General features: G+C 38.4%; 2 protein-coding genes and 1 pseudogene across 5 annotated transcripts; all 3 read right to left on the bottom strand.

Annotated features, from left to right (window-relative positions):
* Positions 1-20561: 20561 nt before the first annotated feature.
* LOC111749482 (large ribosomal subunit protein eL31-like) lies at positions 20562-21129 on the bottom strand (annotated as a pseudogene).
* A 15668-nt stretch (positions 21130-36797) lies between these two features.
* On the bottom strand, positions 36798-122814 carry ATF2 (activating transcription factor 2). Of its 3 annotated transcripts, none has more exons than XM_003406211.4 (14): positions 122673-122814; positions 111239-111339; positions 102209-102283; positions 93792-93861; positions 85883-85979; positions 82528-82646; positions 82258-82386; positions 78053-78231; positions 77242-77356; positions 75164-75250; positions 59129-59278; positions 53334-53540; positions 40587-40692; positions 36798-37684 (listed from the first exon to the last, which is right to left on the bottom strand). In XM_003406211.4, exons 3-14 carry the CDS (start codon positions 102238-102240, stop codon positions 37458-37460), a joined length of 1518 nt encoding a protein of 505 aa, XP_003406259.1. In that variant the 5' UTR covers positions 102241-102283; positions 111239-111339; positions 122673-122814; the 3' UTR covers positions 36798-37457. The 3 variants fall into 3 exon arrangements, 2 of the variants coding, with proteins under 2 accessions (XP_003406259.1, XP_023398594.1); XR_010322289.1 differs by lacking the exons at positions 36798-37684; positions 40587-40692 and adding exons at positions 40707-50596; positions 52833-52906 and having other exon boundaries at positions 122673-122813; XM_023542826.2 differs by lacking the exons at positions 36798-37684; positions 40587-40692 and adding an exon at positions 52025-52906 and having other exon boundaries at positions 122673-122813.
* A 12528-nt stretch (positions 122815-135342) lies between these two features.
* On the bottom strand, positions 135343-138859 carry ATP5MC3 (ATP synthase membrane subunit c locus 3). Of its 2 annotated transcripts, XM_003406210.4 has the most exons (5): positions 138754-138859; positions 138455-138566; positions 137148-137225; positions 136263-136456; positions 135343-135600 (listed from the first exon to the last, which is right to left on the bottom strand). In XM_003406210.4, the coding sequence occupies exons 2-5, from the start codon at positions 138491-138493 to the stop codon at positions 135486-135488; spliced, it is 426 nt and encodes a 141-aa protein (XP_003406258.1). In that variant the 5' UTR covers positions 138494-138566; positions 138754-138859; the 3' UTR covers positions 135343-135485. The 2 variants fall into 2 exon arrangements, with proteins under 2 accessions (XP_003406258.1, XP_023398592.1); XM_023542824.2 differs by lacking the exon at positions 138754-138859 and having other exon boundaries at positions 138455-138733.
* Positions 138860-144179: the final 5320 nt, after the last annotated feature.

Genomic DNA, 144179 nt, shown 5'->3' with positions numbered 1-144179 from the left:
CCCTCCCAGACTCTTAATACCTTAGGGTTCCACCCTTCTCACTTCCTCCCGCCCCCACACTGCCTTGTGAATTAGAGTTTCATTTAACAGAAAATGCTTAATACCAGATCCAGCTCTCCTTTATTGTTGTTGTGTGCCACAGGCCATTCCAACTCATAGCAACTCTATAAACTGACCTATAGGTTTCCTAGGCTGTAATCTTTATGGAAACAGATCACCTTGTCCTTTCTTTCATGGAATGGCTGGCGGTTCCAACCTCCAACCTTCAGTTAGCAGCTGAGCACTTAATCATTTTACCACCACCGCTCCTCAGTTCTCCTTTAGGGCCTTCTTTTAGTTGTTCAAGCCTGTGTAGCACATGGCAGCGTAGGGGATATGCTAATACAGGTGCTTGGTTAAAGCAAACCAAACCAAACAACAACTATTTATTTATATAATGATATTGTTAGGATCCCTGGGTAGTACAAACGGTTTGCACTCAGCTGGTAACCGGAAGGTTGGTGGTTTGAACCCACACAGTGTCATGGCAAAAGAAAATTCTTGTCTACCTGCTTTCTCAAAGGCTACAGCCAAGAAAATCCTATGGACCAGTTCTTCTCTATAACTGGTGGGCACAAGACAGCAATGATGCTATTCAGTTGAGATCTCAAAATACTTTATCATTTAAACCGAAATTCTGAATGACGCCACCCAGCACAGAAGGAATTTCAATCTTCTTTCAATTTTCATACAACTCTGTGTTACAAATATGGGTCTTAATACATTTTACAGTGTGTACATTCTGTTAAATTATTTGTGTGTGTGTACATACACAAATTTATTTGTGTGTACACACACAAATACGCAAACATTTATATATTTGTGTGTATGTGTATTTATATACGTAGTATGTGTATACATGTACATGTTTGTTGTTGTTAGGTGCCGTCGAGTTGGTTCCGACTCATAGCGACCCTATGCACAACAGAACGAAACACTGCCCGGTCCTGCGCCATCCTTACAATCGTTGTTATGCTTGAGCTCATTGTTGCAGCCACTGTGTCAGTCCACCTCGTTGAGGGTCTTCCTCTTTTCCGCTGACCCTGTACTCTGCCAAGCATGATGTTCTTCTCCAGGGACTGAGCCCTCCTGACAACATGTCCAAAGTATGTAAGACGCAGTCTCGCCATCCTTGCTTCTAAGGAGCATTCTGGTTGTACTTCTAAGACAGATTTGTTCGTTCTTTTGGCAGTCCACGGTATAGTCAATATGCTTCGCCAACACCACAATTTAAAGACGTCAATTCTTCAGTCTTCCTTATTCATTGTCCAGCTTTCACATGCATATGATGTGATTGAAAATACCATGGCTTGGGTCAGGCACACTTTAGTTTTCAAGGTGACACCTTTGCTCTTCGACACTTTAAAGAGGTCCTTTGCAGCAGATTTACCCAATGCAATGCATCTTTTGATTTCTTGACTGCTGCTTCCATGGCTGTTGATCGTGGATCCAGGTAAAATGAAATCCTTGACAACTTCAGTCTTTTCTCTGTTTATCATGATGTTGCTCATTGGTCCAGTTGTGAGGATTTTTGTTTTCTTTATGTTGAGGTGCAATCCATACTGAAGGCTGTGGTCTTTGATCTTCATCAGTAAGTGCTTCAAGTCCTCTTCACTTTCAGCAAGCATACATGTATATATATATATACACGTATATATGTGTGTGTAGATGTATATATACACAGTACACATATATATATTTTTTTATCTATTGCCTTATTAGCTCATTGATAGTAGGAGCTCTGTTGTGCTTTTCTTTAAATTTCCTAGCACATAGGTTCTCAATAAATGTTACATAAAAGCTAATACAGTGATTTCAAATATGCTGCCTATGTGCTGGACCTCCTAGTGGAATGCTAGGATATTGATAACATTCTGTCAGTGGTCTACATTACTTTGTTCTGGCTTGTATGTTGGCAAAAAGCGAAATGGAGGTTTTTTTTTTTTTTTTTTTTTAAGTTTGTACTGCATGGACCCAGGATGATGGAGGATTAAGAAGTAACAGGATGTTATAAGATTAATTAGAAATGCTGAGTATTTGGCTTTCCCTGTTTAGTTGGTTAGCAATTCGGGGAATAAGTTTTGCAAAGTCATAGCAGATTTTTTTTTCTCCCAAGGTCCCAGAAAATCTTACTTTCTATGAACAACCTTTCCATAACCTATGGCTGTAGCCCTTTTTATACGGAGCGCCAGAGGTACATGGCTACTTTTCCTTTTTAAAAACTATCTTCAATTATAAAAATATTACTATGGTACATATAACAATTACAAAGATACATATGCAAAAATAAAAAGGAAGAAGAGAAATCTTTGTTAATTCTACTACCAAAATATAACCACTGTTAACATTTCAGTTTATTTTCTTTGAGATTTTTTTTCTCTGGCCATACAAATATGGCACATTCAAGCATGGATTTGCTCCTTTCCCTACCTACTTGGATCCAGAAGGTTATAAGTGTCACTGCATTAACATCATGTGACCTTACCTTCTACTATAGTTGTTGGATTGGTCCAGGGACAGACCCAAGCTGGGCGGAGAAAGCTATAATGGCGAAGTTGGAAATAATCTTTGACTATGTGAGTTAATCTCATGCTACTTGTATCTCTAAAGCTGCCCTAGTTCTTTCTTCTGGTGAGCCTGGTTCTTTAGCTGATTTCATAACTCTAAAAATACATTTCCTTTTTTCTTTAAGGTAGCCAGAACAGGCCTCTTTTGTTTGTAACCAAAGACCTCTAGTGGCTATAGGTGGCCCTTGTTTATATCTACCTGACAGGCTTTCTCTAATCTTTTATTGGCAGCAAATTCTACCCACCCTCTTAGCCCAACATCTTTGTCTCTAGATCCTTTTTCTTGTAAACTGAAATCTATTCCTCTTATACTTTAATATATGTACCAGTAAAATCCCCCTTTTGGCTAAATCTAGTTTAAGCCAGGTTTCTGTCACCCGCAACTAAAGTTGTCCTGTGCCCAACCTCCCCCTTGTGTATCCTTTACTTTGTGTACCCAGTGTCAAGCTTAATGCTTAGAATTAGCAAGTGCTGGATAAATAAACTATGATACTCAGGAGCCCTGGTGGAACAATGGTTAAACGCCTGGCTGCTAAATGAAAGGTTGGCGGTTCAAACCCATCCAGCAGCTCGGCAGGAAAAAGACCTTACGATCTGCTCCCAAGAAACCCCACGGGGCAGTTCTACTTCGTCACAGGGGGTCGCTATGAATCAAAATCGACTTGACAGCACCTAACAACAATAACACCATAGTCTTAAAATCAAAGACGGTTTTTCTTTATCAAGTCTGTACCCAAACCCACTGCTGTCGAGTCTATTCCGACTCATATGACCCTATAGGACAGAGTAGAACTGCCCCATAGAGTTTCCAAGAAGTGCCTGGTGGATTCGAACTGCCAATCTCTTGGTTAGCAGCCATAGTACTTAACCACTATGCCATGTCAAGTCTGTAGATGGACAGAAAATGGGAAAGGTTTCTTTGAGAGGCAACATAACATAATGGTTAAGCACACCTCTTCCGGAGTTAGACGGTCTAGGTTTGAATCCTAGCTCTGGCATTTATCAACTCTGCAACCTTGGGTAAGTTACTTTAACTTTGCTGTGTCTCAACTTCTTCAACTCTAAAACATGGATAATAATAGGAGCTGTCTCATAAACTTACCGGAATAAGTGAGTTAATTTATATAAAGTACTTAACTAATGCCTGGTACACGGAGTGTTTTTTGTCTGGTTGGTTTTGTTTTGGTTTTTGCTAATAATATTTTAGGTGATAGGGTTGGAATTAAAAAGGCCTCGATTGTTTGAAATTATATGCTAAAACCTTGGTTACTAGCTATGGGACCTTAAACTAAATGCCTGCTTTCTCTGCGAATCAAGGTTTGGTTTTGTTTTTATTTCACTTTTAGTCTTTAACCAGGCAAATATAAAGTCCCATACTGTGGCTCAAATAATTGAACATCAGATGATTTAAGGGAAGTTCATGTAATAAAGAACTTGAGTTTGGGGGGTGGGGTGAAGTTTGCTGACCACATGCTCATCCTGAGCATGCTCAGCCACCACCCTGTCAATAGAAGCTTGTGTATTACTATGAGGCTGAACGGGTTTCAACAGAGAGTCCGGACTACAAAGGACTAGGAAGAAAGGTCTGGTGACCTACTTCCAAAAATCAACCAGTGAAAACCCTATGGATTCTATTGCTTTCCATTGTCCATGGGGTTGGCAACTCAATGGCACTAACAACAACAAGCATGATAAGATACATGACTATAAAACTTTTGAGGATTTGACTACATTGCTTGAAGTAGTGTGTCTTAATTAAGTGAGGTTATAACTCCCCTGAGGAGCCCTGGCAGTGCAGTGGTTAAGGGCTAACTGAGAGGTCATGGTTCGAACCCACAAGTTGCTTCATGGGAGAAAGATAAGGCAATCTGCCACCATAGAGATTCCAAAACCCAAAACCAAATCTGTTGCCGTCGTGTTGATTAGGGTTTCCAAGGAGCGGCTGGAGGATCCAAACCACTGACCTTTTGGTTAGCTGCTGAGCTCTTAACCACTGCACCTTGGAAACCCTGTGGGGCAGTTCTACCCTGTCCTGTAGGGTCTCTCTGAGTCGGAATTGACTCTTGGATAACCCCCTGGGCCTTCTGCTCAACGCTCATCACCTGCTCAATGCTCATGACCTAGAAATTTCATATTCAGCCCTCCAACAGCCTGCAGAAGCCTCGGGTGGAGAGCAAGAAGAGTGAGTGATAGAAAAACCAAGTAATCTGAAGAACAGTTGAGAGTCTTCAGGATACTTGTTCATAATAACAGGAGATACAGAGCAGATGAAGTAAGAGTCTTCAGATACTTGAGGTACTGTCCTGTGGAGGAGGGATGGAGCTTTGTTTGACGTGCTCCAGAAGCCCTGGGTGGAAGGCCCAGGTGGTGGATTCCAGCTCAGCATGAGCACGTGCTATTTACCAATGTGAGCTGTCTGGGGAAGGAGATGGCTGCCTTGCAAAGCTGCAAGCCCTTGACACTGGGAAGGAGCTGAGTGAATGTGCATTTAGGGACACATTTAACAAGGATTCCTGAATTGGGGTGGTGATGGAGGTTTATAGGACTGCTGTTTCACTTCAGATTCTAAAAATCTGTGACTATTTTCTTGAGATATTTTTAGGATTAAAAGTAGGATAACCAAACACTAGACCAATGAACTGCAATTTTTTAAAAAGTAGCAGCAGCTGCTTGTGTTGGTTGGGTTTTGCCCTGAATGATCCATGGGGTGGACAGAGCCCTGGCTGCCTCCCATGACAGCTCGTTTGCACCTGGCTCTATCTTCAGGTTCGTGCTTTAGGGTTGTCTACTTTCACTGTTGCCTGAATGTGGTGTGGCCACCTCCTAGGAAGGGCCAGGAAGACGCACTGGTCTCACCCCTGCGTGATAAGATGGACTGTTGTGAATCCCTTTGGCTGTACTTTTTTTTTTTTAGTCACTTCCACCTCAGGCCTGACGGCACAGAAGGCAGAGTCAACAGAGCAAATCCTATCGGCAAGTGAATTTCCTTTCTAAACAAAGAGTTGCCAGAAGGTTTTCTTATAGTGCAACCACTGGCTAGACTAGCCTACACTAAGTAGACACAAAAGAATTAACGTGGATCAGGGATCAGGACTTTTCTGTTTACTCCACAAGGAGTGTTTTTTGTTTTCTTTTAAAAATCTGCCCTCTATTCCCAAATGCTGCCTCACCTCCATGCTGCTTTTTTAAAAAAGAAAATATATATGTATAGAGAGAGAGAGAGGAAGATAAGATATTAAAAGATTCTTTAAAAATGTATTTCTTGTACAGTGTAGATTCAAATAGCAGTGAGAAACAGCTCATGGACACTTTGATATATAAGTGTTTGTAGGAAGAAATGTAAATATCTTGTAATACAGAAATTCTTTATTAAACACATCTGGCTTAACCAAATAGATGCAGCAAGAGGAGTCAGTCAATAAATCATTCAAACTCCCTGGACCTCTTGTTTTCCCTGGACAAAAAGATTTTGGCTTTTTTTTTTTTTTTTTTTTAATGATTGTAAACTTTGATCATTGTAGCAAAATTTGGAAAACATGGAAAATTATAAAGCTTTCTAAGCTCACAAAATGAACATAAAAACAAAAAACCTCATTTTTTATGGTTACTTTTACATTTATTAAATGTGCTCCTTTAAGAGAATACTTTAAATACCCAGTGCCGTCGAGTCGATTCCGACTCATAGCGATCCTATAGGACAGAGTAGAACTGCCCCATAGAGTTTCCAAGGAGCGCCTGGCGGATTTGAACTGCTGACCATTTGGTTAGCATAGCACTTAACCACTATGCCACCAGGGTTGCTAAATACTCCAACAATAATGAGAAGTACTGATTGGTTAAACTCCTTCTAGGATTTTAAGACAATATATCAATGCCCGTTTCTTACTGTAAAAAGGGTATGATGAGTCTTTAAAGTCTTCAATAGCCTACGGACCCAGTCATGTTCTTTGGGTACTCAGCACTGTTTAATGTGCTGTAGCATAGTCTCAAAGAGGCAACATTCTGATCGATATCTACGTATATAACTTTGTTGACCCCTTTGCTGGCAACAGAGACTGGGCCAAAGGTGTCTATGGATTAGCAGTCAGACAGTAGAAGGCCAGAATTTAAAGATCATTAGGCAAGCAGGTGGCTGATTCATTTGAATTAAAATTATTCTGCTAGTGGGCTTTCCTACTTTATATGATTATAAATACGGGGCAGCTTAACTGACACTTAACTGACAATCCCTGAGCCCGGGGATTCTCTAAATTTAGCATGGTCCCTGAACCATCAGCACTAGTATCACCTAGGAATTTGTCAGAAATGCAAATTATCAGCCCACCCTAGTCCAATTGAATCTGAGACTCTGGGGGTGGGACCCAGCAATCCGGCATTTTAACAAGCCCTCCAGGTGATTCTGATACAAACTAAAGTTTGAGAACCACAGTTTTAGACATGCCCCCCAGCCCAAAAAACACATGGGAATTGGCCTAATTGACTCACACCCTCAAAGTCCAATCACACGTTTCATACCTCGGTCTGGGTGGTGGTACACTGGTACATACATCCATGAAAGTTCTCCAAGTGCTACACTTAACGTTTGTGCATTTTACTGTACTTATTTAATTATACCTAGATAAAAAAAAAAAAAATCACAGCCAAACTATGTTTCTGGGAAACCAGATTGGAGCTCAGCTTTCTCACTGAAAGAGGGTGGTCAGACCCAGGCACCTTGGCCACAGTAGCACTGTTCTCTAAGCAATGAGGAGCTATCTGCCATGAATGGGCTATTCCATGGTACTGACAGTCAGGAAAATCTGTCTCCAGCAGCCCCAAAGGGATTTACTGAAGTCACGTAACAGTGAGTTCATGCCCAAGCAATACCACAACTTGTTCATCACCACCCTGGTATCTCTCTAAGTTGTGGTGCACAGCCACAGGAAGCTTTAATGTGACACCAAAATGGGGCCTGGCCCCTTAGGCTGGGGAAGGAAAGCAGGAGAAAGCTGGGAAACAGTGATGAATTTCAGCTGATGGGGTTTGTACATTCCAGTCTCCGGGAAAGGGAGAAGCCACTGGCTGAAGAACATTAAGATTCATAAGCCAATGAGAACAGACCTGCCCCTGCGGCCTCTCCTCTGGGTGCACCTCCTCCTTTGCTCTTCTTCATCCACAGACGAGGTCGTGAGGAAGAGGAAGGAGGGACTTGAGGGGACCACAGCCTCCTACCAGGCATCTGTCGACTCTCCTGGCTATGAGGGTGAACTTCATTCAGGTCCCTGAGAGCAGAGATGTCAATTGTACACCCGGTCTCAGAACCACCGAAATTCTCTCCCTTAGCATTGAGGTGTCTTGTGTGGCCTTACCAAAGGAAAAATCACTCAGGAAGCCTCCATTCTCCCATCCCAACCCACCAAGAACTACACTTCCCCCCACCTTTGAGTCAGGGAGTCCACTTGAGACTTTCCATCTGGGCCCGTTTTTGTTAATTACCCTGCTGAGAAATAGAAGCCGAGTGCAAGGAACACTCAGAAGTTGAAGAAAACACTGCACCAGCAGGTGGACCCAGAGTCCAACTATACCATGCTCCTGAGCGTAGCTGCCTGGCAGCGCCTTCCTTCCAGCCAGCTCCTCGGAGTTGCTCCTGCTTGCCCGGGGCTTCCTGAGTTATCCGAGGTGTGACTGTTTTCTTTCAAGTACTCCCTGCAAGGTAATTTTTCAGTTCAACCCTGCCAGTTCAAATGAAAACAAATTTAAAATCATTCCTATCTAAACTGGTGCTGCTTCCCTTCATTTCCCAGACCCTTTCAGCTTGGAGAGCAGTCCTAGGCAAGTTTGGTTTCAGCTTCTACCCAGCCTTGTTTCTCAAGCTTCAGTTTTACCAGCTTCGCTGTGGTGGATACTTGTTAGTTCCTTTGGCTTTTTAGCTTTCACACTTGATTTCTATGTTGGGCGGGTCTGCCATTGCATAAGTCTTGGTGGCAAAAGCCCACCTCCCACTCTAGAGCCCAAAGGCCACAGATAACCACTTTCTCCAAGCCCAGGGAGGTAACATGAGAGGCTTGGGGCCTGAGCTCAGTCACTCAGGCGCTGCTACCTCCAACTTTAACTCTTGAGAAACAGGGCAGAGATGACGGGATCACTGAGAAATTTTTCACAGGGACAGCAGTTTGTAGTCTGGTGGTGGTGTAATAAACATCCAGGGGTTGGCCAAACTAGCGGCAGCTTTCTAGCCACCACCCTATCTTTGAGGCCTGATCTGGTCAGCCACCCAGTGTCTTCCCAATAAATCCCTTAGCTATTTACAACTGCCAGGGTTAGCTTCTGTTGCTTGGTCTCCTCTGCCCATTTTAGTTCCTAGTCTCAACTGTATCCTTCTGTGAGATGACAAGGGACACCAGTCATTATGGCTACAGCGAGCTCTACTCCCCCAGCACAGCTACTTTACTGTGGGTTGCTGATTCTGCTTGTGCAGAAGCTAGGTTTTCCTGATGATTCCTGCCCACCTTCTGCTTGTCTGCTCAGAGCCAGCATTCCATTCATTTCCGGGCATTGTTATTCCAGATGTGCAGACATTGGTAGCTCAATGGTAGAATTCCCACCTTCCATGCAGGACACCCAGGTTCAATATCCAGCCAATGCACCACGTGTGCAGCCACCACCTGTCTGTCACTGGAGGCTTATGTGTTGTTATGATGTTGAACAGGTTTCTCAGTAGAGCTTCCAGACTAAGGCAGACTAGGAAGAAAGGCCTAAAATTAGCCAATGCAAACTCCATGGTTCACAATTTTCTGATCAACCAATCATGAGGATGGCACAAGATCAGGCAGCATTTTATTTCTTTGTGTGTGGGGTCAGGGACCGACTCGACAGCACCTAACGACAATTCCTGGTATGACAATTCTTTCAACCAACTTCAAAGGAGCTTCTTTTGTAGGAATACACCACTTTTGGCCTCACAGGGTCTTTCGGCATGACTGCTTCCTTCCAGGGCCTGGCCAGAACCTCTGTCCCCAAATGCTGCTCAAGCTCTTCAATTCTTCCCATCTCACAGTGTGAGTGATATGCTCTCTCCTGCACCCTCCATCCTCAGTCTCCATCCAAGAGCATCAACCCAACTAATTCTTAGTTTCCAAGTTCCCAATGTTTACTAATGACTGAAGGCCCTAAAACAAAGCTTTGTTTGTTCAGGTAACTTTGCAGATGAGATTACATAGCAATCCTTCAGTGTTGTCTTTGGTAGTTGCTGTCGAGTCAGCTCTGACTCACGGTGACCTTATGTACAGCAGAATGAAACCTTGTCTGGTCTGTGCCATCTTCATGATTGTTGGTATGTTTGAGTCCAGTGTTGGGGCTATTGGGTCAATTTGTCTCTTTGAGTGTTTCCCTCGTTTTTGCAGCCCCTCTACTTTACCAAGCCTGATGTCCCTTTCCACTGAATCCTTCAGTAGCTTTCAGGTTTCTTGGCGATGAACTGCATTTAAATTTCAGCAACTATCTTACAATGTAAACTACAGCACTTCAAGATATTGCTCTAATTATAGATTGAAAATGTACTTTAAAATCTTATTTGGTGAAATTATCCTTTGATCATATCTATGACACTCTATTTTATGACGCTCTACTAGAAGAGGGCAAGTTGTTGTCAAAGGTTGAGAGATGCTTTTAAGACTCCCAGGAGCAAGTGGCTGTCCCTGCAGCCGCAAGAAGGTGACTTATGAAATTGCTGCTTCACCAAACCCATGATCCTGAGAGCTGAGGGCACGCCAGCTTCCCAGAGGGCAGTGTTCTCTTTAAATTACAGCTTTTGGAACTCCCTATAAGGTACCTGGATGACAATGTTTCTCTTTAGCTATTTCTCCCAAATTGTAGCTTTACCTCTCAGTTTGAGACCAGATCTGATTCTCACCCTGTGTACCTCTGTCTTCATTCTCTGAAATATAGCAAACCAGGCATGGCAGCTGTATAAGAAGCATGTGTATCAAACGGCAATAAGTATAGTAAGTTTGCCTTTCTTTTCAGTAATGCTTCCAATGTAAAGCATTAGAATAGTTTAAATCTTCTAGTCCCAAGCCATTAATTCAATGAATTGAGAAAAATGTGATTACTTTTAAAATTTAACCCAGAGTGGAAGGAAAGACTTTAAAAAAAAAAAAGAAAAGAGAAAAGGAATCCTACTTTTGGTACTCTGAATAAAAAAAAAAAAAAAAAAGAGAGGGAGAGGGCTTCTATAAGTTGAATATATAAAATATCTGAAAATACAGAAGCTAGTACAAAGCTTCTGGAATCTTAAAAATTAGCTAGTTCTTGGTCTAGTCTATTTATGGCTAAGTTTAGGTACATTCGTAACACATCATAGGTACTCAAATGGTGTTATAGTTATCAGCTACTATATGCTACAGATTTTGGTTACCTTAACTCATTAAACCTGAAACAGTTCTCCAATATAGACACTTATTTCTCCTATTTTATAATTGAAGGAATTCATAAGTGATTCAAATCTTATTGTATTGTTACCAGAGCTCATGATTTTTCTACAACAGCCTACAGCATAATTGTTTAGCTATAGTCTAGGTGAACGTACTTTTTTGACCTAAGAGTTAACAGGTATACATTCTAAATTTAGTTGTAAAGGGTATAGAGAAAAACAGTAGTGATAGAACGTTTGGCCCATGCCAAGATCTCCACCTCTGTGAAGATAGGTTTTATGACTTATGAGTCAATAGCGCTTTGCTGTTGTTAGGTGCCATCAAGTCGGTTTTGCCTCATAGCAACCCTATATACAACAGAATGAAACACTGCTGGTCCTGTGCCAGCATCACAATCATTATTATGCTTGATCCCATTGTTGCAGCCACTGTGTCAATCCATCTTGTTGAGGGTCTTTCTCTTTCTCGCTGGTACTCTACCAAGCATGATGTCCTTTTCTAGGGACTGATCTCTCCTGATAACATGTCCAAAGTATGTGAGACGAAGTCTCACCATCCTTGCTTCCAAGCAGCATTCTGGTTGTACTTCTTCCAGGAAAGATTTGTTCCTCTTTTGTCAGTCCACAGTATATTCAATATTCTTTCTCACTACCACAATTCAAAGGGGTCAATTCTTCTTCAGTCTTCCTTATTCATCGTCCAGCTTTCACATGCATATAAGGTGATTGAAAACATCACGGCTTGGGTCAGGCACACCTTAGTCTTCAAGGTGATACCTTTGCTTTTCAATACTTTAAAGAGGCCTTTTGCAGCAGATTTGCCCAGTGCAAAGCATCTTTTAATTTCTTGACTGCTGCTTCCATGGGTGTTGATTGTGGATCCAAGTAAAATGAAATCCTTGACGACTCCAATCTTTTCTCCATTTCTCATGATGCTGCTATTGGTCCAGTTGTGAGGATTTTTGTTTTCTTTACATTGAGGTATAATCCATACTGAAGGACGTGGTCTTTGGTCTTCAGCAAAGAGATAGAAAACCAAAAGGGTTTGGCATTCCTCAAGCTGAAAAAACTGAAGAAAAATTTAAGCCTCAAGTTGCAATATTGAAGGATTCTATGAGGAAAATATTAAATAATGCAGGATGCATCAAAAGAAGACGGAAAGAATGCACAGAGTCACTACACCAAAAACAAGTGATCAATGTTCAGCCATTTCAGGAGGTAGCATATGATCAGGAACCAATGGTACTGAAGGAAGAAGTCCAAGCTTCACTGAAGGCATTGACAGAAAACAAGGCTCCAGTAATTGACGGCATACCAATTGAGATATTTTAACAAATGGATACAGCACTGGAAGTGCTCCCTCATCTATGCCAAGAAATTTGGAAGACAGCTACCTGGCCAACCAACTGGAAGAAATTCACATTTATGCCTATTCCCAAGAAAGGTGATCCAACTGAATGCAGAAATTATAGAACAATATCATTAATAACACAAGCAAGTAAAGTTTTGCTGAAGATCATTCAAAATTGGCTGCAGCAGTATATCAACAGAGAACTGCCAGAAATTCAAGCCAGATTCAGAAGAGGACATGGAACCAGGGATATCATTGCTGATGTCAGATGGATCCTGGCTGAAAGCAGAGAATACCAGAGGGATGTTTACCTGTGTTTTATTGACTATGCAAAGGCATTCAGTTGCATGGATCACAACATATTATGGATAACATTGTGAAGAATGGGAATTCCGGAACACTTAATCGTGCTCATAAGGAACCTGTACATAGACTTTAAACCATGCAGTAGCCCCTTGTTCTATTCAGGGAAGGTGTGTGTCAAGGTTGTATCCTTTCACCATACCTATTCAATTTGTATGCTGAGCAAATAATCTGAGAAGCTGAACTATATGAAGAAGAACATGGTAATAGAATTGGAGGAAGACTTACTAACAACGTGTGTTATGCAGATGACACAACCTTACTTGCTCAAAGTGAAGAGGACTTGAAGCACTTACTGATGAAGATCAAAGACTATAGCCTTCAGTATGCATTACACCAATATTGCTAGCACTGTCTGCATACCCCCATTTTCAACACATTTCTTTTGACTGTTCGTTATCCACTGAATTCTTGGCAAGAATTACAAAATAAAACATCTATACTAGCTGGATGAAGTTAACAATAATAATAGTAATAATAATGGAACAAAAGTTACTTTGGGCCAGGGTTTCTCAACCTCAGCACTTTTAACATTTCGGGCCAGATATGTTGTTGTGGGGGCTGTCCTGTGTGTTGTAGGATGTTTAGCAACACCCCTAACTCCTATCCACTAGATGCTAGTAGCAACTCCCCAGTTGTGACAACCAAAAATGCCTCCAGGCCCTGCCAAATATCCCCTGAGTGGCAAAATTACCACCTGTTGGAAATTGCTGCTAAATTTAGGCCCAATTATCTAAATATTTTTGGTGAAGTGTCTGTAGTAGGCCAATAATCTTCAATGACACTGTAAAGTCATACTTTTGTGCATTTTGCATTCCATTTTGGTAAGCTTTAATGTTTACTTGTGGCTTCAATGTTGAATAGATATCCTTCTAATATGTTTTATACCCTTTCCTAACATCACGAACCAAAGGTGTTGAGCATCACTGAACTCTTTCTTTACGGCCCAGAGACATCACTAGAAGCAGCGAAGTTACACTGCCCTATAAGGCAGCAGAGAATGTCCTCCTGGCCCACTGAAGGGTGTAAAGTTGGTCGTCCTTGTGCTAAATCGTCACAAGCTCTCATGTTACTTAAATTCTTGTGTCTACTTTTTATTGTTTTTCCATATTCCTTCTTTCCTTTGATAGACCCCTTTTCTCTCTCTCTCTCTCTAATTTGTAAAGTGTCTTCCTGCAGGTAAAGTGCACCTGACTCTATCAGTCATGTTCTTCCCTTCTAATCACTGTTTTGGATCTAGTATTGACTTATTATCCACATTTTTGAGTAAAGTGCATTCCATTTGTGAAGTCCATCACGGTTACACAGGTGCCTGCTTCCCTCCTAGTTCTTTGTCATATTCTGAAGAGTAGAGGTTTCTATATACCACAACTCAAAAAAGGTAACTCTCTATCGTTAGATTTACTCTATAAAATGATTGACTGTGATGATGACCCTGAATCACAGAAAAATTGAGTGGATTACATCTTGTAACTGAGCCATTAAAGAATTTTAAACAGGAAATGATCAGATATCACTCTGGCAACAGCATGGAGGATGGTCCAAGGCCAACACAAAGCTCAAGATAAAACATGGTCAGTGTCATCTCACATTTGTACACACCCAGGATTGTGTGCTGTGTAATTTGTGGCATAATTTTAGAGTATGAGAAAATAAGGTTTTGTTCAGGGTTTATTTTCACTTTGGAGAGTACATCAATAATGGTTGATTTACCAAGAACAGTTAGGCTTCACTGTAAGAATAGTACATATCCAGGGAAGGGGAAGGGCTTTGTGCCTCAAGTAGCTTCCCTGTTAGCTACTTGAGCAGAAAGAGGATGTCAGGGGAAGTAAAAACCCATCAGGAGAAAACCATGTCTCCTGCGGTACTGGCTCTGCTGACAAGTTGTTAGCAGAGGTTAGTTGTGAATCTATCCCCCAGGTTCTGATTTACAAAGAGGAGCAGCTTTGCGGGGATGATGTGCTCTGAGCAGAAAGGGTCATCCGGAGAAGTTATGATCAACACTTTCACCAAGGCTAGAAACCAATATTTCCACTCCTAAAGGCTAGTGTTTATATTCACTTTATATGGCTAAATAGAATCACACATTACTGACTTGTAATACAACTAACTTTAAAATGGTCTAAGCATCCAAACTCCCTAAGGGACCGAATTGCTGAGCTGAGGGCTGTGGAGACCGTGGTCTCAGGGAACATATAGCCCAATTGGCATAACAGAGTTTATAAAGAAAATGTTCTACATTCTACTTTGGTGAGTAGTTTCTGAGGTCTTGAAAGCCTGCAAGCAGCAATCTAGGATACTCCACTGCTCACCCCTTCGAGAGCAAGGAAGAAAGAAGAAAACTAAAGACTAATGGACCACATCTACCACGGCCTCCACCAGACTGAGTCCACTTCAACCGATGGTGCCCAGCTACCACCACTGACCACTCTGACAGAGATCACAATAGAGGGACAGAGCTGGAGAAAAATGTAAAACAAAATTCTAACTCAAAAAGAAAGACCAGACATCTTGGCCTGACAAAGACTTGAGTAACCCTGAGAGTATGGTCCTTGGACACACTTCCAGCTCAGTAATGTGACCACTCCTGAGGTTCACCCTTCAACCAAAGATTTAACAGGCCCACGGAACAAAACAAGAATAAAGAGGGGCGGCAGCCCTGGGCCAGGGACTGGAAGGCAGGAGGGAGCAGGAAAACAGATAATAGGGAACCCAGGGTTGAGAAGGGAGAGTGTTGACATGTCGTGGGGTTGTTAACCAATGTCATACAACAATGTATATACTAACTGTTTGATGAGAAACTAGTTTGTTCTGTAAACCTTTGTCTAAATTTCAATTAAAAGGAAAAAGGTGCAAGTTTGGAGGTTTGAGTCCACTCAGAAGTGCCTTGGAAGAAAAGCCTGGCAATCTGCTTCTGAAAACTCAGCCATTGAAAACCCAATGGAGCACATAGAGTTTAGAACTCTATGAGATCCATAGAATTTTAACCCACATGGAGTCACCATAGTTGGAATCAGCTCTACGGCAACTGGTTGATTGGTCAAATCTTGATAAGATTCACTTATTCTATTCGACAAATATTTATTGAGCACATACTCTTGTGTCAGGTCTAGAGAATATAAAGAAACACAAATTCCTGCCCTCAGAGTTTACAGTGTAATGGAAAGAGCAGACAATTAAAATAGTATGACAGGTCTTATGCCTATAGCATGGGAGTCCATCAGAGGGGCTTCCAAGGTGGCCTTAGAAGGTCACAGGTCTGCCACAAGTGGTATTGCAGGTTGAGCACTGACCATCATTGCCTGTGACATGCACCCTCTGGAGATGTGCAGTGTCCAATTGCACAACCACATGGAGCCTGGTCAAGAAAGATTTTCTGGAAGAAGTGGCCTCTGAGAGATCAGAGGAGGGGCAACAATGTATATAAAGAATACGAAACTGCAAATAGCTACCTATGGCTGAAGTTTAGACTGTAAAGTTGAAAATGGCAAGAGAGGATTTCGAAGAGATAAGCAGAGGAGTGTGGGGTTTATTTTGAAGGCAGTGGGATAACACTGAATAATTTTCAATTTGATTATATTTGTGTTTCAGGAAGACTACTTGGGCTGAAAAAGCCAGACACAAAAGGACAAATATATATGATTCTACTTATATGAAATGTCTAGAATAAGTAAAGTCATAGAGACAGAAAATAGCTTAGAGGTTACTTACTGTGGCCTGAGGGAGGGGAAAAAAGGGGAATTATTGCTTAATGGGTACAGAATTTCTATCTGGGATGTTTTGGAAATAGTAGTGACGGTCGTATAATATTGTGAATATAATTAATGGCACCAAATTGTACACTCAAAGATGGTAAATTTTATGTTATAAATATTTTAGCACAATTGAAAAAAAGAAAAACTATTTGAGCTGCAGTGTGGCATGTGCCTGGGGAGGAAGGTCCCGGAGACAAGAGACCATTTAGGAAGTAGTTACAGTAGCCCAGCTGAGAGATAAGTGTGACCTAAATGAAAATAGTGGCAATGGAGATACATTCGCTCTCACTTTTATTGATAACCTCCCCCAGCACTTCTCATGAATAGATTCATTAGCCATTAAGAAGATAAAAATCAAAATAATTTAATGATTCATTAGTCCTGGAAATCAAGGACTCGTATGTAATTATATCAATAGCTAAAACCTACTGAGAATGTAATATGTGCTAGGGATTATTCTCAGTGTTTTATGTGTATTCTTCCATTTAAACTTAACACAATCCTATGATGTAGGAAGTATTACTCACATTTTGCGAATTAGGAAACCAAGGCACAAAGAAATTAAGTAACTTGCCCAAAATTATCCAGCTAGAAGGTTGTGGAGTTGGGGTACAAAAGTAGGTGGTTTGTCTCCAGAACTTACGGGGGTGCCATCTACTGAGACAGAAGAAACAAGAGCAGGTTTCTGAGGGAGGATGATGGGTTCAGGGAACAGGCTTGATGAGTGTAAGATGTCTGTGTAACACCCAGTAGAGATGTTCATTAGCAGTTGCATGCCTGGGAGCTCAGGAGAGAGATTTGGGGTAGAGATTCAGATGCAGGAATCATTAGCATATAGATGTAGGTGGGAGTCATTGAGAGTTGGGAAAGATCATCCAGAGAGTGTCTACCCACCCAAACCCACTGCCTTCGAGTCAATTCCGACTCATAGCGACCCTATAGGACAGAGTAGAACCGCCCTGTAGAGTCTCCAAGGAGCACCTGGTGGATTTGAGCTGCCGACCTTTTCGTTAGAAGCCATAGCACTTAACCACTATGTCACTAGGGTTTCCAGAGAGTGTCTAGAGTATATATATAAAAAAAAGGTCTTAGAATAAAAACATTGGGAACGGTTTTAGGCTGGGTTCTCTAGAGAAGCAAAGCCAGTAAAGCATATAAATGTATATATATCTCAGTTGTCTAGTGCTACTATAACAGAAATACAAGTGGATGCCTTTAACAAAGAGAAATTTATTCCCTCGCAGTAAAGTAGTCCAAACTCAGGGCACCAGCTCCAGGGGAAGGCTTTCTCTCAGTTGGCCTTCTCATTAATCTTCCCCTGGACTAGGACTAGAAGTTTCTTTGCACACGGACCCCTGACCCAAAGGTTGCATTCTGCTCCTGGCACTGCTTTCTTGGTGGTATGAGGTCCCCCACTCTCTGCTTGCTTCCTTTCCTTTTATCTCTTGTGAGAGAAAAGGTGGTATGGGCCACACCCCAGGGAAACTCCCTTTACATTGGATCAGAGATGTGACCTTCGTAAGGGTGTTACAATCCCACCCTAACTCTCTTTAACATAAAATTACAATCACAAAATGGAGCATAACCACACAATACTGGGGATCATGGCCCAGCCAAACTGATACACAAATTTTTGGGGGACATAAATTCAATCCATGACTAGAGAGAGAGAGAAATTGATATCAAGGAAATGGCTCACACAGTTGTGGAGGCTGTAATGTCCCAAGCCCGTGGGTCAGAAAAGAGGCTTCTCCTGATTCACATAGCCACAGGGGTTGGCCAGCCCAAGATCACCAGGCCAGAGAGCAGGGATGTTGCTCACAGGCTGTGAAGATTGACAAATCCCAACATCAGCAGGCAAGACCTCAGGTAAGCTGCTAGCTTAAGTCCTAAGAACCAGAGGTCAGAGGAACAGAAGCCAGCTGCAGGATCCAGGGAGAGCAAAAAGCCACCCTCCACCAGCCCTGCTTGAGCATCTGCCCACACTCGATGCAGGCCACACCTCAAGGAAACACCCCTTCTACTGGCTGGCTACTCACAGCAGATCCCATCATGATCACAACATGGTCACATATCAGATCTCAGCAGGGAAGTGATCACAACATTATATGACTGTCAAAACATTGAGAATCATGGCCCAGCCAAGTTGACACACAATCTTAACCTTCACAGGAACGTAAGAATACAAGCCTTCCAAAGAGACTGAGAGGAGAAGGAAAACTAGGGGAGTATTGTGAACTGTAATGGGAAGTATAGTCAAAAGAAGAGATTTCTTTAAGAGGCTGGTGGATGAAATGTTTCCAATAGGTCAAGATCAATAAAAATCAATAGATTTGGCAATAGAGGCTGTTGGAAACCCTGGCAATGGCAGGATCAAGGGAAGGGTATGGGTAAAGGTCAGACTGGAGTGGGCTCATGGATAGATGGGAGGAGAATGAGAGAGAGCAAAAGTAGATAACTTTCAAATTGCTTCATAAGAAGAGAAAAAGCAAATAGGGTGATAGCTAGATAGAGACACTAGGTCAGAGGAAGGCTTTTCAAGAAAAGAGGGAATAGGAATGATTAATTATTAGGAGGAGGTTTGAGGATGTCATTGGTCGGTTGTAAAGACAGCATGGGGGTGATGTCTGACCTCCTCCAACCCCACAAGGGGGAAAAGAATCCAAGATCAACAGCTCCAGGCTGACTCCCATGAGGCAAAGGCCAAACAAGCCTCTTCTCTCCGCCATCTTTACCAATTCTGACACCAAATGTCCCTCCCACAGCACTTTCTATTTGTCTCCTAGGGTCGATAATTCACTGCAGTGGCCAAAAGAACTCATAGACCATACTCACAATTATGGGGTTTATTAGGAAAGTAACAGTTACAATTCAGGCTCAGGAACATTCGGGACACAGTCCTTCCATCAGGATAGCCTCTTCCCAGCTGTGCTTGCAGGCACACCTCTCCCTGGCCCCAGGCCTCTCCCCGAAAGGCATTTAGCTTTCTCTCTCCGTGGGCCAGGAAGCCCACCTTGCCGTCTCCTGCTGCTGGGTCTCTCTTGCCGCCGCTTCTCACCATCTTCAGGGTTACAGCTTGCTCACTTTGTCTCCTGCTTCCAGCAGCTTCTCAGTGCAGGGATCCCGGGTCCAAAGTATGCACTCTCCACTCCTGGCTGTTCTTCCTTGGTTGTGGGCTCCTCCTCTTGGCTCTGGAATTGGCTGTCTTTTAAGGCAAAACTGACCAATCCCCTTGATAGGCCACAATTACCCTATCACGCAATCACCTCAGGGTGGGCTAGAACGGCCACAAACAAAAGTAATTAATTGCACCACAGTGGCTCAGGGGGAACCTCAAATAACACAGCCACAGTGAGGAGGGACTAGCCAGTCTCCAAACTGTCATTCTGTCCTTGCTGGTATCCCCTGAAGTCTTGTCTGTCTTGTGGGCTGGAGCTACCTGGCCTTTGATCAATATATACAGGCTCTGTTGCTGATATTGGCGAGCCTCACTTGAACAACTGTGTGCTCCAGATTCTCTATGCTCCAGTTCTCTGAGGCCCCCTTGCCCTGACTCTAGAACTCTTCTAGGTTCCCAGCTCTCTGTCTGCATTCTGGATCCCTCCTTTGGAGTCCAGGGCCTCTTTCCTGCATTCCCTGTCCCATTCTGAAGGGTCTGGGCTTCTGCGAAGCTGCTTTTGGGCACATCCACCTACACAGCTCCCTCATCCATTGCCAATTTACCTCCTGGGGACTTGCTAATTCTGAACACAGGGCATTTCCAGGAGGCTTACTTCTTTCTTTGCCATGTCCTTGATAGCAGGAAACAAGCCCATCTGCTTTGAGTTTCTCCGAAACTATCAACTGGTCATGGTCACTCTGTTACATCAGAATTTCAGCCCCAAGAAGTGGGGGAAGTCAAGGAGCAAGCTCACACTTATATCAAAAACTCATTCCCCTCAAATCTCTCCAAGTGTCTTCCCCCACCCAGGCAGCATGACCTGTGTGTCACATTCTGCAATTTCTCTTCTCAGTGGTTCATGGTGCAGCTCTACAATTAATTTTCCAAGCTTAATTCTCATGTTTGAAAGTACAACAAAAACTTTTATTATTCAAAGGCTAAGCTCTTGCAGAATTACAAAAAAAAATTTTTTTTGCAGTTTTATAACTTTATGTGATAATCAGCTGTTACTTTTCATCCACATTGACTGTAGGTTTTTGAAAGAGGTGAGGTGTATATAGGTAATTAATGAACAGAGCTTGTTTGGTATGTCTTCAACCTCGTTACGTTTTCTGGACAATCGTACTTGGGTATGGTATGGGACACTCCTTATTCCTTTGGCCCAGACAGCTGTCTTGAGCCTGGTGTCCAAGCACACATCTCGTGTTCCTATCTCTTTTATGGCAAATTTTGGAATCTCCTTGAGTGCCGAGGGGCCTGCTCCTTGAAGTCCACTCCGTCGATGCGCTCGTGACTGTTGATGGTATACTCCCTGGTCCCACTTCGTTGATAGCAGAGTAGCCCTTCTTCTCACCACCCTTAAGGAGCCATTGTGCTGGGACCAGAATGGAAAGTAAAATACCTTTTATTACCTTTTTTTTTTTTCCTACTGTAGTCTCTAAACAGTCTCTTTTTAAAGTAAAAATTCCACAATAATTATTCATTCTAGACTGCTTCCATCATTCCTCTGTAGGTCACCATATAAAAACCTATTACTGCTTGAGAGTTGGGGTGAGAGGCATAGGGTAAAGAAATGAGCATATTCATAATTTAATATGAAAATATTACTCCATTACAGACTCCTATCTCTGTTACTTTCTGTGTGACCTTGGGAAAATTATTTATCTGTTCAGAGCCTGTGTTTTCATTTATAAAATACAAGAAATAAATAGAACCTACTTCATGAGTTCATTGAGTGGATTAAATGAGATAATTCATGTAACGTGTTCAGTGCAATACACAACACATAGTTCTCGGTTTTGTAGGCACACAGTTATATATTTTGCAACAAGGCAGGGTATAAATAATATACATTTATAATAATGAACAAAATGTTGTGAATAATAATGAGGTGGTATATGTAGCAAGCACTAAGGAACTATATAGACTTCTTCAGTCTATCCAGTAAATTAAGCTAGGGGAGTGGATAAAACGTCAGGGGAATGGATAAAAGAGTTCAAGGCCATCTCCAAGGCACACCAGCATTTAAAGGACAAGCAGAGGAAGAGGAAACCTCAAAGGAGATGAGAGTGTTGGGGGGAAAACCGGGACAGTGTCATGCCATAGAAGTCAAGAGACAAGATATTTCAGTAAGGAAAAAATGACCATCAGAGTCACATGCTTCGGATAGGCCTTAAGACTGCGCGGTTAAGGAATGACTGGGGGCCAGCAAGTGCTGTAAAGAAGGGAAATAGGGCTAAAGCTGGAAGGAGTCATCAAATACGTTCCAGGTTTGTCTGACTTTAGGATGGCAGATACTTCCCATGTTTAACAAAGCTGGGAAGGGGAGGGACAGGGAACTTGGGATGGCAGATAGAAGGATGCCCTGAGGAAGCCTGAAGAGTGATACCCAGATTCAGATGAAAGCATTAGGGTGGAACTTAGACAGGAAGAGGAAACCTCGTCTATCCTAGCAGGAAGGAAGGAGAGAAGATGGGTCTAGGTGTTAGTAAGCAGATAGATTTAGTGGCAGGAAGTTGAGTTCTCATCTGACAGTTTCTCTTTTCTCTGTGAAGCAATAAGCAGAGCCATCTCCTTTAGAGAGATGGGGATGTGAACAAGAGGTTTGAGAAGGGTGGAGGTGACTATTGGGGCTATACAGAGAAGGGTAGCAACCCATGAGTGTCAGAGTAGAACTGTGCTCCGTGGAGTTTTCAATGGCTGACTTTTCAGAAGTAGATCATCAGCTTTTCTTCAGAGACGAAGCCTCTGGGTGGACCCGGACCCTCAACCTTTTGGTTAACATCTGAGTGCATTAACCCTTTGCATCACCAAGGCCACCATGAGCTGAAGTTAACAGGACAGCAACTTTTTTTTTTTTCAGAGAAAGATACACTGCAAAAATCACTGATACGTCTAATGAAGCAAATGGTCGTCATATTATGGTTTTCAAAATGAAAACTTTGAAATGTGGGAAGGATATTTTTTCCAGACTTGAATACAGAGACTGTATTTATCCCATTGGCAGCGTGCACCAATTGGAACACATACATAAAGAAAGGAGTAGTCAATGATGTTTGGTGCAACAGCATTTTCTCTGGCCAGCTTTCTACTGTTGTAGTCAAATAAAAAACTATGTGGGCCCTTTAATATTTTAATATTAAACTAAAAAAACCCATTAAACTAAAGTGACCTGGTAAAATAAACTGATAGTGAATTGACTCCAAAATTTTTACAAGAAACTTGTGTTCTCTTCGTTTTTAAAGTATTTTCAACCGCCACTAGGTGGTGTTTTGTTCATTGACTTGGAAAAGTAACATTTTCTTTTGACTCCTATTTCAGAAGGAAACATACTGAAAGCAAACATGCTACCAGCTTCATTGCAGTCTTAATATTTACTTTCCTACTAATTCCAGTTTTCGAGACCAGCTATGACATAAAAGAACACTTTCCTTTTCTCAAGTGTTGCACACTGTTCTATTGGTCTTTAAATGAAATGGAAACGAAAGTGTCTTTTTTTTCTCCCCTTATCTTTTTTTTTTTAAGAGGACTAGGGGAATGGAATGATGGAGGAGGCAAGCTTTATGTGAGAGAGAAGTATGAATGTTTGCCTGATTGAGAAATCACTTGGCACTTACAATTCCTATACCTTTCTTTTAAAATAAAAGTTTCAATTAAAAAGATCAAATGCTTTTTTTTATCTTGATAATTTTTATTGTGCTTTAAGTGAAAGTTTACAAATCAAGTCAGTCTCTCACACAAAAACTTTTATACACCTTGCTACATAAATTACTCTCCCCCTAATGAGACAGCCCGCTCCCTCCACTCTCTCTTCTCATGTCCATTTCGTCAGCTTTTACCCCCTCTACCCTCTCATCTCCCCTCCAGGCAGGAGATGCCAACATGGCCTCAAGTGTCCACCTGATCCAGGAAGCTCACTCCTCACCAGCATCCCTCTGCAACCCATTGTCCAGCCCAATCCATGCCTGAAGAGTTGGCTTTGGGAATGGTTCCTGTCCTGGGCACACAGAAGGTCTGGGGGCCATGACCACTGGGGTTCTTCCAGTCTCAGTCAGACCATTAAGTCTGGTCTTTTTAGGAGAATTTGGGGTCTGCATACCACTGCTCTCCTGCTCCCTCAGGGGTTCTCTGTTGCGTTCCCTGTCAGGGGAGTCATCGGTTGTAGCCAGGCGCCGTCTAGTTCTTCTGGTCTCAGGATGATGTAGTATCTCTGGTTCATGTGGCCCTTTCTGTCTCTTGGGCTTGTAATCGCCTTGTGTCCTTGGTGTTCTTTATTCTCCTTTGATCAGGTGGGTTGAGACCAATTGGTGCATCTTAGATGGCTGCTTGCTAGCGTTTAGGACCCCAGACGCCACTCTTCAAAGTGGGATGCAGAATATATTCTTAATAGATTTTATTATGCCAATTGACTTAGATGTCCCCTGAAACCATGGTCTCCAAAACCCTGCCCCTGCTACACTAGCCTTCAAAGCATTCAGTTTATTCAGGAAACTTCTTTGCTTTTGGTTTAGTCCAGTTGTGCTTTCCCGTCACCTAAAGTAGTTCCCATCTGCTATCTAATTAGTGAATACCCTCTCCCACCCTCCCTCCCTCCCCCTTCTCGTAACCACAAAAGACTGTTTTCTTCTCAGTTTAAACTATTTCTCAAGATCTTATAATAGTGATCTTATACAATATTTGTCCTTTTGCAACTGACTAATTTCACTTAGCATAATGCCTTCCAGGTTCTTCCATGTTATGAAATATTTCACAGATTCCTCACTGTTCTTTATCGATGCATAGTATTCCATTGTGTGACTATACCATAATTTATTTATCCATTCATCCGTTGATGGGCACCTTGGTTGCTTCCATCTTTTTGCTATTGTAAACAGTGCTGCAATAAACATGGGTGTGCATATATCTGTTCATGTAAAGGCTCTTATTTCTCTAGGATATATTCCAAGGAGTGGGATTGCTGGATCGTGTGGTAGTTCTATTTCTAGCTTTTTAAGGAAGCACCAAATCTATTTCCAAAGTGGCTGTACCATTTTACATTCCCACCAGCAGTGTAGAAGTGTTCCAATCTCTCCACAGCCTCTCCAACATTTATTATTTTGTGTTTTTTGGATTAGTGCCAGCCTTGTTGGAGTGAGATGAAATCTCATTGTAGTTTTGATCTGCATTTTTCTAATGGCTCATGATCATGAACATTTCCTGATGAATCTGTTAGCTACCTGAATGTCTTCTTTAGTGAAGTGTCTATTCATATCTTTTGCCCATTTTTTAATTGGGTTATTTGTCTTTTTGCAGTTGAGTTTTTGCAGAATCATGTAGATTTTAGAGATCAGGCGCTGATCAGAAATGTCATAGCTGAAAACTTTTTCCCAGTCTGTAGGTAGTCTTTTTACTCTTTTGGTGAAGTCTTTGGATGAGCATAGGTGTTTGATTTTTAGGAGCTCCCAGTTATCAAGTTTTTCTTCTGCATTCTTAATAATGTTTTATATACTGCTTATGCCATGTATTAGAGCTCCTAACATTGTCCCTATTTTTTCTTCCACGATCTTTATCGTTTTAGATTTTATATTTAGGTCTTTGATCCATTTTGAGTTAGTTTTTGTGCATGGAGTGAGGTATGGGTCTTGTTTCATTTTTTTGCAGATGGATATTATCCAGTTATGCCAGCAGTATTTGTTAAAAAGGCTGTCTTTTCCCCATTTACCTGTTTTGGGGCCTTTGTCAAATATCAACTGCTCATATGTGGATGGATTTATGTCTGGATTCTCAATTCTGTTCCATTGGTCTTTTTATCTGTTGTTGTACCAATACCAGGCTGTTTTGACTAGTGTGGTGGTATAATAGGCTCTAAAATTAGGTAGAGTAAGGCCTCCCACTTTGTTCTTCTTTTTCAGTAATGCTTTACTTATCCGGGGCCTCTTTCCCTTCCATATGAAGTTGGTGATTTGTTTCTCCATCTCATTAAAGTATGTCATTGGGATTTGGATCAGAATTGCACTAAATGTATAGATTGCTTTTGGTAGAAGACATTTTCATAATGTTAACTCTTCTTATCCATGAGCAAGGTATGTTTTCCCAATTATGTAAGTCTCCTTTTTGGTTTTGGTGTTTAAGCCTCTTTTGGTTTCTTGCAGAAGTGTACTGTGGTTTTCTTTGTATAAGTCTGTTACATCTCTGATAAGATTTATTCCTAAGTATTTTATCTTCTTAGAGGCTACTGTAAATGGCATTGATTTGGAAATTTCCTGTTTGATGTTTTTTTTTGTTGGTGAAGAGGAATCCAACTGATTTTTGTATGTGTATCTTGTATCCCGACACTCTGCTGAACTCTTCTATTAGTTTCAGTAGTTTTCTTGAGGGTTCCTTAGGGTTTTCTGTGTATAAGACCATGTCATCTGCAAATAGAGGTGCTTTTACTTCTTCCTTACCAATCTGGATGCCCTTTATTTCTTCATCTAGCCTAATTGCTCTGGCTAGGACTTCCAGCACCATGTTGAATAAGACCGGTGATAAAGGGCATCCTTGTTTGGTTCCTGATCTCAGTGGGAATGCTTTCAGGCTCTCTCCATTTAGGGTGATGTTGGCTGTTGGCTTTGTAAAAATGCCCTTTATTATGTTGAGGAATTTTCCTTCTATTCCTATTTTGCTGAGAGTTTTTATCACGAATGGGTGTCGAACTTTGTCAAATGTCTTTTCTGCATCAATCGATAAAATCATGTGATTCTTATCTTTTGTTTTATTTATGTGGTAGATTACATTAATTGTTTCTCTAATGTTGAACCATCCCTGCATACCTGGTATGAATCCCACTTGGTCATAGTGAATTATTTTTTTGATATGTTGTTGAATTCTATTGGCTAAAATTTTGTTGAGGATTTTTACATCTATGTTTATGAGAGATATAGGTCTATAATTTTCTTTTCTTGTGGTGTCGTTACCTGGTTTCGGTATCAGGGATATGGTGGCTTCATAGAATGAGTTTGGTAGTATTCTGTCCTTTTCTATGCTCTGAAATACCTTTAGTAGTAGTGGTGTTAACTCTTCTCTAAAATTTTGGTAGAACTCTGCAGTGAGGCTGTCTGGACAAGGGCTTTTTTTTGTTGGGAGTTTTTTGATTACCTTTTCAATCTCTTCTTTTGTTATGGGTCTATTTAGTTGTTCTACTTCTGTTTGTGTTAGTTTAGGTAGGTAGTGTGTTTCTAGGATTTCATCCATTTCTTCTAGGTTTTCAAATTTGTTAGAGTACAATTTTTCATAGTAATCTGATATGATTCTTTTAATTTCAGTTGGGTCTGTTGTAATATCGCCCCTCTCATTTCTTATTTGGGTTTTTGCTTTCTCTCCTGTTTTTCTTTTGTCAGTTTGGCCAGTGGTTTATCAATCTTGTTGATTTTTTCAAAAAACCAGCTTTTGGTCTTGTTAATTCTTTCAATTGTTTTTCTGTTTTCTATTTCATTTAGTTCAGCTCTAATTTTTATTATTTGTTTTCTCCTGGTGCCTGTGGGTTTCTTTTGTTGCTCTCTTTTTATTTGTTCAAGTTGTAGGGATAATTCTTTGATTTTGGCCCTTTATTCTTTTTGGATGTATGCATTTATTGATATAAATGGACCTCTGAGCACCGCTTTTGCTGTGTCCCCAAGGTTCTGATAGGAAGTGTTTTCATTCTCATTGGATTCTCTGAATTTCTTTATTCCATCCTCAATATCTTCTATAATCCAGTCTTTTTTGAGCAGGGTATTGTTCAGTTTCCAAGTATTTGATTTCTTTTCCCATTACTGATTTCCACTTTTATGGCCTTATGGACAGAGAAGATGCTTTTTAATATTTCAATGTTTTCGATTCTGCTAAGGCATGAGTCGGAACTGACTCGACGGCACTGGGTTTGGTTTTGGTTTTTGGTTTAAGGCTTGCTTTATGACCTAACATGTGGTCTATTCTAGAGAATGTTCCATGTGCACTAGAAAAGAAAGTGTACTTGGTTGCTGTTGGGTGGAGTGTTCTGTATATGTCTATGCGGTCAAGTTGGTTGATTGTGGCAGTTAAGCCTTCCATGTCTTTATTGAGCTTCTTTCTGGATGTCCTGTCCTTCACCAAAAGTGGTGTGTTGAAGTCTCCTACAATTATTGTGTTGCTAGCATATTATCTTTTCCCCCAATTGCAAATTTTTTCCTTCCCCAAGGCCAGGAGGATGGCTCTAGGTGCTCAACAGTGTCTATCTCAGGCTCAGGAAATTCAGCTGCTGAAGCTGGCTTGGGGGTGGGGGGTACGGTAAAATATACGCAAGTTCTTAGCTTTTGCCAAGAGAGTGCCATTCTTCTCAGGTTCTAGAGGTGTGAGTAGGCTGTGGGGCTGGCTGCTTCTCCCTGAGGAAACTGTGGCCAAAATCTAGTACTAGCCTGCTGCTGCCACTCCGGGAATGGTGCCTGAGGGGTCTCTGGATTCGGGTCCGGTAACTCCTCTCTGCTTCTGAATGGTCTGTTCTTCCCCCTCCCTTTGGTTCATTTTCTAAGCTTGTCTTTGAAGCTCAGGGCTCCCAGCTTGTCACAAATATACTCGTTTCACTTGTTTTTTCAGGTCTTTGTTGTAAAGAGGGCTCACGGAAGCGTCTGCCTATTCCACCATCTTGGCTTCGCCTCCTCGAATGCTTTTTTAAAACATGCTTACTGGCTTTTTAAATCTCCTTATTTAATAGTTCCTACCACTCTTATGATGGACATACTAAGATAAAATTCTTACTATCTTCATACTGAAGTCTTTTGCATAGGTTAAAAAGAAAAAAGACTGGCTCTGGATAAAACCAAAAAAACCCATTGCCATCGAATCAGTTACGACTCATAGCAACCCCATAAGACAGAACAGAACTGCCCCATAGAGTTTCCAAGAAGCGCCTGGTGGATTTGAACTGCCAACCTTTTTTTTTGTTAGCAGCCGTAGCACTTAACCACTATGCTACCAGGGTTTTCATAGGACCTGCTTTATCTCTAGTTAGGGGCATTTCTGGAATCAGTGAGAAGTTGGGAAGACACAAAGCCACTGAAATCCCATGACAAGGCTGACTGCTGTTGAGTAGCCCTATGGCCTTCTTCTCCCTCTCTCCACAGAACTTTGGAGCTGAAATACACCGTCTGTTGCAGGGACTTGCCCAGGTCACACCATCATCACACAGCAGGGCTGGATTTTGAAAGCCTCAATACCCAGACTCCAGAGATTAGAGACAAATCCCCATTCTGCATAAAAGAAGAGTTTTGTGGAGCTTTACTGCTCTCTGAAAATGTATTTTACATGGGAGGTTGGGGAATGGGTTTTTAACAAAGGGTTTTTAATTATACACTAGTATAAAACCAAACCTGAATGGAAATCCTTTCGTAGCAGAAACTCTGGTGGTGTAGTGGTTAAGTGGTATGGCTGCTAACCAAAAGGTCAGCAGATCAAACTCACAAGGTGCTGCTTGGAAACTCTACGGAGCAGTTCTACTCTGTCCTCTATGAGCCGGAATCAACTCGACGGCAGTGGGTGTTTGTGTGTGTTTATAAAACCAAAAAACCACACCCGTTGCCGTCAAGTCAATTCTGACTCATAGTGACCCTGTGGGACAGAGTAAAACTGTCCCGTAGGGTTTCTGAGGAGTGGCTGGTGGTTTTGAGCTGCTGACCTCTGAACCACTGCACCACCAGGGCCCCATAAGCCACTATAGTAATGTACTATTACACTATGTTATTTCTCTTCTGACTCCTTTTCTGAGAAACATAATTGTAATCATTTGCTATGATTCAAGTTTTTATTTTCTGCTTCTGTCTTCTGAATAATTCAAAATAATTCATTCATTCTTAAAAAAAAAAAAAAACAACCTGTTGCTGTCCAGTTGATTCCGACTCATAACCACCCTATGAGACAGAGTAGAACTGCCCCATAGAGTTGCTAATGAATGCCTGGTGGATTTGAACTGCCAATCTTTTGGTTAGCAGCTGTCGTTCTTAACCACTATGCCAATAGGGTTTCCATTCATTCTTAAGACTCTCATAATCAACTCCTCAGCCTGTGCCATCAATTCCTTCTTCTTGCTAAAACAATACTACTACTACTATCATAGGGTTATGACGATCATTAAGTGGGACAATGCAGGTACCTTAGTAATATTATTATATTTTTACATGCTTCCTGGATATTTACATTTAATCTTCAACACTAATCGCCTGTCCTTCCAAAACTGGCTTCCTGTCCCAACTTTTGCCGCGATTCTCCCAGTTTTTCAAGCCTGAGAAATTGAGTCTTCTGACTTTGCTTGTCTTCATCTCCTTTGTTAGTCTACAAATTCTATTTCTTACCAAATATTCCTTTTACTCCTTATTGGTCCTTCTTCCTACTCCTAGTTGCAACCCACGCCTGAATTGCTACGATTTCTTAGCTACCTTCTGTGTGGGCCAGCCTTCATACTGTTGTCTGTTTCTTAAGCACCACTTTCCTCCTGTCCCTTGTTTGAAACAGCCAATAGTTTTCTACTCTGCCTTCAAGGCCCTCTGTAATCTGGCCCTGTTCTATCTCTGCAACCTTATTTCTCACTCCTAACACACTTCCTCCTGTCTCCTACATTGTCCTATGAACGTAACACGTTTGTTTCTCCAGTCTCTGGCCTTTACCTTTGTTTTCTTTCTATCTAAATCCCATTCATAATTTAAGGTGCAGGTCAAAGCACATGTGGTTTATTGCTTACTTTTCTGGATTAAAAAAACCTGTTTCATAAATAGGACCCATGATTATTTCCTGTCAGAGTTCTAACAAGTATGTTGTTTTTCCAAATGGATCCTACTTGGAGGTAGATTCCTTGTCTTTGTTTCTATTGTAGTCCCTAAGGTAAACAAAAGTGACCAATAGGTACTTATTGACCAAATTCTTCTTTTTCATGGCCTGTAATTTAGTGTCAATATTCATAAGTACTTTTAACAGCAAGAAATAAACTCAAATTAGTTTATTTTTTACGTGTTAGGAATTCTGGTAAAAGATTTATTTGGGGAGAATTTTAAGCAAGAGGCTAAAATATTTTTAAATTATAAATGAATTTTAATTATACATGCTGATGCACTTCTAAATAGTTATAGCAGGAATGCAAATATCTTTTATTCAAGTTCTTAAATTATTGATCAAAGTCATTTTCAAAAATAGCTCATGACTTTTAGGCACTTACACAGCTTCTATAGATAAACAGAAGGCTACATAATAAAAACGACAATGAAGCATATCTTTGGTATTCTCAAAATTGTTATCTAATGTTATTTTGTCACAAATATACTCTAGCCCATAAAAAAAGATTGCAGCTAGTTTAATTTGGATTGCACTTAAGATGTCATGAAAAAGATTTGAAGAGTTTTACTTGCAATATGTTAAAATTTAGGCTATTGACATGGTTGTTTATGATTCAGCAGATTGCCCCATAGTGCTGGAGGCCTCCTCAGAATCCACTAGCCGAGGTGAAAAAACCAAGATGTAATATAGGAGGTGTTTTCCCAAGAATTTTGCAATTGGGGGAAGTCAATAATTATCTGTTGAATAATTTTTTAAATACTCTATGTTAGGAAAGCAGTATTACTAAACTCTTTTTCTGCCTTGATGTTATAAGACCCTATGGCAATGAATTTTAATAAGCATACCTCTCCAGAACGGACAGAAATACGAGCCACATGTTTAAATTACAGAGATAAAAAAAATTATTCGTGGGAAAAATACATGAAACAAAACACATACTACAATATTAATGAATAATGTAAAAGGATTTATTTCTGAAGATAATAAGGCTGACAAATTCTTCCTCATTTCCTCATAAATATCATATAAGGCATTTGTTTCCATTTATGAGAAACTCAGAATGGACAATTCTACAATTCTGAATTTGGCTAAATAAACCCCGATAAAAAACTTTTGCCTCATTTTTGTGTCAGGCTGTTATGGATTGAATTGTGTCACCCAAATATGTAAGTCAACTTGGCTAGGTCATGATTCCCAGTATTGTAGGGTTTTCCTCCATTTTGTGATCTGATGTAATTTTCCTATGTGTTGTAAATCCTAATCTATCCCTGTGGTTAATGAGGCAAGATTTGGTTATGTTAAAGAAGATTAGGGTGGGATGCAACACCCTTACTCAGGTAACTTCCCTGATCGTATGTGAGGGGAGTTTCCCCAGAATGAAGTCTGTATCACCTTTTATCTTAACCCACAAAAAAAACCCAGTGCCCTCGAGTCGATTCCAACTCATAGTGACCCTATATGACAGAGTAGAGCTGCCCCGTACAGTTTCCAAGGAGTGCCTGGCAGATTCGAACTGATGGCCCTTTGGCTAGCAGCCATAGCACTTAAACACTATGCCACCAGGGCCTCACACGTGAAACGTCCCCGGTTTGAAACCGGGTGGAAACACCTTTTATCTTACAAGAGATAAAAGGAGAGGGAAGCTAGCAGAGAAGAGGGGGACCTCATATCACCAAGAAAGAATTGCTGGGAGCAGAGTGTGTCCTTTGGACCTGGGGTCCCTGTGCTGAGAAGCTCCTAGACCAGGGGAAGATTGATGACAGGGACCTTCCCCAAGAACCGACAGAGAAAGCTTTTCCCTGGAGCTGATGCCCTGAATTTGGACTTCTAGCCTACTAGATGGTGAGAAAATATATATCTCTTTGTTAAAGCAATCCACTTGTGGTATTTCTGTTTTAAGACTAGATAACTAAGACACAAGCTATGACAAACAGCATCTCTTCTTAATTTATACGTTTTTAAAAGAGATTAAAGCAAAAATATTTTTAAAAGGAGCTCTTTTGGGGGAAACATTTCCCTCTTCTTTCTGCTTTTACAAGAAACAAAACCTACTTCAAAATTAATTGAACAAGGTAAGCCAATCTTTGACATAATTTGCATAGCTAAAAATGAGATTAATGCATGATAAAACCATGCGTTACTTTGTTCAAAAAAACTCTAGCTCAAGCAAAGATGTCTTAAGTGTAAAATCTAATACAAAGAGGCAAGGGAAGACATTGTGACCATGACATGGGTGTACTAAGGACACAACGACAGAGACGAGGTAGATATACCCTCTCCTTGGAAAGCCCGGGTGGAAGAACTTTCATGTACAGCTGAGGAAAAAAGATGCACACCACTGGCCCATTATCAAATAATAGAATTCTTCTAGTTTGATTGCTGTGCCATATTTGATAATTTATTTTACAATTAACCTATGATTTGGTGATGTGGATCCCTTACAATAGAATAAAATGATGCATATTTTTTATTGTAGTTTCCAATGTCACATGGCCTTTGTTATTTCAGAACTAATTAGTCCTTTAATTTTGGAAACATTTTCACTGGTTGCACTTGTTCTCTGGCAATATACAGTTTGCAATTCACTAATTAAACAGCAAGACCATTTCTTCAGAAAGGCCTTTATTCTGTATCTTTTTTTTTTTTTCCCCTCACAAGGAGGATGTTAGCTCTCTAAGGATCTTAACACTTTGCCTCTGTGAACAACCAAGTCTCAGTCTATAGTTACCGATAACCTGGAAAGGCCTGCAGTTTTTTTTTTTTTCAAACCATGTGAAAAAAATTATAGAAAAAGTTCATTTGTATTTATTAAAAGTATGAAGAAATAACTTTTTGTATATTTGATACAATTCTGGTAGCAAAGTGGTTAAGAGCTGAGCTGCTAACCAAAAGGTCGGTAGCTCATGTCCATCAGCTGCTCCTTGGAAATGCTATAGGGCAGTTCTACTCTGTCCTGTAGGGTCGCTATGAGTCGGAATCCACTTGGCTGCAACAGGTTTGGTTTTCTGGTTTATTATCAAATAAAATTACAGTATAGTAATTCCAATTGCCTCAAAAGTAACTATTTTCTTGAGGTGAAGGTAATCTAAAAATATGTTTAAAATTTATTCCTTCTAAATGTCCTTCAGAATTGCTTTTAGAACTTTGTGTTCTCTAGGTATTATCTATGAGGTAAAGATCTAGGAGTAACTGGAATTCTCCCATGATTATATCATCACAGACATGTTCATGTCAGGCAGCAAACTCTAGTCTCACAGATGTAGAATTAGCAAAACTACATTTAAGTACATGCCACAGACAAGAGACTATTCTTGGCCTCTTGAAAGAAGTCAAATCGAACATGAGTTTGATCTTGGAATACATCATTCATGTGTTGAACGTTACTACAGATATGCATTAACTTCTCTTCGTGAAATTGTCTAATGGCATATAAATAATGTAGATAAAGCACATATGATAGAATGTGCACCTCAAAATAAAAGTTACGTGATTCCTTAAGTCTTCTCAGATAGGCTCAGAGATATGACCAACATGTTACTCCCCAAGCTCTCCATCAAAATTGGTTTATTTATTTAGCACTTACCACTTCTAACTGTACTAATTGTTTTCCAACCTGAAAAAGAATGCAAACTCCTGCAAGGCAGGGGTTTTTATTTTGATCATTGGTACATTTCAAATGTCTAGAACAATGTTTGGCACCTGCTATAGTTGTGTGCCATCTGGTCGATTCTGACTCACAGCTACACTATAGGACAGAGAAAAACTACTCCATAGGATTTCCAAGGCTATAATCTTTATGGGAGCAGACTGCCAGGGCTTTTCTCCTGAAGAGCTGCTGGTGGGTTCAAACTGCCAACCTTTTGGTTAGCAGCCGAGAGCTTTACCACTGCATCACCAGGGCTCCTTGTCTCATACCTAGTAGCACTCAGAACATTTGCTGAATAAAACAGTGTGGTAGGAGATGAGGCCAGAGATGTAACAGGACAGAATGAGGAAGCAGATTGTCTAAGGCCTTGTTGACATTGTAAGAGCTCCAGCTCTTACTGAGCGAAATGAGGAGCCACTCTGGGGTTGAGTAAGAGTCCTGTAACCTGATTTATGTTTTTAAAGCATCATTCTGGCTTTGCTGTGTTGAGATTGGGCTGTAGTAGGCAACGGTGGAGGCAAGGAGACAGTCACAAGGTAACTGCAGTAAGCTGGGTGAGGAATACCAAGGGGTCGAATTTAAAATTATTCTGAAGGATTTCCTGCCAGGTTGGATGTGGGGTGTGAAAGAGAGGGATCAAGGATGACAGCAAGGTATTTCTAGTGTCAGCAAATCGAAGAACTGAGTTGTAATCAATGGAGATATGAAATTGTGGGAGTAGTACGTTTTCGGGTTGGGAGGGGATTAGGAGTTCAGTTTTGAACATGTTATGCTTAAGATGTTTTGTTAGGCGGTCAAGAAGAGACACCAAAAGCAGGTGGATCCAGGGCGGAAGTTGGGGAATATGGCAGGCAGGGCACATAAATTAGGTTCACTGCATATGGATGGGTCTTCAAGGGAATGCAGAGGAGTAGACCAAGGTCTGAGTATCCTGATATTTTATCTCAGAAATAGAATGAATGCCAGGTTCTTCCCAGGAAGGAAAAGGGGGGAGGGGGAAAGACCAACTATCATTATCAGGTGATTTAACTTTACGAAAGACAGGTAAGAACAAGCAAATTATGAACATAATTTAAAGATAGAATTTATTCTCTGATGGTTTACTCATGCAAACTGCACATAAAAGAAAATAGTACAGTTTGTGTAACATTGCAAATATAAGGACTCAAAATGCTAGGTACAGAAGTAGTGTGACATCTTGAAAGTCAAAATGGAGTTTGTGTTTATACAACTAATAATGATTTTTATTTGCTGAGTACAGATCAGCTTACAATGAAAGTTTTGCTAACCTTGGTAAGCTCATTAACCGTTTACATGACTTCTTACATCTATGTAGTTTTATTTTACAGTTGCCAAGAATCCTGTTACCAAAGAACTTTAACTTGCATAAATAATACGATGAAAGAAATATGCACTGAAAAACTTAGGAGAGTGAACCAATGAGGCTTTTCCTAACCCATCAAAACTACAATAAAAATACCTTTTTTCCAGAATTCATATTTTGTGCCTTTGAGATTAACTCCTTAGCATAACTGTGGCAAAATCATGATTAGAAATTGGTTACTTTAAAATTATAAAATCAGTTAAAAATAAAAAATTTTGAAAGTAAAATTATCAACTAAAAAGTCTCTCATTTTTAATAAGCCAAACAATAAAATTCCTATTATCTTCATACTTAAAAGTCATGAAATGTCATTTGTATAACTTGAATGTTTCCCAGTTTGGAACTTAGGCAGGTGGGATATTTCTTGGAATTATCAAGGATATTCCACACAGGCTTTTAAAATGTCAGTCTCATTAGGAGATGGCACTGAGACTTTAGCAAATAGTGTAGTATGGATGCAGAACAAACTACACAACTTCCTATAAATGTATTACAGATATGTACATAATGGAATCCTGCTAGAAAGCCAGAAGTTGCTACTGGGTAGGACTCATAGCTATTTTACAAAGTTTTCGTACACACATTTACTACCTTTTAAATTTTTTTTTAACAATTCAATCTATTTTAAAATATTGTACTGTATTGTGAACATAACTACAGAATAAAAATTGATAATGGCACATTAGAAAACTCAGTATCCCACAGATGATTGGAAAATGAGAAAAGTGTACCTACAATCATCTCATCAGAAACAAACTACATCATGGAATGTTAGTTATCCAAGCCTGCACAGAAATGACATCTTAAACTGCAGTCATCTATTGGCCAGCATCACACTGAAGGCATCGTTAAACATTCAAGCAAAGATTGCTGGCATGAACTACTGACAGACACACACACACACACTCTCACTCATTCTTGCTTCTCACGTTATAATTACAATGTTCTAAAGATAGATACTGATTTTTTTCCACGAGAAACATTATCAAAATTTGCTACTAAAAGATGACAGTGCTTTCACAAGAATAAGTACAAGTTAGCTCGCAAGTACAAGACAATGGGGGGAGACAGTCTTAAGTTTTCTAAGTAGTAATTTTAGGCTTTTCTGGCAACCATACCATACTTGATTATGCATACATTTCTCAGTCTGTAATCTAAAATCTGAAAAAGAGGAGGCTAATTTTAAAAATTATTAGATACCAGATAACCCTGTATTGTACATTACATAATTTCATATTTTTTAGCCTCAAAACATAGGGTAAATACTGAATTTAAGACTTGAAAATAGTCATTTTTGAAATGATGGATTCCAAAATTTATGTCTACTTAAATCTTACAAAAAAAAAAAACAAACTATTAATGACGTTGATCTAGTTTAAGAATGTGCATAAAAGCACTGTATGTCTTTTACTATGTTTTCATTCACTTAAAAAAAAAAAGTGTTCCCCAACGCTCTTCCTTTTGCATAATGTGCAAAATAAAAGGCAAAAAGATTAAAAGCAAATTTCTATCTTTCTCTCACCTAGTGCTTTATGACCTTGTTAGCATTACAAAGTCAATAGGGACTATGCAGAACTTTGGTATAAATGATATAACAACACAGCATCACATTGAGGGAGGGGGGCAAAGAAATGGAAGTGGGAAGAGAGATTCAGTAACACCCCCATTTATTAAAACACCACCAAATTAAAAGTGAAATAACCACAATGAATTATAATACAATTTACACATTGAGCACAGAAAAAATTAATAAATCTAACAATATTTATAAAAAAAAGCAAAATCAGTCTTTTTCCAGAGACTAAAAACTGTTGTTCAGTCTGATCATCAACTGCTGCTACGCCAACTCTAGAGCCAAATTTAATTTCAAGTAAAAAAAAAAAAAAATTACAACCACAGATTTCGCATGAACGGAAACTGGTCTTTCCTTGATTTCCCTTTGAAGTCATAATGAGTATCTAAAACTGATGTGCTGCAGGTTCTAATCAACTTCCTGAGGGCTGCGACTGCGAGGAAGGAGCCATGACAATCTGCGAAAGAGCAGGCTCTGTACTCTGGTCCGCCATCTGGGTGAGGACTGAAGTAGCTACAGCTTCTGCCTTGGACGTTGAACTGACTCCGTTGGATGTGCTGACAGAACTATGCTGTATAGCTTCAGCATGTGGACTACTTGGCACTGAAATGTCTTCTGAACTGTCATCTTTATCAGCAGCTGAGTGGAAAAAAGAAGAATTACTCATTTTCTTAAATAAAGTATCTGTAAGAATATATTAAGTAGACTGAGCCAGTAAACGGAGTATAAAGTTAGAAGATATTTTACAAAAGAAATTATTTAGGTAAGTCAGTATGACTACAATTGAGTAATTAAAAAGGTGACTGTAAGTCATGAAATAGGCAATTTTACCTGCAACAAGTCATATAAAGGCACAACCATACACACAGAAAAATCTGGGTGCCCAGTACCTCACAGAATATAGCTAAAGAAATATTTGCTAAATAATGTTAAGAAAGAAAGGGGGTGGGGAGTTTGAGAGACAGTCTCTTATAGATGTAATCCAACATTTATCAAGTTCTTATAACATTTATATAAACCAATGCATTAAAGAAAACTAGTTGTTTGCCTACATGTCATTCTTATTAAAAGATAAAAAAGAGAATTTATAACTACAGGCATAAACAAAATGAATTCTTACACACAAATTATATTTTCAAATTATTCCCTCTGCATTTTCCAGAACTATATTTATTCCAGCTGACTCTCCATCTATTGCAGCAATGGATGATTACAACACCTGATTCCAATGATGCATACACATGAGAATAAGAAATATTTAGACTTTAAATGCCACCAGCTGTTACAGTTGCATGAATTAATTGGGATTCAAATAAAAAATCCATATAAAACTCTAGATACTGCAATTGAAATGATATTCAGAAAAGGGCATTCTAAATATTCATGAAAATAAATCTACCAATTTTTATGCCTGAACAACAAATCTCCTACATCTTTCTTATTTTAGCAGAATGGAATCAAGTAATTTCAGAAAGTGAGAAATCCAGTATTACAGCCCATACACACATAGCATATACAAGTTATGAAGCACAATGACAACATGAGACCTAGGAACCCAGAGCCCAACTTAAGAAAGAGAACACTGCCAGGAATACTGACGCTTCCTGGGGGTTCTTCCTGTCCATCAAAGGTTGTCACCAAAGGTTGACATTATTTTCACATTTTTTTCTTTGACAGTATTTTCATTACTGATGATCTGTATGACTAGACAGGACAAAGGTAGAAATATCTCCAAAAACCAAAAATGTCTTATTTCTTGCATTTTCAAAACCTAGTACAATACTATATAGTCAATAAAAATGTATTATTAATCTGGATTTTCAGACATTTTATTTAACTTTAGAATATAGTATATGACCATCTATATACACTTAAATCTTCATAAATCTATTGCTTGGAGTGAAAATTTGTCTTGTATTTGCTGAGTCTGGATAATAGAGATAAAACCGTTGGGATCATCCAAGAAATGACTTAATAAAATTTAAAAATGCAGATATTATGAACTGAATGCAATCTGAGTTGTTTCCTTCTAATTTTATAGAATCATTCGCATATTTCCTTTTGAACTATCAAAATTCGAGAAAACTTTCCTGTTTAAGAAAACCACGTATGCATAATACTGCCCTCAGTAGCTTCTATAGGAAATTATACTGTTCTGTCAGATGGGAGCCATAATGGCCTCTTCCCTGCAGCAATCATTGTTAGTATAAACCCCCAAACACATTTCTATATAGTTCCAGTTTACTCCACAATGTGTCTCACCATCTTGTCAAAATGACTAGATATCAAAGGGCTGAGTGAGATCTATATGCTCAAAACTGACAAAAATCAGTGCTCTAAATATATATGACAATAGAGAGTTGCTAAATCCCCTGAATCTTTTAAATTAAAAAATATTGCTCATTCTGATGAAACTACTTACAATGACTACAAGTAAAGATGGTGGCCATTAAGTTTTATCGTGAGCACCTGAGGAACTGTTTGTATCCAATACAAAATGTTTCTTTCTTTTGAAATTACTGACACTGGCAAATTAAAATGAAGTGGATACATATGGTTGAAACAATCTTCACATTTACAAATATCCCGAAATCACTAAATCATAAAAATGAAAGCTGTGGGTTACATATTATGAATGTTGCCTAATGCATTCCCGGCTCTGTTATTTGTTACAAATTTGTGTACCATGGACAAAATTGGCCATTTATTCAAGAGTAACAGCTGGTTCTAACATTGTGCATCTTATCAAAAAAGAAGGACATTACAAGAAGGAAAAAGCACAATTAACCTCTAAAGTGCTGAAAACAGAAGAATCTCATTTTGGGGGAGAAAATTTAAGAGGAAACTTACAAGCTGATAATTTAAATACTGTTCTGTCTTAGCATTCTTACGAGTAACTAGAATGATATACATAAAGGCTCCAAATAATAAAAACACTACACTATGCAGATATTTAGAAACCCTGGTGGCACAGCGGTTAAGTGCTATGGCTCTTAACCAAGAGGTCACAGTTCGAATCCACCAGGCGCTCCTTGGAAACTCTATGGGGCAGTTCTACTCTGTCCTATAGGGTCTCTATGAGTTGGAATAGACTCGATGGCAGTGGGTTTGGTTTTTTGGTTTTTATGCAGATATTATCTAAGAAAGAAAAGGATCAGATACTGTGAACAGATACTATATATCCTTAAGTGAAGATAGCTGATTTTTTTTTTTTTTTTAACTAAAATGGTACCCTGAGAAATACACAAAATATTATCAGTACTTACGGTGTATTTCGAATTATTAACTAACCTCTTTTGTTAACTTATAGTAACGCCTAGAAAAAAGCCAGAAGTAGAAAAATAAAAAAACAAAAACAAAAACAATAAAACCTCTAAATTCTACGTATACCCTCCTGTTCCATAATAACCTTGAAGAAATTCTGATTTTAATCTTAAATATCAGAACCACAGCCTCCATTTTTTTTTACCAGCAGCTCAGTTCACCCTCGCAGTATTTTACCGATGTGGCTTAAGGCTACAGGTAACGGAACATTACTCACTACGATAGCCAGATTTCTTCTGCATGGCGGTTACAGGGCAATCTTTATGAGCCAGAAGGAGCTGTTTCAGCTGTGCCACTTCATTTCTCAGCAGGGTGACTTCACTCTGGAGAAGAGAACAACTATGCACCTTACACCAGCATCAGACTAGACATATTTTTTACTGTTTAAAACAAGCAATGATCATGAAAATTAGACATCTTTAACAACATCAAGGAATAAAGAAAATATGCTGCTTAAATATGTTTAATCAGTATAATTCAGTCTTTATGGTTTAAGCATTTATCCCAAAATTTGCAACTTTATATAAAAACTTAAATAATACCATAACTGATTTTTACTTTACCATTTGCCTTAGGATTTCTTATATATTACAGATTACTGGTCCAAGGTGTTTTTATTTTATATATGTCACATGCTCTTCTGATTATTTGAAAAATCAGAAAACACCAAGTGAGTCAAGATGAATTTTCATTGATTCCATTCACTTGGAAATAAAAAATTCATCATGAAAACTCAATTAAGCAAGTTTCTAGTTTTCTAGAAACTAGGAAAAGTTCCATAAGCGGAACCACAACAACCAAAGAATCATCGCAACTTAAAAGTCATTCCAAGGCACTGGATGGGCTGTCTACATGGCTTAGATGCCTTTGATCCAGGCAATTTGTACACATCTAAATCTAAATCTGATAAGACCAGAGTGATTTGTCGTACTCCTTATGACAGAATGAGTACTTCAGCTTTTGTCTGGGATGCATTAACCTGATAAATTCTATAAAAAGTTCCAAATTGACTGAGTCCAATTAATTCCTTTGGGTCACTCCCAAATATAAAAGACACAATAAATTAATGACTATTCCCAGTACTCAAGCATTAGAAACAATATACATTTAAGAAATTGATAACATAAAAATACTATTAATTTACAAACACCTCTACTTATTTGGACTTGCACTAAGCTTAACCATTCAGACTTCATCCATGAACCCAAAAGTAAATTAGAAAATGTAGGAAGCAAGCATATGGATCAAATGGTTCCTCACATTCCAATAACAACGAAGTACAACATTGTATTAAGCCACGGAACAAAACTGATGCTCATAATAACTCTGAACCATTAATCAAATAGTTAATTACATTTAGAATACTGTACTTGAGACAAGAATGAGTATGTGTAGAAGCAGGGGGTGAGTGGGGAGTGACTGATGAAGGATGGGCACAGAATTTCTGTCTGGGGTGATAACGCTCTGGAAGTAGATAGTGGTGATGGTTACAACACTGTGAATGTTCTTAATGCCAATGAATTGTACACTTAAAAGTGGCTAAAACGGTGGATTTTGTTATGTATGTTACCATGATAAAAATAAAAGAATGGGTGTACACTGACTGAAGTACAGAAGGCTAAAATGTACAACAGTTTTGCTTTAAAGGATGTTATGTAGAAAACTCATGTCTATGGATACTACAATTGCCACTGTTAATATGGTTAATTATAGCCCTTTATTAACAACACTATTGGTGAGAAACCATGTTATAAATAATCCAATATATATTATCGTAAAAGTTTTCTTCTCTCTCTCTGCCTGATTCCACATTAGCTTGATTTTGAGACTTACTTCTCCAACTTCTCTCATTAATTTCTGTAACATGAGACAGGACTGGATATGTATTTTTAGTCAAGAATAAAATGTCTTTCATAATCTGGCAACTGTAACCATCTTGATTTTCAACTTTTTCTGCTCTCCCAACATACTCTAACCTTTAGTCATACCAAAACGCTAGTAATGTCTCATGCATGTCATACCCTTGCTGCCTTCATATTAGTTTGAGCCATATAAAATACCTAATAATCATCTTTTTTTACCTATAAAAACAGCAATTTTATCTTGAAAACTACACAGTAATGTCTTCTCTATCTGGAAAATCCTTTCCCTCCCTTCCTTGCCTTGCTAACTATTCCATTCATCTTCAAGAGCCAACTCAGCACTATATATACACTTGTGTTGAAAAAAGAGGTTAGGTAACCATTTCTGTATTCCCACTCATAACTTACACAGTTATATATAAATATACACTGGATTGTAACTTTTGGTATACTTATTTGACTCCTCTGCCTGACTGGGAATTTCTTAGAAGCAGGGATGATCTTTTATCTCCCTATTCCCAGAATGAAACACATTGCCTGACATGCATTAAGTGGACCATTAATTTTAGAGCCCCAACCCCAGTGCCGTCGAGTCGATTCCGACTCATAGCAACCCTACAGGACAGAGTAGAACTGCCCGATAGAATTTCCAAGGAGCGCCTGGCGGATTTGAACTGCTGACCTCTTGGTTAGCAGCCGTAGCACTTAACCCCTATGCCACCAGGGTTTCCCTTTTTTTTTTTTTAATTTTAGAGAGGATTATGGTAATTCTATATGGTCACTATGAGTTGGAATTGTGATGGCAACACTTTGGTTTACGGTAATTCTAAGGAGTCCTGGTGCTGCAGTGGTTAAGTGCTCAGCTGCTAACTGAAAAGTTGGCGGTTCAAACCCACCAGCCACTCCTCAGGAGAAAGATGTGGCAATCTGCTTCAGTAAAGATTACACCCTTGGAATCCCTATGGGGCAGTTCTACTCTGTCCTATAGAGTCATTATGAGTTGAAATCAACCCGACGGCACACAACAACAACAATGGTAATTCTGTGTCCAGGGGATGAAAAATACCAAAGAAGGTGAATGAAATAGCTTAAACAATATAAAATAGGTCAGAGGTCCTAATTTCATCATTTATACCAACAACTTCATTAACAAAGCTACACTGCTAATTTCCTCAATTATGAAATGAAAATTACTATATTTTACAGCATCATCTTCAATGACACAATTTTAAGTCATAATTGCCTTCTGTCCTAAACACTCTATACACTCACCATAAACCATATTATGAAACAAAATGCTATTAGATAAATTTCTGAAAGCAGTTATAAGCTGATTATCTAACTGATATTAAACTGTTGATTTAAATAGTTCTATAAAAAAAAAAAATTTTTTTTTTTTAATAAGTATTAAGGGAAACCCTGGTGGTGTAGTGGCTAAAGTGCTATAGCTGCTAACCAAAGGGTTGGCAGTTCGAATCTGCCAGGCGTTCCCTGGAAACTCTATGGAGCAATTCTACTCTGTCCTATAGGGTCGCTATGAGTCGGAACCGACTCGACGGCACTGGGTTTGGTTTTGGGTTTTTATAAGTATTAAAATATGATATTATTCTCATACATGCAAATAAAAGTAAATACATACATTGAAATCCTCTCTTTAAGCAGATTTTAAAACTGATAAATGGAACATCAGTTTCTATACCTCTAATTTAACAGTAGGTGGTATTATGACTGCTACCTAATTAGACTACCTGGCTCATTAACAAATAAATCTGAAGATGCCACTAGTTAACAGTGGGGGTTTAATGAACATTAAGGACTTACGGGTAAGGCACTTGATTCTTCCTTTTTAAAAATATTATTTTATTGTGTTTAAGGTAGAAGTTGACACTGCAAATTAGGTTCCCATTTAACAATTTCTACACAAATTATTCAGTGATATTGGTTACATTTTTGACAATGTATCATCATTCTCATTCATTCCATTGTGGTTGTATCATTTCCAGTACTCTAGTTTTCCTGCCCCTTTACCTTCTCTTCTTTGTTTTAGAGTAATTTTTAACCATTTAGTCTCATATAGATGGTTTTTTACAGGAGCTCATTACTCACGTGTGATATTCTTTATGTTATGAGCCAATCTGTTATTTAGCTAATCGGAGATCTCAAGAGATAATTTTGGTTTAAGGTTTAAAGAGTATCTCAGAGCGACAGTGTCAGGGAGTCCTCTAGTCTCAACTGGTCCAGTGAAGTCTGGCCTTTTTAAGAATTTGAGTTCCTTTCCACATTTTTCTCCTGTTCTACCAGGAACCATCTATTGTGGAAGCCATTTGATTCTTGATACAACTTATCTTAAATTTGTGTAACTGAATTTTAATTGGAGTCACACTTACCAGGGCAAACAACTGAAAAGGCCAGAGAGAAGGAAATTGAAAATGAAAACTTCACATATTTTCAGGTAAGTATGACTCATATATATCAATAAGATACAATACTCATCTATGCTATAAAATTATACTGATCCAAAATTCATATAACCAGTTTTCCCCCATAACTTTTAAATTACAGAGATAAGTAAAGAAAACAAACAAAAAACCAAATTCGAGGTACACTTAATACAAATTCAGTCCAGCCTTTTATACCATCCTGATTTAAAATGTTTTACAATGGTAATGGATTTTCCTAATGACGATCCTGAAGCTACTTTCGGATGAAAGGTTAAAATTAAAATTATATATAGTCTGTATTATCACAAATATCTTGGATTTCTTTTTCATTTGTTTTTGTAGGTTTTGTTTTTATTGAGGCTTTATGCATATTTTTCTTCTTTATTTTGATGAGTGGGTTTGTTAACTTTCCTTGTGGTTACCTTGAAATTTACCCTTATCTTCCTAGCTTTGAACCAGTCTATTATTATTTGGTATCACCTTGCTTTCTTCTCCTTTAGAAAGCTCTATATCTATACAGTTTATTCCTTCTTTTATTGTTCTGACATTGTTGTCATTTACAGATTAACCTCTCTGGTTCTCTGTTGCAATTCTTTTGGTTTTGGATAGTCTTTGAGAGTTCATTTCCTAGGTTGGTACCTGACTAGTACAATTTTGCATCCTAGATTCAGGCTGTGGTCTGATGTTGTCTGTTCTCAGACCGAAGGACTCCGTTTAATAATTTTTGCAAGTTTGGTTTGGTTTTTACCTATTCTTTTAATTTCTGTGTATCTGGAAATGTCCTAATTTCACCATCACATCTGAATGAAAGTTTTGGAGGATATATTATTTGCAGTTAGCAATTTTTTTCTTCTGAGGTTTTATGTCATCCCATTGCCCTCTTGCCTGCATGGTTTCTGCCGAATAATCAGAGCTTAGTCTTGTTATTTCTCCTCTGTATGTGATTTTTTCCAAGCTGCTCACAGGACTTTCTGTCTTGGTTTTAGCGAGTGTGACTATGATATGCCTTGGTGTTTTTGTTTTGGGGTCTATCCTATACGGGGTTCATTAAGCTTCTTTGATGGTCAGCTTTTCAACATTCATGATATTAGGGAAGTTTTCTGTCAGCAATTCTTTAATGTTTCTCTGTGTTTTCTCTCCCTGTTCTGGAACCCCAATCACTTGCGAATTTTTGCTTTTGATTGTATCCCACATAATTTTCAGGGTTTCTTCATTTTTCTTAGTTCTTCTGATCTTTCCTCAGAGTTGTATCTGAGTATTTGTCTTCAATTTCACTGATCCCGTCTTCCATCATTTCAAACCTGCTCCTCAGCCCTTTTATGACACCGCCCATTTCTGAAATCTTGTATATCTTTTGGGTTTCTAATTGTTTTTGTATGATTCTAGTTGTGAATTTATTTTGGCATTTTGTTCCTTATTATTTCCCTGAATTCTTCCATTTGCCTGTATATTCCAAGAATTTGTCTGCCTTTTCCATAAATTTGTCTATTTTTCCTCATTTTTGTCTGCTTTTTGCTTCAACTCTTGGATTGCTCTGAATATTAAGAGAGTTGAATTCCCTGTCAGGTAGTTCTAGTGCCTTTTCTTCTACTGGAAAGTCATCTGGTGTTTTATTTTGGATGCCTACTGGAACCATCCTTTTTTTTTTTTTTTTTTTAATATGTTTTGATATTGTCTGCTGTCTTCAAGACATTCAGTAGTTATTTTTTTCATTTCTTGATTGTAGATTTGTTTCATCCTGCTTTTTTGTTTAATTTGGTTATGTCTGAGCAGGTGGGCTGTGTGTTCTTTATTGTTTGTTCGTCTGTAGTTGCGATACTTTTCACCTCCTTGTCCAATGGGCAGGGCCAGTCACTCAGCTACGGTGCAGTCTGCCAGGTCCAACGGAAGGGGAGAGGGTGGGATGGATTGTTTGTGGCACATACTAGGGCTGACAGGGTGAGCCAGGAATCAGTGCTAGGCAGGTTCCGGTAGGCCATGCCTGTGCTGCTTGGGGTGTGAAGTTCAGTGCACAGTGCAGATAGGCAGGAAAGTGGGGGGTGGGTTGTGATGTGTGGAGGTAATAGGGGTATGGGAAAGAGGAGAGAGAGGAAAGAGAAACACGAGTCAAAAACAAAAAAAGGTTAAAAAAAAAAAAGAGTGCTAAAGGAGCTTGCTGTTGGAGTGGAGACATGAGAAACCGTGAAATGGAGAAAACCAAATGGGGGGAAAAAAGAAAAAAATAATAACTAGATAAAAATTTGGAAAAGGAAAAGCCCCCAGGAGTCCCACTAGTGGGGCTGTGAAGACCAGGGAAGTGGCTCCCAGGCTGTGCAGTATAGCCTGGCTAGAGGGGGTACTGATGTCACACAGCACCAGGTATTCAGGAGACAGGAAATGAACGTAAGTATAGAGAGATGAGAACTGAGAAGTGAGAAATGAAGAAAGGCAGAAAAAAAGAAATGCCCCCAAGAATCCCATCTATGTGGCTGTGCAGATTGGGGGAGTGCTTCCTAAGCTATACAGCGCAGCCCGGCTAGAAGGGGCTCCCAAGCTGTGAAAAGAAATAGAAAACAAACAAAACAAGCAAAAAAGGCAAGCCCCAGGGATCCCACCAGTGTGGCGCCATGGGCTGGGGGAGTAGCTCCCCAGTAGAGCGGGGCTTCACAGCCTTTCAAGAAGAAGCAAAGATGACACACAGAGCCAGGTATTCTAGAGAAGGGAGGGGGAAGTGGTGGGAGGCACGGAAGAAACCAAAAGAAACAGAAAGAAGCAACACCAGCTCAGGGGGCCAGCCACGGTGGGCGGGGCAAATCCAAGCAGCTTGAGGCCAAAGGGGGCAGGGGAAAAACGGTGGTAGTTAGGAAAGCATATATTGCTTGTTACCAGGTGCTGTCTCCTGCTGAGAACTTTGTGAAGCTGCTTTCCCGTACTCTGTCTGCTGCTCTCCAATGTGGGTGGGGCAAATCCAAGTGGCACGGACACTGTACCTCCTGGCCAGCTAGGCCATCGCAGCCAGCCAGGAAGCTTGGAGGTAAGAGCAGCGCAGAGAGGATGAGGGGTGGGAAAGCGTGTATTGGAGAGTACCAGGTGCTCCGTCTCCTGCTGGGAGCTCTGTGAAGCTGCTTTCCCGTGCTCCTGTCTGCCAATCCCCGAAAAGAGTCCAAGATGGTGGATCCGTGCTGTATTAGCTGATAGGGGCCCTCCACAGGTTTCTCTCCTTGTTTTCTGTCCTCTGCCAGCTTCTTATTCTATTCAGTGTTTGGCTGAGTTCTTTATCTCTTCATTTGACACTTCAGGTTCCAGGAATGATATATGTCTCTGTTTTACTTAAGTTTTTTGGGTCTTTACTGTGGAGGGGCAGAGTGGTGCTTCTGTCTATGGTGCCATGTTGGCCAGAAGTCACACAAATATCTTAATATTTGACTTCTTTAAAAACTGGTATAGACTGAAAGCAGCAAATGTGGAAGGAGTTGGGACTGAGAGAAATATTTCAGAGCAAGCAGAGTTGGGGTGCAGAACAGAAATGAGAGTGGACCAAGACTTAAAGCGAGCAGATTTAGTTTTGCTACATAGCCTGAAGTGTAAGCATATGCAAGTGGTCAAGATCAGATTAAACAGAGGCTGAAAATGGGAGGGGTATGCTACTAAAGGTTATATAACCAATTTAGGCAGAAGACGACAAAAGTAGGGCAGTACCGTTGCTCCATTCTATTAAGACGGCTACTCAAAGGTTAACTACATATTGTTGTTGCTAGATGTTGTCCAGTTGGTCTCCAGCTCATTGTGACCCATGCACTACAGGATCAAACTGCTGGGATCCACAGGGTTTTCACTGGTTGATTTTTGGAAGTAGATTGCCAGGTCTTTCTTCTAGTGTCTTGATCTGAAAACTCCACTGAAACCTGGTCAGCATCACAACAACACACAGTCTCCACTGACAGATGAGTGATGGCTGGGCTTGAGATGCGATGCCTGGCAATGGAACACAGGCTGCCCATATGGAAGGTGAGAATTCTACCACTCAACCACCACTGCCCTCTAACTACATACTAGTAGACCACGTAATATTTTTTTACACTGTTTATCTGAAGCAGATCAGCCTGAAGAAATTGTGCCAGGACAATCAATTGATTAATGTTATTTGGCCATGGACTGATGACCAGGTATTTTATAAATTTATAATCTCTGACTTTCTAATTCAGCCACTACCGGCAAATCTAAAGAAATAATATCGGATAGTTTCTTCCTTTGGGGATTTTTCTCATTGCTATAGATACGAACTTTTCATAATCTTCATAAAAATCAATGATTGAGTATTAAGACTCCCACCACACAGTTCCATGGGTTATCATGGAAGCAAAATCTTATACTTGAGAACCAAATAATTTTTTAATTTGTATCTACAACGGTAGGTTAAAAAAAAAAAAAAATGATGACAAGGTTCTTAACAGAGGTAGGCAATATTTTAAAAATACTATGCAAAATGAATGGGAATGACATGGGTCCTACTCTCTCTCATACATTAACGACTTGTTTCATGTCTGTCTCCTCTGCTAGGCCACATATTACATGAGTGCAAGGACTAGGTCTTTTTCATTGTTGCATCCCCAGTGTCTAATAGCAAGCCTTGTACACAGTAAATATATGATGACAGAGTAACAAATAGCTAGTATTTGCATAGTGTCTTTTCTATATGCTCTCTCATTTGATCCTCATAATAGTACTTGTTCTATCAGCTTGACCAATGGGGAAGTAGAGGCTCAGAAAGATTTCTAGTAAACACTAGTTAAAAAATACAAATAAAAAAAGGACTTAGATCCCAAACCCAGAATAAAATACATGAAATAGAGGTGCTATCACTACCACCTCTTTTCTCCCTTTGGAATACAGTTAAAACTCGGGGGGGGGGGGAAAGAAGACAGTTACATCAGAATAGTATCCTTTTAGGAATTAAGTATTGTAGGCATCTTCCAATTGTTGCTATTCCTTCCTATTTCAAGTGGTAAATACTGAAACAAAATATTGCTTAGGTACCAAGAACAAAAGATTTGATTCCATTCCCTATAAGTCGATGGACCAATAAACAAAGCCTTTTCTACATCATTAACTTATGAGTGAAATATCCTCACGTACCCAGCTATCAAACCAAGCTTCTATAAATTTATTGAGCTTCTCCTTCCACACTCATCTTTGCAATACCTGAGTTTTAAAAGCAAAATCTACAATAAAATTTCCTAGTTTTACCCATAAAGTAGTTGTTAAGGAGCTACTGTTAGTAAAGAGAAGAGTCTGTCTTTTGTTCATAAAGGAAACATGCTAAAACATTCCCAAAATAAAAAGACAAAACCATAAACAGGTTAAAACCGTTTCAAGTAAAACATAACAAAATCAGATACCAACTTAAAAATATAATAATTTATAACTAATGGCATCCAAGTCTTCATCTAGGTTACCATGTCTCTAATACAATTTGAGGAAAGATAACCTGTCTTAGCAATAATTTTAGAAAGCTGAAACATGAAAATTCAGTGAATGGAGCAATAAGGCTTTATAATTAATATTTTCCCTAAAACCTAATATGTATTCAGTAAAAATACAAACAGTCACACCCCAACATTTGTTGTATCTTTTATTGTTCATAATACATAAGTTACTATGGATTATTACTGCCCACCATACCTATTAGCTGAGCCCGTATGTCATGTGAAGGGTTATTAAGGAAATGTAGGATTGATGAATGTTTTCACATAAAGTAGAGTTTAATTATTTCTCTGACATTCAATTTTCTTTACAAGTCGTTCTGTTCTTCACAGTTAACGGTTTTGCTATTGGCAGACAGAAATTTTTTCCGTCTGAGTCCACTATAAGAATGTTAACTCTTCACACTCTGGAAACTCCAATATGTCATTTACTTCTTAAAAACTTTTAATTTTATTTGACAACTAGAAACAACAAAAAATAAAAAATCATATATCCATTTGAAAGAATAATACAGAAGTCATAACTGAAGTACCCCTTCTTTTCTAGCCATCTCTGCTTCCCATTCCCCTTCTCACCATTGTTTACATCTTGGTACATGTCATTCCTACATTTTTACCTATACTTATATGATTTTCATTCCTTTAAGTAAACCTAACTATAAACTCTTCATTAATGAAAAAGAATTATGCTATACAGTTTACTATGTAAGTTATATTTTGTCCATAACAATGTATTATAGACATTTCCTCATGTAAATATATTCAGATGGACCTTATTTTTCTTCTTTGCAGAAGTATTTTAAAGCAAATCTGTGACATCACATTATTTCACCTCCTCATATTTCAGTCTGCTTCTCAAAAACTAAGAACTTTTCTTACCTAACCATGCTATTACCACTCAGTATTTAATTTTTAAAAACACTGTTTACTTATTCTGTTTGTAATTTGGGGTATTAACTAAACTCATGTTCAACTATAGAGTTTAATTTAGTGATTTCTTGAATTTGACTTTCATTTGAAAGTCTCATGCTTCAAAAATGAAGTGTCATCTAACTTTTACGTAAGAGATAAATCTTGTCTTTTTATTTATTCCTCCAATTAAGAAACTTTTATTCAAATTGGGAAGTACAAAAAGACACAATGTTATAATAATGACATTTCTATGATTATTTGCATGCAGAAAAAAGCCTGAGATTAATGAAGTAAAGATTACATCTATTTGGAATACAGAATTTCCTATATTTTTCCAAAATAATAAAGCACTGGTGCTATTAATAATGATGACTAATACTGTAGTATAATTAAGGAAATAATCAGTATATTATTAAAAGCTGTTAATACTGCCATGACTTGGGTCAAGAGAGAAAACTGGGCCAACCTAAAGTCCGAGAATACCCTGTAAATGATACCATATATTTATATACCATTTCACAGATGTCAAAGATTTTCATTTCTTAAATAAGGCATAGTAAGTCAAATTAGAAAGGAAAATATTGATAAATTTGTCTTATTAAAATGAAAATTTTCTGTATGAAAAACATTTGCATTCATCTTAATTGGACTGATATACACAACAACCCTGAGAAGTTGAGACCAGCAGGTGTCATCATCCCTATTCTACAGGCAAAACAACTGAGGATAACAGAGATTCTTGTGTTCAATTTCACACAACTTTAAGTAGCAAAGCCATTCAGAAGATTTTATTAAGAACAAGAAAAAAAAAAAAAAAAGATGTACCTAAATTGCTTTGTTAATGTAATATTAACATTTGAAAACCTGAACAATTATTATTGTTATAATTGTATAGTTGACATTTAAGCACAGAAACCTGATAAAAAATAGCCATTATTTTTAGTATATAAATAAATTAGTACCTATAATCTGTTTCATTTTATTTTGGAGGGAAAAAAATTAAGACTTTTTTCTAGAAAACTATGAAGATAGCTTTTGAATATAAATTCATTTATCAGATAATGATAATATGATTAATAGTTCTTAATGTACTGCAGTATATGAGTATGTATTTGAAGTCTATACAACATACAATGTAGTGTTTAAATTTTTTTCTTCATGGTTTAAATGGTTAAAAATAAGTCTTGCAAGACTATCTGTTCCAAAGCTAACATGTCAAAATGCAACCACAACAGAGTTTTAAAGATGCCTGCCTCACATATGAAAAAATTTTAAGTTAAAAACTTGACTTTTGGTTAAACGCTAGGCCTGATGCTTAAAACCTTTTCCTAAGCATTTAAACAGATATTTATACTGGTAGCATCTTTATTAAAGATAGATTTAAGAAGAGAACAGGGTCCTTGTCATCCATTATGATTATACAAAAAAGATTCATTTTAACTGGGAATGGGTAATTCATGAGGTTGAACTATATTAATAAGAATTGATACATGACAATCAATTTTCTACTCATGTTCAGAAAGATTTTAGTGAAAAAGACTCAACATTAAAAAATAAGACACCGTAAAACAAAACAAAAACAAAAGGGAGGAAGGGAAGTACGGAAGGAAGGAGACAGACCTGGTGCTACTTGATAGCCATTACTGGAAATTTTACCATGGGGGCCAAGGAATGATGAGGAGAGAGCCTTAAAACCTTGTACCCTATGAGGTAGCTAAGAAAAGTATTTGAGGCATGTCGACAGGGCAGTATGAAACGATACATACTGCCACTGGCCATATTGTACCTGGTCTGTGGATAAACAGAGCCCTTCAGTTTCCAAAGCTGTCAATCTGGCACCTTTCATGAACATTATATTCACTTTGAATAAAACAAACAAAAATTTATAATTAAAAGGACAAAAGAACTTGAAAATAAAAACCGCTACTGAAATAACTTTATGGTTGTGGTATACAGCAAAAAAAGAAAACGTGAAATACCAAAGATATTTAAAAATTTTTAAATTCCTTGTTTGAATTTTACATCACACCTTTATAAAACTTCAGGCCAGAGAGTTGACGTACTTTCGTGTTTTCTCATTGTATCAGTGCTGACAGTTTTACATCACTTTATCTCATTACTCAAATAAGTTTATAAAAGTATGATTTACTATACTATAGATTCCATAAATTCTCATTATTATGTCCTAAGATGTCTGGATGGTTAACTAGAAAAAATAGGGGAAAGCCAAGTCTATAATTATTAAACATACATAAATAAAACAAAATTCACGTATATGCAACCATACCTGCAGTTGACCATTTAATGAACTCAAGTCTTCTGCTTTCTTCTCTAAAGACTGAACCCAGACTTTTCTTTTTTGTCGGCATCTTGAAGCTGCTGCTCTATTTCTCTCTAGAAACTTCCTCCTTTTTTCATCAGGATCTTCATTAGCTGCTCTTCTTCGACGACCACTTGTGTTTTGGGTCTGTGGAGTTGTGTGAGCTGGAGAAGCCTACAATAAACAAAAAATGAGGACGTGTTACAATTGTGTAGAGTGAGTGAATTAACACAGTGAGTGAATTAACGCAGAGAGCAGTAGAGGGGGAGAGCTACTAACTTCTTAAGTCTCTGTGTATGCATCAGTATTTCAGGGCAATATGACAATCATTCTCTGCTTTAACTCCTTCCTTGAAATAAATGAGCTATGCAAGATATTCACTAATGCACTGTTACAGTGAACACATTCTTTAATTAGTAGTATGTATAATATTTTCACCTAGGTAGAAAGAGCATGAAGAAATTGAAGACACAACTGATTATTTACAGATCTTATATATTTTCAAGTGTGCTTTTTAACAGACTTTATGGCATTATGTAATTCTTAAAACACTGAATACGTTGTTGGTGCCATCGAGTTGGTTCCAACTCATAGCAACCCTATGTGCAACAGAACAAAACATGACTCGTCTTGCGCCATCCTCATAATCTCTATTATGCTCGAGCTCACTGTTATAGCCACTGTGTCAATCCATCTTGTTGAGGGTCTTCCTCTTTTTTGCTGGCCCTCTACCAAGCATGATGTCCTTCTCCAGGTACTGGTCCCTCCTGGTAATGTGTCCAACGTACATAAGATGAAGTCTCACCATCCTTGCTTCTAAGGAACATTCTGGTTGTACTTCTTCCAAGACAGATTTGTTCATTCTTTCAGCAGTCCATGGTATATTCAGTATTTTTCGCCAACACCATACTTCAAAGGTATCAACTCTTCGGTCTTCCTTATTCATTGTCCTGCTTTCACATGCATCTGAGGTAACCGAAAACGCCATGGTTTGGGTCAGGCGCATGTTAGTCCATAAAGTGACATCTTTGCTTTTTAACACTTTAAAGAGGTCTTTTGCAGCAGATTTGCCTAATGGAATGCGTCCTTTGATTTCTTGACTACTGCTTGCATGGGTGTTGACTGTAGATCCAAGTAAAATGAAATCCTTGACAATTTCAATTTTTTTCTCCATTTATCATGATGTTGCATATTGGTCCAGCTGTTAGGATTTTTGTTGTATGTTGAGGTGTAATCCATACCGAGGGCTGTGGTCTTTGATCTTCATCAGTAAGTGCTTCAAGTCCTCTTCACTTTCAAGCAAGCAAGGTTGTGTTACCAGTATATCGCAGGTTGTTAATGAGTCTTCCTCCAATCCTGATGCTCCATTCTTCTTCATATAGTCCACCTTCTCGGATTATTTGCTCAGTATACGGACTGAGTAAGTATGGTGAAAGGATACAACTCTGATGCATCACTTTCCTGACTTTAAACCATGCAGTATCCCCTTGTTCTGTTCAAACGACTGCCTCTTGGTCCAAGTACAGGTTCCTCATGAGCACAATTAAGTGCTGTGGAATTCCCATTCTTTGCCATGTTATCCATAATTTGCTATGATCCACACAGTTGAATGCTTTTGCATAGTTAATAAAACACAAGAAAACATATTTCAGGTATTCTGTTTTCAGCCAGGATCCATTTGATTGTAAGTTACTAAAATGAAAATTTTAACAACTCTATTTAAATTCACTATGGGACACTATGGAAACCCTGGTGGCGTAGAGGTTAAGAGCTACAGCTGCTAACCAAAAGGTGAGCAGTTTGAATCCACCAGGCCCTCCTTGGAAACTCTACAGGGCAGTTCTGCTCTGTCCTATAGGGTCGCTATGAGTCGGAATCGACTCAGCAGCAGTAGGTTTGGTTTTTTTGGTATGGGACACCATGTTTTTATGCTATTCTAAAATAAAATATTTTATATCAGATCTGTAGATTTTCTTTAAGAATTGGTTTTTCTAAAATTAAGGAATGAAAGTATGGACGTATTCTGGTGTGCTCAGCTTTTCTTCACTTCTTGAGAATTAGCTCAGTCCTTTTCTAGGGGCAGGTTCATATAATTATTACTTTTCATCTTCATGGCGGACAGAATCCCATAGGAGCTCAGATACTCATTTTAATTGGTTCCCCCAGTTGATTGGCCGTTAATTGAAATTCAACCAGAGAAAATGGTCTTCATTTACTAGTCATATAGTCTTGTGTCCAGAGCTATACAACAATAAAACCAAAAACCCAAACCCAGTGCCATTGATTCAACCAGAGAAAATGGTCTTCATTCAGTAGTTATATAGTCTTGTGTCCAGAGCTATACAACAACAAAAAAATACAACAATAGGTACCCCAAACCTCTCACAGGCCCCCAAATTGTGCCACAGAACACGTGAATATGGGAGACTGGAAATGGTCCCTTGGAAAAAAGCACTTTGTAGCCATAAGCATATGATCCAAAGCAGAAACCTGAAAACAATCTTTTACCTATAATTAATTATATTTTAAAATGTTGCTGTGATGATTAATTTTTTGTGTGTCAACTTGATGAAGCCATGGTGCGCAGGTGTTTGGTCAAACATTAGTCTAGATGTTGTTATGTAGTATTTACATGTGATTAGATCAGCTGGCCTTAACTAAAGCTGATTTTCTTCCATTAAACCAGTTAGTTTAAGGCCTTTAGAGCAAAAAGGGGGCTTCCTTGAGGGAGTATTCTGCTTCCAGACTATAAATGAGACAGCTTGCCAGGATCTTCTCTCTCCCTACCACCTGATCTACCAATCTTGGGACACAGACTGCCAAAATTTTTAGCCTGTGAGTTGCTAAACAGAAACTGTAACAGACTTACCTTTGTGTATTTTTATGCCTAACAAGAATCTGAGGTCCCTAGGTGTGCAAATGGTTTGTGCTCTACTGCTAACTTAAAGGTTGGTGATTTGAATCCACCCAGTGGTACCAAGAGAAAATGCCTGGCGATCTGCTTTTGTAAAGATTAAAAAAAAACAAAAAACAAAAACAAACCCCAAACCCATTGCAGTTGAGTCGATTCTGACTCATAGTGACCCTACAGGACAGAACAGAAGTGCCCCATACGGTTTCCAAGGCACGCCTGGTGGATTCGAACTGCCGACCTTTTGGTTAGCAGCCGTAGCTCTCAATCACTATGCCACCAGGGTATCCTCTGTAAAGACTACAGCCAAGAAAACCCTACAGAGCAGTTCTACTTTGTAACACATGGGGTCCCACTGAGTAGCAATCGACTTAAGGGCAACTAACAACAACAGCCACAATGAGAGTTTCAGGCTGCTTAGGGGAATATACTTCTCCTCCTCCTCTTCCTCCATCCTTCCGTTCATTCATTTATTCAATCAATTGCATTAAAAAATATTTATAATAAGTATTCCAGACATTAGGGACTTAGCAGTAAACAGAACAGACAGAGTCCTGCCGTCATTGAGCTTATACCGAACACAATAAAATATACAACAGGCATAAATAAAAATTAGATCCAGGGTAACTATAAAAAAAAAAATTTTTTTTTTTTATAGTGAGCATAAAATGAAGACTTAATAAAAATAAATTATTATAAGGTGTTGGCAAATTTCTACAAAGGTCTGATAGTAAATATTTTAGGCTTTACCAACCACGTATTTTTTTCGTTTGTAAAAAAATAACCCTTTAAAAACACAAAAACCATTATTAGCTGGCACATCATAAAAAATAGCTATTGGTTGGATGTGGACCATGCACCAGTTTATGATCCCCTGAATTATATCATTAAAGCACATGCATGTATGCACACAACCACACACATCCCTTACTCTCCTTCTCTCTTGGCCCCCTAGGTAAACGTGTTTAGCGGATGACAACAACTAATACATTCCACATTATCTTAAATTCTATCATTTTTGCAATCAAAACTTGCTGTTTACCTGTATTTCTCTGATTAGAAAGCTTCTTAATACCAATACTCATGCTCTTTAAGTAGAAAAGATGAAAGGTCTAAATAGAGTCCCAAAATGCTTAACGGAAACACAGAACCTTTCACTGTAGCAGAAATATACAAATATCAATCATCTGATAAGCAGTCACAAACTAGAGATTAAGTAAAATAGGCCTCTAGAATAAACAGCTGCCACAAAGCTTATCTGTTCCTTTGGTGGTGCTTTCACAAGTTTTAATTTAAGAATTGTTTGACTATGTTAGTAATGTAATATATACATATACACATACATATGTGTGTGTGTGTGTGTACATATCTATAAACCTGTATTTATTTCTCCAAAAGACTTCTGATTGCCTAGAAGCAGGGTATGGTTTACACAGGGGAGCAGATTTCAAAAAAATAAAATTAAAAAGGAGTAATATTTGACAATGAGTGAGCAGAGAAATATTAAAAGCAGAAAAAAGAATTACTAAAGAAAAAAAATGTCTGCCACTTTGGGACATTTAGAACAGGAGTTAAAAGTCCTACATACCTTAATAGCTACAGCTATATTTTAGCATCCCAATACTAAAATATACTTTATAACCATGAAAATGAGGTATTTTTAGGAAACAGGCACATCAACAATAATCTTAAAAAGACAGCAAAGATTTTTTAAAAAAATCTTAGTTTTGCTACTTGAAAAGAAACATAAGCTCTAGTTATCTACATTTCTGAAGAATATCACATTCCTCAACAACACCAAATAAGCTGCTACTGTTGATAACATATTCAGGACTTCAGTCTATTAAAATTTTCCATAACCCAAATTTTCAGTTTGTATAGGAGCACAGTTCAAATCAAACATATTTACCATTGCAAGGAAAATATCTAATGTTAATACGAGTTATGGTTTGGTTCTTATGACAAGTTAATAAATAGTATTTGAAAATAATCAAAACAGCATTACAAGAAAACTTCCTGCTATCCTCAATGTAAGATTCGAACATTATTTTCCTGGTTATGGATCTACCTTTCCGAAGAGTCAAGTAACAAACTGTAAAGACCCTCAATAAAGCAATGGAGAATGAAGTAAGTTTCTTTAAGCAGCATTCAGCTTCACTGTTCTGGAAAAAATGTTTTCTTTGAAGAGTATTGATGGGTACTGTGCCATGTCAGACCAACATGTAGAGATACCCACATAAACATTTATAGGGTGTCCTTAAAAGTAACAACTGCTCAGCTATTTTTATTTTTTTGTATTGATACTTTTACCCCGAACTATTGGAGTCCCTGAGAGCCAGCCAGAAGACAGGTAGTTCACACCCACCCAGGGGCACCTCAGAGGAGATGCCTGGTGATCTGCTTCCAGAAGCTCACGGCATTAAAAACCCTATGATGCAGTTCTACTACGCACAAATGGGGTGACTGTGACTTGGAACAAACTTGATGGAACTAACAATAACAATGACCAAAACCGCCTTTTCCTAAGTCTTTTGATACACTTTCGGAATAAAAATATAACCAGAAATACAACTTTTCTAAGTATATAAAGTGGAAACCCTGATGGCGTAGTGGTTAAGTGCTACGGCTGCTAACCAAAGAGTTGGCAGTTCAAATCCGCCAGGCGCTCTTTAGGAACTCTATGGGGCAGTCCTACTCTGTCCTATAGGGTCACTCTGAGTCAGAATCAACTTGACAGCACTGGGTTTGGTTTTTTGGTTTTAAGTACACAAAGTAGTCATTTAAGTTACACTGTATTTGTTTTTTTAAGGGTGATGACAACAGTACTGAATGATAAAACCCGTATACATACCGGAGTTTCTGTAGTGGACGTGGCTGGCTGCTGTAATGATTGTGGTCGAGATTCCTCTGATTGAGTCCTAACTAATCCACTACTGTGACTTTTGACAGTGTCTCCATTGGTAACTGGAGGATGTTGCTGGGTCAAAGCAGCTTTTAATCTCTGAAATACAAACACAATTTTTTAAAAATGGGCCCCTGCTTTTCACCTCAATCTGATTACTCTTGACATACTCTTTGATTAGTTAACAAAAAAAAGATAGTTGTTAAGGAATGCATAAACACATTCAGCTTTAAAATTCAAATTTGATTTACCATATTTCATTGTACTCCTAAGATCACTATAAATATCAGTAAGACAAACAACAAGATCTTTGGAAACCTTCCATGAGTCTTTATCTGATACTACTAGAGGATTCCACACTTTGCTGTTCCTAGTCAATTTTGGGAAAACAGTGAAAAATCAAAACATGGTTTGCTGAAAATAACTAGCATCATTCAACTAAAGCAAGCAACACAAGTCACTTATTATGTACACGTCTACGTATTCTCTTCCTGTCCACTCCTATACTCCGTTAACCTCATCTTCTCAGGCCCTGCCTACATTCAACCTAAATCTCTTCTTTGCCAGATTTGGTCCCATTTAATCTTGGCTTTTTTTTTTTTGTATGTTTGATGCCATGTGCTTGCCTGGGTGAAGGCCTGATTTTACCATTTTTTAGGTCACTGTGCTCCCTGTCAGACTGAACCTTCTAGAGCCCACAGCTGGGCTGCCATCCCTTAGGTCTTCCCTGCCCGCAGTAATCAGATATAGTTTCAGGCCTGTCCCTTTCGTTGTGTTCATTTTGTCAGTTAACTGAATTGTACCTGATCTGCTTTCAGAGTGGAGCCCCGGTGGTGCAGTGGTTAAGAGCTGCAGCTGCTAACCAAAAGCTCGGCAGTTCAAATCCACCAGCTGCTCCTTGGAAACCCTATGGAGCAGTTCTACTCTGTCCTATAGGGTTGCCATGAGTAGAAATCAACTTCATGGCCACAGGTTTTGGTTTGGTTTTTACTTTCAGAGCATAACAGATCTAGTATTAGAATGAAGTCCTAACTATTTCAGGTTACCTCTTTATAAAAACACACAATTTGATTGCAGCTTATTATTCGATCAGCAAAAATTTGTCATACGTGAATACCTTATATTCACAACCAGACAGTAAACTCCAAGAGCAGAGATTGTCTTATGCTTTTTTGCATCCCTTTTAGCAACTGGTACAATGATTTACAACACAGTAGGGACTCAAATATATTTACTAATTGACAGAAATTGGTTTCTTTGGTAAAAATAAACGCGTGATCTTTGGAGTAGTTTTATTGTTATGATCTGTAAATATGAAGTAAGTAGCACAAAAAATCATACTGCAGTATCTTAATGCTAAAAGAGACCTCTGGGACCTAAGAGACTTGGAACTACTATTGTTGATGTTGTCTGTAATAAATGAAATACAGTCCTTGAGCCCAAAATAAAGTTTTATCACAAAAATTTGATTCAGAGATATGTCTATTACATTTTCCTAAGATCTATATCCAGGTGTATGTTTGGGGGAGGGAGGCTATTGAATATAGATACAGAACTGTGCTGCGGTCTATTCAGTGTTTCCCAAACTTTCTAAAAGTAAAAAAAAAAACAGCTGGCTGAATATGTGTTAAAGACACAGATTCTTGGCAGCCTCCCCTCTCCTTCTTCCCTGGGTATCAGAGAAATGACTGGGTGTGAGAGAAGAGTTTTTGAATAGGGCCCCTAAATGACTCTGGTATAATTGCTTTCATGCCAACAGAGCAATTTAGAAAATTTTATAAGTATTTAGAAATTTGTAATTTCTTTTCATTTATGTATTTCTTCTTACCTTCTAGTGTAAGTGATCTAGATCCCTTAAAAACTAGAGCACATATGAGAAGGTCACCAGGATTTCAACTGAGGCAGTAATTATACTCAGGGGCCTAACTACAGAAAATAGTGCCTAGAGCAATTAGTGTTAAACCGCTGAATGATCTCTCACAGCTGACTATGCAAACTGTGATGGCCAACAGAAACTGCTCGTCGGCACCCCACCCCAAGCTGCGCCCAGGACACAAGCCTTACCTGTGCTGCCGCCCAGCCCTGCCCCCTACTCCCCAGGCCTCTGATTATACCTGGACAAGTGTTCAGTGGACATTTTCTCTCTACTGGTAATCACTGTAGACTCTGGGTATGATTTTAAAAAGGAAATCAGCAGTTTTTTAAAAAAAAGTTTTATGGCAGTACACAGAGTAAAATGAACTTTTTGGTGTACAGTTCTATTGAGTTTGGAACCCTAGTGGGTTTGGTTTGGGTGTTTTTTTTGAGTTTTAATAAGCACATACAATTGTGTAATCACTCCCACAATCAAGATTTAGAACTGTTCCATTACTCTCCCTAAAAGGTCCTCATGCCCTTTGCTATCAAACTCCTCTAAAGGACTGTGTGTTATCAGTAGTTTTTCAATATGTTTTTAATAAGATAGTATTCTCATTTTGCTGATTAAGAAATCAGAGATCACTTGCAAAGGGTCAACAGCAATTTGGGTAGTTCACATCCTGAATTTAATCCCAGACCACTTTAATTCTAAAATGCATAATTTTCCTGTGGCACCACGTTACATATATTATCATTGGTCCTATCAATCATAAACCACAGAGAAAGATCAAGAAAGATAATCTGAGACTAGATGGGTTAAATAACTCAAAATATAATGATAAAGGACTGAGAATGTCAAGTTTGGTGCTGCAACCGCTAAGCCATTCACTCCAGGATCCAGCATGCTTCTCTCTTCTGATAGACTACCTCTTTATGGAATAAACAAGCACCGTACATGTAAAATTCACTGATTAGTATACTTAATGTACTGTGATAGATTACTGATAGACTACTTCTTTATGAATTAAAGAAGTACTGTACATGTAAAATCCTAGTATCTTCACTGATTAGTATACTTATGTATTGTGACGTCTTATACAGCTTTATGGATCCCTGGTGGCGCAGTGGTTAAGTGTTTCACTGCTATCCAAAAGGCTGACGGTTTGAATCTGCCAGCCCTTCCTGGAAGCCCTGTGAGGCAGTTCTACTCTGTCCTATAGGGTTACTATGAGTCAAAACAGACTAAAGGCAATGGGTTTGTTGTTGTTATCGTTTTGGTTTATACCGCTTAGAAAACAATTTAGGCTCAGAATGTAACTCAGCTTCACACTATCTGTGTGACACTGAACAAATCATTTAATCTTTTGAGTTTCAGTTTCCTTATTCTATAAAACTGGGAATAATAATTTTCTTACAGGGTTGAGATAATGGTTAAGAAATAGTAATAGGCAAAACTACCTGACTCAAAATTATTTCTCAAATGTCAGCTTCCTTATTTCTTTAAAACCAGTTATTGAGTCATCTATTTTTCTTAGCATAGGTGTGAGGGAACAAGCCAAAGAATCCAGAAAGTTTCCTATACCTTTTTGTTTTCAAAATGTATTTAGAGGTCATCTTAAGCATGTACAGCCCCAGACATATGTAAAATATGTTCTCGAGACCACATAATACACTGCCTCTTTCAGAACCCAGGTTTGAGATTCCTGGTTCCTTTCTTTTTTCAACAAGTAGAAATAACCGCAGCAGCAGCAAAGACACAGGAAATTGGGACACTCATAACTGAAGGGATAATTGGAACTGGACGGATCCAAACTGAAATCAGATGTGTGCCCAAAGCAGTAATTGGCTAGAGTCAGGAATACTTAGGATAAATGATCAAGACGAGTTAAAAGTAGAAAGATGGGGGTTAGAAAGTGTGGGTCATATAACCAAAACAAAGGAGGAGAATCTAGGGAGGTGGTCACTCTTCATATTTACAACTTATAAAAACAGAATGTTAGACATCAAAACACATTAAAAAATAATGATAGGTTGGGGCTTTCATTTGTGAATATAAAGCAAGCATAAATATAACTAGAGGTCAAGATGTGAATTGAAGCTTGGTAAATTATGTGTTGGCAAAACATTTTGAAATCCTTAGGTAGAAAACACCACAGAATTGAAGAGCATTTAAAGTTTTATAGTGAAGAACTCGTAGAATTAATGAAATACAGTAACTGCACATAGGGGAGTCTGAAGTACATAAACACCATTCTCCTGAATAATCTTTAGTAGGGCAAGTTACTACCTTATAGAGCACTTAAAAGCAGCATCAGTATTCATTCATTATCCTTTCTTAACTGCCCTAGGGTATACAGTACCATCCAGTGAGGAAGATTTAATGTTTGCTACATGCTGTTACATTGATTACAATGGGTCTGACTTAGAAAGTGTGCCACTGGGTATAGTATGTAAGAAAAGGACTTTAAGGGTTAATTAACACTACCTTTTTTTTTTTAATTGTGATTAATTTCTTAAAAACAAAAATACTTATATGCTAAAAAATTTAGAATAAACTAGGTGAAAAAGCAGTCACTAAGTATTATTCATAAAAATTTTACAAATTATATAAGGCTACCTACAATCCAACCATATATGTTTCTTAGGGACATTTTAAAGAAGGCCAAACACTTTGATTTTAAAAAAATGAATGAAAACAAACATAAAATATAACAGGCATTTATTTTATGACATAATTTTGGTGGTAACAGAGATAGTAATAATCTAATCATCATCCTACAAATGAAAAACTAAGGCTTAGAGACTGAAGTTTCTTCCCAGAATAACAGAGTAAGTTAGAAACAGAGATAGGACCAGAAATTCTGTTGACTCCCAGTTCACTGAACATATTTTAAACAAAAGTTTTGTCAAACAAGAGCTTTTGTCAAGTATTAAGTATTCTAAGTATATTAGTAATTGGCAAATCGGACATTGGTCGGTCCATCACTAAGATAAAAATTCCTCTTGACGGAGAAATTTAATGTAAGATTGACCACTCAGAGAAACTAAAAAGAATATTAAATAAGAAATTAAATAAGAATATAAGGTCTGTATTCTCCAACATGTACAATAAAACTTAGGCATATTTTCATTTTAAATTAAAGGTTACATTCTTTCAAAGAAAACTAAAATGATTTTATTACTATATTTCTAAGAAGCAGGCTAGTGTTTTAATGTTAAGTGTTAATGTTAAGCAATAGTTGTACTACTATACTGAAAAACTTCATTTCTGAGATACAGACTATGCCAATTAATTCAAGGATGAATAATTTGTTTTGTTGACCAACCTGACACCTTTATTTTAAGAGTTAATCTGTTAAAATAATTTGCTATCCAAGTCGTACAATGCTGTAATATTAAACCCTTGAAAACAAATTTTATCACATCTGTCATAACTTAGTAGGAACAAACTACTCCATCATAGTTCAAAGAAAAAAGATAATGTTCTCCAGAAACAATTTATGAAAAAGTCAGATCCATATTTCATATGTGCCACAAAAGCTCATCAGAGTAATAACCCTCCTTCTCCTGGGTGTTATCCTACCATCTGCTGCTCTATTACTTATCTTTATTTTGCAACTAATTAACAGCATAATCTTCTAAATTCAGCAAGTTAATTATCATTATTGTAGTCTTTGCAGCATCATCAGTCCTCATGAAGTCTTATCTCCCCACCCCAGAGAACATATGAAAATGAAGTAGGTTGGGAGAGGGTCTGTTTCTTTGGAGTGGGCTCATTAGGTGTTTGCTGATTAGCCTGGCAGGCAGAGGCAGGTCAGAAGAATTCTGCTGAACCTGGGGTTCCACGCAGGGCCCAACCAAGTTAACGCAGGTTTCTGAACATTTGCCAGGATGCCCTCTGTCAGCTCTCAGTGGAAACCCCCTGCAGGAAACCTACTGGCTACACACTGTGTACAAATATATTTCTCAGTTTGTCGCAGAAGTCTTAAAGGAATGATTCTGGAGGATATTGCTTAAATATCAAATCTTCTTAAAGAATACTAGGTGATTAACATTTTCTTATTAAAAAGCTTACTGTTTTATGAAAACTCTTAATGGAATAATAGATATGGTAAATATCTATGGTTGTTTATGTGCTTCATGATAAACAACACCTCTAAGCCTAAAAAAAGAGAAATTGGTGAGATCCAGTGCTATTTTACAGAAAATAGCAGGTCCTGCGAATTTTTCTGTAGTATTAGAAAACACTGGACAATATTGTATTTATGGACTCTTTCCTCCATTTCTTTACTACATTCTTATGTTTCTAAAGACTTAAAGTTCTTTAAAAAAAAAAAAAAAGCTTGCTCTGAAAGAGATTTCTTTAGCAGAAGGGAAAGATCTTACTTTATTCAGTATGTATAGTAGATATAAATCCAATATACACATAATATATTATACATATTATACACATAATATATTCCTAAAAGTACTGGGCATCTGAAAATCGGGACATCACAAATGCATCCTTGGCTATTTTAGGATACAAAGTAAGTTTCTCTTCAGCTGTAGTGTGCTACCCATTCTTACTGGTTCCAATGATGCTATTTTTCTTACGTTATTTTTTAACCACAGGTCATTTCAGAAGAATCACCAATGGTACACTATTTAGCATGTTATTAACAAATTGTGATCACAAAGGTCAAACAAATCCTTGAAAAAGATGCAGAACTCAAGAGGACGATGCTCAAATATATCCGAAGAGTTGAAAACAAAAAGAAACAAAAACGCAACTGAATCAGTGAAAGAAGTTACGAGGTTCAGCGGGGCAGCTGAAGGCTTCAGTGAAGAGCCAGAAAAATTATTTGTCATTGACGGAGTAAAGAATAAAGCCCTGTGATCATTTTTCTGGTTGTTAAGAAAACTCCTCACACTGGAACCCACCTTTCTTTGCTTAATGACACAACTGTTTGTTTAGTTGTCTTTTTACAGCCTCTAGAAGCTTAATTCAAGTTTGGAAATAATATGTATCTGTTTGGTATTTTAGGTGCTAAGAATACCCATGATAACTTGCACAGAGTTACAGATCATCCTTACGTTTTTGCTTTAAATGTTTAAATCAGAAACTGATTGTCCTGTGATTTTAGTTGGAAGCAGGAAGATAATTTTACTAAGCTTCTAAATAATATTAGAACATTTAAGAAAATGAAGTCTCACTCTAACTACAAATTTAAGAGTTATTAAAGTATTTGGGAAAGTTTGTTACACAATTGAGGTACTTTTAGAGAAAAAGGATATATTAACTTATTAATGGAGTTTAGTAATATATTTAAGATTATATTTTAAGACTTTTAAACGTGATTATAACTGAATTTTTACATTGATCTCAAGAACTAAGGGAAGAACTAAGTTTCTGAGTTTGTAACTTTAATAAGTCTAATGTAATTTTTAAAAAGCAGCCCCTGAGTAATTGTTTTTATACACAAGTCACCATCAAGGGTATCAAAAAACAAAACACCTCACTGATATAATTCTTATCGCTGAAAACTTCGAAAAAAATTAGTAATGGCCTTTTTAAAAGGTAAGGCTCTTTCTACTCTGCTGATGGTCACCAGGAACACTTGCAAGAAAAATATGAAAATTTCAGGTCAGGCCTGCTGAATTTCTTAGTGCTTATTTACTTGTTAAATAAATTATAGCCCATAGAAACAAACTGTTAAATGAGGCTGAAGTAAAAATACAAACCACAAAAACCAAACTATGCCTTAAGGTTAGAACATTCATTTTATACATGTAACAATACAGACATATTTATGTTGATGAAAACAATGAAGATTTCTGAATCAAACAGATACTAGTGTTCAGAATATGACACTAAGGCAGGCAAAAAAAACCAATTATATTTGATAAAAATGTAAAAACAATACTGAAGAAACAATTTCTACGTAACAGAAAGCTCCAAATAATCAGAATATTTCATTCCCTTAACAGTAATGGCAATTGATATTTTATTTATCAGTTCATACTACTAGAATAGCATGACAATACATATCTATTGTTAGCACACATGAAGCCAAATAGTTATGATCTATTAGAAAATGGAAACATAGGACAATCAAACATACTACAGGGAGTATGTTCCCAAACCACAATGCACGTTATTTAGAAATCAGTGAGCAAAAAATAGGCGAGCCCCCCAAATATTTGAAAATTATACAATACACTTCTAAATAACCCATAGTGCAAAGAAGAAATACCAAGGGACCTTGGAAAATAAATGATAATGAAAATACAAAGCCAAAAAAAGGCCAAACCTGCTGCTGTTGAGTCGGTTACGGCACATGGCTACCCTACATAAAACAAAACAAAACAAAACGCTGCCTGATCCTAGGCCATTCTCATGATCACTGTTATGCCCGAGCCTACTGCTGCAGTCGCTGTGTCAATCAAGGTCTTCCTCTTTTTCAATGACCCTCTACCAAGCATGATTCTCAGGGACTGACTCCTTCTAATAACATGACTAAAGTATGTGAGACAAAGTTTCACCTTCTCACTTCTAAGGAGCATTCTGGCTGTACTTCTTCAAAGACAGATTTGTACATTCTTCTGGCAGTCCCATGGTATATTCAACATTCTTCGCCAACACCATAATTCAAAGTCATCAATTCTTCGGTCATCCTTACTGTCCAGCCTTCGCACACATATGAGGCGACTGAAAGCACCATGGCGTAGGTCAGGTGTACCTTAGACATGAAGGTAACATCTTTGCTTTTTAAGAGGTCTTTTGTAGCCGATTTGCCCAATGCAGTGCGTCATTTGATTTCCTGACTGCTACTTCCTTGGGTGTTGATTTTGGATCCACATAAAATGAAATCCTTGACAACTTCAATATTTTTTCCATTTATCATGATGTTACTTACAGGTCCAGGATTTTTGTTTTCTTTATGTTAAGGTGTAATCCATACTGATCTTTATCAGTAAGTGCTTCAAGTCCTCCTCACTTCCAGCCAGCAAGGTTGTGTCTTCTGCATAAAGAAGGTTGTTACGGAGTCTTCCTCCAATCCTAATGCTGCCTTGGTTTTTCATATAGTCCAGCTTCTCTGATTATCTGCTCGGCATACAGAACAAATAAGTATGGTCAAAGGATACAACCCTGACACACACCTTTCCTGATTTTAACCACACACTATTCCCTTGTTCTGTTCAAATGACTGCCTCTTGGTCTATATACAGGCTCTGCATGAGCACAATGAGCGTTCTGGAATTCCCATTCTTCGTTTATCCATAAAGATTTGTTATGATCCACACAGTCAAATGCCTTTGCATAGTCAATAAAACATAGGTAAACATCTTTCTGGTATTCTCTGCTTTTAACCAATATTCATCTGACATCAGCAATGATATCCCTCGTTTCACGTCCTCTTCTGAATCTGGCCTGAATTTCTGGCAGTTCCCTGTCGAGGTACTGCTGCAACCGCTTTTGAACAATTTTCAGTAAAATTTTACTTGCATGATATATTAATGATATTACTTGATAATTTCCACATTTGGTTGGATCGCCTTTCTTCGGAATAGGCATAAATACGGATCTCTTCCAGTCAGTTGGCCAGGTAGCCGTCTTTCAAATTTCTTGGCATAGCTGAGTGGGCACTTCCAGTGCTGCATCTGTTTCTTGAAACATCTCAACTAGTATCCTGTCAATTCCTGGAGGCTTGCTTTTCCCCAATGTCTGCAGTGCAGCTTGGACTTCTTCCTTTAGTATCAGCCGTTCTTAATCATATGCTACCTCCTGAAATGGCTGAACGTTGACCAATTCTTTCTGGTACAGTGACTATGTGCATTCCTTCCGTATTCTTCTGGTGCTTCCTGCGCTGTTAGGTGTTTTTCCCTTAGTACCTTTCACTATTGCAATTTGAGGCTTGAATTTTTTCTTCAGTTCTTTTAGCTTGAGAAATGCCAAGCATGTTCTTCCCTTTTGGTTTTGTAACTCCAGGTCTTTTACATGTCATTATAATACTTTGTCTTCTCGAGCTGCTCTTCAAAATCTTCTGTTCAGCTCTTCTACTTCAACATTTCTTCTGTTTGCTTTAGCTGCTCAGTGTTCCAGAGCAAGTTTCAGAGTTTCTTTTGATAACCATTGTGGTCTTTTATTTCTTTCCTGTCTTTTTAACAACCTCTTGCTTTCTTCATGTATGATGTCCTTGATGTCATTCCACAACTCGTCTGGTCTTCGGTCATTCGGGTTCAATGCGTCAAATCTGTTCTTGAGACGGTCTCTAAATATAGGTAGGATATACTCAAGGTTGTACTTTGGCTTTTGTGGACTTGTTCTAATTTTCTTCAGCTTCCATTTGAACTTGCATATGAGCACTTGATGGTCTGTTCCACAGTTGGCCCCTGGCCTTGTTCTGACTGATAATATTGAGCTTTTCCATAGTCTCTTTCCACAGATGTAGTTGATTTGATTCCTGTGCATTCCATTTGGCAAGGTCCATGTGTAGAGTTGCCATTTATGTTGTTGAAAAAAGGGATTTGCAATGAAGAAGTCGTTGGTCTTGAAAAATCCTATCATGCAATCTCCGGCATCATTTCCATCCCCAAGGCTTACTTTTCAAACTACTGATCCTTCTTTATTTCCAACTTTCGTATTCCAATCACCAGTAATTATCAAAGCATCCTGACTGCATGCTGGATCAATTTCAGACTGCAGAAGCTGGTGAAAATCTTCAATTTCTTCACCTTTGGCCTTAGTAGTTGGTATGTAAATTTGAATAATAGTCCTATTAACTGGTCTTCCTTGTAGGTGTATGGATCTTATCCTATCACTGACAACATTGTAACTTCAGGATAGATCTTGAAATGTTCTTTTTGATGATGAATGAAATGTCATTCCTCTTTATCATTCCTGGCGTAGTAGACCACGTGACTGTCTGATTCAAAATGACCAATACCAGTACATTTCAGCTCACTAATGCCTAGGATATCGATGTTCATGCGTTCCATTTCATTTTTGATGATTTCCAATTTTCCTAGATTCCACATTCCCATGATTAATAGATGTTTGCAGCTGTTTCTTCTTATACTGAGTCGTGCCACATCAGGAAATGAAGGTCTCGAAAACTTGGCTACATCCACGTTAAGATCAACTCTACTTGGAGGAGGCAGCTCTTCTCTAGTCGTATTCCGAGTGCCTTTCAACCTGAGGGGTTCATCTGCCGGCACTATATCAGACAGTGTTCCACTGCTATTCAAAAGGTTTTCACCGGCTAATTTTTTTCAGAAGTAAACCGCCAGGTCCTTCTTCCTAGTCTGTCTTAGCCTGGAAGCTCAGCTGAAATCCTGTTCGCCATGGGTGACTCTCATGGACTGAATTGTGTCCGCCAAAAATATCTGTCAACTTGGCTAGGGCATGATTCCCTTGTATGGTTGTCTACCATTTTTATCTTCTGATGTCATTTTCCTATGTACTGTAAATCCTATCCCTATAAGATGGATTAAAAAGTGGCAGTTATATTCAGTTATACCAATGAGGTCTACAAGATTAGATAGTGTCTGAAGCCAATCTCTTTTGAGATATAAAAGAGAGAAGCAAGCAGGGGGACATGGGGACCTCATACCACCAAGAAAGCAGTGCTGGGAGCAGAGTACATCCTTTGGACCTAAGGTTCCTGTGCTGAGATGCTCCCAGACCAGGGCAAGACTGATGACAAGGGCCTTCCCCCAGAGCCAACAAAGAGAGAAAGCCTTCCCCTGGAGCTGACATCTTTAATTTGGACTTGTAGTCTACTGGACAGCGAGAGAATAAATTTCTCTTTGTTAAAGCCATCCACTTGTGGTATTTCTGTTATACTGGCACTAGATCACTAAGACAGTGACCCTGCTGGTATTTGAATACTGGTGGCATAGCTTCCAGCATTGCAGCAACACACAAGCCCTCACAGTATGACAAACTGACAGTATATACAAAGAATTTCTATAAAAAATAATAAAAGACAACCAACCCAATTTAAAAAATGGGGAAAAAGACTTCACAAAGGAAGATATACAGATCTAATACGAAATGCAAATTAAAATCATGAGATGCTGCTATACACCCCTAGAATGTCTACAATTAAAAAGACCTAACCAAAAACCAAACTCACTGCTGTTGAGTCAATTCTGACTGTAGTGACCCTATAGGACAGAACTTCCCCACAGGGTTTCCACCGAGTGGCTGGTGGGTGTGAACTGCCGATCTTTTGGTTAGCTAGCAGGTGAGCTCTTAACCACTGTGCCACCACAGATCCATTAATAAGACTAACAAAATCAAACATTGACAAGAACGCAAAACTGGAATTCCTGCTACTGGGAATATAAACCTCTGGGAAAAGGTATAGCATTCTTATAAAGTTAAATATACACCTACCTTTTAACTCAGCAATTCTACTCTTAGATATTTACCCAGGAAAATGAAAAATATACATTCACAAAAACAGTTACACAAGAATTTGTGTAGCAGATTTATTCACAATAGCTTATCACTAGAAAAAAATCAAGTGTCCGTCGACAGGAGACTAGATTAAAAAAATTGTAGTATATTCATACAATAAAAAGAAACACTGAGCAATAAAGAGAAACTATGATACACTCACAACAGCATGAATAAATCTCAGACGTGCTAAGCTAGACACAAAACAGTATATACTAACTTAATTCCATTTATATAAAGTTCTGGAGAGACGATAACAAATATCAGAATAGTTTGGGGAAGGGAGCTGAGCAGGAAGGGACACGAGGAAACCTTCTAGGGAGGTGATACCGTTCTCTATCATAGCAGGAGTGTGGGTTACATAAGTGTACTTATTTATCAAAACTGAATAGTTAAAACTGCTTCATTTTGATGTATGTAAATTTTACAAAAAGAAAGATCTATTAAAATAATTGAGTGGGGGGGAGGGAGGGAATGGCCTGAGGTATAGATAAAACAAGAATGGCAGTATATTGCTAATAACTGAAGGTGGGTAACAGGTACATGGGGGTTCATTACACCATTCTATGTTGCATGTATTTGAAGTTTTTGATTTAAAAAAAAGGTCAACTGCAGAGTCTTTTTAAATTCACTCCAAAAGGACAACCTTATTTACTATCCCAGTTAGAACAGGCAATCACCTAAATATGGTTATTTTACAGGAGCAAAGTTCTAATAAGAAATTTATCTGGATTGTTAAATTTAAGTGGGGCAATCTGTGACTTCCCATGCTATTTTTTGGTCTTCAAAGATTGTTTTTCAGAGATAAATTTGTGAAGGCTATAGCTTTGATATTGTTTAATACGCAAACATACAAATGCTTGTATTCTTGCTAATTTAATTTCCTAGTGATTTAAAAGAAAAAGTTGTTCTGAGAAATGTTAGCTCAATAGTTTCTAGAAATATGGACTACTCCTGTAGCCTAAAAAAAAAAGTATTCTTTAAATCTGTTCAGTCTTTTTGAATTAATTAGTAGGAAAGAAGTCCAATGAATATGTAAAAATATTTTGAGATCCAGTGCACAAAAAGGAGACCTGGTGGTGTAGTGGTTAAGAGCTCAGCTGCTAGCCAAAAGGTCAACAGTTCAAATTCATCAGCCACTCCTTGGAAACCCAATGGGGCAGTTCTACTCTGTCCTATAGGGTTGCTATGAGTCAGAATCAACTCGCCAGTAACGGATTTTTAACAGGTGCACAAAAATGATCCTTTACTCCTTTTTCTGCTCTATTCGGTTCTCACTGCACGGCAAATGAAACTGAATTTTTCATTAGTGCAATGTATTTAAAACGTTGTAGTTAGCTGCCACTGAGTCAGCTCTCACTAATAGCGACCTTATGTATAACAGAATGAAAGCTGGCCTGGTCCTACATCATCTTCGTGGTATGTTCGAGCCCATTCTTTCATCTATTGTGTCAATACATCTCATTGTCAATCCATCTCATTGCGGGTTTCTCTCGTTTTTGATGACTTTCTACTTTACCAAACATATTTAAAACCCAAATATTTAAAACAGGAAGTGCAAAAAACATACCCAGTGAAGCTCTTTTGCTATTAAGTGAAGAAGATTCATCCTAGTATTTCCGAAGCTCTGACCTAACCACGTTGTTATGTGAAAAATTTCCCCCTTGCATTTTCAGGTTCTTCTCTTGCCACAATCCATAACCAGCTAATTTTTATGTTTCCTCAGACAACTGCTTTTTATTTAAATGTTAAGTTTTATTGTTACAAAGGTTATCATGTATAAATTCAGATTGATCATTCACACTACTGGATAATAGCAGTAAAAAAATTCAACACTTTGCAATATATAATAGTTTTTACATCTATGAATTTATATTGTTAATACAATGCCTAGCAGAGAACTGAAGCTAATAATAGCTGTTGAACAACTATTTGGAGTCCCTGGGTGGCACAAATGGTTAAGCACTCAGCTACTAACCAAAATGTGATCCGCTTCTAATAGATCACAGCCATGGAAAACACTACATAGCACAGCACTACTGTGAAACACACAGGTCAGCATGAGTGGGAACCCACCCAACAGCAACTGCTTTTTTTGTTTGTTTAATAACTAATTACCTATTGATTTCCTATGGACACATTAATTAATTAACAGTAAGAAGGATTAGCCTCAAAGTACAGTAAAAAGTAGAAGTGAGAATTACAATGATTTTTAAAAAAGCTTCAGGTTTTTAAACGCTTCAAAGGCCAGCGTAGCAGGGGCAGGGGCTTGGGGACCACTGGTTCAGGGGACATCTAGGTCAATTGGCATCATAAAATCTATGAAGAAAACATTCTACATCCTACTTTGGAGAGTGGCTTCTGGGGTCTTAAACTCTAGCAAGTGGCCATCTAAGATGCATGGATTGGCCTCAACCCACCTGGAGCAAAGGAGAATGAAGAACACCAAGGATACAAGATAATTATGAGCCAGAGACAGAAAGGGCCACATAAACCAGAGACTACATCAGCCTGAGACCAGAAGAGCTAGATGGTGCCCAGCTACAACCGATGACTGCCCTAACAGGGAACACAACAGGGAACCCCTGAGGGAGCAGGAGAGCAGTGGGATGCAGATCTCAAAGTCTCATAAAAAGACCAGAATTAACAGCCTGGCTGAGACTAGAAGGATCCTGGAGGTCATGGTCCCCAGACCTTCTGTTAGCCCAAGACAGGAACCATTCCCAAAGCCAACTCTTTAGACAGGGATTGGACTGGACTGTGGGAGAGAAAATGATACTGGTGAGGAGTGAGCTTCTTGGATCAAGGAGACACATGAGATTATGTGGGCAGCTCCTGTCTGGAGGGGAGATGAGAGGGCAGAGGGGGTCAGAAGCTGGCCGAATGGACATGAAAACAGAGGGTGGAGAGAAGGAGTGTGCTGTCTCATTAGGAGGAGAGCAACTGGAATGTATAGCAAGGTGTATATAAATTTTTGTATGAGAAGACTGACTTGATTTGTAAACTTTCACTTAAAGCACAATTATAAAAAAAAAAAAGCTTCAGGTTTTCAACAAAAAAATCAGAAAGTTTATAGGATTTGGACCTAGGAGAGAATGCAGAAATCAAAGCTTAATAGACCCCCTTTTTTTTTTTTTTTTTTTACAGATGAGGAAACTGAGTCTCAGAAAAGTTAAAGTGGTTTGATTAAGGGTAGTGAATGACATAGCTAAGATTAAAATTAAAATATGTATCTCCTGACTGGTAATCTATAGCTCATCCCTTTAAAGAATAGTAATTTCTCAAGTGTCTGAAGCACAACACAAAAACATGGGTCTTCCTTCATGTATCTTATGCAACATTTACTGACATTACTACAGAATTGTCTAGTTTAGTTGTAATACTCCTATCTTCCACCAGGAGGAGAAAGAGTTTGTTAAAAAGTCAGCCAAAACACAAACCACTAGTGACAAGAACCAGAATTTTACTCCCAATCCACCGATTTACTTTAAAGTACCTCTACCAAAGTCACTATAGTAATGAAAACTTTCCTTTTCTGAATTTTCTGGTTCTTTGAAAATGTAATGCAGTTCATAATTTCATAAAATTGATCTATATTGAGCATTTCAAGCAAGTTTTAATGGAAAACACTAATTCAGAACAGGTTCAAGGAAGTTAAAAACAAGCAAAATCTTGCTTACCATTTTTGCTTCTGACTGAACTGGTTGTGGGGAAGAAGGACCTGGGATTCCTGGAACACTAGGCACCATGGTGACTGGTCGAACAAGCTGTGCAAAATACATTGAAAAATGATTGCTAGAGATTATATTCAAAATGAAAATCGTATTTTATTTGTACAGTGGCTATTACAATAATCTACTAGAGACTTCAGAATCAGAAAATTGTAACTCTGTCTCATTACATCTCTACACAGAATCCTTATTCATCTTATATCCTGATTTTTTTCCTCAAAAGTTGTGGATTTTTCTGACACACCTGTTTCCCTAACCTTTAACTTTCAGTTTCTTAATGGTTTCTTCTTACAGAAACTCATAATATTCAAAATGATTGATGCAAAATTTCTCAAATATGTTCCAGAATTTGAAATGAAGGAATGTCAAAGCTTGCGACAACTAGGCATAAAAAGATAATTTCAAACAATAAAATTTGCTATTAAAATTTCTAAAATATATAAGTTCTTTGATGTGCTAATATACTACATAATGCCAAGAAAGGTGCTGATAACCTCTAATAATTTCTCTAATAGTAACAATCTGGAACAGATTCTTCCATTTTGGTTTTAGCCTTTTTGTTAAAAACCTAACATCAATGCTGAGTGATTAATGATTATAATTAAAGTACTTATCTCTCTTCTTTTACTTCAAGTTGCCAATCACAGCTACATTTAATAGGATGCCCATATAATCTCAAATTCAAGGTAAAAATATTTCCCCCGTGAAAAAGTATTCTCAGAAAAGAGGAAGTAACGATCTTATATTTAAGTCCATACAGTCTCTCAAACAATGCATTTTGAACAACAGAGTTCTGCTTGAAGGAGACACATTATCTTGAATTACCTTAATGCTAATTTTAGGTACTTAGGTCATTTGGAAGAATTAGTTAATAAAAAAGAAGTAAAAATTTAACATGAATTTTACTAACATTCCTGAGAGCATAATCTAAACTCAAAGTGTTGAACGTTATTATAAATAAAGCTTAAAAAAATTTTTTTTTTAAAAAGCTAAACAATAAATGGTTATACTGTACTTATTACCAACATCTACCTACAAAGTAAAAGAAGAAGTGATCCCATTATTACATGAATGAGTATCTAGGGCTTGGGGTTAGATATCCAGGAAGAGAATAATAGAATCAAAAAGTGTTGTATCTTAAAAACACAACAAAACAGAAAGTGTTGTATCTTAAATAATTTAGATAGAAAGGAAAACAAACCCTGGAAAGCAGTACTGTGTGTCTCATAAAGTGGCTCTAATGGTGACAACCTCGATGTTGAAGACACATTTGAAAAGTCTGAACAAAACTGTTTTATCAAATGTGAGAGTAGGAAAAAAACTCACTATTTCTAAATTACATTATTGTGAAGAATATGCTTTCAAATGTTCACTAGTGATATTTTAAGCAGATGTTTAATTATTTTGTATGTCTTTCAAAAATTTAATTATGTTTCACATGTCCCTCAAAAACTTACCATCTGGATCTTCTCATTGGGAAAGTGGGATACTGTCTAATATTTTAGGACTGTTTAGATTTTAACATGTTCGGGCTATTGCTGGAATTCTGTATCCTGGATTTGACCATAAAAGTTCAAAGTGTGTTTTTAGAAACAATGTGTACAGTAACTGAGAGAACATGGAGTTCCTTGACAAGCGTTCTAGTTTAAACATCTTTTTGTTTTTAATTAGAAATCTGTGTTAACACTTGAAAACTACAAATCTAGTCAAATTAAAATGGGTTAAATAGGAATAAAGTCCTTAGTATTAAAAATACAAAGAAAACAATTAAGATTCTTAGAGGACTGAAAAATGTTTCCTATCTGATTATACTTGTCTTAAATGGTATATGCTATCACCATATACATCAGTGACTGAATACTATACTAAAAAAAAAAATACTACTCACCACTAATAGCCACTTTATTAAATTCAATTTCATAAGCAAATCAAGCAGCCCCAAATACATGTTCTGATTAATTAACAAAGATAAATTTTCTAAAAGAAAAAAAAAAAAAAGGTTTAAATAGTCTAAATTTCAAACTTACTGGAACTGTGGCAGGAACATGCACATTAGAACTTGTAATTGATGCAGGAATAGCAACAGGCATGGTTTGTCCATTAGGAAGATGCAACAGAAGAGGAAATGGGCCTGGTACAGGGCTAAGGGAAACAGAAGAAGGGAAACTAAAGAAACCCATATCAAAACATTTCCTAAAAAAAAACAGAATTTTTACTCCTATTATCATGTCATTTAAAAATAAATTTTCTAACTGGAAAGAAACTGCAAAATTTAATTATCAGTAATTGCATCCTGAATGCACACTCTATGTGGCAGTATAAAAACGAGGAAAAAAAAAAAAAAATGGAACAAGTTCCGTTACTTAGGACAATCTCCAACTTGTAAAATGAAAAAAAAATCTTATCAGAAAGCTCTTGAGAGCTACCTGTGAGACCTAAAAGAAATGCCCTCTGGTGATGGAGAAATTTTATGCATTTTGTATAAAACATAAAAATAAGAGACCAACTTAAATTCATATTCTATGATGATGTGCTTTTTAAATTAAGTTTTAGATGTTTATTTTTCAATCTACTGGGATTATATACACACTAGAGAATGATCCAATTACTTTTCCCAAGAATTAAGGCATGAAAAAAACAACTAAAACATACACACAAAAAATCCTAAGGTCTCAATTTGAATAATTAAATGCCTTACGAAGACTCTTGGCAGGAAAACAAGGAGCAATTCATAAAAGAATGGTTCATAAGAAACGAGATGGGCCACATCACAACAGACCCAACTGAAATTAAAAGAATCATAAAAGAATGGTTCAATGATTGGCCCATATCACTTACACAATTGGCCTGTTGGAGGATGGTGCCTGGGTGATTACAGTACTTGAGGTTGGTGAGGGTACCGCCTGCTGAATAATTACACTTGAGTCAGAACTTGTAAGCAGCACATTGGGAACCTGTAACGATGCTGGACGAACAATAGCTGATGTGGGCTGTGCAGTTTGTGCCAATGGTACTTCCTATTTAACCATGGGATAGAGAAAGGGTGGAATTAGAAAGGCAAGTCAATTCATGTACCTTAGTGAACAGAAAATAATACACTTCTAAAAGCATCCACAAGATAATATTTAATATCCCCCCAAAGTAAATTATTTCCTCTAAAATTAACTAAAAGAAAATCTTAGGAACAGCTAAAAGGCTCAAACGTAATGTTCAATTAATTTTACAATTTAAAAAAATCTCAGTGGTTTTCTTCAGTACAACTTGTTTTCCTATCAATCCAGAAATAAATAAGGCTGAGCAACTTTGCTAAGATTCCATGAGAATTTTAATAAAAATTAAAAATACAATTCACTTAAGGAATCATAGAACTTAAAATCCAGAAGGAACCTAAGAGATTGCCTAGTCCTGCTCCCTCATTACACTGTAAAGAAGAGTAAACAGGTCCAGGGAGTCTGTTATGGCTGATACAAATTCAATAATAGAAATGCTCAGAAATTTCTTAAAATAATACAAAGGTTTGTTAATCTCAGGTAGCTATGTCTCCTATATCAAGAATTTCTCAATATCAAAGGCCAAGTAAAATTGTTATCTTGAATGTAAAATAAACAGTAATTATTAAAGTGAGCTCTTTTCCAATTAAAGGAAAACAAAATTTGTGAGTCAGCCAGGAGTTTTTAGAGGCAGTCTTTTCGTAGGTGACAGGCAAGCAAACAAAGACATTAAGGGCTTTATCCATTATTCCTTAACTAGTTAGTGTCCAGCTGGGTGTCCTGTGTTCTCTGAATTGGCCTTTATGCTGCTGCCACTTACTATCAAAATCTTATTAAGCTACATAGGCAAAAAGATCAACTTGTACTACTGGAATTTCATTTATTCAACAAGTTTGAGAATTTATGATATGCCCTTAGGGACTAGTGGGAAGAGATAAGACCATAAACAAGTCAAACAAGAAAATTTCAGATGGTAATTAACGTTACGAAGTAATAAAGTGTAATGTAATCAAATGCAGTGAACGATTGACGGTGGAGTTGGCTACTTTAGGTATAGCATAGGAGATGAGGTGAGCTTCTTTGCAAAAGAGGCATTTGTACTAATACTGAAAGGACAAGGAGGGGCACGTTCTAGGGAAAAGGTAGCAATACCAAGTGCAATGTCTCTGAGGAAGAAAAAGCTTGGAAAATTAGATGAACACAACAGAAAGAAGCATGAGATGAGGTTAGATGCATAGAAAAGGACATATCAAAGAGAGCTTATGATAAGAAGTTTGAATTACCTTAAAATACAATGGCAAATCATTGAAGGATTTTAAGCAGAGGAATGACGTGACTTATTGAAAATTAACAAAACAAAACAAAAACAACCTATAAAAAATAAGACTGGAGATGGAAGCAGGAAGTTCAGGGAGATGACAACTGTTAATAAATAGTCCAAGTAAGAAACGATGATGGCTTAAACTAAAGTGATGAGATTGAAGACAGATAGAAGAGGATAGATTCAGGATACATTCTGGAACTAGAATCAATAAGATCTGCTGTTGGTTTCAATGTGAAGGAAAAGAAGGAATTAATGAACTAGATGGATGGAGAAAAAATTTACTGAGCTAGGGAAAACGGAGGAAGGAATCAGGACTCTGATTTAAGCATATTAAGATTTTTATTAGACATAGAAAAGGAGATGTCAACATGAAGCTCAATAAGAATATGGCAATCGGGAGACAAATCTGGGCAGATATAAATTTGGCAATCAGCAGCACATTGTTGTTAGCTGTCGTCGAGTAGATCCCTGACTCACAGTGATTCCATGCACAATGGAAAGAAAAGCTGCCGCTTCTGAGCCATTCCCATGATAAGTTGCAGACTGGACTGCTGTGATCCACAGGGTTTTCACTGGCTGATTTTCAAAAGAAAATCTCCATTGCCTCTCCTCCTAGTCCATCTTAGTCTAGAGGTTCTGCTGAAACCTGTCCAACGTCACAGCGACATTCAAGCCACCAATGACAGACGGGCGGTGGCTAGGCATGAGGTGTATTAGCTGGGATGTAAATGGTGTTTAATGTTACGGGTCTGGTTGAGCTGACTGAGGAAGATAGCAGAGAAGAGAAGAAAAAGGGGCCCAGAACATATTTAGTACAAGTTGGCATGACTATGCCCTGACCAAGGGAAGCTAATGACTGAGGAATGGAGGAGGAGGAGATATTCCTTAAAGAGGCTACAGTTGCAACAATGAAAAGCGGATGAGTGTGAAGGAGCTGGAATGCTTTCTTGGAAAAACGGATATTTACATCAAAGATGTAACAGTATTTCTAATAACTGTGATAATGTAGAAACAACCTTTATATCCAACAAGAACACAAATAATTAAATACATTAAGATAACGATAAAATAAATATAACTATTAAAAATTATGATTTTCGAAAATTTCTAATGACATGGGAAAATGTCCATTAATGCTGAGTGTCTAATGCATGATATAAAAGTAAACTAGGAGTGATTGAAAATCTTTCTTTGTATCCATTTATCCTTCCATGTAACTATTCATTTATATTTGTATGTATAAACACAAGTACATATCTAGAAAAAATGTTTCAAACATTAGTAATTCTTATAAGTGGTTATAGGCTTACAGGTGATTTTGGTTTTCTTCTTTGTATTTTTTAGAATTCTTAAAAGATTTTTATGAGTTTTTTAATAATCGGAAAAAGAAAATAGCCAAAGCATTTATTCCTAGGTAAAAAGTTACTTTTTTTTTTGCCTTACTTTGAGCTCCTTTGCCATTGAAGAAGTCCATTAATGAGGTTATGGTTTTAGAATAACATAATCTAAAAACAAACATTGCCAATGCCTCTTCGTGTGTCCCATTGTGTCTCACATGGTGTTCCCCAATAAATGTGTTTATTTTAATGTGCTTATGAATGAAAAAATGAAGTATTCATACATTCACTTTTTTAATTGAAAAATTTCTGTTGACTTTTTATTGCAAATGAAATGTTCTTTTATTTTGAAATACACTAATCTGAAATTTTATCATGTGCCTGCCAAGGTTTCTGTATTCAGTCATTAGCAATATTTCATCTTTTGCAGCACATCTTTTTATTTTCAAACAAATAAAAATGAGGAAATACTTATTTCTTACATAGTATCATAAAAATGCAGACAATTCAGAAAACTAACAAGAATCTACTTTCACTAACAAATTTGTATTTTATAAACATTTCTGTTTAATATGGTAATATTTTTTACTAAATATAAATTCAAATAATACAATTTTGTATTAAAAGCTTTTGTTACTAGGTGGCAGGGAATATATTCCAAGATGTAGTTCCCTTCCCTTCCAAAAGTTATCTTGGTACTCTTTCTCACCTTCACTTTTAGATAAGGTTATGTTGTAAAGTTTTAATACATGTAATGAATGGTTTACTCACCACACAACCATAGCCCAGGTGGTATCAGGTTACCAAGGTATTCAGGACCCACGAATGGCCTAAACTACCTACAAAAGGCCTGCACTGAGATTGTACATCTTCTTAGTCACTGGTATCAAAGATCCATTGCTGAGAATAGGTATTTCCTTAACCCTTTAAAAACCTAAGTAATCTTTGTTCAAACAATTTTTAGTTTCTTAAGCTTTCGCTCCTTGTAAGTGGCTAAAAATAAAATAACCCAGAATATTACGTTAAATTTATAAATTTATATAACAAAACCCAAACCAAATCTGTTACTGTCAAGCTGATTCCAACTCAGAGTAAAATTGCTCCACAGGGATCTCTTGTTTGAAATAACAATTTTATCTAACACGACCGATGCTCTCCCCTATAACTACTTTGTGTGTAATAAAAAGCTAATTATAAAGGCAGTCTTCTTTCCCTGAAATTTCCATGAATATTCACAGGCTAACTTTTACATATAAAACTATTACAAGATGACACTGAGTGACCTACAATTTATTAAATTAACATTTAATTGTAGACAAAATATTTAAACTTTACTCACAATACCAACATTTCTCCCTTAGTTTGTGTTTACCATATACATAAATCTCTAACCTTTTCATCACTGGTAGTGGACTCCGGATGAGGTAAAGGACTATCCTGGTGAGTTGTTTCCACAACAGAGGGCTCCTCGATTTTGCTTCTTATGATGGGTGTTGCAAGAGGGGATAAATCTAGAGGCATCTAAATTGGAAACATTAAGAAAATATTAAAGTTAAAAATAACTGATCCGCATATCTAAAATAAGTAGGCAGGAAGGTCAAACAATCATTACTGCTATGTTAGAAGTACTCTTTTTTATTTATTTTATGGTTACCAACATACTTTTTTAATGTCGTCTTCTGAGGCTTTCTTGAATTCATTCTCAAATGGACTTGCCAACTCATTAAACAATCCCACTTCTTCACAGTTTTTCAAGAATCTTGTTGGTGTTGGGGTCTGATCTGAAATAAATGTCAAGAAGTAATCACATAGTTTTAAATACCACATAGGACTCTAAAATATAGCTAGTAAATTTACAAACTAGCAGGACTGACTCAGTCAGTTGTTAATTTTCTCTTTGGAAAGACCTCTTCCTTTAAAGCAAACAAAATTTGGTTAAGTTTTTGTTGTAGTTCAAGATAGTTTTCCAATTTTATGAACCATTAAAGTATGAAAGAAGTTCTCCTTGCTCCTTAGTCAACTCCTTCTGAGTGGAGGGCATAAGTAGCCTCCACTAGAGATTGACTACTATCATTACCTATCACAGTGGTAAGAATATTTTTTAATTTACACTATCAAAAATGGATTGTTTAAAATACATGCAATTTGAGGAAAACTAGGACAAGAGCATGTATGTTCTCTCTAACTTGGCCTTTCTAGTAGTTGTTCTTAAGCTATTATGAGAGCAAGGTTAGGATAAAACGGTATTTAGTAGGTAGATCAAAATACTACAAGGAAGAAAAAGAAAATTAAAAAAAAGTGTTCTTAAAAAACAAAAAACCTCTTTACTACTATCCTTGAAGCTAGCTTTCAATTTTGAAGTATTTCATAAGCTTGGTACAAGGGGCTATTTAAGACTCACATATCCAAAGAATGCTCTAACTTAATTTCTAGGCAGCAGGGGGAAATCAACTGTATTTTTTTCACAACTTGAAACATTTCAACTACACTTGAATATCTACTCATGCTATGTGCATCAATACCCCCACTGTATGTACATGTGCACATGCTTTGGCTCTAGGCCAAATACCAGTTATGCCCATGTTGAATGGAAAACAGCAAATTTATTAATTTTGTGCATTTAAGTCTTATTGGCTTATGGCTATTTATTCGTATTGATCAAAGATGGTCGCACATTCAAATTCTAGTCACTTTTAAAAATATGTTAGGGTATCACTTTTACAGGTCATATCAGGGGTCTAGCCTAAGCTAAGTAAAAGCACTCTAGAGGGATGACCCCTGGTTTAATACACTCACAAAGCCTTTTGTGAAATTAAAATTTACATACTTGTTAATTATTGTGCCCCCACAATAGGCATTACCTATTTTATCTTTGCCTTCTCTACACACACACACACCTAGAGTACTGAAGAGTTTACTACACACAAATACATTTAACACTAAAATGACCCACTTGTCACACACATTAGACATAGACATAATGCAGGCCTGACTCAGACATTATTAGTATTAATCAGGATTACTGAAGGGATTCTATTGTGTCATCATTTTACCTATTAGCCTATAACATACCCCCATTATCCAAAAAAAAATCTCCAAGATCCTATTATAGCAAGGGCCCAGTTTACATGTATCAACTTAAGTCCATCATGACTGAATTAGTAAACTGAATATAATTTGACTCTTCTATTCATACCCTAAGAATTTGTATATCAAATCTCATTAACCAAAACCAAACCGAACCCAGTGCTGTCGAGTCGATTCCGACTCATAGCGACCCTATAGGACAGAGAACTGCACCATAGAGTTTCCAGGGAGCGCCTGGCGGATTCGAACTGCCGACCCTTTGGTTAGCAGCCGTTGCACTTAACCACTACACCACCAGGGTTTCCAGATCAAAGCTCATTAGAAGGCTCTTAATTTGTGAATAAAAAGAGGAAAAAGTCCTAAAAATGAAAATAAGCATAATCACTTATATCAGTGATTACTGGAACCATCAGGCTTGAGAAGAGTCAACATAGGCACAATCATTTAACATGCAAATTGCTTATGGCTATTAATAATAAAATATATACCACACATCATGCATTACATTTATACAGTTATACTACACTATTCATCTCAACATATTTTAATTAGTAAAACATAGGGTCAAGTGCTGTGTTTGGATGTGTTCTATTTTTTTATTGTATTAAAGGCAGTAAGATAGGAAAGCAATTTCTAGAAACCCATCTCAAAACATTTGAGTTAAAAGTCATAGAAAGGAAGGAAAGGCTCTAAGACATTAAGTTTCAGAGAAGCAAAGACCGTCATGCCTAGGAGACTGAACTTTTCAGGTTGCTCTTTTTTTTTTTTTTGTCTGTTTTGACTCTAGCTCTGAATATCTAATATACAATATTTTAAAGAAATGTATATACCCTGCTCTTCTCTACCTTCCTTTTACTTATAGAACTGAAGGTACATTTTAAAGTTCTCCTATATTTTTCCTACATGAATTGTTTTTGACAAATTATTAACTTTATTATTTCCTCCAATTTTCATTACGAAAATTTTGATACTGAAGGTACAGGAAGAACCATCTAATATCTGCCTCATCATTTCTCCAAAGCATTCATTGCATACGACAATTTTATCTCTATCTAAGGTATTAATTGAAAAGTATTAGTAGTATTCAGGTATAATTTCAGACTTAAAAATAGTATAATCTAAGCTTTAAAAGAGGAAAGAAGAATCTAGTATTAATTTGTTATTTACGAATTGTGAATTTGTGGCTTTGACACCAAAAGGTTCGGTTTTCTTACTATAATATTTATAAAACATACACAGTGAAATTAAATATTAGTATGTGTGTGTACATATACAAAAATATGTATGTATATAAATACATATATTTAAAGGGCAGCTAATACAGCATGGAAGAACAATAAACCAATGCATGAATTTTCATGTACTGTGAAAGATAATCATCTGCTTAGGTGATAGTATATGTTCAAAGGGTCAACATACAAAAAAGTAATGACTAAATATAGGCCCCCTTTACTGACAGTATCCTACCAACACAAATGTTTCATCTGTAAGGAAACATTAACAAAATCCTAAAGAACACATTTGCTAATTGCTCCTTCCCCAATTGATGGAGCTTGATCATTTTCTATCTTCACACAGCATTGTAAACCAGGTGCAAGACAGGTAGAAGAAGCATGGACTAAATACCGTATTAGCTCAATTATCAGTTAAATGTAAACTTTGGAAATGGTATGAATGTGCCCAAAGTTCTAATTAACTTTCACAAAACGGACATTGAAATCTATTTGAAAACCACACAAAAAAGTGAAATGAATGTTCAGAAGGGTTTGAAACATGGAAATGTAATGGGTAAAATACATGTTGCCAACATTTACTGCACATGAAGTCACTGGAATATCACCAGACTATATTATTTACAGAAAATACACAAAAATTGTGCACAATCCAGGTGAAATATGTATATAAGCTATTAATAAAAGTATATACTAACCAGCCACAATGACACTGTCATTACGTGCTGGACCAAATTTCAGTGTCATCTCATGTTTATGTTTATGGACAGCCAAATGATCCTCGTTGGTAAAACGCTGTGGCAAAAAGTTTTAAAATATAGTTAAGATTTTCAATTTGATCAAATTAAGTAAAATGATAAGGAAATTCATTTCCACAACATGTAAAACCACCATTGACAGTGAAATAGCAGTTTGTTAACTATAAAAGAATCTATTATCAGTATAGATAAACATACTAGATTTCAAATAATCATAGAGAAACCCATTACCCAAGAATAAACAATACTGATACATTAATAGTTCAAATAACTCATTTGACAGCATTAAAAAAAAAACCTGCAGCAAAGAAACTTCACATAAATTTGGATACTAAAAATAAATGACTACTAATTTTTTGTCATATTATAGTAGAAATATATAGTCTATAGTACAATGACTTTTGAAGAAAGTACTATACTGACCTAGACTTAAGGTTACTTACCACTTTTTAAATGAGAATTGTCTTACAAAGATATTATTCCTGGACAAATTAAGAAATAAATCATGATCTTTATACTATTACATTAAAAAAAAAGAATAATCCAGTGAGGAAACAGCAACCAATATAATAATAAGGCAGCTCATTTCAAACTAAAATTAAATTTACTCTTAACTACATTTTTAACTTAAAATAGCCAGTGATTTTTTATGACTTTGTTTCATCATAGTACTCAAACATCATATAAAAAATGAAACAAAATTATTTTCATTTTTAAAGCTATCCATTACATTTTTTTCTACACTTAACTTGGCTAGGTCCTACATGTCAAAGGCAACATTTATTGATTAAAAAAATTGATTGCAACATAATAAATTTATTGTTTAATTATCTCCTGTGTCTGAATAGCAACCTTTAAGAAGGAACATCTTACAACTCAAAATAGGAAGCATTTATTTTTTGTTATTCGATACCAATACTTTTAAAATGCTAACTTAAAAGATTTAAACTCACTCTCTAGTGTATAGCCTTATAAACAGGGATGTTAGGATCATATATATTTGAACTTTGATCCCCGAACTATTTCAAAATGGATTCCCCCTCTCTTGTGGTTCCTCCTTTCCTTACCCAATTCTTACAACTAATGGTAGCTTTAGGGCAACCTTAAAGCAATACAGAAGAATCTATCATTATGCTTTTTAATCGAAACTTAAATAAAAAAAAAAAAAGTATGATACTGAATACCTATATCATCCTTGAAGTGTCTGATGTGCTTGGCTGCTAACTGAAAGGCTGGAGGTCGAGGCCACCCAAAGGCACCTCGGAGGAAATACCTGGCGATCTACTTCTGAAAGATCAACCACTGAAACCCTATGAAGCACAGTTCCACTCTGACACACATGGGCTTGCTAAGAGTTAGAAATCAATTCAAAGGCAACTGAAAAAAAAAAAAACAATCCACCAGTTCTCAGCCTGTGAAATTAAACTCTCTCCTTCGCGGCCCGTTAAGCTCTGTACAGCACCTTGGTTTTAGCACCTATCACAACATCATACTGATACTAATTTTTATGTATATCTGTCCTTGTAAGTAGGCCAAGCTCCTACTATAACCCCTGAAACTTAGGACATAATAAGTGTTCAACAAAAGCTAATCAAAAGAATGAGCTCCTTACAATAAAATCGAATCCTGAAGAACACTCTAAGGGAGGAGAAAAAAAATTACAGACTGTTCATGCAGGTGAATTAAGTTTAATTTAATTTGGCTGAATTTTGCTATATCATACTAAATATGGTTTATCACTAAGTCTTTAAACTACTGCACACACCAATGAAAAATCACCGATTATTACATGACCTCTCCTCAAAACCTGCTTGTATCGCCACTAAAGGAGAATGTTCAGATGTGACAAACTACAGGCACTGGGGCCACAATCCAGCTCTTCCTCACTCAGGTGTTATCTTCCTATTGCTCTGTCATTATAACAATTCCTCCCAAATTTGGAAGGATCAGAAGCAGTGGTTCTCTGCCAGACTAAATAACAAAGCTCTTGGAGAATTAATATATTTGCCAAGTATACTGACATTATTTCACTGCTTTTACTTTGTATTACAGTTTTAAATGTGTCTTACATGCACACTGAAAGTATCTTAGAGCAAGATTCATTTTTATGTTCCTAAAAACCTAGCAATATACCTTCTCCATTGAAGGTGATAATTAAACATTTGTGAATGAATGCATTTTAGTAGAGGTCCCAGATTAAAAAGAGTGCAAAGTCAGCATAAATAATATATAAGAAGAACCTGAAAAGATTCCTCATAGGAGTTTTATTCTACCAATCCTCTGTTTGGATTAATTTGACCAGAAATATTCAAATCAAAGAGAAGCTACATATAGAATTGTGTTCTACTGTACAACACATGCAAAAACGGCATGAAGTGCAATTTTAGATGAAAAGGAGCAGTTAGGACCATAAAATATATTCAGGAGCATACGGATATTAAAAGAGGTAATGCAAGGAATATACAAACGAGTCTCACGTAGGACTCACAGATGAAATTTCTCTAAATGCATTTCTAAAGGGATTACTGACCACACAATGGTATTATTTACATACATGAATAGCAGCAATTCCCAATGTGAAGGAAAAATCACAGCAAAACTAACATTTGATATAGGCAAATTTGACCTTGGCTATCATCTAAGAAAATTTATTTACTTTTAACAAGAATCTTAAAAGACACTGTCAAAAGGCCATCTTCCAAAAGGTAGTCAAAAGGAAAAGGTATACATATATGAAATGCACACTTTCTTCAACAAATATTTACAAAGCTGCTATTACATGCTAAGATAAAAACTTCTGAACGGCACTGGGTTAGGGTCTATTTGAAATGCTTTATCAGCCAAATTAAAATATTTATTCTAAAAAATACTCCAATTCAAAATGCCGTAGGTGTGCACAAAAACATATGTATTCTGTTAACAAGACCTTGAGTATACAGCTAAATAAATAAAGGGAAAGGCAGTCAAGAAAGATTTTCTGGATAGGTCCCCAGTGTTATTTAAAATTAGGATAAATAATCATCTCGCTTAAAAAGGAAGGGTAACCTGACAGATGGGAGGGATGTGAATCAGCTGCTTCTATTATAAATTATTCAAGCTCTGTTATCTTGGAAATCTGTGTTTCCAAGGCCTGACCACTCTCGCCAGAATTAACTTCCTAAGAAATAATCATTTTGCATTCGTATCTACAATATATAAAAAATATATATAGATTACTATTTATTTAACAGATAAAGAGGCACAGTTAAAGGCACTTGCCAATAGTGCAGTTTACTACTTTTTTCACTAGTTTAGTGGAGCTCTGGCGGCGTGGTGATTATGAGATTGGCTGCTAAGCAAAAGGCTGGCAGTTCGAATCTACCAGGTGCTTCTTGGAAACCCTATGCAGCAGTTCTGCTCTGTCCCATAGGCTCACTATTGAGTAGGGATCGACTCTACAGCAATGTATCTTTTTTTCCCTACTAGTTGAAGGACTCTATTCAACAGAAGGAAGTTATTAACACATGCGCGCACACACTCACACCCCTTCGTTAAAACTTTAGACTGAATAGAAAATTAATCTTTATCTCCTTTGTAAAATTCTCCCCCAAAATGTGGAGAGATGAGTAAAACAAGACTGATAAAATACTGATAATTATTGAAGCTGAGTGATGGACATATACAGGTTTATTATACTTCTCTCTCTGTTCTTTGTATGGTTTGATATTTTCCATTAAGAAAATTAAAAAAAAAATCTTAGCCTCATAAATGTGTTGCAGTAACATTCTCTTTAAATAAAGAATAGGCTACTCAAGGGTGGACCCCTTCAAAGACACAGCTGGAGATTTGCACAGCACATAAACCTGAAATTATTCTATAAAGCTGTGTTTTTCAAATGTTCTTTCACAATGAACCATAGGAAACATATATATAACACGTGTTATGGACTGAATTATGTTCCTCAAAAATATGTGTTGAAATCCTAACCCCTGTACCTGTAAACTGACACTGGAAATAGAGGGGTTTCTTATGTTAATGAGACCATACTGATATAGACCATATCGATGCTAAACCTAATCACTTCAGTTATAAAAGAAGACCATACACACTGAGACACAAATGGGGGGAAGACGCCATATGAAGGCAGATACACACAGCAGATTCATCTACAAGCCCAGAAACTCCAAGGACTGCAGGCTTCTAGAAACTGAAGAGGTCAGCAGTTTGAACCCACCAGTTGCTCCGCTGGAGAAAAGACCTGACAATCTGCTACCATAAACATTACAGTCTTGGAAACACTATGGGGCAGTTCTAGTCTGTCTTATAGGGTTGCTATTAGTCAGAACTGACTCAACTATATCCACAAACAACAACAGCAGAAACTGAAACACACAAAAAAGGACCTCCCGCTAGAGCCATGCCTTGAATTCAGACATCCCACTTGAATTGAAAGATAAATTTGTTCTTTAAAGCCACCCACTGATACTTGTGTCAACATGATTATACCATATACACACATACAAACATATAATTAAAACACATTTCACAAAACAGTATTTATACTTGTTATGTATAATATTCTCTCATACTCTTTTATTTCACTTTAAAAAATGCTAGTTGGTACCCACTAAATTGATTCACAACTCATTAATAGTTATGCCACGAACTGCTGTTTGAAAAGCATTGCCTGGACCTATGTAAAACTAATTAAGGAGATAAAAATTCAAAAATAAATAAATAAATAAAATTCTAATCTTCATTTAAAAGAAAAAATATGCAGAATTAATAACTTTCAACCAGGGTGATACAGGCATAAGATTTATCAAAATCATTGAGCGAGGTTGCAGGATACGGGGTTTATATATAAAAAACCAACTCTTTATATACTAGCAGCAAACAATGCAAAAATTACATTTCAATCTCAGATACATCCACTGGTCCCATCCCAGCTGGGCAAAGAAGACCAAAGACACACGGGAAAGATTAGTCCAAAGGACTAACAAACCACAACTACCACAACCTCACCAAACTGAGCCCAGAACAACTAGATGGTTTGACTGCTCTGGCAGGGATCACAATAGAGGGTCCCGGACAGAGCAGGAGGAAAATGCAAAACAAAATTCAATTCACACACACAAAAAATCAAGCTTGCTGGTCTGACAGAGACTGGAGAAGCTCCAAGAGTATGGCTCCTCAATGCCCTTTTAACTCAGTGCTGAAGTCACTTCTGAGGTTCACCCTTCAGCCAAAGATTAGACAGGTCTATAAGGCCAACGATAACACACATGAGGGACATGCTTCATAGTTCAATCATGTATACAAGACTAATGGGCACACCAGCCCAAAAGCAAAGACGGGAAGGTAGGAAGTACAGGAAAACTGTACAAATGGAAACAGGAAACCTGGGGTGGAGAAAGGGAGAGTGCTGACACATAATGGGGTTGGCAACGAATGTCACAAACAATGTGTGTATTAACTGTTTAACGAGAAACTAATTTGCTGTGTAAAATTTGAGATCTAAAGTACAATAAAAAAGAATATTTTTTAAAAATTACATTTCAAAAACAATTCCATTTACAATAGCATCAAAAGACAAAATATTTATGAATAAACAACAAAAACACATACTAACTCTACACTGCAAATCACAAAACACTGCTGAAAGATATTACAGGAGAGACTATGTTCATGATTTGTAATAACACTCAATAGTCTTAAGATGTCAATTAACCCCAAATTTATCTACAGATTCAACACAATCCCATTTGTAAGCCCAGAAAGCACTTTTGGGGGGCAGAACTTGAAAAGCTCATTCTAGAAATTCTATGGAAATAGAAAGAATCTAGACTATCCAAATCAATCTTGTGAAAGGGAGAACTAATTGGAGAACTTAGCCTACCAGACTGGAAGGCTTACTGTAATGCTACAGTAATCAAGTCACTGCGGTGCTGGCAATAAAAGTTGACAGATCAATGAATGGAACAGAATAGAAAAGGCAGAAATAGACTGACATGCATACAGTTATCTGATTTTCAGTAAAGAAGTCAAGCCAATCTAATGGAGAAAGAAAAGCCTTTTCAACAAATGATGGTGATGTATCTGGAAAAGCCTATGGAAAAAGTGAGCTTCACCCTGTGTCATACCATACACAAAAATTAATTCAAGACAGAGGAGAGCTCTAAACTATTAAGCTTTTAGAGGAAAACAAAGTAGGACATTTTTGTGACTTAGTGGTAGGCAAGTTTCTTAGATAAGTCAGAGAAAGCAACGACCATAAAAATGAAATACATAAGACTTCATTAAAATTAAAAACATCTGCTCATCCTAATGCATTATGAAAATTAAGATGCCAACCACAGACTGAAACAAACATACTTGACGAAGGACTGGTATCCAGGAAATAAAAGGAACTTCTACAATGCAATAATTATTAGACAACCCAATTTTTAAAAATGAGTAAAAGATTTGAAAAGGCACCTCACAAAAGAAGGTATACAAATGGCCAATAAGTACATAGAAAAGTGCTTATCTTCTCATTAGTCATTAAGGGAATAAAGACTAAAACCACAACGAGATACCAGCACATACACATGAAAATGGCTAAAATTTAAAAAACACCAATGTTGGCAAGGATACGGCACAACAGGACCTCTCATACATTGTGGGTGAGAATGTAAAATGGCACATCCACTTTGGAAAATAGATTGGCAATTTCCTAAGTTAAACATAAATCTATTATATGACCCAGCCATCACACCTGTTCATATTTACCCAAGAGAAAATAAGTGTCCGTAAAAGACTCGCACACGAATGTTCAAAAACAAATACATAAACAAATAGTGAAATAATGGAATACTACATAGCAATGAAAAGGAATTAACTATTGATCATAAAAAAGTATGGAGAAATCTCTATGTGGAGTGAAGCAGCCAGACAAAAGTACATACTGCATGATTCTATTTCTATTAAATGCAAACTAATCTACAGTGATAGAAGGCAGATCAGTGGTTGCCTGGGGAAGGGGACAAGTCAGGCTAGAAGGAAGGGATTACAAATAGACATGAGGAAATTTTGGGGTTACGTATATATTCAGTATCTTGATTGTAGTGAATATTTACAGATATATACATGTATCAAAACTTGTGAAATTACGCACTATAAACATCTACAATTTACTGTTTATCAATTAACCTCAATTTAAAATATCAACAAAAAATAAACATTCTAATGCTTATGACTTATATTCTGTATATTTAAGTACTCTGTCATTTCACTATACCTTAAATATATTTTCTCATTCTTTCCTAGTGTCTACAGTTATTTTAAGAGGTAGAATAATTACAATAGCAATAGATTAATAATTTAATGGTCAGTTAACAAACACCAAAATATTATTTTTTGAAACTGCTTCTAAGCATGCTCTGTATTATAGATGTTAGATTTAAAAACATTAATAACATCAGTGATACTTCCAGAGGTAAATATCAGTTAATTTCTTAAGTTCAGTAAATTAAAGCAATTTTCATATAAGATAATATATATTTTACTTCCAATTAAGCAGTTTATCAATGATTTTCAACCAACAATGGCTAAATCAGTATAGTTTTAAGCCCTAGATTTCTATCTAGGGCTTCCACCTTTCTATTACATGATTTTTTCCCCCCATATTAGATTATCTTTTCTTAAACTCAGGTATGCTATTGAGGAAAAAGAAGAATTTCTTCCCAAAACTTCTCTAGGTTATATTCATCCTAACTCCAAAATTTTACAAAAGAGCTCAAGAGAAATCATTTAATGAGAACATATTCTGTCACCGGTGTTTTAATAAATGTGAAAATACACAAAATTATACAAAGTAATTTATATATACCTGGCCACATCCAGGGGCAGTGCATAGAAAGGGTTTGTCATCACTCATATTCCACAGGTCCTTGTATTGCCTATAATGCAATAGTAAAAGACAGCTAAACATTTTACAGAACGTATTTTTTAAAAAAGGATAATTTAAAATGTAAATCTCATGATTTGATATTCACCAAGCTCATCACCTTTTGTATTTGAATGTAAAAACTAAACAAAAACCCACATTTACTAACATTTTAGCTGTATCTTTCATTCTCTTAGAGAGTGAAGAAATACACGTAACATAGATTTTGCACTACAGAACAAAGATTAGAAACTCTATCAGGCTAAACCTTTCTTGCTCAACAGAATAAAAGTACTTACAGTGAACAAATTATATTCATTCAAAAATATTAAATAAGCAAATACTATGCAGTCTATCAAGGATCATACCAAAGAGCTATGGAAATACGGTAGTAAAATTTCTATTTCCAGTCCTAATCACTGTCTTAAATTCTAGTCCAATATTCTTACTGACTGGTTAAACATTTCTATCTGGATATACCACCAAAAAAAAAAACAAAAACGCATATCTAAAAACAAACTCTTAAATACCTTCTCAAACTTACTCCTTTTCCCTATGTGTGAAGTCCTATGGAAGACTTTCAAAGGGAAATGTAAAAATACAAGAGAAACAGATTCCAGTCTCAGGGAATCCATCATCAGGGTAGAGGAGATATGACAGTATTAACAAAACAAAATCTATATCTCTAACTCTGATCTCTCCCCAAATCCTAGGTTTCCAATTACTTGCTGAAACAGGCAATCTAAAGCAAATGACTGCCTCTGCAATATCGCAACCAACTGACTTCTCCTGGATACCACCCACTGCTTCATTAATTCAAGTCCTCATTATCAATTTTCTCAGCTAGACTATTTTAATAAGTTCTTTTCTGGTTTCTCTTCCTCCTGTCTCTCCCCTCTAATTAATTCCTTCATTGTTCAATCTGTCTATGGTAAACACATAAATTGTCTCCCTGATATTCATTCCTACCTTCTCCCTGGTAACAGATCCTCAATTTTATTCACAGGAGCGATGTGTCCAGTCTTAGGCAAAGACACTTGCTTTTCCCATCTTACAGCTGAGGGTAGCCCATGTGATAGAGTTCTGGCCAACAAGACAAGCAGAAGTATGCTGTGGGGTTTCTGGGAAAACTTCTGCTTTATTAGACTGAAAGAAAGATGAAGCTGGTACTATTCACCCCTTTTTCCTGCTTTAAATGTTGGTAAGTTGACTGGAGCTAAGGTAGCCAGCCCATCTCGTCACAAGTTGACAAGCACGAGGGAAGGCCAACAGAATCATAAACAGAATCAGAAACATTTGCAATCAACAGTCTGCTCCTGGGTTTTTTGAAATACAAACCTACTTGTTTAATCTACTGTTTGTTCAATCACAAAATCATATCAAAGCCTTCCTAAATGAAATACAGTCCAATATAGTGCCACTATGTCAGCCTTCTTAAATACAGCTTTTAATATGACACTCAACCGCCAAAAACTTTTAATAGGTTCCTACTGTGTTAAGAGCACAACCTAAACTCATACTCCAGTATTTAAAGCCTTTTATTTACCCATCTTTCTAACTTACCCTTTTCAAAAGTCTCACACACACTCCAGTCAACTAAAACGACTGTGCTCATGTTTCATGCTTCCTTGGCTCTGTGCTTTTGTTCTCACTCTTCCCTCCATGTCGTACAGCCCTCCTTTTCCAAATTCTACCCATCTTTTACATCTAAGTTTGAGAGATACCACTCAAGAGCCCTTGCCTTATGATCCTAAATACACCCTGCTTCCATTAACTCTATCTCAGAATTCTGTTTGTTACTTTCGTAACATTTTTCCTAATTGTAATTACTTCTATTTATACTGCTTGCTTACCGCCTAGAAAAAAAAAAAATCACTCTCAAATCTAGTCCATCCTCAATTTACTAGAGAAAACTGCAGCCCAAGTCACATCATTTGTTAGTGATATGGTCGGGACCAGAACCTTAATCTTCTGGGTCCAAGTTCAAAGCTCTTGTTAGTATTTTACGCTGTTCTCTCCTAACCTACCAAAGCCTTTGTCGAAGGTTTGATCTATGCCTTATATTTAAGGAACGCATGCTGGTTCATAGCAGTCACTACTTTATGTTTTAAGCATGCACGCAATGATCATTAAGACTATAAAAGGATTTTCAGGAAGTCATAATTAACCTTATATATCAAATTTGATAAACGTGTGAATAAAATTTTTGATTGCTTCATCCATTATTCTATCACATAGGCTACAGGCAATTTAATATTGCTCTGGTGGTGCCAGGATGGCACTTGGAGAAACTGGTATAAGGAGGTATTTCTACTATAGGTTTCCTTACTTACCAAATATTTACCTGCATGAATTTAGAATAATTCTACTTTGTCTCAGAATACTTAGCTATACAGAATCATCCCAGAGAATATGACTTACTTTCCCAAAACTGTAAGGTTTTCTCTATTATGCCCTGAAAAACAAACCTTAAAAAACACAATGTAACTCAGTATTTATGATTTCCAAATCCCCAACCAAACCAAACTCACTGCCATCAGGTTGATTCCAACTCCTAGCGACTGTACAGGACAGAGTAGAACTGCCCCACAGAGTTTCCAAGGCTTTAAATCTTTACGGAAGCAGAATGCCACATCTTTCTCCTGCAGAGCCTCTGATGGGTTCAAACTGCTGACCTTTCAGTTAAAAGCTGAGTGCTTTAACCATTGCACCACCAGGGCTGTTCTCCAAAACCCCAAACATAACTTCAAATGGTACCAGTACTATTAAATTATTTTCCCTCTAGTTCTGAAAAGATCTTCCCTTTAGTGATAAAAGTTATACTTGCACAAAGTCTTTAGAGGTCAAAATGGGTACTGTTCAATAATTACAGCTTCAAATGGTAAATAGCTAGTATTATTTCAACTGGGTGAAAATGTCAGTCCCAAATTTGGGAAATGCTGGAATATGTGGGTTTCATTTTTTTTTTTCCGCAGGACTTTTCAGAGTCTTTAATGCTATGTCAAATATCCATAAAGATAAAAATGAACTTTGACCTATCTCACAATATATCAAAAATTAAGTTACAGTGGGTCACTGACCTAAATATGAAAGGCAAAATGATAAAGTTTCTAGAAGAAAAAATAGGGACAATCTTCATGACTTTGGGATATACAAAAGTTTCTTAAATAGGATATATAAGGTAATGTGCATAGAAGAAAAAACTGATAAACTAGAGTTTACACTGTGCATTTTATTCAAGCAGCCCTGGTGGCACAGTGGTTAGCACTTGGTTAGCACTTGGGTGCTAACCAAAAGGTTGGCAATTTGAACCCACCAGCCACTCAGAGGGAGAAAGAGGTGGCAGTCATTCCATAAAGATTTACAGCCTTGGAAATCCTATGGGGCAGTTATACTGTCTTATAGGGTCGCTATGAATCAGAATCGACTTGACAGCATTGGGTTTAGTTTTGGTGCATTTTATTCTACGTAAATTATACCTCAATAAAATGTGAAACAGTGAAAACAAAATAACGTATCTAACCAAATACTAAGATAAAAATTGTGCACGTATCTTCACCCAAATCCAGTGTTCCAGGAAACCTTAGAGAGGGTTTCTGATATGAGGGCATATACTACAGAAAAGCAAAAGAAAGAAAGAATATGTATATCTAAAAATGACTGAACCTCATGGGACTCTAGATAGAAGTGGACTAAGAGATTCAAAGAAAGTGTGGCATACGGCATACAGATACGGACATCTTTGACAGATAAGCAAGTCATGCAACCCAACAGTTAAAAACCCTACCCTTATCAGAAAATTGGTAAGAACACAAAACAAGACAGTAAAATATCAGCATTTATCCTGCCTTTTCTACATAAATTGTATTTTAGGTAACCAAAGAGTTAATGAAGGAAAAGCTCTTTAGAAAAGAATTTCAACTAATAAGTGCAGAAAGAATGAAACAACTAGAAAATTACCACTTTAACTCCCAATGTAATAACTGATCTAGGCAATTATCATTAATGTCTGGTAAAACCATTAGGAGAAAACGTGATGGGGAATTTCATAATAGTTGGGTCATACTGACAATACCTGAACTCACAGGTCTGGTTTAAGATAGCTTACTCAAAGTGGGACAAACACACATTATGTGCCTCCCGATATAATGCAACAGAAATTACAGAGCATGAACAATTCTTACCAAAAAAAAAAAGTCAAACCTGCAACTAATCAAGACTCTATAAATTCAATGAAAACAAAATACAGGAAATAGAGAAACATATCAAAGATCACCACCAGGATGCAATCAGCTAAAATACAATAATGTACAAAATTCTACAGAAGAAATGACCTGGTCTTTTCAACAAATAAATGTCATAGGGTAAAAAAAAAAAAAGGAAATATGGGGAAGTGTTTTAGATTTTAAAAGATTAAGAAATACATTAACAAAATGCAATATGAGGGCCTTTTTGGTCAAAAAAAAAAAAAAAAACCAACTACAAAAACACATTTTTGAGTCAATATTTTTTTCCCATTTTTTTATTCTGACTTAAAGTTCCCAATTATTTTTTCCATCAACTTATAGGTTTTCATAAGATTTTATAATTTCTAGAAATTATATATAGCTACTGTATTTAGGACAACTAATAATAATTCTATCCCCCACGTATCTGTCAGTTTGTCGCACTGTGAGGACTTGCATGTTGCTGTGATGCTGGAAGCTATGCCACCGGTATTCAAATGCCAGCAGGGTCACCCATGGCGGACAGGTTTCAGCTGAGCTTCCAGACTAAGACAGACTAGGAAGAAGGACCCCGCAGTCTACTTCTGAAAAGCATTAGCCAGTGAAAACCTTTTGAATAGCGGTGAAACACTGGCTGATACGATGCTGGAAGATGAGCCCCTTAGGTTGGAAGGCACTCAAAATACGACTGCAGAAGAGCTGCCTCCTCAAACTGGAGGCAACCTTAATGATGTGGATGCAGTCAAGCTTTCAGGACCTTCATTTGCTGATGTGGCACGACTTAAAATGAGAAGAAACAGATGCAAACATCCATTAATAATAGGAACGTGGAATGTATGAAGTATGAATCTAGGAAAATTAGCAATCATCAAAAATGAAATGGAATGCATAAGCATCTATATCCTAGGCATTAGTGAGCTGAAATGGACTGGTACTGGCCATTTTAAACGGGAAAATTACACGGTCTTCTATGCAGGGAATGATGACTTGAAGAGGAATGGTATTGCATTCATCATCAAAAAGAACATTTCAAGATCTATCCTGAAGCACAACACTGTCAGTGATAGGATAAGATCTATACACCTACAAGGGAGACCAGTTCATATGACTATTATTCAAATTTATGCACCAACCACTACGGCCAAAGATTAAGAAATTGAAGCTTTTTACCAACTTCTGCAGTCTGATGGAACATGCAATCAGGATGCATTGATCATTACTGGTGATGGCAACACAAAAGTTGGAAACAAAGAAGGGGGATTGGTAGTTGGAAAATAAGGCCTTGGTGATAGGAATGCTGGGAGATCGCATGATAGAATCTTGCAAGACCAATGACTTCTTCATCGCGAGTACTTTTTTCACCAACATCAATGGCAAACATGCATGTGGACCTCGCCAGATGGAATACACAGGAATGAAATTGACTACATCTGTGGAAAGAGGCCATGGAAAAGCTCAGTATCATCAGTCAGAACAAGACCAGGGGCCAACTGCAGAACAGACCATCAATTGCTCATAAGCAAGTTGAAGTTGAAACTAAAGAAAATTAGAACAAGTCCATGAGAGCCAAAGTATGACCTTGAGTATGTCCCACCTGAATTTAGATACCATTTCAAAAACAGATTTGATGCACTGAACACTGATGACCAAAGACCAGAAGAGTTGTGGAATTACATCAAGGGCATCGTACACAAAGAAACTAAGAGATCATTAAAAAGACAGGAAAGAAAGAAAAGACCAAAATGGATGTCAGAAGAGACTCTGAAACTTGCTTTTGATTGTCAAGTAGCTAAATCAAAAGGAAAAAATGATGAAGTAAAAGAGCTGAACAGAAGATTTCAAAAGGGTGGCTCAAGAAGACAAAGTAAAGTATTATGATGACATATGCACAGACCTGGAGACAGAAAACCAAAAGGGAAGAACACACTCAGCATTTCTCAAGCTGAGAGAATCAAAGAAAAAATTCAAGCCTCGAGTTGCAATACTGAAGTATTCTACAGGGAAAATATTAAACAGTGCAGTAAGCATCAAAAGAAGATGGGAGGAATACAATCACTATACCAAAAAGAAGTGGTCGATGTTCAATCATTTCAGGACGCAGCATATGACCAGGAACCGATGGTACTGAAGGAAGAAGTCCAAGCTGCACTGAAAGAATGGAGAAAAACAAGGTGCCAGGAATTGATGGAATACCAATTGAGATATTTCAACAAATCGATACAACGCTGAAGAGCTCACTTGTCTATGCCAAGAAATTTGGAAGACAGCTACCTGGCCAACCAACTGCAAGAGATCCATATTTATGCCTATTCCCAAGAAAGATGATCCAACCAAATGCAGAAATTATCGAACAGCAACATTAATATCACATGCAAGTAAAATTTTGCTGAAGATCATTCAAAAGTGGCTGCAGCAGTACATCGACAGAGAACTGCCAGAAATTCAAGCCAGATTCAGAAAAAGATGTGGAATCATGGATACCACCGCTGATGTCAGATAGATCCTGGCTGAAAGCACAAAATACCAGAAAGATGTTTACGTGTGTATTACTGACTATGCGAAGGCATTCAACCGTGTGGATGATAAGAAATTATGGGTAACACTGCAAAGAATGGGAATTCAAGAACAGTTAATTGTGCTCATGAGGAACCTGTACTTGAACCAATAGGTAGTCGTTTGAACAGAACAAGGGGATACTGCGGGTTTAACGTCAGGAAAGGTGTGATTCAGGGTTGTATCCTTTCACCATACTTATTCAGTCAGTATGCTGAGCATATAGCTGGACTATATGAAGAAGAACAGGACATCAGGATTGGAGGCAGACTCATTAACAACCTGCATTATGCGGATGATCACAACCTTCCTTGCTGAAAGTGAAGAGGACTTGAAGCACTTACTAATGAAGACCAAAGACCACTGCCTGCATTATGGATTATACCTCAACATAAAACAAAAATCCTTACAACTGCACCGATAAGCAACATCATGATAAATGGAGAAAACACTGCAGTTGTCAAGGATTTCATTTTACTTGGACCCACAATCAACACCCATAGAAGCAGCAGTCAGGAAATCAAAAGATGCATTGTATTGGGCAAATCTGCTGCAAAAGACCTCTTTAAAGTGTTGAAAAGCAAAGATGTCACCTTGAAGACTAAGGTGCACCCGACCCAAGCTGTGGTGTTTTCAATCACCTCATATCCCTGTGAAAGCTAGATGATGAATAAGGAAGACTGAAGAAGAACTGACGCCTTTGAATTGTGGTGCTGAATATGCCATGGACTGCCAAAAGAATGAACAAACCTGTCTTGGAAGAAGTATGACCAGAATGCTCCTTGGAAGCAAGGATGTGGGACTATGTCTCACATACTTCGGACACGTTATCAGGAGGGACCAGTCCCTGAAGAAAGACATCATGCTTGGTAAAGTACAGAGTTAGTGAAAAAGAGGAAGGCCTTCAACGGGATCGACTGGCACAGTGGGTATAACAATGGGCTCAAGCATTACAAGGATTGTGACGATGGTGCCAGGACTGGGCAGTGTTTCGTTCTGTTGTGCATAGGGTCGCTAAGAGTTGGAATGGACTGGACAGCACCTAACAACAACAACGTAGCAATTCTATAACATTCTTTTTCAACATTTAATTTATTAACCCTTCAGAACAATGTTTCCCAAAGTATAATCTATAGGGATGACAGTAGCTATTACAGAAAAAAGCGAATGTGGGAAATGCTGGAGTATACAGGGTTTTTTTTTTTTTTTTGGAGGGGCAGGACTTTTCAGAGCCTTTAATATGCTCAACTGAAATACCTAGAGCACCTATAATATGGTATTTTTGCCAAGTCTATTTGCTATCTGAATCTTTTTTTCACAGATCATATGGGACTAGTATTATTTGGAGTTCATTTTAGGAATAACTCAAGGCATGTAAAGTGAATTCTGATGCTCTACTTGATACTTTAAAAACATAATAGGAGCATCAGATAAACTACATACCAGCTAAGTGTTTTCTTATTTATGAAAAAAGAAAAAAAAAACAAAAAAAACTGGGAAGTATATATCTAGAAACATATGAAAATTTTTATAACTTAAAATATGAAAAATGGTTCAAAGTACCAAATATTACATACATACCTGGCAGGATTCACACGTAACTTGAATTTCATAAGTTAAACAACTTATCACATCCTCTTTATCATGGCAAGGATACTGAAAAGAAAACAAAGTGGTTTCACAGTTAAAAATAGTTTTGAAGCAGCCATCTAAGATACTCTGCTGATGCACCCTGTCTGGAGCAAAGAAGAAAATCAAAGACACAAGGAAAGAGATTAGTCCAGTGACTAATGGACCACAAGTACTACTGCCTCCATCAGACTGAAGCCAGCACAACTTGATGGTACCCGGCTACCACCGACTGCTGACAGGGATCACAACAGAGGGCTCTGGACAGAGCTAGAGTAAAATGCAGAATAAATTTCTATCTGGAAAAAAAAAAAAAAAAGACCAGACTTACTGGTCTAACAGACTGGAGAAACCCTGAGAATATGGCCCCCAGACACCCTTTTAAGCTTAGTAACGAAGTCACTCCTGAGGTTCACCCTTCAGCCAAAGATCAGACAGGCCCATAAAACAAAAAGACATTAAATGGGCACACCAACCCAAAGGCAAGGACGAGAAGGCAGGAGGGGACAAGAAAGCTGGTAATAGGGAACCCAAGGTCAAGAAGGGAAGAGTGTTGACATGTCGCCAGGTTGGCACCAATGTCACAAAACAGTGTGTACTAATTGTTTAATGAGAAGCTAGTTTGTTCTGTAAAACTTCATCTAAATTAAAAAAAAAAAAAAAGCTTTGAAACACTTCTTGAAATAGTCTAAAATAAAAACACTCAAACAATTATACTCTATAACACTGCATCATCTCCAAACCCAGTCACTATTATTACGCTACTGACCTTTTTAAAATATCGTAATGGTCATTTACAGTTCTCTGTAAAAAGCCTCCTTTGCTAATTTTTAAAAAATGAAATTGGTCCAGATCTCTAAAATCTACATGATACTGCGAAAACTTAACTGCAAAAAGACAAATAACCCAATTAAAAAATGGATGGGCAAAAGATATGAATAGACACTTCACTAAAGAAGACATTCAGGTAGCTAACAGATATATGAGGAAATGTTCACAATCATTAGCCATTAGAGAAATGCAGATCAAAACTACCGTGAGATTTCCTCTGACTCCAACGAGGCTGGCACTAATCCAAAAAACACAAAATAATAAATGTTGGAGAGGCTGTGGAGAGATTGGAATACTTCTACACTGCTGGTGGGAATGTAAAACGGTACAATCACTTTGGAAATCAATTTGGCGGTTCCTTAAAAAGTTAGAAATAGAACTGCCATACGATCCAGCAATCCCACTCCTTGGAATATATCCTAGAGAAATAAGAGGCTTTACATGAACAGATATATGCACACCCATGTTTATTGCAGCACTGTTCACAATAGCAAAAAGATGGAAGCAACCAAGGTGCCCATCAACGGATGAATGGATAAAGAAATTATGATATATTCACACAATGGATTACTATGCATGGGATAAAGAACAGTGAGGAGTCTGTGAAACATTTCATAACATGGAGGAACCCGGAAGGCATTATGCTGAGTGAAATTAGCCAGCTGCAAAAGGAGAAATATTGTATAAGACCACTATTACAAGAACTTGAGAAACAGTTTAAACTGAGAAGAAAACATTCTTTTGTGGTTACGAGAGGGGGGAGGGAGGGAAGGTGGGAGAGGGGTATTCACTAATTAGATAGTAGATAAGAACTACTTTAGGTGAAGGGAAAGACAGCACACAATATAGGGGAGGTCAGCACAATTGGACTAAACCAAAAGCAAAGAAGTTTCCTGAATAAACTGAATGCTTCAAAGGCCAGCCTAGCAGGGGCAGGGGTCTGGGGACCATGGTTTCAGGGGACATCTAAATCCAATGGCATAATAAAATCTATTAAGAAAACATTCTGCATCCCACTTTGAAGAGTGGCATCTGGGGTCTTAAACGCTAGCAAGCAGCCATCTAAGATGCACCAATTGGTCTCAACCCACCTGGCGCAAAGGCGAATAAAGAACACCAAGGACACAAGGTGATTACAAGCCCAAGAGACAGAAAGGGCCACATGAACCAGCGACTACATCATCCTGAGACCAGACAAACTAGGTGGTGCCTGGCTACAACCGATGACCGCCCTGACGGGGAACACAACAGAGAACCCCTGAGGGAGCAGGAGAGCAGTGGGATGCAGACCCCAAATTCTCATAAGAACAGACTTAATGGTCTGACTGAGACTGGAAGGATCCCAGTGGTCATGGCCCCCAGACTTTCTGTTGGCCCAGGACAGGAACCATTCCCAAAGCCAACTCTTCAGACATGGATTGGACTGGACAATGGGTTGGAGAAGGACGCTGGTGAGGAGTGAGCTTCTTGGATCAAGTGGACACTTGAGACTATGTTAGCATCTCCTGCCTGGAGGGGAGATGAGAGGGTGGAGGGGGTTAGAAGCTGGCAAAAAAGGAGATGAAAAAAGAGAGTGGAGAGAGAGAGCAGGCTGTCTCATTAGGGGGAGAGTAATTGGGAGTGTGTAGCAAGGTGTGTATGGGTTTTTGTGTGGGAGACTGGCCTGATTTGTAAACTTTCACTTAAAGCACAATAAAAACTATCAAAAAAAAAAAAATGAAGTTAGTCCAAAATCCTTTCTCTTTATTACAGATTACATGTTCTCTTTCATGATATGGATTTCTAATCATGTACCTCATTGTGTTCTTCATCTACTCCATCTATAAACGAGGAGACTGAGGTCCTAGAGGGTGAAATGACTTACTCAAGGTCAAAAATGGGACAGGAACATTGCCTATTTCTACTGCTATATTGTGCCTACCAGCTCTAATGCCTTGCTATGCGCTATTCATATCAAGTATTACACTTTGTTATCCCATACCTACCAACTATACAGAAATATACTTTTTTTTTTTTAACAGTACAGAAAGACCCTTCTGAAAACTGGGATTTCTGTAATGTTATCAGACAGACCAATTATCAAGTGGAATCACACGTGACATGAAATGCCAGTGAGAAAACGCAACAGTAAAGAAAAACACTTTAAAAGAAATAACTAGAAGAAAATGGTAGAAATTAAGTGGCAAAGCATTTCTTATAACTGAAAATTAGTATAAAAGTCAAACCTCCAGAAAAAAACAAATATAAGGGTGCCTTCACTAGAGGCAGTTCAAGTAGGCTGTCTGGAGGGTAGCCCAGAAGAGTGTGTCAGAGCCTGGGCAGGTTAAGAAAAGTGTCCATTTGAGAGTGGGGAAATGGGGAAGGAGGACAATCCAGCATGAGATATGAGAGTCTGAGGAGAGTGAGGAAAAATCTATGTGGGGAGGGGGAGGCAGCCAGACATGGGTTGTCAGAGCCCAAGTAGAATGAGGAGCCATTAACATGAGGGAAGGGATAGGGATGGCATTGGTGCAGCACAGGATGTCAGGAAGATATTCACCTTAGGGGGAGGAGATGGCCTGGTGGCAACAGGAGACTGGGGATACACACATGGGGAATGATTGAACAAGTAAATATATCAGTGATGATGGGGATCAAGTTTCTCACTATAGAAGATAAATACATACACAAAGGCACACATATATACAAACCTACCTATCAACTATATATATATATATATAGATATATAGAGGGAATTCTGCAGTATTCGATGAGATTTGGAGATACTGTTGTGAACTCATGGCTTTTAATACAGATGCACAGATATATAAATACAGACATTAATGTGCATATACACACACACACATATACATATATTTCCTTGGCTGTGTCCACTGAGAGACCCTGGGAACACCAATAGCCCAATAGAAATAAGCACACTTACCGCCCAGATCTTGGTGTCTAAATACCATTCTCCATCAAAGGAACCAGGGCTCTATAAAGTAATAGCTGATTCCAGGCCTAAGACAGAATAGATACAGGATAGGCCTCAAATATCTTTTGCCAGAAAAGTAAGGAAGGACTGACTTATTGATTTGATCAGAAAGTAGTCAAATTTGGGGCAATTTAAGAATCAAAATAATGGATCATAACTCCAACAAAAAAGGAATCTATGAATCCCTATTGATGCAAAAGAATAAATAAATTGAAAGTTTAACGAGGAACAGCATACTTACATAGTCTCAAAGTATCTCCTATAAAATACTCTAATTACTAAGGACAAAAGAGTAAGTTTACAGTACAAAAGACTGGCAAATATCACCTTAATCAAGTGACCAAGTTAACAACACTAATAATAAGGAAAATCAAAATCATGTGCCCCTGATAGGATACAATAAGGACACAGTATCACTTCTATGGTAATCACGCCAAAGATACATAACCTGAATCTAATCGTACAACAGGATCAGACCATCGTATGAAATACTAGATAACTCCAAATTGAGGTAGACTCTGTAAAATAACTGGTCTATAATTCTGAAAAGTGTCAAAGCCATCGAAGTTAAGAGAAGACTGAGGAACTGTTTCAGATTGAAGACTGACAAGACATGACGACTAACTGCAATGCAAGACTTCTAGACCGGATGGTTTTGCTATAAAAGACATTCTTGGGACAACCTGCAAAACTTAAATGTGACCTGCAGATTGGATGGTAGCAACATATCAGTGTTAACTGTCTGATTTTCATGGTTATATTGTGGTTTGCAGGAGAATGTCTTTGTTATAGCAAATAAATTATTTGCAGGTGATGTTGTCAACTCACTTTTAAGGGTTTTGAACTAAAAAAGGATAAATTTATGGAAGGACTTTAAGTTGTATATAAATAACATCCACTGTAATAATTCACTATATAACCATTATGTAATTAGAATCATGCAGTTTTTAGCAAGAGTTATGAGAAAACAGTACAAAATATACTGGTTCTCTTAACAATTCTTTGCTCATTTCTGGTTTATAATTTTCAAGTTATGAGATATGTCAAGGAATTAAAAAACTATATTTTGTACTGCAAGGTTAAAAGCAAACAGAAGCACACTCTAGTGGAACAGTTTCCATATCTGAATAAAGACTCAATGGGTAATACCAGACAATTATTTATCCTATTAGTTTTAGGGCTGCCTTTAAAAAAAAAAAAAGAAAGAAAGAAATGTGAGTCAAATCTGTAAGGAAAATAGAAATCCTTTAGGCTGTAGTATCAATATTCCAACACTATTTTGAATTCTATCATTCAAATGATTCAGCTAATGAAAATATTTGTTTTCTTACATTTCTACCAAAGACAGGTAAGAAGGAAACCAATTCACTTCATAGAAAATAGGTAAAAAAAAAATCTTTATAAAAGGGAAAAGAGGGTGAATCAACTTCTGGCAACTTCAAAAAGCTCTAGATTCTAAAATGCGAATTTGACTAACCTTCGAGTTAGTTGGTTATAGAACTATAAATGTTATAACCTCTTTTAAAGCATGCACTGAAATTTCAAAGTAAATTTCTAAAGTAAGGGTAACAGTAAATGCTACATATCCTGTACATCATTTCCAATACACAAGTCATTTATTTTAAGAAATTCATTCAGAAAAAAACCACCTATTTTATACCCGATACCATGTTAACTCGAGCATAACAACGATTGTAAGGATGGCTCAGGACCGGGCAGTGTTTCGTTCTGTTGTGCATAGGGTCACTATGAGTTGGAACCGACTCGATGGCACCTCACAACAACAAGAACAACCATGCTAACAGGAGCCCTGGTGGCATAGCGGTTAAAAACTATGGCTGCTAACCAAAAGGTCGGCAGTTTGAATCTACCAGCCACTCCTTGGAAACCTTATGGGACAGTTCTACTCTGTCCTATAGGGTTGCTATGAGTTGGAATTGACTTGACAGCAACGGGTTTGGTTTTTTTGGTTTACTATGTTAAGAATAAGAGAAGAGATATGGTCCCCGATCTCATAATCAGACTAGTAAAAAAGATTAAGAAGTAAAAAAAACAAAAATATTAAGTCAGTGCTATATACCATAATCCCCCATGTGTCTGTCCGTCTGTCTTACCGTGGGGGCTTGTGTGTTGGAAGAAGGACCCGTGGTCTACTTCTGAAAAGAATTAGAGCCAGTGAAAACCTTATGAATAGCAGCAGAACACTGATACAGTGCTGGAAGATGAGCCCCTCAGGTCGGAAGGCACTACACCGTGGATGCAATAATGGGCTCAAGGGTGAGAATGGCACAGGACTGGGCAATGTTTCCTTCTGTTATACATACGGTTGCGATGGAGTCAGAACCAACTCAACGGCACCTAACAACGACAACACGTATCATAATAAAGATATACTCGAGCACTGTGGGAACATAGGGGAGAAGCAGTACACTGGAGCTGGTCACCTCTCCTAAGCATCCATATCCCAATCAGGAGAGCATGACTTGCCAACAGCTTGGCAAAGGGCAATCCTATATAGCCATAACCCTGACATACCTGCCTCATATGAACCAGGGTGGACACCTGACCAAGCTCAGCCAATCAGATTATCTATTCAGGAAATATATAATAAGAATTAGTCACACAGAGGTGGGCACTACAGATTAAAAATCATTCTCAGAATCATTTTCTGTCATGTTTACACTGGTAAAGATTCCGTGAAAGCCAGAATGGAGCAGGCACAGAAAAATACAGATGAGAAATCATGCAGCCAAGAGGACAGAAAGTGGTCTCTTGATGCCCAGATATGCTCTTGTGATTAGGTCTCGTGAAAGTCTCCTGTATCCTTAGTCTGAACTCTTTTTTTTTTTTTTAACTTGAATTTATCTGATTAAGTTTCTATTGTCTAACTAAGACAAGTTCCTAATGAACCCTAGAGAGGGCCTGGGAAGGCTACTCCAAGGAAGTAATGCCTTAGCTGAATCTTCTCAAAGGAAGAGGTACCAGCCAGTCAGGGGTGAGCTCTCAGGCAGAGGAAACAGCATGTAGAAGCATAATAAAGCAGAGTACGTCGAGGGACCTCTAAGAACTTCTGATGGCTATGAGACACAAGTCTGAAGCGATGAGAGGTGAGGCCAGAGAGCAAAGCAATCTTATAGGGCCTTTAATACCATGGTAGAGAGTCTGGATTCCTACCCCTACCACTTCCACTGAGTTTATGAGGCTGGGGTTAGTAAACTATGGTCCTGGGCCAAATTGTTGTGCACAGTGCCTTTAGCTAAGAAATTCATATTTTTATATGGTCGGGGGTGGGGGGGAGAATATGTGACAGAGACCAAATGTGAAATCTACAAAGCCTAAAATATTAACTATCTAGCCCTTTAAAGAAAAAGTCTGCCTATTCCTGCTATAAGAAATGGAAAGATTTCAAGCAGGTAAATGAGATAATCAAAGGGCATTTTTTTTGCAAGATCATTAAAACAAGTGTGGAGAATGGATGAGAAAAGGTAACACTGCATGTAGGAAAGCCAGTAAAAGCTGCTATTGCAATAGTTCCGGAGAGATAATGAAGGTCTGACAGTAAGCAATGCCAATAAAAATGAGAAAAAAAGTCCAGTTATAAAAAAATGCTCTTAGGATAAAGACTCAAATCCCTAACACTGTCTCCATACCCTTGCATGGACTGGCCCCCTGCCTCCCAGCCCAGTATCATGCTACCCCTGGATCTCTGGGCTTTAGTTATACAGGCTCTTAATCAGTTCCCTCCCTCAGTGTAGAATGCTCTTACTTCCCACTCATCCATCCCTTTCACAGTTAGCACCTCTCACTCTGATCTCCCCCCATTTCCTTACTCCTCTCCCCTAAAATTCACATCTCTCATTTACTTATTCATTCAGTCAACAAATATTTATCGACCACATGTAACAGGACAGGAATTGTGATAGGCTCTAGGGTACAATGATACAGCCCCTGCCCTCATGGAAACTACATTTCGTGGAGAACACTTTTAACCAAATCAGAAGACTTGATACTTAAGTTGATCAAGTAGCTCAAAAGTATTCAACGCAGGTTATCAGTGTGTAGCAAAAAACTGTCAAGTGCTGCCACCCAATCTTCCTTATTCCTGCTTAAAATAATTTCACTTTTTCAAAGATAAAAAAACCCACTGCCATCGGGTCAATTCTGACTCATAGCAACCCTACAGGACAGAACAGAACTACCCTATAGGGTCTTCAAAGCTGTAAATCTTTACAGAAGCAGACTGCCACATCTTTCTCTTCCGGAGTAGCTGGTGAAGTGCTTAGCCACTGGGCTACCAGGGCTCCTTTCAAATACATATGTGCATTTAAATTACTTCTTAAATTTTTGTCAAAATTAAAGTAACTGCATTTGTACATGGCTTCTCTTTTTATTTGAACCTCCAGATTCAGGTACACCATCATAGACCAATTTGCTTGTGTCTCCTGATAGCTGACAAAGTTTACCGCCAGACTACACGGGTTTGAAAGACTTTGTATGCTAGACCATGTTTATTAAATAGACAATTCCCTTCATTTTTTAGAAGCTACATCTCAAAACTGTAAATGGCTTGAGGGCAGAAACCATTGTACTTTATAATCTCTAACATCAGCACCCTGTGGGTGGCACACAGTAATAAAGTTTGAATGAATATATAACTTCCAATTAATGTTTCTGATCAACATAAGACAACTATTACTAAACTTAGTCGATATAATTAAGTCCAAAAGCAAATACAGCTGACATTTTGCCTGTACAGCCTTACAGTAATACTTTTTGATCAAAATATTTTTGAAATACAGAAAATACCTCATGAATTAGCACCTGTTACTATTGTTTTAAAATTCTGGGAGGACTGAGACCTTCATGTTGGGACCCTTTGCTATAAAGGTTACCCTAGACAGGTAAGCTTAAGAGCCTCTGGGTTAAACAAAATTAAATACTTTAAGTCTTCAGTGTGCTTTTATGTACTGATATGCACTGTATCTCCAAAAGGACATTTCCAGATTTGGTGAACCTGATTTTTTTTTTTTTTTAATTAAACTAAACACTGTCAACATGGTAGAACACTAGTATTCTGAGGCCTACTGTTTGGGAAACATCTGCTGAACTCAGTAATATTTGAAAGACAATCACCAAATAAAAGGAATACTTCGCATTAAAGGTTTCGTATCTCTTACCTTTCTAGCTGGTGGGCCATGAGCTTTATTCACTCAGCTGCCAGGAATCCCTCAGCTCTTATCAAGTAAGCAGTGCTTCTTACACTTCCATCTAAGTATTCCTAGGGCAAAGGAGAGGCAGAAAAGAGTGAACTCATTACCCTGAGGAACCTTAAAGAAATAGTCTCATGCAGTTCAACTCCCTGGTGGTACAACGGTCAAGCACTAGGCTGCTAACTGAAAGGTCAGTAGTTCAAACCTACCAGCCGCTCCAGGAGAGAAAATACCTGGTGATCTGCTTCTGTAAAGATTACAACCTAGGAAATCCGATGAGGCAGTTCTACTCTGTCACACTGGGTCACTATGAGTCAGAATTAACTCATTGATACACAACATGAAATTTAAAAAATATTTTCATTTTACATCTTTAAAAGTACATGTGACTTCTGCCTTCTACTCCATATTATTTAATATAAAAATTAAGGTTCCTTACCAAATCTGCAATATTCCAGGAAGATGCTTTTTCTGTGGAGTCTCATAATGCCTAGCACATGCTACATATCAGAGGTGTCATAATGTCAGGATGGAAGGAGGGCAATGGAAACTTGCTGAAACATGGAAGAAACAAAATGAAGCTTTTCACCACGATAGACATGGCGGGGGGGGGGGGGCAAGTCACAGATGACAGATGATAGATGAAATGGCACTGTGGAACCTAAATATCAAAATTCTTAGAGATCACAGATTTTATTCTGTCAGTACCATACCATAACATCCATGGGACCCAGTATATGTGCTTCATTTTTGGAAACAGCATATTTGACTTTTTTAATAGCTTTATCAGTGAGGATTAGGGTCAGCTGTGAGTAACAGAAAACAAAATAATAATGGCTTACATGATTCAGAAGGATAAACATAGGTAGCTCAGAACCATGGTCACCAGGAAGCCAGGCTCCTATTTTGTTGCTCTGCCATTCTCAATCCATGGCTTCCCCTTTGTGGTTTAAACTAACTGCTCAAGCTCTAGCCACGATATCTGCTGATCAGACAGCAGGAAGGAGAAAGGAGAGATGAACACAGAGCCTCCCTCTGAAGAAGCTTTTCTGAAATCTCATAGGAAAGTTGTATTTACATTCCACAGTATAGAACTTAGTCGCATTTCAGCTATATGCTCAGCTAAAAATTGGACCTTCTACAATAAGGAAAAAAAAGGGAATGAATATTGCTGGACAATTAGTTGTTTCTGTCAGCATACTCCATCTCATCCTAAAATGACTGGATACCTCATAGAGATGCTTTGGCAGTCTACTGAAGTGAGCTTTCAAAAGCAGAAGATCCTGCCAGTGGCCAAGAACAAGACAATGTTCATAAAGACTTCTCTAAATAAGCAAGATGAACCTGTAGGTGACAGAGGGGAAAGAACGGAAAAATCTGAAGACCAGAATGACAATGTAAGGGTAAAAAAAACAACCAAAATCATTGTTGTTTGGGAGGGTAAACACATATAAGCCGTTCACAAAACTCAGAAATGACAAAGGACCATCATGTAAGTCACAGTGTCCAAGGTAAGATCAGGTAAAAACTTGGCAGAAAACTCAGTTACCAACTGCACTGGGAAAAGGCAGTGATGGGGGGAGGGCGCAAGAAGTTAAAAGTGAAAGTAGACTTTACTATTACCTCAGGGCTGAGTTCCCATTACTAGGACAAATATGAACTTGGGAAATTTCCCCATTGCGTGGACTGTTACAAAGATGGATCGCGCTTTACTTTGAGTAAGGTTGGCTGAAACAGCCTTAATATGTTTGAAACTTTGTTGTGAATGCCAGAAGCAAGAAAGATTCTCATTTCAAAGGTGGCAACAAAATTGTTTTATCTACAGGCTGTTCTATAAAGGAAAAAAGACGTGAAGAGGACCCTTAGTTATACAAATGCAAAACGGGGACTATAAAATGGGAGCAGCAATTCAAACAACAAATGACTCTATGGGATAATGGAAAGGCGCACATCTTCTAGGCAGAGACACATTTCTGAAAACTGTTTCCTTCAGAGAAATGTCTACTTTCTATGGATGGATTTAGGCTGTCCCATTTGTATGGAGATGCTCATATTCTTATTTCAGTAGTTTCTCACAAAGGATCAAGAACATCCTAGAAAACATCAAAATAAACTTCTGGTCTTATCTTCAACCTCAAAGGGTAACTATTCTAAGCTAGTCTAGTGAACCTGACCTGTACTGTTGATATCAGACACAAGTAATGTTAAGCTCATCATTCAGACTTTGAAAAACATTTAAAATGTATTCTTTTTTGGGGGCGGGGGTAACTTTAAAGATACAAGTGTAAAAAATCTCTTTCACTATCATTACTCTGCCCTAGGTACTGTGTACTTTTTGTATTTGGATATAACTGAGCTGCAGGCAGGGGGCAGGACCTCCACGGAAGGGTACAGACACTGCTAATGGCAAGTATTCTGGCAAAAGCAGATACTATGCCAAGAAACAGGGTTCAAAAGATAGGGTTAGTGTGAGAAAGGAATTAATCCTCTCTTGGACATGGACTCAGAAGAGTCTAACATACTCAAGGGTAAGCCCAGATGGTATACAGAAAAGGTGGTAGTATCTCTCCTTGATGGAGGACAGGAGCCATGCAGGAGGGGGACAGTCTTCCAAGGTGGCAGTGTTCATACTAGGGTATCTGTTATTGAGGGTACAATAAGGCTTTCCAAGGGATACTTCGGCTTGACGTTGTTATTTGCCATCAAGTCAATTCCAACTCACGGCGACCCCATACAGACAGAGTAGAACTGCTCCACAGGGTTTTCAAAGCTGTGACTTTTGGGAAACAGATCACCAGGCCTGTCTTTCAAGGCTCCCCTCTGGGTGTTTTAGAACCACCAACGTTTCAGCTAGTATTGGAGCTGTTACGCAGGATAATTAAAAAAAAAAAACCCCAAACCCGTTGCCGTTGAGTCGATTCTGACTCATAGTGACCCTACAGGACAGAGGAGAACTGCCCCACAGAGTTTCCAAAGAGCGCCTGGTGGATTCGAACTGCCCACCTTTTGGTTAGCAGCCGTAGCTCTTAACCACTATGCTACCAGGGTTTCCTTACCCAGGATAGTTTTAAGAAAGTCAATTTCTCTATTTTCAACTTCTCTTCCTAAAACGTCTGCTTTCCTAAAAATGATCTGACTACTTTCCCCATGTCCTCACTGTCCTACTTTTCAAAAGGAACCCATATCTCTCACCCATTCCAAATCTCATTACAATACATGGCTTCTGGCTGTAAAAACCACCATGGAGCAAAACAAAGGTATAATTTAAAGTGTCTTAAAGCTTCTTTTAATCAAGGCACCATTAACCTTCCTACTTGCGTCTCTGTCTGCCTTACAAATACTCTGTCAAAGGCAAAGTGTAACTTCCGTTAAAGGCAAAGCCTGTGTTTAAGAACGTTTTGAATTCAGACATACTGTACAATGTGTTGACATACTGTACTTTCTCTCTTCCTTTCCCCAAATATTGTCCAAAATGCACTGTCTTCATGGAAGATTTCCACGAAAGCAAGGAAGAAATCAGTAAGAAACTTTGTTATGCATACACGTGCATATTTGTGGAAAAGAAGTATCATAAAGTGATCAATAAAAAACCTTAAAACATAGAAATACACTGGATTCAAGTAAAATTATTTTGGAGACGTGGGAAAAAAATAAGAAGGAACAATGAAAATTTCCAGCTGTTGACAACGAGCTACTTTATGCTGAGGATGAGCTAATTTGAGTTTGTTTTTTTAAACCAATGATACAGTATCAAATTTCTACCCTATCTGGGTACTTATAAATGAGTGCTGTCAATACTTAGAAAAGCCAATAATTATACTCTCTGAAGCTATTTAACCTTATGATAAAAGAAATTAGGAATAAACTCAGAAATGTTCAAGAGTATATAATTTATCAAATTTCTTTTCAGGAGTATGTGAGTGTAGTAGGCAGGACCACCCCCTTCCTATCCCCTCCTCCCCATCCCACACCCCCCCAGCCCCATCTCCATGCCATAATCCCTGAACCTGTGAATACATTACATGACATGGCAAAAGGGACTTTGCAGATGTACAATTACAGATCTTAAACAGGGAGAGTATCCTGAATTACTCAGGTGGGCACAATGTAATCACACAAACCCTTAAGCCAGAAAACTTTCCCTGGCTGGATTCAGCACAAGTCATCTGAAAGATTAAAAGCATGAGAAGAACTTGACCCACCATTACTGAAGGTGGCCAGATGGAAAGCATCCCAGCTTCCAGGAGAAACGATCACCCCCCAGCTGACAGCCAGCAAGGAAACGGGGACTTTCAGTCCTTCAAGCTGAAGAAACTAAATTCAGCCAACAATCTGAAAGAGCTTAGAAGCTGAATTCTTCCCCAGAGACTCTAATAAGGAAGGTAGCCCTGCTCACACTTTGATTTGGGCTTTGTGAGGCCCTAAGTAAAGGAACCAGCTGAGCCTACCTGAATTTCTGACCTACAAAAACTGTGAAATAATAAATTGGTGTTGTTTTAAACTAAGTATGTGGAAATTTGTTAGACAATAGAAAACTAATACAGTGAGCAAAAATTTTAAAGGCTTGTGCCCCACAGCTTCAAAATCAGCAATAACTTATAAAAACCGATTTTTCTCTGTGCTATACTTTCCTTCTTATAGCTGGTAAAGAAACACAAAATGCAAGCAAAATCATCCCAGAATTCATCTTGAATAGCGATATGGTCATAATAACAAACCTAAATCCAGGAGTTTGAGAACCTGTAGCCATGAGTTAATACTTTATTCCCCTTATAAGATTAAGGTATTAGGAAAATTTTAAATGGTATTATTTCACTAAGAACCTCTCCTGTAAGAAATGAAAAACAAATACACTAGCTTTAGGGTTTATGGTGCAGTGAATTACATAATATTGCCCTCCTAGCCATGGTCTTTGTGACTCCCACAAAATGATTGGGTGGAACTCTGCAAATAAGATACCTGTGGCCCACCAAGGGGACTGGACAGCCTGCTAAGCATGGGACCACACGAGTAAGGTGCATGAAACCCTAATGAGGGGATCTATTAGTTCTGTACTTGGAAACCCTGCTGGCATAGTGATTAAGTGCTATGACTGCTAAATAAAGGGTTGGCAGTTCGAATCTGCCAGGCGCTCCTTGGAAACTCTATGGGGCAGTTCTACCCTGTCCTATAGGGTCGCTATGAGTTGGAATCGACTCAATGGCACTGGGTTTGGTTTTGTTTTTTTGCCATCCCACTAGGCTTAAAAAAGAGCACATTTCAGAGCAGAGGTGGGGACCTCACTACCATCAGGAACGAAGAGCCAGGAGTGGAGCAAGTTCTTTGGACCTGGAGTCCCTGAGCTAAGAACCTTCCAGGCTCAGCAGACAGAAAACTGTAACACCAGAGATGCAGCTAGATGGTGAGACGCAGCAGCAGATAAAACAGTGGCAGGAGAATCAGAAGACCTATGTGAGATGGCACAGCGGACTTCCCAGGACACAGAGCAAGGCAGCTACAGTGGGCTTGCCGACACACAGAGTTAGAGAGCTGAAAGCCTTTGGGCATGAAGCTTGTCAGCAGAACGCAGTACCTCTGGGCACTTGAAAGAGCGAGGCTCACCAACCCATGGAGCCAGAGAGCTGAATGCCTTTGCGCAAGAGGTTTCCTCGCAGAATAGGGTGCCTCTGGACACTTGTCAGCAGGGCTAAAGAGCTTTGTAACATTTTCCCAAGCAGGGCAGAGACCAGGCGTGAATGGGGCCAGGGTCCAAGGGCCAAGAGGGGAGCCCTGTCCTGAGGAGGCTGAGAGAAGGCCTGCATGGTTGAGAGCTGTCCTGCACTGAAGAAGGGAGACTTTCCCTACAGGCTTCCTGATCCTGAACCCAAGTTGTAGCCTGTTGATGCTGACCTTGAGTTGTAACCTGTCACATCCCTAATAAACCTCACAGTTGTGAGTATTGTCTGTGAGTTCTGTCTGCTGGTGCAATAAATTATCGAACCCAGTAGAGAATTAGAGTACCATGGGAGAGATGGCTGGTGTCAGAACTGGTAAAAAGTTTGGTGAGTGGAGGTATGTTTGACCTCCACCTCATAGGAATTATTAGCCTTGGGCTGCTGATCTTGATTTGCTCTCCTTGTCCTTGTGAAGTTAGAGGAGGTCAGACGCCACCGCACCGTTTTTACTGGTTGTCAAAAAGAACAAATGAAAACAAATATATGTAAAATGCATAGTACAGTACATGGCACCCTAGTATCATCTATTAAGTTTCTTCTAAGTTTTGGCATATTTTACTTTGGCTTTAAACATGTGTTTTCCTAATGCTTACTTAATGTCTAATCTTATCAATTTGTTTATTTTTAAAATTAGAAACTAAGAACTGCATATTTAATTTAACTTTTAGACAAGATTTTTACACTAATCTTTAACCCACGGATTTGATGTTATTTGTAAGTTTATTTGGTACACAACGTTCAGTTCATTCATCAATGTAAGGAAATCAAAGTTCTCAGAAGTGAGAAAGATAAGCCCAGCTTTAATGAGAAAAGCAGCAGTTCTTAATGTTTTCCCCACTCACAATAGACATGACAGATGCCCTTCACACATATTACAACTCTAGGAGTACATTAAGGTTCTGATGAAACTCTTTAAAGTTGATACAAAACATAAAGAGCATCATAGACTTTTCTCAATACTGTATTCATGAAAGTATGTTATGAGTAGGTGAATAATGAAATCAGATCAATACCTCAAAATATTCTTTAATAAAAATTCAATAACCCAAATTTTTAAGTTAAACTTTATTTTTTAAGTGAGTCTTGATTATTACCAGACCTCTGATCCCTAGGTATAAGGTAAGCAAGTTCTTGTCTTATAATTTAAAATTATAATAGAAAAATACAAATAATTTACAGATAATGGTTATGAATATTAACGTATCAATGGACATTTTATTAATAGCATCATTTTAGATTTGGTAGTGGCGTTATATATATAATGTTCACAGCATTATTTTTGTTCAAGGTAGATATATAAAATGTACTTATCTATCGTAGAAGATTTTATGGAAATTATAGTATCACAATTTTATCACCTCAAAATATGAATATGCTGTACTGCTCAAGTTTTATATAGAAAAATTCTGAGGGGAAGAGGCATATACAGACCACAACTATGAGATATTCTTTCACATGGATTTATGATAAATCTACAATTATAAGTTCCACCCCAAGTTACAGTTCCTAGGGAAAACCCAACTTTCCTAAGGCTGCGAAATAAATAGGTGGTTGCTATATTGCCTTCAAACTGTAGCACAAGTATGTCAGGAGGGGTAGGCCATATTATTTCTAAATGATATTCAATTCAATGTTAAAATATACAAAAACTGATAATAACTACTCTCCTGTTGGGCATTTAAAATTGAGCAAATTTAATACATCATTTGGTGAGTGATTGCAAAACCGTTAGACATTGTAAATGTTATATAACATGGGAAAATGCCGATACTATTTAAAAAAAACATAAAGCTACATTGTAATTCTGTAAACACTATAATGTATATATACAAAATAGAAGAAAAATAATGAAAACAGTTAGCATGGCAAAACTGAAGTTGATTTCTAGTTACACTGCTATAATAGCTGCTCAATAAATAAACTGGAAGAACAAAGCTATTAAATTACAGTGACAGAGTTTAGGTTCAATTAGGTAAATTAAAGAATATTTAGGGAACATATTTACAAATTTAAGGCCAATATTATAGACAAAGTCAACCACAGACTTTCAAAGGAACCAAAATACATTTGGTATTTTGCCAATTACAATCATTCCCACCATCTTTTCCTACCAATCTCATTGAGGATCTCAGTGGTAATAAGCCACTACTACTTTCGGGAGTGCTTTCTACTCCTTGGGCATCAAGGCAGAAGAAAAATGGTTGCCAATTGTCTTTGTTAAGATACAGAATGTAGACATGAATGAATAGGCCTAGCCCCCAAAGCAGTTTATTTATATCCTTTCTTGTTGTGGGGGGGGAATTTTTAATTACTACAATTTTACCACATCATTTATTTTTCTATTGACAAAAATGCCAAGGGGGAAAAAAAGCATCACTAAACATGCTTAAAAATGAAAATAAATTTTTAATGAAATTATACCTTACTCCAACTTTTTCTTGTGCTTGAGAAACAGAAAAAATGAAATAAAATGTTTTGTGGGGTTTTCTCTTAGATATAAATTGATGGACATTATCTAATAATGACTACCTGATCATTAAAAATTATATAAAGAGAATATGATGCATTTTAGACAAGTTCTTAACCTCACTGAATACATATAAGATAAACACTAAACTACTAAATTAAACTGTTTTTTTATAAAATGCAAAGGCTTTTAGGGGTGCATCTGAATTACAAAAAATAGCATAACTAGTACTGTTATTTATTAATTTTTATGAGGATCAGCTGAATATCCAATAATTCTTGAAACTGTTACTCAGTTTGTTTTAAATTGAGAGGTTTTGGTGGACATTTTGTTTTAAGTAAGAAAGACTTCAACTACTTTATCCTCTCTAAGGACATTTCAACAAAAACACACACACAAAAAAAGAAGTGCCAGCTTAAAGGCAGATTTCATATCAGAATGAAGAGCTCAAAGGCAAAATGGAAACAGTATGCACGGTGGGATTATTCCCCTGATCTAAAACGATCCTTGAATTTAATTTACCAGCAGAAAAAACCCACTGTCATCTCGATTCCGACTCTGTGACCCTATACCAGCAGAGAACATATAAATCATTACAACCCAACTTTTCCAAAATATAAAAATTTAGATAGAAAAAGTGTGGATGATTTCTTGAGAGTTAATGCTAGTTAGAAGTTCGATGTATAGCATATAATTTTTATGTTATACTACTACAGCTTCCAAACTCTAAATACCAATAAATCCCCCCAATTATCTATTAAACAGCTGACATAGTAACTATTTCTACTGTTAATTTAATTTAAAAATAAGAAACAAATACTTCAAGTAAAAAAGTAAATGCAATAATTTCTGGATTGCATGATTTTTAATAGATAATATAGTGGCCCAAATACCAAATAAACATTCTAACATGGTATTTAAAGAGATTTCCAACAAATGCAATAAAATCTGTATAAGGCATTGCGTACCTTAAAAACATATACACGAAAAGTTCCTGAAAGCGCCTTCCTTACCGACAATTAAAATACAAAATGCCTACATTTTAATTACAACATTATATTCTAAATAATTTTAAAAGAATAGCAGTGGCATCCTCTCAAAGCAAGATTAAAGATTTGTTAGGGAGGCAACACACCGAAACCAAAAAACCAAACCTACTGCCGTCCAGTCAGTCAATTCCGACTCATAGTGACCCTACAGGACAGAGCAGAGCTGCCCCAGAGTTTCCAAAGCTGTAATCTTTCCAGAAGCAGATTGCCGCATCTTTTTCCCAAGGTGCAGCTGGTGCACAGGAACCCAGAACTTAAAGTTAGCAAGCCTTGTGCTTAACCACTTCACTGCCAGGCCTCCTTAGGCAACACACAAACCCGAACCAAACCAAACCCACTGCCGTTGAGTCCATTCCGACTCATAGCGACCCGATAAGCAATATACACACCACTGTAAACTTGAAAGATTCTTACAAATTATATTACAAAGCTAAGGATTCTTGATTATTATCGAAGGTCTTCAAGGTCCATGAACTTTCTTGATCTGCAGAAGGGCATCTAGTTTTTTAAAAAAAAACTTGAAAGGATGTTCCTCCAGTTTCTGAAAAAAGTGTTTACAGAGGATGCCTGAAGTCAGTGTGACAAATTTAAATACAAAATATAACTGCTACTGTATTTGTAATTCAGGGCAGTTAACCCACATAGGGTTGACTTCTTACAATAAAGTCGCACCTTCATAATTTTGGTTCAATAGACCAAGGTTATACGGTTATTTAAAGATTCTGAGGGGGAACTGCTGCCACTGACAATGTCAATGGTTATGAATTTCTTCATATAGGACAAAAAGTGTGCTCAGAGAAACAGTTTCTGTTCTGACTTCAAATACATTAATAGTATGCATTGTTACTGTTTCTGTAATTTAAGATTACTAAGAAACTACTTGCATATTATAATTTAGGAATAAATGAATAGGTCTAAGTAATGTGTTTCACTCCATCATATTCACAGTAGTTTTACTCTCGGCCTCACCAGTTTTAAGACTCCCTATTAAAAAAGACTTTTTTTTTTTTACTACCTACCCACCAAACCAAACCCACTGTCATGGAGTCGACTGGGACTCATGGCGACCCTATAGGACAGAGTAGAACTGCCCCATACGGTTTCCAAGGCTGTAAATAAATATTCACGGTAGCAGACTGCCACATCTTCCTCCTGGCTGGCGGGTTCGAACCCCAACCTTCTGGTTAGCAGACGAGCTCCACCAGAGCTCCTTTATACTACCTAAGACCACAAAAATAATCCCCAGCTCTTCCGCCCTCTCCTTAGCTTCGGTTACACCAGCGTGCGTAGAAAACAAGCAAACACACACACACACACACACACACACACACGGGAGCGCGCGCGCACACACACACACACACACACACACACAATCTCTCTTTCTGTCCTGGTCCCTGGGGCATCGATAAACAGCACAGATTATTTCCCTACAGAAGCTCTGGTGTCCACCCAGAGAGATAAAAAATGGGGGAAAACGCCAGAATCAACCCGCACCCACACCTCAGCCCCGCCCCACTGGGAAAAAGAGGGGGGTGGCGAGTGTGTGAGGGTGGCAGAAAGGACAGAAAAGGCCGGGCCTCTTAATTCCCAGGCTCACCATACCATTCGCTCCATCAGGTTTCACCGCAGGCAGGGACCCAGACCCTGTTTTCAGCCGTACATGCCGATCTACTCCCCATTCCACACCCCACATACAAATAGTCCCGGCCGCTGGGTCTTGGGTGGGGAGACCACAGCCGACCCTCTTCCTGCCCAAGCTAAGGGCCGAGGGAGGTCTCCCCGCGCCCTCGGCAGATCCGACCTGTGCTCCAGGAGCCTCCGAGCCGACCGAAGAAGGGGAAGATAAATCGGAGGGAGGGGTCTGAGAGGAGCCGTTATTTCTTTTTCCTCTTCGTTAGGAAAGCGCGCGAGCGGGGAGGGGCCGGAACAACGAACGCCAGTTACCTAAAGGTCCGGCCGGGCTAGACAGCCTCCTGAAGCCGACGCCGGCAGGCTGCTGAGGTGGCAGCACAGCCACAGTCGCCCCGAGGGCTAGGGACGGAGGCAGGGGCGCCCGAGGTGCTGGGAAGCGGGGGGTGGGGACTGTGGTGAGCGACGTCGCCATGTTAGCGCCTTCTTTCTCGGTACCCCACAGTCTCCAGTCCTGCAGCAGTCTCCCCATCACTACTCACCTTTCCAGGTCACTAATGCATGCGCCCTTCGGCTGCCCGGAGCCCCGTGTTTACAAACCACCCCTGGAGGAAAGGGCTGAACCGTACTTTAAAGGCCACGGGCTCCCACAGGCTTCCGTCCTCTCTCGCGAGATCGGACTGACAACCCTTCTCCCCGCCCCACTCCCGGCATCCTCCCCATTCTTCTCATGCCCCTCCCCTCCACGCGCACGCCCCTTCTTGCCTTCCTTCGGAAGGAGCGACTCCGGGTCAGGTGGTTCCGTCAGCCTTGACGAAGGAGGCGGGACTCAGAAGGGTGGGGATGGAGGGGGCGGGAACCAAAAACACTTGGGCACTGGTGATTGGACAAGGAGACCGAAGGGCGGGAAGCAGTTCTGGAGGGGGCGGGAGTACAGAGACCAGTAACCCGTTGCTTTCCAGTCCATTTCAACTCGTAGCGACCCTATAGGACGGGGTAGAACTGGCCCATAGGGTTTCCAAAAGAGACTGCCACACCTTTCTCCCGCGGAGCAATTTGTGGGTTTGAACCGCTAACCTATCGGTTAGCAGCCGAGTTCTTAACGATTTCTCAGTAACCCTGGAGCTGCCGGAGGCTGTGATTGGCAGCTAGCGGGCGCGGGAGCAGGTGGCGGTTGAGGTCTCGGAGGGGATTAGTGGTGTGCAGGGAGAAGAGGTGAGTTCAGGAAAGGCTGCGAGTGAGGAGAGAGAAAGCCGGTGAGTTGCCAGCCCTGGGAACCGGGTAGTTTTCGTTGCTGTCACTTCCTGGCCCATGGTGGAGACGTGAGTAAAAGCTATGGTAAGGGGAGTTTAGGTTAAGCTGAGGTTTGGGAGAGACGGAATTGGGTCAAAACCAAACCACACTCAGTGCCGTCGAGTCGATTCCGACTCATAGCGACCCTATAGGAGAGTAGAACTGCCCCGGGTAGTTACCCCCAAATCCCCTACATGCCTAAAGAGGGAAAGAGGATAAGACGAAAAAGCTTTTAATCTGAGCGGCGTTTGTTGAAATTTTACTAAGCTGTAAGTGGAACTGATTCAGGCTCCTTTTTCCCAGCATCAAAATTAAACACTTTTATGCATTAAAGGACTTTATCAACAAAGTGAAGAGTTGTTGTTAGGCGCTGTCAAGTCAGTTCCAACTCACAGCAACTCTGTGTACAACACAAGGAAACACTGACCAGTCTTCTGCCATCCTAAGAATTGTTGCTATCAGTGAGCCCATCATTGCAACCATTGTGTAAATCTATCTCGTTGAGGGTCTTCATCTCTTTCTGACCCTCTACTTACCAAGCATGATGTCCTTCTCCAGGGACTGGTCCCTCCCGATAACATGTCCAAAGTACTTGAGACGAAGTCTCGCCATGCTCACATCTAAGGAGCATTCTGACTGTACTTCTTCCAAGACAAATTTGTTTGTTCTTTTGGCAGCCCATGGTATATTCAATATTCTTCACCAACACAGTACTTCAAAGGCATCGATTTTTCTTCAGTCTTCCTTATTCATTGTCCAGTATTGCATGTGTATAAGCTGAATGAAAATACCATGGCTTGGGACAGGCACACCTTAGTCCTCAAAGTGATATCTTTGCCCTTTAACACTTTAAAGAGGTCTTTTGTAGCACAGTTGCCCAATGCAGTTCTTGACTCCGGCTTCCATGGGTGTTGATTGTGGATCCAAGAAAAATGAAAATTCTTGACAACTTCAATATTTTCTCCATTTATCATGATGTTGCCAATTGGTCCAGTTGTAAGGATTTTGGGGAGAAATTTTTTGGGAACCATATATAAATATATAACCATATATAAATAAGGGTTTAATATCCAGTTTAATATATAGAAGCAAGGATGGTGAGACTGCATCTTACATACTTTGGACATGTTGTCAGGAGGGATCAGTCTCTGGAGAAGGACATCATGCTTGGCAAAGTACAGGGTCAGCAGAAAAGAGGAAGACCCTCAACGAGGTGGATCGACACAGTGGCTGCAACAATGGGCTCAAGCATAACTATTGTAAGGATGGTGCAGGACCAGGTAGTGTTTTGTTCTGTTGTAAATAGGGTCGCTATGAGTTAGAACCGACTCGATGGCACCTAACAACAACAACATATATAAAAAGAAAACACTGGTGGCATAGTGTTTAAGTGCTATAGTTACTAACCAAAGGGTCAGCCATTCAAATCCACCAGGTGCTCTTTGGAAACTCTATGGGGGCAGTTCTACTCTGTCCTATAGGGTCACTATGATCTGGAATTGACTCGGTGGCAATAGGTTTTGGTTTTGTATATATAAAAAAGTCCAAGAGGTTAACAACAAGACAACTCAATCAAAAATGGGCAAAGACTAGACATTTCCCCAAAGGAGATATACAAATGCCCAAAAAACACATGAAAAGGTGCTCAGTATCTTAGGGAAATGAGACACCACTTCACCCTCACTAGTATGGCTATGATTAAAAAACAAAAACAGAAAACAACATATGCTGGCAAGGATGTGGAGAAATTAGATCCCTCATCCATTGCTGGTTGTTGTTGTAAGTTGCCATCAAGTTGGCCCTGACTCATAGCAACCCCATGCACCTCCTGGTCCTGCATTATCCCCTTGATCACTTGTGATTCATAAGGGTTTCACTGGCTGATTTTCAGGTAGATCACCAGGCCTTTCTTCCTAGTCTGTCTTAGTTTGGAAGCTCCACTGAAACCTGTTAAGCATCACAGCAATACGCAAACCTCCACTGACAGATGGGTAGTGGCTGTGCATGAAGCGCATTGGCCAGGAATTGAACCAGGTCTCCTGCATGAAAGGCGAGCATTCCACCACTGAACCACTGATGCCTCCCATTGCTGGTGGGAAAGTAAAATGGTGCAGCTGCTGTGGAAAACAGTTTGGTGATTACGCAAAACATTAAACATAGAATTACTATATGACCCAGCAATTCTAGGTATATACCACAAATAATTGAAAGCAGAAATGCTATGAACTTGTGTACCAATGTTCATTACACCACTCTTCCCAATAATCAAAAGGTGGAAAGCACCTACACGTCCATTAACAGATGAATGGATAAACATAACGTGGTGTAAACATACAATGGAATATTACTCATCCATAAAGAGAAATAAAGTCCAGATGCATGATACCACAAGGATGAACTTTGAAAACATTATGCTGAGTGAAATAAGTCACAAAACGAGAAATATTGTATGATCCCACTTACACGAAATATTTAGAAGGGGCAAATGTATAGAGACCAGAGTTCATCGGTGGTTTACCTGGGGTAGGAGGGAGGAGGAAAGGGGGACCCTGAGATCTGTTAAGAGCTATGGAAAACTTTGGAAACAGACAGTGATGATGTTTGTACAACATGATGAACACAGTATTATTGAAATCTACACGTAAAAAATGTTGAAATGATAAATGTTTTGTCATATATATTTTTACCACAATAGGGGGCAGGGAAGGAAAAGAGGAAAAGAACGTTTGATTAGTGTGAGGGGGGAAAAAAAGGCCATCTTTGCTGCTTTGCAATGACAGATGCACACCAAAAAACACAGAAAGGACAGTGATGAAAAGATTTCTTCTTAATGTTGTTTTATGATTCTTTATACAACTTAAAGATTTCAGTGTTTACTGTAGTAATAGTGATTATTCTACAAATTGGAGACATTGGCACAAGGTGAAAAGCATAATAAGGGGTCCTTGCAAAAACATGCGTTACTGTTTTTTAAAAAGAGCAAGTTTATTGCGGTGCCTTATGTTTTTTCATTTATTAAATGCTGATTTCTAGTCTGTGTTAAAATTATGAATAAAGTCTATGTATTAGCCTATAATATGCTCTCAAGTAATATCTCTACACCAAAACGAAATGGAAATTGTTGGAGGATTTTGGGGGATATTATTTGAGAGTTAATGAACCTGCAGTTCAATAATGGCATCTGGCATAAAAGTGAAATCGTAACGGCATTGGACTTTTTAACAGGTTTCTGGCCTCTATACATGTATGCGAGCCAACTCAGTCCTCTTTTAAAACTAATTTTCATTATCAAGAGACATGAAATTTGCCAAATAATTAACACTGTTTACTTCTCAGATGAAAATGGAAGAACCATCCCTATATAACCTCAGTAACACTGCAGTGGTGTTGGTGTGGTGTAGTGTAGTGTATCACTAATTGCATCAACAAAACTGCAGCAGCTCAGATTACCAATGAACATAATGATGTCCAAAATGTGAGACGACAGATCATAAATTATTAGGTCTAGAATGCATTCACTATAAAGGTGCTTCTCTCCTCCAGGCCCCGGAACTTTCAACGTGGGAAAAAGAGCTATAAATGTTATGTCATTTCAGAAGAACTTTGTGTCAATTAATATAGTTTTTTGTTTTAAACAATTATTTTCCATTCATTTACATTAAAGAGATGAAATTCTTTCCTCCAGTTTTGATTCATTATCAATTGGCAACAGCTTTGGTTTTAAACTCCTCCTCTTCCCTGCTTCTCCAGTCAGTTGCCAAGTTGTTAATTATCTACAAAGTGTACTAGGGGAACGGGCTATTTTAAAGAAAGTCTTTCGTAAGTCCTCTTAAACAAGAGAGGAATCATTTAGTAATATGAATAGTACTCTGATTTGTTTTGAGAATGCAATTTTAGCGACCTTTCTAAAGAGAAGGTATTTTGGATTGAATTGTGCCCAGCCAAAATACGTGTTGGAAGACTAACCCCTATATGTTTGGGAACAGGGTTTCCTTTGTTATATTAATAAGGCCATATCCATGTGAGTGTATCCTAAACCTAATCACTTCAGAGTTTAAGGAGCAGCAAAGCAAGCACAAATAGGGGAAAGACAGATGCCACATGAAGATCGCCAAAGAGATGAGGAACACCAGGGCTACAGAAGCGGAAAGAGACAAAAATCTTTCCCCAGAGGCATCAGAGGACCTTCCCCTAGAGCCAGTGCCCTGAATTCGGACTTCTAGCCTCCTGAAGTATGAGAAAATAAATTTCTGTTCGTTAAAGCCACCTCCTTGTGGTATTTCTATTACAGCAGCATTAGGAAACTAAGACAGAAGGTATACCTAAAGTGCAAAAAAATAAAGGAGATCAAGGGAAAAAACAGGTGGAAATGACGCAAATCTGTTACATGTTGGTAGCCTGACAGTTAACAAAAGGTTTCACCTTATCTCCATACATCTAGCTCCACAACATCTAGTTCCTTCACTGTGGCTTTCCTATACATGGAGAAAACACTCACTGGGCACACAATGCATGTAGTTGCTATTTCCAGTTCTGATCCATGAACTAGTCTTTTTTAATTTTTATATACTTCATCTTATTTTTCTAGTGTTATTGAAAATATACACAGGAAAACATGCATCAACAATTTCTACATGTACAATTCAGTAATATTGATTACATTCTTCAAGTTGTACAACTATTGTCACCCTCCTTTTTCCGAATTGTTTCTCCCCCATTGACATAAACTCAATGCCTCTTAAACTTCTATCTAACCTTTCAAGCTGCTGTATTCAGTTTGATCCCATATAGGTAGTTCTTTAAAAGAGCACAATGCTGAAGGCAGACATTCTTTGCAAATTAAGGTAAACTGTTTAGTTTGTTTATGGTGATGGAAAATTTGCATTGATTAAGGGTAATGGTTGCACAACCAATTGGTGTAATTGATGTCACTAAGTTGTACATCTATAAAAAGTTGAATTGGCAAGTGTTGTGTGGTATCTATTTTACTACAACAACAACAACAACAACAACAACAAGAGTAGCTGCTGAAACTGCTAATGTATAACCAAATATCGAATGGGATTTGGTTTCTTGGTGGAGGTTTAGGGTCATGGTTTCCTGGGACACCCCAGTTTATCAGCCAAATACTGTATTTAGTGCTTCTGTTCTATCTTCCAGTTTGTTGTGTAGCGCCTGGGGCCTTAAAAGCTTGCAGGCAGCCATCCAAGGTACAATAATTGGTCTCTATTCGCCTGAAGCAACAGAGGAAGGACAGTCAGGAATACAAGGGGGAAATGGAATGTGTGGCTAACTGTGTCCGAGAATAACTGCCTCCTTTGCCGTGAGACCAGAAGAAATGCCTACTATCACTAAGCTTTTTTTTACTGAATGTTTTTATCAATGATTCTATAGAGGAATCCTGACTGGAACGGAGAAAATGCAGAATAAAATTTCAAATTCTCATGGAATCCAGACTTTTTTGGAGCCATTGAGGCTGGTTGAACCCCCAAAACTACTGCCTTGAGATAATCTTTAAACCTTAATCCAAAAGTACCCCCTGAATTCTTCTTTAAACCAAACAACAGTCTCACTCCATAATCTACATTAAATGCTTTCCTCTTCAGTTTTCTCACTTCCTCATTCTGCAATATCTTCAAAAGCCCTAAACTTCTCTACAGTCTTCTCTTTACAAATGTGGGAAACTCCTGAACCCCTTCTTTGCCTGTCTTATTGCTCCATCAACCCAACTTACTCCTAGGAGAATTAGTGAGGGTCTGATGAACATCCTTTAATAACCCAGTATGACTTTTGAATAAAAACTGGTATCCCTTAGATACAGGAAGAGGCTATTTGAAGAAAACACTTCTATATGAAAAGCCCCTGTTATTAAATACCACAAGAACCAATGGTGGCCTTTAAATGCTCTCAAAACCCTCTAGGGAGCACAGAATGTGGTATTTCTACCTTGTTTCGAAGTATAATGGGGTTAATTCATTTATTGTTATTGCTCTTAAAATTTCTACTAAGATCCAGCCCAAATATATATACTGAAAACTAAAGTGAAAGTGGAAGTATATTAGCTTCCTAGGGCTGCTGTAATAAAATAGCACAAATTGGTGACTTGTAAGAACAGAAATTTATTGTCTCATAGTTCTGGAGGCTAGAAGTCTGAATTCAATGTGTCAGCAGGACCATGTTCGCTCTGAAGGCTTTAGGGAGAAGATTCTTTCTTGTCTCTCTTGGGTTGTGGTATCCTCGGGAGTTCCTTGGCATGTAGGTACATCTTCAATGTCGGTCTTTCCTCTGCCTGTCTCTCCTGTCTTTTTTACAGGGTGCTACTCAGATTAGATTGGAGTCAAACCGAAAGGCATTAAAAATGTCACATTTCTGCATTAAGGAAAGGTGATATAGGGTCTCTATGAGTCAGAATCACCTCAATGGCACTGGGTTTGGTTTTTTTTTTTTTTGAATATATTATCAAATAAAAAGTATGCTTGAAAATCTGAAATGCATCATTGCCTTTAGGAACAACATTCTAAATAAAGTTGAATTAGCACCCTAAGTGGTCTTTCCTGCTGGAGTTTTAAACTGATCAATGTGGATAATTCTTCATTTGGCATTTGATTAAGAATATAACATCTTTATTAGCCTCTGATAAACTAAGAATTTATGAGAAGTACTGGCTATTATCAGCTTGGAAGGTTCATAAGCTACGGGAACTGGTACTTCATATGACGATGGTGCACAATAAGCTTTTCTGCTGACAGTAGACATATTCCAATGGTATAATATCAATGTCAGAACCTTCATTACAAAAATAAAAAATAAAATAAAATAGAAAGTAGAGGGATGTGAGGCACTGGTGGCTCAGAAGCAGAATTCTCACCTTCCACGCAGGAGACCTGGGTTTGGACCCAACCAATGCACCTCATGCTCAGCAACCACCGTCTGTCCGTGAAGGTTTGCCAGTTGCTATGATACCGAACGCGAATGGAAGAAATGAAGTAAAAGAGCTGAACAGAAGATTTCAAAGGGTGGCTTGAGAAGACAAAGTATTATAATGAGATATGCAAAGATCTGGAGTTAGAAAACCAAAAGGGAAGTACAAGGTCAGCATTTCTCAAGCTGAAAGAACTGAAGAAAAAATTTAAGCCTCGAGTTGCAATAGTAAAGGATTCAATGGGCAAAACAGTGAATGACTCAGGAAGCATCAAAAGAAAATGGAAAGAATAGCGAGTCATTCTACCAAAAAGACTTGGTCGACATTCAGCCATTTCAGGAGGTAGCATATGATCAAGAACCGATGGTAATGAAGGAAGAAGTCCAAGCTGCACTGAAGGCATTGTTGAAAAACAAGGCTCCAGGAATTGAAGGAATACTAATTGAGATGTTACTACAAATGGATGCAGCAGTGGTGGTGCTCACACATCTATGCCAAAAAATTTGGAAGACAGCTACCTGGCCAACTGACTAAAAGAAATCCGTATTTGTGCCCGTTCCAAAGAAATGTGACCCAACAGACGCAGACATTATCGAACAGTATCATCAGTATCACATGAAAGTAAAATTTTGCTGAAGATCATTAAAAAATGGTCGCAGCAGTACATCGACAGGGAACTGCCAAATATTCAAGCAGGGTTCAGAAGAGGACATGGAACGAGGGATATCATTGCTGTCAAATGGATTTTGGCTGAAAGGAATACCAGAAAGATATTCATCTGTTTTATTGACTATGCAAAGGCATTCAACTGTGTGGATCATAACAAATCATGGTAACATTAAGAAAAATGGCAATTCCAGAACACTTAATTGTGCTCATAAGAACCTGTATTTAGACCAAGAGGCAGTTGTTCAAACAGAACAAGGGGATACTGCGTGGTTTAACATCAGGAAAGGTGTGCCCTGGTGGTGCAGCGGTTAAAACAATTGACTGCTAGCTGAAAGGTCAGTGGTTTGAAACCACCAGTGGCTCCTGGGGAGAAAGATGTGGCAGTTTGCTTTCATAGAAATTTATAGCCTTGGAAATCCTATGGAACTGATTCCATGGTAGTGGGTTTGGTTTATTCAATCTGTATGCTGAGCAAAGAACCTGAGAAGCTAGACTGTTTGAAGAACATGGCATCAGGATTGGAGGAACACTCATTAACAACCTGCATGTAGAAACAGCATGGGGGCGGTATCTGACCTCCGCCAACCCCACAAGGGGAAAGGAGAACCAAGACTAACACCCCAAGGCTGGTTCCTGTGAGGTGGAGGTCAGACACACCTCCTCTCTGCAAACTCGGACACCAACCTTCCCTCCCAGAGCACTCTCTACTTCTCTGCTGGGTTTGATAATTCTTTGCAATGGCCAGAACTCACAAACCATAGTCACAATTATGGGGTTTATTAGGAAAGTAATAGGACTCAGGAACACTCAAGTATACAGTTCTTTCATCAGGACAGCCTCTTCCCAGCCTGGCTCGAAAGCATGCCTCTCCCTGGCCTCTGCCCAGAGGCACTTAGCTTTCTCTCAGTGGGCCAGGAAGCCCACAGCACTGTCTCCTGTTGCTGGGTCTCTCCTGCCACTGTTTCTTACCGTCTTCAGGGTTACAGCTTGCTCCCTCTCTTTCTCCTGGTCCCAGGAGCCTCCCTGCGCAGGGATCCCATGTCCAAAGGAGGTGCCGGCTCCTGGCTGTTCTTCCCTGGTAGTGATGGGATCCTTCTCTCTGCACTGGAACTGGCTCTCTTTAAAAGCAAATTGACCAATCCTCTTGGTGGGCTACAATTACCCTATCACACAGTCCCACGCTGTCACCTGAGTGGGAGTTATAAGACCATGGCTAGAAAGGCCACACACAAAAGTAATTAACAGCACCGCACTGTGATATGCAGATGACACAACCTTGTTTGCGGAAAGTGAAGAGGACTTGAAGCACTTACTGAAGAAGATCAAAGGCTACAGCCTTCAGTACAGATTACACTTCAGCACAAAGAAAACAAAAATCCTTACAACTGGACCCATAAGCAACATCATGATAAACAGAGAAAAGATTGGAGCTGTCAAAGATTTTCATTTTACTTGGATCCACAATCAACAGCCATGGAAACAGCAGTCAAGAATTCAAACGACATATTGCATTGGGTAAATCTGCTGCAAAACACTTCTTCAAAGTGTTAAAAAGCAGAGATGTCACTTTGAGGATTAAGGTGTGCCTGACCTAGGCCATGGTATTTTCAATCGTCTCATATGCATGGGAAAGCTGGACAATGAATAAGGAAGATGGAAGAACTGACACTTTTGAATTACGATATTGGTGAAGAATATTGAATATAACATAGGCTGCCAAAAGAACTAATTCATCTGTCTCAAAAGTACAACCAGAACATTCTTTAGAAGCAAGGGTGGCAAGATTTCGTCTCACATACTTTAGACATGTCATCAGGAGAGACCAGTCCCTGGAGAAGATCATGCTTGGTAGACGGTCAGTTAAAGAGAGGAAGGCCCTCAAGATGGATTGACACAGCGGCTGTGACAATGGGCACAAGCATAGCAAGGATTGTATGGCACAGGGCTGGGCAGTGTTTCGTTCTGTTGTATGTAGGGTCACTGAGTCGAAATGACTTTACGGCACCGAATAATACTTAATAGGTTCCAATGGGGCTTCCAGACTAAGATGGACGAGGATAAAAGGCCTGGTGATCTACTTCTGAAAATCATCCAGCGAAAACCCTGAATCACAGTGGTCTAATGGTGTTGATTTGTGGAGGGATATATTCCAGGATGTTATCCTCTGATGCGGTATTTCCTTTCCCCTTCTAGATAAGATAGCCCGCAGTTATACTTCTAAGTCAGATACTTATTTTTCTACAGACTTTTATTTTTGCTTCAGTGACATGGAGGCCATGCGGGCACAGCCCAGGTATCTCCCTTTGATTTCTCAGGGAATTCCCTCAGCTGGAGTAAGTATCTCTTGCAAGAAACCTGTTCCAGTCAATGCCTCTTCAGCCATCAAACTAGCACTTACAACAGGTTGTAAGCAAGGTTGATTTTATTAAAAATGAACTTGCAGAGTACTAATTAACCTTAGTATTTCCCTATGATTTTTAAAATTTGGTATGATTTTGTTACATACATATTTTTTATTGTGGTAAAATATATATCAAATTTGCCATTTTAAAGCATACAATTCTGTGACATTTAGTACTTTTACAATGTTGTGCAACCATCAGCACTATTTAGTTCTACAGCATTTTCATCACCCCAAAAGGAAACCTTGTACTAATGAAGTGGCCACTCCCCCTAACCCCTGGCAACCACTAAGTGCTTTCTGTCTCCATGGATTTGCCTATTCTGGGTATTTCGTATAATGGAATCATACAGTATATGGCCTTTGATATCTGGCTTCTTTCATTTACCATCTTTTCAAGGTTCATCCATGTTGTAGCATGTATGAGTGCTTCATTTCTTTTTATAGCTGAATCATACTCCATTGTATGGATATACATTTTGTTTAGCCATTCATTAGTTGACGGATATTTAGGTTGTTTCTACCTTTTGGCTATTATGAATACTGCTGCTATGAGCAATTATGTACAAGTTTGTTTTGATCGCCTGTTTTAAACTTTTTTGGGTATATACTCGAGTGTTGGATTGCTGGATTATATGATAGTACAGTACTTATTTACATTGCTGAGTTCAAATATTAGGTAATGTTTTTCAAGAAAATAGTGACAGCTTCAGGAATTTATTTGACGGAGACTAATCAGTCAAAAAGTGGTATCTGTGGCTCTTTGGCCTTAAGCTTCTTGTTTCACTTCATAGAAGTTAGGAATGAATCTGCAATGTGTAGGGCCAGTTACTCAATAAGTGAGGTACGCATGGGCTCAACTGTGCCTTCCTACCAGCTGCACTGCACAATTTCACTTGTCCCCACCACATCAAAGATGTGGTGACACCCATGTGAACTTGTTCACCACAGATTAGCGAGTAAACACAATCATGGCCATGTGTGCCTTGCTCAATGGAAGCCGGTGCACACAGCGCTCACTGGTTAATCCAACCCTGGCTATGTGTAAGTCAGTGATTCTCAAATAGCAGTATGCACGAAAATTACCTGGGAACCTTTTTAACAATGCAGACTGTTAAGGCTCATGCCCAAAGATTCTAATTCAGTAGGTCTGCACTCTAGGAATGTGTTATACAAGCACCCTGGTGATTCCATGCAAGTGGTCTTCCCACTACACTTTGAGAAACACTGGTAACTTAGATAGCTGTTCTCAGCTGAAATCAAATTAGGCAGAGGACATTAAAGGAGTAAAATTTAACTTTTCTGTCATGTTACCCTTCATATAAACCCTGCAACTGAGATGACAAATGATACAATGGTATATTTGCTAGGGGAAAACCTTAAGTTATTCTATAATAGCACCACTTTCTTCCTTGTAACAGAGGTCTGACCAAGAAGCAACATGTAGCATTAAAAATACCATTGCATCAACTATCGTTCCCAGCACTCCTATAAACACTTGTAAGCACCAGCCTTAAGCACTGCTTTAGCAACTTGGCTTAAAGTATTCATTATTTTTCCTTTATATGAATGAGCAAAAGTTCTGTAAGTTACATGTGCCAAACCAAACCAAACCCAACCCATTGCCATGAAGTCAATTCTGACTCATAGCGAGCCTAGAGGACAGAGTAGAACTGTCCCATAGGGTTTCCAAAGAGCGCCTGGTGGATTTGAACTGCTGGCCTTTTGGTTAGCAGCTGTAGCACTTAACTACTACACCACAAGGGCTGGACAGTATATAAAAGAATTCCCATAAGAAACTACCTCAAGATCTTTTTCCTCAGGGAGGCAATTGGTGTATCATCCCCTGAACTGTACAGCATCTGCTCAAGTATATGTTCTTCCTTGTGGTGAACCAAATTTAGATAAGTACAAATCACAGCAAAAATTAAAGTTTTCATCTTTAATGAAATGACTTTGGAAATACGTACATTTCCACGACACCAACACTAGTTTTCGGAGTCACAGTAAGATACACAGAATTATATCCATAATTAATACGAATGCCAACATTTTTAGCAGTAATTCTTGTTACATGGCAAACAAAATCAAGAAAGCAACCATCAAACAAAAGAGACCCATAGCTTCAGACAAGGCAAATCCGAGGATAGCATATGAGAACAGCTGCTGCTTCAGTGAAGGGTTTCTAAAAGAGACACAACACATGATTGTTACTTTTGAGTTTCAACATGTTTGATAAATGTTGAAGAACCGCATTACCAGTGTGTAAAATGTTTGTAAGCTGTAAAGTCTGTTGGAGGAGTATTTGCTTAGATCACTTTTGCTTCTGCTTTTGACACTTTTCCCCAATCCCAAACATATGGGAAAAGGTAGGGAGGTGTCTCTCTGTGTCAGTGTAAATGGTTAGTTCTCATCCATTTTGAGGGGTTCTGACAATTCTTCTTAACATTGTTATTATCCCTCTGAAAGTATGTTCTATACCTTTTAAGATCTGATAGTTTAGAAATTCGATATTAGAGATAATAAAATGGAAATCAATACTTTTGGAGACTGTGCTCTATTAATTATAAAGAGTGCAGACACTGAAGTCAGACTGAGTTAAAATGTATTTTCTGACACTTACTAGCCAAGACCTTGGGCAAGTAGTAACATTTCTGTCTCTAGTCCTTCAGAGGTAAACTGGATTATACTGAAAAAGGGGTGTTGTAAGGGTTGACATAGTACACGAAGCCTTCAAAACATAGTGCAAAACACAGAGTAAGCACTTAATACAAAGAGCTATTATTTCAGTGACAATTACCGCTAGCTCTTCAAGCGGGTTCTTAAACTAGAGATACTAATGATTACCTGGCATAGCCAATGATGAGGCTGCCAAAGACTGTTCCAATACCAGCACCAGAACCGGCCACTCCTACTGTTGCAGCACCAGCACCAATGAATTTGGCAGCAGTATCAACGTCTCTGCGGATTGCACTGGTCTGAAACTCCCTCCGGATTAGCTTAGACACACCATTCTGGGCCCCATTAAACACTGTCGAGCCCTAGAGAAACAGGACATAAAGGCAAAGGTCAAATCAGTGACTACAGTTAGCTATTTTAATTCCTGTACTGCCAAAATGATAACTACTCTGTGTTATAGCTGAGTTTGAATAGGAGACAATGTGGCACAATAGAAAAGGCAAGGGCTTGGGGAGTGGAATAACAATGTCTATACCTTATAGGGAAACTCTGGTGGCATAGTAGTGGTTAAGTGTCATGGCTGCTAACCAAAGGTCAACAGTTCAAATCTACCAGATGTTCCTTGAAAACTCTATGGGGCAGTTCTACTCTGTCCTATAGGGTCACTATGAGTCGGAATTGACGGCAACCAGTTTGGTTTATACCTTTTAACATAAGTGAAGTGGCCAGATAGAGGCTTTTCAATAAACTGTAGCTATTATAACTTTAAATACAGTTAACAACTCAAAACTATATTCTTAAATATAAATACTGAATGTAATAGTTCTTGGCCAACTTAAGTGGGTAGGTTTTGGATACAGGAAAATTCTCATTGGCTCATGCTCTACATATTGTTTTGGATAAAAGGGTGGAAAAGGATTGCCCTCAGATCATTCATTAATGAGCTTTTTCCCCCCACTCTAAGCTAAACCGAAAGACCTAAAAACAAAACAAAACAAAAAAGCCGTAAGACCTACTTGGTAGTATTGCCTCATTTCTTATTACTGCTATTACCTCTCCTGTCCTGGCTTCTGGTCGAGATAACACTGATGCAGAAATTGGTCTGTATGCAACTCTGGATCCAGCTCGGATCTATTGATGAAAAAGAAAAAAAAAAAAGATTCTAAGTATTAAGTAAGAAATGGACAAGACTTCTGTGGCTCTTCTTGCACCATGAATTCTCAAAAAGCAAGCAGCAAAAATGAAGCAGAAAGGAGAAGTCACAGCTTTTCTGTATTTACTTTTACTTATCTTGGCTGTTTGGTCATTTTCAATACATGAAGCAATTTTAATCAAGTTTTGACGTTGCCAATGAAGTCTTAAAGCTTGCTATACAATTCATTTTTATTCCGAACAAAAATTCTAACAATTAGTTCAAAAGAGAACAATTTAAAGTATTGCTTTTAAAATTTTAATTACTGTATCGCCACAATTCAGCTCAGAAAAATAACAATAAACACCTCACATTTATTGGGGAGCTTAAGTGGACCAACAAGTGTATTAGGAGTATCACAATAAATACTTGTCATTTAAAATAGCCTGTCAGTTAATATGAGCACCGACCACTTTTGAGATATCAGTATATGCTGATTAGATCATGCCATACAAAAGCAGTTTGAGTAATTCCACATCAGTGTAAGAATAATCGATGAAATACTCTGACCATAAGGACCTATTCCAGTCCAGGTTCTCTGCCCTTGAATGTCCACTCAACTAAGGTCACAGAAAACCCCTTCAGAACCAAGTTCTGATTTTCCAAGACAAATCCCCCAGATCTTCACTTCACCTAAAGTCTCCAAAAACGGTTACGAAATAATATCCCAGAGGCAGAAAGACTGACTTTGGGCTTGCGCGCCACCTTCCTCCGCCCACACAGGGCGAGGCAAAGTCCCTCCCTCTGCAGGAGCGAGTTTGACCTACACACAGGCAGCGGAGAGCGCTGCTGCGGCGCGCTAGGCCTCAGCAGCCCCCTACATCCTCCACAGCACCCAACCTTCCCGTTGACCCCTACCCAACAGTGACCGGGGAGGGGTTGGAGGATCAAGGAGGGTTTGACCTGCACCGAGGAGGGCCTGACAGCTAGGCCCCGGCGGCTCTCCACCGCCCTGGTGCAGGGGAGGAGGGGAGTGAGATGCCCGCAGGATTAGGAGGGAAGGAAGAAAAGGTCATAGGAGTTAAGAGGCGAGCGTAAAGCGGTTCCCATGAGGACGGTATGCCCTGCCCGGAGGTTACCCCATTCCACAACGTGGACGCTCCAGGGCCAAGAGGCCCGGCCCCTGGCCTCCCCTCTCCCGAGCCCCGGCCCAGCCTGGGCTACGTACCAGAGCGGGGGTGCAGGCGAGCTTGGCGCAGGCGAACATCTTACACTCTTCCAGGCGGCGCGGCTACAGGACTTGGGTGACACACGGCGTGGGCTCCTCTCCCGCTTCCTCTCTGCGGAGGCAAAGAAGCTTGAGGTCAAGTGCCCTCAAGGGGCCTGCCCTTCCCACCTGGGACCCTCAGGCTCTCGTGCACGCCGGCAGACTCGGCCCTGCAACCAGGGAGGTGCCAGAGAATGAATGGGTTCCCACCGGGCGCTGCTCCGCCAGGACTGGGCCCGGCTCCCGCGCCCGCCGCTTACCTTTCCCAGCGGCAGCAGCAGCGGCAGAGGTCGACGGAGGGGCGCTGTGCGCGCAGGCGCGGTTCTGCTCTTATCCGCCCCGCAGCACCCGGATGGAGAAGGCGGGGAATCGGGGGCAGAAGGGAAAACGCTCAAGGTCATTTTGTAGCAACTTTATTGGTACCCCGTCGGGAAGGACATTGACAGCCACCTGATGACGCTTTGGCGGGCGGGAACTGGTAAAAAAAAAAAAAAAAAAAAAAAGGGGGCACCAAAAAGAAGAAATTGAAGACTAGCCCTAGCAGGTAGAGCTGGACAGGCTGCATCACCTTTCATCTGAGCTGTCAGGAGGCTAGTGGGCTAAATTTTGTGAGACTTGGCTTTTTAACAGTTGCTGTAATTCGCCTCGATGGCAATGGATTTATTTCCTTTTAGTAAAAGGACCCTGGTCTTTCTTCTCTGTGAAATAGGAGCGTGTTACAGTGCGTGTGTGTGGTGGATTGACATTCAGTACTTGATGAAAGAAATTAGGGTCCCCAGCAAAATGAATATGCTTATTTAAGAGAATCCAGAAAAGAGTTCCAGAAATACAGTTAATCTTTCGCTCGAAAGAGTGCCCGACCCAGAAGTACCCAGACAGAGGAATGAGGGAATGAATAGATTAAACACCTCTGTGACTTTGGGCACAAAGTTGCCTCTGCGTAAAGTTAAGAGAGATCAACTTTTCTTCCAACTCTGTGATTGGAAGAATTAAGGGATTGTGATGTATTTCATATAGGACCTGGGACTGAAAAAAGCCTGGGTATTTTAAAAACTCACCAAACACCTGTTTTTTAGTAACTTTGGGCTAATCATTTTCTTCCGATGAATGCAGAAATGGCTCACAAAAATGATTTACCCTTAACCTCTGTTTTTTTATAGCCTTGACTTCGTAAACTTGACTTAGAAGTTGTTAACAAATGGCTGCTGGAAGTGATACAAGTCAATATAGAAGATCAAACATCTAGAATGCCCAGCCTAGGGACTGACTAAAGACTGACATCTAGCCAGCTTTGTCTAGTGTCCTGGCATGGGCCAGCATCAACCCAGAGGATAAATTTTTTTCTAATTAGCAATGTAAGCTAGCAGTGACTTTGAGAAGAAGGCCTCAGAACTAACATTTGAAGAATGAATAAGACTTTGTCACTGATCCAATTTCAAATGCAAGTGGTTCACAAACTGCATGAAAGCTAATCATTTTAGGCTTAACCTTTAACCTATAAAATAGAATTCACATGTTCAGTTCAAAGAGATATTGGTATATTTTCTTAAGTATTCAGTTCTTACCTGAAGTATGTGGTATCCTATGGTGTCTAAAATAGAATAAACAATAATGCCCTATACTTCAATAATAGATCCTCTTAGGGAAAAATTATTTCAAGTGGATTTCTATGCAGAGATGGTTTGGGGGAAGTTCCAACCTCTTCAGCACTAAATCAGTAGCTGTAACTGTGGAAGAGGGGGCAGAGGAGAAGGCCAGGATTTGAACAGGGCCATTTCCATGGTGCATATGGGCTTGTTGCCTGTGGCAGGGATAATTGCAGCCTGTCCTGGGGCCCTGCACTATCAACGTGTCAGTAAGCAGATGAACTGGCTTAGGAGAGAAGAGAACACCTCCTTGTGGGTTCTATCTGTTAAGGTTCTAAATATTTGTGGAAGAATATCAGGTGTTCACAGAACAGATGTTCCATCTCTGAGAATTGTGTGTATGCATATGTGAGAGAGACAGGCAGAAATAATCCATTAATTACTTGCTAGATGAAGAAAGGAGCCCTGGTGGTGCGGTGGTTAAGAGCTCGGCTACTAACCAAAAGGTCAGCAGTTTGAATCCTTGGAAACCCTATGGGGCAGTTCTACTCTGGCCTATAGCGTTGCTATGAGTTGGAATCTACTTGATGGCAATGGGTTTTTTGTTTGTTTCCTTTTAGATGAAGAATGAGAAAGCATATATTAACTCACACAAGTTGGAGGCTAGAGACCAGACCTAGGGTTCTGAAGCTCAGCCTATTCTGTCGAGGACCCTGACCATGGCCATGCCTGCAAGGTACTATTCTAGATAAAAAGTAACTCAAATTTTGCTTGGTTTTTAATCCTAAAACTTGCATTGATAGAAGAAGGGGAATGGATTTTGGAGTGACGCTGACCCATGTTGATAGGGGGGTAGATATTTGCACCGAGGAAGTTTGACAAAAAAGGCACATTCTGAGAGAACTAAAGCGAAGCCATAAAGATGAACAGGGGACTCTTTGTGAAGTATTTAATCCTCACTGTGTTTTTTGTTAGACTGTGGAGATAGTCATATTTAGTTATGAGACATCATAATTTGGCACTATCAGATAAACTTGGCATGGGGAAGAAATGAATGGTAATATAGAGAGAAGTATGTTAGATCTTTTCCAAATATAGCCACAACAATCCCTCCTCTTTGGCATGCCTTTTTGCAATGTGACTTTGCCTCTCATCTCATCAAGCAATAGAGGCTTTTCCTCTTTCCATTAAATCTGTGACTGTGGCCCTGTGACTTCTTTTGACTACTAGAATGCAGTGGAAGTGACCGTGTGGGTCTTTTGGGGCTAGGTTTAAAGAGACCTTGTAGCTTTCGTTCTGTCCTTGGAAGCTAGCCACCATATTAAGAAACTTGCGTTGGACTGTTGAATGATAAGAAACCACATGGAGAGAAAAAGGCCACATGAAAGAGAGCTGAGGCACTCCATACATGTGAGCGAGGCCATCTTGTATTCTCCGGTTGCTGTCAAGCCTTCAGAGCCAATGTCACATGGGACGGAAATGAACCATCCCCAATGAGCTCTGCCCAAATCCTGATTCAAAGAGTCAAGAGCAATAAAAAGCGCTGTTGTTCGAAGCTATTAAGTTTAGATAGGTTGTTATGCAGTACTAGATGACTGGAACAGGAAATATTGTCAACTGAATGTTTACTACTCCTTTGAGATCCATGTAGGGGTAAAAAAAAAAAAAAAGGGTAGCAGCCTCTTAATATGGAGGATTTCACTATAGAATTCTAGGCGTGGCTCTTAGCAAACCAGGTAGAGAGAAGCATATGTATTGGTGACTGACTCTCCTCTCCTTGAAGTACTGGGGTAAAGTAGGATTATAATTGTTAATTCTTGTAAGGTAATTCTGACCTGATCACATGGAAAGATTTTTAAATGACCTACTTTTAAAGTTTTAATTTTAATAGCCTGAAAAATTTTCTCCAACATTATTATACTGGTATGATTAAAAAAAAAAAAAAAAAAAACCCAAAAAACAACTACTTCTTGTGGAAGTAAAAATCAGAAATATGATTTTAAAATATTCTGGGCTCAGTTATAATATTTCATTTTTCCTATAGAAGTTTTAATTTCTTATTGCTGGCTTTAGTTTGGTATCAATGTATCTTTAAAAAATACCCCTGTAAATCTGCACTAATTCTGTAAAAAACCAGTTGCCATTGAGTCCACACCAACTCAGGGCGACCTCATGTGAGTCAGAGTAGAACTGTGCTTCATAGGGTTTTCAGTGACTGATTTTTCAGGAAGTAGATCGCCAGGCCTTTCTTCCCAGGCACCTCTGGGTGGACTTAAACCTCCAACCTTTTGGTAGCAGCCAAGAACATTAACCACCTACATCATCCTAGGCACCAATTCAGTAGGACCAATCAACTGAGGTGTGCTCCTTAAGCAACTATTAACATCCTGTCTTTGAGTATAGTAAGGATACAGGGAAAATGTAGGAGTTCACAATATAATTGGGGCATATGAAAAACTGGAGAAAAATACAAATTAATATATGTTCCAGGACTAGCTAAGGGAAATAGCTTAAGAACATAGATCAGCCTGGTCAGGAAGGGCCACATTTGTGCTAGGATTTGAGAGATGGGACGATTTAGATAGAAAAGATTTCTTGGCTCCTTTTAAATAAAATCTAGCACTCATAGATCTACCAGCTGTCTCGACTACTAATCACTTTCTGGTGCAGAAGATTTTGTCTTCAACTTTGTTTTTAGCTCCTTTACAAATGATTTAAGCCACTTTTATGCCATTCAGTACGCTGGAATAAAATATTTACTAAATGGACCCCAAAGAATTTAGTAAGTAAGTAAAAGCAAGTCTCTCTCTCCATAACCTCTCAGAAGTCCAGATGCTCTAGGCTAAAATTTAAATAAAAGAGTTACATGAAAATAAAATTACACACTAATAAAATAAATTTTATTCTATCATTTTTTTTCTGGAAATTTATACTAGTTATTGAGGGAAAATAATTTTATATAACAGTGATAATATAGAAAAACTATATTAATTACATTAAAAGAAAATGAACAAGTATATGGATATGAGATTAAGTCCCTCTGCTGAATCTGGCCCATCTCAAAAGTAATTCACTAAAGTTTTCAATTAATTTGGGGTAGTCACAGCTAGCTGCCTATCCAACATCTGTTCTCCCCTTCTTTCTTACTTACAGGACTGTAGTCCCAGTTCAAAGTACTGAGCTTCCCAAGCTTCCTTACAGTTGTTAGGCACCGTTGAGTCAGTTTAGACTCATAGCGACCCTATGTACAAAAGAAGAAATGCTGCCGGGTCCTGGGCTGCCCCCAAATTCCTTGCCATGTTTGAATCCTTACAGTTAGGAATGGTCAGTGATATGTGCAGCATAGCTTCAGCTGGCTCACTTCTTTTTACCTTTGCCCTTTCTTTTTCCTGCTTGAAATATGGACCGATGTCTGGGGGTGTAGCAGCAATCTTGCAACTGTGAAGACAGAAGCCACGTGTTAAAGATGGAGAAGCCACAGACTAGAAAAGTGCTGGATTTTCAATGCTTTTTTTTTGGAGTAGCTGCAGCAGCCCTAAACTGCCTGTTTATGGACTTAATGTTACATGAGAAAATAAAACCCTATTTGGTAAGCTGTTGAGGTTAGGTTTCTGTTACATGCAGCTGATCACAATCCTAACCATACCTGATTCTATAGATTTACATTTCTGAGGCTCTTTGGTCTTTGGGCTGTGATTACAGCAGAAATGGCCTTCTCCCACAGAATTTCCATTAATCTACGAATGTCTTTTCTTCATTGTTGGATGGTATACCTGCCATGTACCAATCAGGAGACAGAAACTACATCAATAATTTGAATAGGAGAATTTAATATAAAGAATTGTTAACTAGTAAAAGGTGTTCAACTACTAGAAAGGTTGGACTCCAAGGAGTACAGAAGTAGTAACTGTAGGACGCAGCTACTACTCTTGGCTTGGGGGAGAGAAGAAACTTAAGAGAGAAGACCATGTGGCTGCCACAGAAGTGTGCGGTCCAACTGTGGTGAAGAAACTTGCAGGGGGTGGGAGGCACTGGCCATAACTGAACCACGAGGACTGCTGAGGTGAACATCACCAGGCTCCTCCTGCAAACCACCCTGC

The sequence above is a fragment of the Loxodonta africana genome, chromosome 6 (genome assembly GCF_030014295.1).
Source record: "Loxodonta africana isolate mLoxAfr1 chromosome 6, mLoxAfr1.hap2, whole genome shotgun sequence".
Taxonomy (NCBI): Eukaryota; Metazoa; Chordata; class Mammalia; order Proboscidea; family Elephantidae; genus Loxodonta; species Loxodonta africana.
This window is presented reverse-complemented; position numbering and strand designations above follow the sequence as displayed.

Bases quoted from the DNA above. Each gene is read 5' to 3' on its own strand.
- ATF2 (XM_003406211.4), bottom strand. From the start codon at position 102,240: ATGAAATTCAAGTTACGTGTGAATCCTGCCAG. The intron at 82,647-85,882 runs GTTAGTATATAC...CATTTATTTCAG, and splicing joins TGACAGTGTCATTGTGGCTG to ATCAGACCCCAACACCAACA. The intron at 78,232-82,257 runs GTTAGAGATTTA...ATGGTTAAATAG, and splicing joins CCACTACCAGTGATGAAAAG to GAAGTACCATTGGCACAAAC.
- ATP5MC3 (XM_003406210.4), bottom strand. From the start codon at position 138,493: ATGTTCGCCTGCGCCAAGCTCGCCTGCACCCCCGCTCTG. The intron at 137,226-138,454 runs GTACGTAGCCCA...TTTCATCAATAG, and splicing joins TCGCCTGCACCCCCGCTCTG to ATCCGAGCTGGATCCAGAGT. The intron at 136,457-137,147 runs GTAATAGCAGTA...CTGTTTCTCTAG, and splicing joins CAGAAGCCAGGACAGGAGAG to GGCTCGACAGTGTTTAATGG.